Source organism: Moschus berezovskii, chromosome 24, assembly GCF_049115385.1.
Source record: "Moschus berezovskii isolate FMDL1 chromosome 24, NW_MosBer_1.0, whole genome shotgun sequence".
Taxonomy (NCBI): Eukaryota; Metazoa; Chordata; class Mammalia; order Artiodactyla; family Moschidae; genus Moschus; species Moschus berezovskii.
Window position 1 is genome coordinate 32,059,793 of NC_142483.1, and position 101,645 is coordinate 32,161,437.

Sequence of the window (101,645 nt, forward strand, 5' to 3'; positions counted from 1 at the left end):
CTGCAAGGAGATCCAACCAGTCCATTCTAAAGGAGATCAATCCTGGGTGTTCATTGGAAGGACTGATGCTAAAGCTGAAACTCCAATACTTTGGCCACCTTATGCGACGAGTTGACTCACTGGAAAAGAGTCTGATGCTGGGAGGGATTGGGGGTGGGAGGAGATGGGGATGTCAGAGAATGAGATGGCTGGATGGCATCACCGACTCGATGGACATGAGTTTGAGTGAACTCCGGGAGTTGGTGATGGACAGGGAGGCCTGGCGTGCTGTGATTCATGGGGTCGCAAAGAGTCGGTCATGACTGAGCGACTGAACTGAACTGAACTGAACTGAGTCTTAGTTGAGGCATGTGGGCTTAGTTGCACCATGTGAGCTTAGTTGTATGTGGAATCTTAGTTTCCTGACCAGAGATCAAACCCACATCCTCTGTATCAGAAGGTGGAGTCTTAACCACTGGACCACCAGGGAAGTCCCTGTATGCGTATAATCTTAAGCCACCAAATTTGGGGGTTTGTTATGCAACAATAGATAACTAATACAAGTGTGAGGTAAGCAGAGAAACCAAGGATGCTTCCTACCTAATTTCTGGCTTGAACAAATGGGTATCTAGACATGTCAAAATTCCAAGGGGAAGAAGAGATTTCTGGGATAGACAGACAAAAAAAGCCTTTGGTATATTTGACATCCAAGTGAAAAATTGGGTAAATCCTAGATAATGTATCTGGAACCTTTTTTCCATGACATTGGATGTCAGAGCAGTAACCAAAACATGAATTTGAACTCAGGGAAAGGAAGTAAATCAGGCCTTTCCTTTGTTCCAGCAAGGCTGAATAAATCAGGATCCTCTGTTTGTTCAAACCTAGCTGCCCCAAGTTCTATTTTGGTATTTGAGACCAAACCTTAACTGCTAGTCAAGTGTGACTTGGCCTCATTTTATTCTTATTGCACGTGTCTCCTTGAGGAAGAGAGGAGGTGGTGAGACAGAGTTTGGAAATTCTTGCTTCGCTTGGCCACATACCAACATAATAATGGTCATTTCTGAACTTGGAAGGCCTGAACATCAAGCCTTAGCCTAACCCAATGTTTTTCCACAGCATCGCCATGTTGGCAGTTGGCCCAAGACATTTCTTTTTCTTAAAAATTATTTAATTTATTTATTTGGCTGCACCAGGTCTTGGCTACGGCATGTGGGATCTAGTTCCCTGACCAGGGATCAAATCCATAGCCCCTGCAGTGGAAGCGCAGAGTCTTAACCACTGGGCCACCAAAGAAGTCCCAACCCAGAATGATTTTTTTGTGTTACTGGAGTGCCCTAGCATTGTAGGAGGTCTAGCATGTGCCAGTAGAATCTGCCAGTTATTGACAACCCAAAACATCCTTTCCACAATTTCAAAATGCATCTTACTAAGGCAGCACCTCACCCTTGGTGAGAATCAATGAATTTTTTGTGCTCACTCACCTGCAACATCTGCCATACACACCCTGAGCCTGCATCCTGGCATCTCCCAGGTGCCTGCTTGACCAGAGGTTCCAGATGTTTATATGTTCTCATTCCTAGAACTTTCAATACAACAGAATCTCTCAAAGAATTAAAACATAATGCTAATATGAGAACCATTTGGAATATAATTGAATTTTAGGTGATTTAGAAGTCAACATGGAATCTTCTAGAATCTCAGAGACAATGCCATAACTAGTGTTCTTTGTTCCATGGCCAAGCTGAAAAGAAAGTTAATAGAACACTGGCTATCAGTTCACGATAAATAGTATGAGGAGGAGCCCTCATGGTTCAGGATTATGATGGAATGCCCTGGAAGAAGACTTAGAAACTTCCAGAAACTTGGTCTGATAATTCTGGCTGTTAAAGTCTCAGAAGAATGCATTTCTACACTGGGTTGTGACCTCATTGCTGCTGCTGCTGCTGCTAAGTCGCTTCAGTCGTGTCCGACTCTGTGTGACCCCATAGACGGCAGCCCACCAGGCTCCCCCGTCCCTGGGATTCTCCAGGCAAGAACACTGGAGTGGGTTGCCATTTCCTTCTCCAATGTGTGAAAGTGAAAATCAAGTCGCTCAGTCGTGTCCTACCCTTAGCGACCCCACGGACTGCAGCCTACCAGGCTCCTCCGTCCATGGGATTTTCTAGGGAAGAGTACTGGAGTGGTTTGCCATTGCCTTCTCCGTGTGAACTCATTACGCTATCTCAAATCTATGTCAGAAAGCGTGCATTTATGTATATATGACAAGCTCTGTTTTATTGTACTAATTATCACATAAGTTTTATTGAGCACCAATTGTGAGCTAAGCACTGGTGAGTTTCTTCGAATGCTCTGTTTAATGAAAGGCCCACATAACACCTCTCTGGAGAAGAGCAATGCAATCCCAGTTTGCATGGAGGGAAGTAAGCTCAAGAAAACTGTGCAAGTTGCCCAAGATCACCTAATCAGTGAGGTGTAGAGTCAAATTTCAAACCCAGACTCTAAAATTCGCTCTGTAACTTGTTTAGATTCTATGGAGCTGGAGTCATGTTATCGTACAGCTTATCTACCAAGTGCCAGGCCCTACAATGGCCAAGCGGGACAGGGATGTCCCTCCCGGCCTGATTGGACGTGCGGATAGCTGCGCGAGTGCGTGGATAGATGGACAAAAATAAATGACGGGGGAAATGCATGGGGTAATGAGGGAATACAATGAACAGGGGATGGAACGGAAGAGTAAGTGAGTGAGTGAAATACGGAAGTAAACGAGGGAATGGAACTGAGTGGGACAGAACGGGTGAATGGATGGATGGATGGATGGATGAAGGAGTAAGGGGTTTTGAGGCGGCCCTACCCGAGGACCGAGCGCCTGGCTGCCGGCGGGTGGGCCAACGGGCAGCTACTCCACACAGTACGGTAGGCGCGGGCGGCCCCTCCTCGGGCCGGCTCACGCCTCGCCCTCTCTCCCTCCTCTTCCTCCTCCGCCGCGCGCCCGCCCGCCCGTCGGCCGCCGGGACCCCAGTCCCCGGCGGGCGGGCGGAGGAGGCTGCCGCCGCGCGCCGCTGCGCTCGCCCCGCCGCCCCGGGCGCCGCGATGCTCAGAGGGGCCGGGCCGCCGGGGGGCCGCCGCCGCCGCGCCGCACCATGAAGCTCCGCAGCAAGGCGGCGGCGCTGCTGCTGCTCGCGCTGGCCGCGCTGCTGCTCGCGCTCCTGTGCCTGCGCGCCGGCCGCGCCGCGCCCCCCGCGCCCCTCGCGCGCCCCGCGGCCACCGCGCCGCGCCGCCCCGCGCCGGCCCCCGCGCGCCTGCCGGGCTGGAGCGCCCTCCCCGGGGCCGGCCCGAGCGCGCGGCGGCGCCGGCCTCCTCGCCTGCGCCCCCGAGCCGGCCGTCGGGGCGCCGGGAGCCTGAAGAAGTCGGCGAGGTGAGTCGTGGCAGCCCCAGAATCCCATCTGTGGACCCGCGTCTCCCTCCCTCCACCCGTGTCAAGTCCAAGGGAGGCTGTGGGCTGGAGGGACAAACTCCACGTTCACCCACGGGCTGCCCACTTTTATGTCTTACCCTGCTAGAAATGAAAAATCGTCTTCTTGGAATCCTGTTAACAGCGCAGTGCTAGTCATCACGTACCTTTTGGAGAGGGAAGTGTCGGGAAATGATTGGCATGTTACATTCTTAACTGTCCGGGCAAAAGCATATATTTTCATTTTTCCAAACTTGCGCCCTTTGTTTAATTTCTCAAAAGCCATCGCGATGCAAGAATGCTTTATCTAACTCTCATATTTCACTGGAGATTTTTTTTTTTAACCAAAAACTTAGATCTGATTGAGCTGGAAAAGTTAGATTTTTGCTAAGTACTGGCTGTTTCTTACTGACCCTCGAATTGCCCTGTGTTTAGAACAGAAGAGGCTCTCTACCTGAGGGTGTTAAAAAGAAGTGTTCTCCTGGGAAGGAGTGATGCGTGGCACGGGAAAGACAGTGGGGGTTTCCTTGTTATTCCTTTTTTTTCAGACTCCTGTATGGTCAGAGTCCTGCAAGGAAAACATCTTAGCTTTCAACATTCTGTTTGATATCCTCTTTCTTTACACAGAGCTTAACCCGCCACAGCTTTTCATCACAGCGTTTTATCTTTGGCCTTAGGGTTGCTGGAACGCCTGCAGGTTAGGGATTTGCGTTCATTTCCTTTGTTGTGGAGAGAGCTTTTTAACAATCCCCCTCTTGTAACCGTCTGTTTCCTCTACCCTTTTGAGGCTGTTGGTGTTTCTAACTGCCAGTTGCAACGTCCACGTTTGCTGGGTTCCCTAATGACTTGAAACGACTGGAAGACTTCTTTTTGACCATAGCGACTAAATCTGGTTTGACGTTTTTACTATGAGAGAAAAGTCAGGAGACCTCAGTAAGTAGCTATGTCAGCATTTGTTTCTCTTCTGCCTGGTAAGAGATGTACAGATGAGTCCGGACGAGTTTTAGGGGCAAAACACCCAATGATCTATAGAATTGTTTTTGAGTTCTTGGAACCATTTATAACCTCTTGTGAATGTATTTGGTATGTAAGGATATTTCTGTTAGGAACTAAATAGGGTTTTCCCTTCTAGGTACTAAGGTTTCTTGTAATGGGTTCTAATACAGTTTAACTACAAGGTTGCTGTGATTTGTAAGTTGATGGGACAACTTGGAAGGTAATAAGATTGGACACCATTTGTCATGGCTAACTTTTTACGAGGCATAGTGTTAACCTCAGTACATTAAAAGTCATTGTTAATGCAGGTTTTGATTCTTAAGTACACCATCAGTACCATAACCCTATGATAGTGGTTCTCCCAGAGTGCTCCAGCTTTACCTGGGGCTTTGTTAGAAATGCAGTCTTACCCCTCCCCTCTCCCCGCCTCGCACCCGACCCCTAGACCCTCTGAGTAAGAAATCAGGAGGATGAGGTCAGTAATCTGTGTTTCAATAAGCCCTCCTCTTGTTTCTGATGCACACCAAACTTTGAGAGGCTGCTCTAAGTAAGCACTAATCAAGCAGTAATATCATCCCCATTTTACAGATGAGGAAAATATGACACAAGGTTTAGCAATTTGTCTCAGTTTCCAAGGTGAGGTTAAATATCCCTGCAGTCTGGGTCCAGGTTGAGCTGTTTAGTACTAGTGCATGTGTCCTACATGAGGCTTGCCTGCATTCGTCATTTTCCTGAGATTTTTTTCTAAAGAAATGTGACCAATTTTTGGAACTGTCTTCATCCTTCAAGGTGTTGGGAACACTGGGACAGCATCTTCTTGTCTCTATCTGAACAAATTGGCTCTGACTCAGAAGAGATCACGAACAGAATCCAAATGGATGTTTTCAGGAAGGACTATTTCCATGAGCAACAGCACCTCCTGAAGTCATTTTTCTTCGGAACATATCTTGTAGATTATCGTGGAAATAATGTCCAGCACCATAAGAATAAAGAACAAAAATTTCAAAGTCAGGAAAGAGTGAAAAACAAAAAAGCCACAGGAAGTCTCAGGCTGAAATGCATAAATATAGAAGTATTCTGGCAAAGTTGACATTTTCACGGACTTCTTAAGGTTTCTCTTGCTACCTGGACAGGAATGGTGACAGGAGCAGTAAGGGAGCAGGAGGAAAGATCTTTGCATGGATGCCTTTGTTGCTTTCCTAATCCTGCCTGGGTTAAATTTTTGTGGTTTAGGAGGAATTTCATTTTAGGGAGGGAAAAGTAAGCCTCATATTTTCAGAAAATGTGTGCTTTAATCTCTTGATGTGGCTAGAATCCAGAAGAGATGAAGGCTACATGCGTGATCTGGTATCTCGGGCCTGGAGAATAGTCAGCAGAGATGGTGGGGCTGGATGAGACCCAGCCCACCACCTGCTGACCATCCTTCCAGGGCTGTACTGCTCCCTGCAGGGTCGTGGTGTAAGTGAACTCCTGCCACGTCAGCACAGCAAGCATGGCATTCTCCTTCCACATCTTGTTTTCATTTCAGAGACGTTTCCAGGGATTTGCCTAGTTAGCAGGCAGACCCTACAATTTTCTAAGTAGTCATTTGTACGCAATCTGTCCTGTGGTGGGCTCCCCTTTCCATAAATATAAAGCCAGGAGGTGAGGTCTGAGCTTTTAGGTCAAGGGTGAAATCTGTAAATGGACACCACACTCCTAAGTAGCGGTTCCAGGGCACAAGAGAAATGAAATCTTCCTTCTATTTTGGTGTGGGGTTTTTTCTGTGTGTGTGTGTGATTTAGACCTGGCTGACTTCCAAAACAAATTTGAGATGACTAACAGTAACTGACACATATACAATAAGGCCATTGAAATACTTATGAAACATGAAAAGTCATAAAGAGGAGATGGGAAATAAGTACTGTTTGTCTAAAACTAAGGCCACTATTGTTGTGAGGTTTAAGTGTTCAATTTAGCTCTAAGCTTCCTGGCAGCCATGTCAAAAAGGGAACCATGGTGGGCTGTCTTATTTTCTTTGAATGATAAGAGGAAAAGTTTATCAAGAGGGATCATTGTTTTTTTCATGGAACTGAATCCTAAAATGAGAACTTTATATTAGAATTGATTTCAGAAGACTGTCTCTCTCCAGCTTGCTTCTGAATACCCTTTGAGCCTGCCTGCAGAAGAGGAAGTTTAATATAACTGCCCATCAGTGTGATAGGAAAAAGAATTTGTCATCTGGAGTCCAGAGGTTTGGGTTCTATTCTGGAACCATTTCACTGTAATTTCTATATCTGTCAAATGAGAGTAGATCCAAAAAATTTTTAAGATCTCTCAGTGCTGCCATTTGATTGTCCTGTGATGAGATCATCAAGTTCAGCTGCAAAATCCCAGCAAGGACTGTTGCTTAGCCCTCTGTGCTGTGTCTTGAAAAATCACTGTTTCTCATTTATTGTCTGTAACCTAGGACTCCTGCTGATTAGTCAGCCTCCACCCTCTCCTGAACTTCTATTCTTTGTCTTTTGATTTAGCCTGGATGATGCTGTTTTCTCTAGAAGCCATAAAAATATGGCTTCTAAGGGAGACTTAGGCTACGTCTAAGCCCCTCTGTGATTTTATACCACAGTCATTCAGCAGATGTTTATTGCCCATGTGTCCTGAGCCAGGTACTCATTGTGCAATGGTAGGTGGAGTCTGGAAGAGGGATGACAACACAAAAACACATTACGTATTTGGCAGCCTCCACAGCTGCCGCAATGAGAGGAGGCGAGCATATTTGCTCATCAAGACACAACACTTTCTGCAGTTCCCTTTGGTCTGTGAGAGAAGTCTTCTCAGAGGGTTCAAGCCTGAATAAAGCTCTCACTAAAGAGGGATTATGTTATACAGCAAAATGCCAGGTCCGTGGCCAACCTATAATTAGTTGGTCACCCCAGAGCACATTACAGATCTCCAGATCTTGAGGACCATCTATGATACTTGGTCACTGTGAGTGCAGATTCTAGTTTCACATTCCTTTTTGTTGATTGCTCCATGAGACCCCTCTTTCGTCCTCTCCGGGTATTCGCTTAGTAAGTCCTCTTGGTTTTATCTCAAAATATAACCCCAGTCCCACCGTTTCTACTACTTGCATGGTTACCACCCAGCCCCTGAACACCATGGTTTGGCATGGACCACTACAGTAGCGTCTCTTCTCTAGCGCCCTCTACAGTCCATTTTCTAAACAGCTGCTGAACTAATCTTTAATGTGACAGAAAGTTTGCTGGTTCCAGTCACTAACTTCACATCAAACACAGTGAAATTCAGTTAGTGTGGCCTCTGAAGCCTGTTTCAGGCCCATTTAGCTCTCTGACCTCACCTCCTACCTCTCCCCACTTCCCTCACTCTGCTTCAGCCACTCTGGCCTTTAAATACACTCATTCCTACCTCAGCACTGCTTACTTTGTCCTATGCCGGAATGTTCTTTGCTCCTATCCTTGTGTGGCTAACTTCCTCATTTCTTCCAGGTTTATGCCTCAGAGGAGTCTTCCCAGCTGGTACCCGCCCATCATCCTCTACCTCCTTGCTCTTATTTAGTAATTTTTTTAATAGCACTCATCATTATATGAAAATACTACTTTGCTCCTTCCCCCTTCATGCACGCTTCATGTCTTATTAATCAATTTATGGCCTAGAAGCTTCTAGCTCACCTAGAACAGAGATGAGCGCTCAGTAGGTACTCAGTAAATATTGGCTGAGTGAACTAATGAATGAGTGAATGCAGCACCCCCCTTTTGCCAGCACTATACTAAGACTTTGCTTCTATTATAAAATTGCATATTTCTTAATAATATTCAAAACAATATTACACCTTTTAGGGAAGCTCTCTAATAATAACATCCTTTCAAGAGAGGGAATATTTTTCTTTTAATAAGGTTTTAATTTTTTTAGAGGGCTTCCCTCATAGCTCAGTTGGTAAATCATCTGCCTGTAATGCAGGAAACTCATTCAATTCCTGGGTCAGGAAGATCCCCTGGAGAAGGAAATGGCAACCCACTCCAGTATTCTTGCCTGGAGAATTCCATGGACAGAGGAGACTGTCGGGCCATAGTCCATGGGGGGTCCAAGAGTTGGACACGACTTAGTGACATCTGTGGAAAAATTGGGGAGTATGTAGTCCAGAGGGTTCCCATATATCTTGTACCCAGTTTCCTCTCTGATTAAAATCTTACACTGGTATGATACATTTGTTGTAATTTACCAAATAATAACAATACGTTATTACTAGTGTTTGGTGTATTTAGATTACCTTAGTTTTTACTTAGGGCTCTTTTTCAGTTCCAGGATTTTATCTATGACATCACATTACATTTAGTTGTCACATCTCTTTGAGCTCCTCTGGGCTGTGGCAGTTTCTCAGACTTTCCTTCTTTGTTGATGACCTTGAGAGTCCTGAAGAGCACTAGTCAGGTATTTTGTAAGATGCTTCACTATTGGAATGTGTCTGATATTTTACTCAGAGTGACTCCGGGGTTATGAATTATCAGGAGAAAAACCATCGAGATATAGCGCCATTTCGTCACATCATATCAAGTGTATATACTATCAACATGAATTAATGTTGGCCTTGGTCATCTGGCTGAGATAGTGTTTGTCAGCTGTCTCCATTCTAGACTTACTCTTTCCCTGTCTTCATACTGTACTCTTTAGAAGGAAGACACTGCACAGCTGCCACGTAAGGAGTGTGGAGTTGTGTGTTCCCCCTCTTTGAGGACGGAGTGCATGCTTAATCACTCAGTCATGTTCAAGTCTTTGTGACCCCATGGACTGTAGCCCACCAGGCTCCTCTGTATGGGATTCCCCAGGCAAGAATACTGGAGTGGATTGCCATTTCCTTCTCCAGGGAGTATGGAATGTCTGTGTATAATTTATTTGAAATTCTTTTGTGTGGGACATGTTGTGTTTCTTCTCCCCCATTTATTATTCAGTCATAAATCAGTGTAGAATCATAGATATTTTATACTTTGAGTTACAGTGCAACATGACTTTATTTTGTTGTTGAAATTGTTTCAGTTCAAGTCATTAGTAGCTCTTACAGTTGGCTGTTATGCCCTTTAGACATACTCCGATCCCTGTGCTTTGGTTTTTTGCTTTCATTCTTGTCTTTCTGGGCACTTTCTTACTCTCTGGCACTATAAGAGACTGCAGGCTCACCTCCTGTGTTTCCTGCTTCAGTCATAAAATCAGTCATTTCTTCCAGAAGACCTGATTTCGCTTATTGGAAAATGGTATTAGAAGCCAAGATTTGGATACTTAATATGTTTGTTTCTACTGGGGTGTCATTTCATTTAGCCCTCACGGCTGAGAGAGCAAAACATACATGTGTGTACTAACCTATGTATGTACGTGTACTTATAAATTTTTCCATGTATTACCACTTCTGTGCAAGTTAAACATGGATTTATACTTAGTGTCTCCAACTGTAATCTGCTACCACATGGATCATTCTCCCCTCTTTTCCTTGATTCTCTGGGAGAGGGAGTGTTTTTATTTCCTAGAAGCACCAGCGAAAGTTTTCTCCCATCTTATTGGCTTTGTTTGGTTTAAATGCCTACAGTGTGGATGAAGAAATGGAAAGGAATAGAGGGGTGAGATGGGATCAGCCAATTGATGTAAACCAAGCGAGGTTCACCACTTAAGCTAGCTGCTGCTGCTGCAGCTAAGTCACTTCACTCGTGTCCGACTCTGTGCGACCCCACAGATGGCAGCCCACCAGGCTCCCCTGTCCCTGGGATTCTCCAGGCATGAACACTGGAGTGGGTTGCCATTTCCTTCTCCAATGCATGAAAGGGAAAAGTGAAAGTGAAGTCGCTCAGTCGTGACCGACTCTTAGCGACCCCACGGACTGCAGCCTACCAGGCTGTTCTGTTCATGGGATTTTCCAGGCAAGAGTACTGGAGTGGGGTGCCATTACCTTCTCCTACTTAAGCTAGGGATAAGGCCAAAGATGCCTGAACCGTGGGGTGGGGATAAAGTAACAGACGTTGTGATTGGCTCCTGACTCTACTCTCCCCTCCCACCCCCAGTGTGACAGTGAGATGTGCCTCCAGGCAGTGGTCTAAACCTACTGTGACATCCCCATCCATGCCATAGTGTAATCTTTGTATATCCAGGACCAAGATATAATTTCATTTCTCTGGCAATAGTTACTGCTCTTACAGGTGTTACATGACCCAAGCTGGCCTAATCAGCCAGAAGAGAAGGACTTATTTTATGTTAGTGGACAAAAGACTTCATCGTCTAGATATGAACAAGAAAATAAACAGTCCCAGTTGTCACTGCCATCCTCAGAAAACCAGCCTTGACTGAAGTCATCACTCTGGGCAGTAGAGAAAGATGGAGACTGGGGATCCTTGTGGACAGTGCTGGACCCTGAGAATCACAGCTCTGGAGGCCTGACCCATCTTGAACCCTCCTGTTCCATGCTGCAGTTGAGATTTCCATTATTTGCAACCAAAATCCTCTCCTGCCCTGCCATGATGTGCCATATGTGGTATCCTGCTTCCCTGACCAGGGATCAAGCCTGCATACCCCGCACTGGAAGTGCAGAGTCTTAACCACTGGACTGCCAGGGAAGTCCCTAAACTCCTTTTAATGGAACTAGATGGTTCTTTACATTAAAACTTAAATGCTATTGATGAAGAAAAAAGGGAACAATTATAGGGCCATCCAGGAAATGAAGGTCCGTTACACCCTGGAGCTGCCATCCTGTGCCATTGACCTTGTCCCAGGCAGCAGGTGATTCTGGGATAAGTTTCTAAGCCAAATTAGAGCCTTTGTGGGGTGGGGGATTTAAAAAATTGTGATCAGAGAGACAGGATAGGGGAAAAGTATTTCTAGTGGCTGGAACTGTATGATAGGAAACTCAGGGACTGGCAACTCTGTCTCTGGCATGGAGAAAGCTGGAGAGTTCATGGACCCAGGATGACAAGGAGGGTTGAGAAGCAATGCCAAGCAACTTGGGTGGGAGTGGGGTGGGTGCTGACGTAGTTCCCAAGGCCAGCTTCTGCCCTCTGCTGGCTGTTCTGGCCCATCGTGTCTGACTCTTTGTGACCCCATGGACTGTAGCCTGCAGGCTCCTGTCCATGGAATTCTCCAAGCAAGAATACTGGAGTGGGTTGCCTCCAGGAGATCTTCCCAACCCAGGGATCGAAAACAGACCTCTTGCGTCTCCTGCAATAGCAAGTAGAGTCTTTACCACTGTGCCACCTTGGAAACCCTAATCCCTGTCCTGTCTTCCATGAACTGAGTTTCTGTCACTCACCACCAAAGAATTCTGACTGATGTAGCTGTGTCGCACCCGATTTTAGCACCTTTAGAAAGTTTCATAACTACTGGGCACATTGACACTTATTCTCCTAGAAACTCACAAGAGAGATTCCTTGGAAGAAAATTTGAGAACAGATTTGTTTTCTTTGGAAATACTTCTCTCCATGTTACAATTTACTGTAAGAAAATAAGAGGTAAAGTCTTTTGTTATATCTGTCTTGTGGGGGGGTGTGTGCTCAGTCATGTCCAACTCTTTGCGGTCCCATGGGCTATCGTCCACCAGGCTTTTCTGTCCATGGAATTCTCCAGGCAAGAATACTGGAGTGGGTTGCCATTTCCTACTCCAGGGGATCTTCCCCACCCAGGGATCGAGCATGCATCTCTTTTATCCCCTGCATGAGCAGACAGATTCTTTACCACCAGCACCACCTCTTATCACCATTTAAAATGCTTTTTCAAAAAAGAAAATAAGAGGCAGACTTGAAGATAGATTTCATGTTCCTCTCCAGAACTTCCCCAGCACTTGATATATTTTATATCATGAAATTTTGAAAACTACGCCAGAAAGAAGAGTTTCTTGATTTGATGCCTTTATTTGGATTCCATGCTATTTTGGCAGCCAAGAGCAGCTGTGGTGTGTTTGAGGGTGATCTTTAGATGCCCGCTTCTCCCTGACCTCTTTTAGCAACAGAGAAGACTGTCATCTTCTGTTAAATACTCAAAGCCATACAATTTATAGTCCAAGCTTTCCATAAGTAGGAGGCAATAGAGAACACGTAATTTAAAATTCAATTTCCTTTTCTATGGAGATAACTGAGGTCCAAAGAGCTAAAATAATAATAATGCACATAAAACACCAAGCACAGGCCTAGCTCATGGTGATCCCTCAGCACGTGACATGCTGTTCTGGGTACTGTTCTCATCCTGGTTGCTTTATTATTTAGAAACGGAATCCTAACTAGATCCAGCTGACTGGCTGTGTGGCTTTGAATGAGTCAGTGCTCTTCAGCAAAGCTAGGCTTTCTCCTAAGTTCAAGGAGGAAATGAAACAGTGTGAGTCAAATGCTGGCAGGGAACCTGCAACACGAGAAGCTCTCAGCAAATGTTAACTAGAGCTAAGATGTGGATCAGGCAGGCTTTCGCTGGGTTGTGTCTTGAGGAAATGCAGACAGCCTCTGTGTATAGCGAATACAATCCTAACCCAGTGACCTGGTCCTTAGTAAAAGCTGGGGAAACAGATGGGACAGGACCCTTTTCACTGTCTCTGGTAGAGTTGAGCGATTTTTCTGGAGAGTTTGAGAACCCAAAAGTCTGGCCATCTATAGCTTTGACTTCTGCGCAAGGGCAGAAAAACTATTGTTTCTGAGCTTAGAAAAACAGAGGGTAAGTGAAGAGTTTGCAGGAATTAGGCAGTGTCTTCAGGAACCAAAATGCAGGCTTTTGTCCACAGACACTGCTCTTCAGGAGCCTGTGTCTCTGCTTGGGCTTGAACCCTTGGTCTACTTTCTTCTCCTCTCAATTTTGTGGGAATTACAAGGAGCCAGTTGTTTGACCGCTGCTCCAGAGTAACAGGCCTTAGTGTTCATGTATCAAATATCATCCCTCAGGAGAAATGGGGTAATGTACTTTGCTGTTAAAGTCTGAGACATTTAAAAAGTGTGCAAACACTGCAAACCCGATTTGCAGTGATTGAGTATTGACACTTAAGTTTTTTGCTGCTCTGCCTTGCCCATTTTGGGCATGGGTATAAAGGATTTGGAGGAAAATGAAGGCTTCTGTTGCATCTAAGTTAATATTTAATAATAGTGATGATGATAACCAATAGTTATTGATGACTTAAAACATTCCAGGTACTATATAAAGCATTTTGCCACATTATTTCATTTAATCTTAATAACAGTCTAAGAGATGGGTACTGATATTGGATAGGCAATATTCTTTTTAGTTAGAAGTGATGGAATCCCAGCTCCTCAGCTTAATCATAATCATATCACTTAATCATAAAAAGGCTGTTCAGTTCAGTTCAGTTGCTCAGTCATGTCCGACTCTCTGCGACCCCATGAATCACAGCACGCCAGGCCTCCCTGTCCATCACCAACTCCCGGAGTTCACTCAAACTCATGTCCACAGAGTCGGTGATGCCATCCAGCCATCTCATTCTCTGTCGTCCCCTTCTCCTCCCGCCCCCAGCCTTTCCCAGCATCAGAGTCTTTTCCAGTGAGTCAACTCGTCGCATGAGGTGGCCAAAGTATTGCAGTTTCAGCTTTGGCATCAGTCCCTCCAATGAACACCCAGGATTGATCTCCTTTAGAATGGACAGGTTGGATCTCCTTGCAGTCCAAGGGACTCTCAAGAGTCTTCTCCAACACCACATTTCAAAAGCATCAATTCTTCGGCGATCAGCTTTCTTCACAGTCCAACTCTCACATCCATACATGACCACGGGAAAAACCATTGCCTTAACTAGACGGACCTTGGGTTAGGGATGGTAAAAGTGTTGGCCCAAGAGATGGAACAGCCAAGCCACAGACCTAGAATTTGAAGCCAGGTCTATGTGCAGCTAGATCTATATTGCTTTTTTAAAAAAAACCTTATCAAGAAAGGGTATTTATTGGTTCACATAACTTAAAAGTTCAGTGGATATACTAGCTTCAGACATGATTTGATCTTTGCTTACAACCACACTGTATTTGAGAACATATCTTGAAATTTGAACTGTTTGCTTGCTTTCCAGAATCCCTTTGAAGATGATACCTTTAATGAAATCTCTTTTTTCTTTTAACTTTGAAAATTGTTTATAAGGGAAAAAACAGATTATAAAAGTTATCTCATTTTTAATGCCTTTTATATATTTACATGTTTATAAACACATACCCACATATATTGGTTATACCTCTGGAAGGTGGTATCTGCCTGTGTGCTCAGTCATGTCCAACTCTTTGCAACCCCATGGACTGTAGCCTGCCAGGCTCCAATGTCCATGGAATTTTCTTGGCAAGAATACTGGGCTGGGTCACCATTTCCTCTTCCAGGGGATCTTCCTGACCCAGGGACTGGACCTGTGTCTCTTGTGTGTTCTGCATTGGCAGGCAGATTCTTTATTACTGTGCCACCCAGAAAGTGGTATACCAAAATGTTAACAGAGGTTATCAAATTGGGTACCCCTTCTTTTGCTTGTCTATATTTTGCATTTTTCTATGCTAAATAAATGCATTACTTGCATATTGATGAAACAATTTAATTGTTATATTAATTATTATAAAAATTAAAAATCCCTTATTGGCCTGACGCATAAGAAGATGGAAATTAGTTGGGGAAACTACTTTTCTTCCCTTTAGGTTGGTAGGTCCTTCGTGCTCTTTTTTGGGGAATGAAATAGAGGTGCCCATTCACTGAATAATATAATCCACACTCTTCTCCCTCATATGTCAACAGGCATTTATTTCAAACCAGCGCTGCTGGTTCATATTTTAAAAATCTCAATAATATCTTAATTTGAAAAGAAAAGGGAGATGGAGAAATAGAATTCCCTGTGTGTCAGGAACAAACATAAGGGGGAAAACTGAAACGAGAATTAGTCCAGGCAGCGTCCTAAAGTTTTGGAAGGAGAAGAATTATGAACACAATTGTGTATAACCTTAGCTAAGGACAAGTGGCGAATGTAGACAGCGTATTAAAAAAGAGACATTACTTTGCCAGCAAAGGTCTGTATGGTCAAAGCTATGGTTTTTCCAGTAGTCATGTATGGATGTGAGAGTTGGACCATAAAGAAGGCGGAGCACCAAAGGATTGATGCTTTCGAACTGTGGTGTTGGAGAAGACTCTTGAGAGTCCCTTGGACTGCAAGGAGATCCAACCAGTCCATCCTAAAGGAGATCAGTCCTGAATATTCATTGGAAGGACTGATGCTGCAGCTGAAGATCCAATACTTTGGCCACCTGATGTGAAGAGCTGACTCATTAGAATGGATCCTGATGCTGGGAAAGACTGAAGGTAGGAGGAAAAGGGGAGATGGTTGGATGGCATCACTGACTCCATGGACATGAGTGTGAGCAAGATCTGGGACATGGCGAAGGACAGGGAAGCCTGGTGTGCTGCAGTCCACAGGGTCGCAAAGAATTGGACGTGACTGAGCGATGACAAAGGGCAAGTGGATGGATTCCGGAGGAAGAGATGGTGCAGGTATGCTCTGCGAGTCACACTTGGCGGGGCTCTAGTGGGCGCTGAAATCCAGTTCACCTTCAGATCACTGAGTCAGGAGCTCGAAGTAAAGATGAAGGCTTTCTGTGCCTAGAGGGGGCTTCTTTTCTGACTCACTTGTATGTGGTCCCATATACAGCATCATAACAAAAAGCTAGGCTTCTTAAGTCTTGAGTTTGAATGCTGACTTTGCTACTTCCTAATCATAAACCGTGTATATGTGTACAATGATGGCTAAAAGCAGACACACACACATACAAAATCACCAACTTTGGGCATTGACATCTATTGTTCTTTAGAGCTAGACTTTGTTTAGGAACACAGCCATGTTTCAAATGTCGTGATCCAAGCAAAATATGAATTATTAATAATTGGAATCACTTATCAAATGATTTTATTAAGTCTCCCCCTCATAGCAGATATTTTTACATTGTTTCAACACTGATCATGTAGTGCAGGGACTTCAAGGCAAATGTCAGCTTTTCTGTCTGTTTTGGAAGATTAAAGACTGTTGATTTAACTCCAAACCATGGGTCATTAAAAGTGATTTAACTGTTAGCACAGTCCTGGGCGTCATGTCTGGGTTGCTAAGTAAAGGCTCTCCTCACAGCTTCAGTGGAAATTTTTTGTCAGGGGTTTCATATGTTCCCAGACCTGTAGTTTGCAAGGAACTTCATTAGTGTCTCTGGCTGCCAATAACTTAACATGGTTATAATCACCTATCACCAGACTTTTTTGCTAGGAGCTAAATCAAGGTATTTCCACCTTTTTCAACTGCCACTGTGACCTCATTTGCAAATCTCTATTTTCAAATAGCCATGGCTTCATCTTAAAAGAGATTCCACTGGGACAGGGGTAGGGGGAAGAGCATTCTACAAGTCAGGTCTTCCCTAGAGTGAGCATATTCAACTCAAATCTTAAAATTTGTGTTTCCCTTCCTTCCCACCTCCCCCCTCAAATTTCTGTGTTTCCTTCCCTATTAAAACTAGTCCCCAACAGGACTGGTTCAGGCTGTGATTTTCTGTCCAGCTCACACTGCCAGCCCATATCATAGCATCAGGTAATTGAGTTAATTTAGCCTGTCAGTTAAGAAGCCCTGATAACAGAGGTAGCAGGAGACAGCAGAAAAGAGGGTCTGAGTAAAAGCAATTACCCGTGTTAATAATTCAGTGTGTTTTGCAGTAATAGGCTCCAAAGTAAATAGCACTACACATAAATGCCGTATTTCATTATTTATACACTCCAGAAATTGAAGTTTAATTAAGTCACACGCTTGAGACTTTTAAGCAATTAAGGAGATGCTCGTCTCCAGCAGTGCAGAGGTGGTGGTTGAGCCTTCTCTGTTGTTCTGAGCATCATTTTTCTTTGGATCACAGGGCGGGCATAAACCAGGACAACGAGGGTGCCGTTTTCCAAATCTCAGTCATTCCTACATCAGCATCATGATTTTTAAGACTGTACTGCTGCTGCTGCTGCTAAGTCGCTTCAGTAGTGTCCGACTCTGTGCGACCCCATAGGCGGCAGCCCGCCAGGCTCCCCCGTCCCTGGGATTCTCCAGGCAAGAACACTGGAGTGGGTTGCCATTTCCTTACTGTATGCTAACTTGAAAAGAAAAAAACTTAAATCTATCCTTGTTATAAATGTGTGCCTTTGTGTATTTATTTAATAGCAGCTTTATTGCACTATAGTTCAAATACCCTTAAAAGGTATACGACGTGGAGATTTTTAGTTTATTCACAGAGTTGTGCAACCATCCCTGCTATCCAGTTTCAGAACAGTTTCATCACTCAGAAAAGAAACCCTATACCCATGAAACAGTCACTCCCCCTTCGCCGCTTCTGTGAGTCCCTGGTAACCACTAACCTGCCTTATGTCTCTATGGGTTTTCCTATCCTGGACTTGTCGTACATTTGGAATCATGCAACATGCAGTCTTTTATATTTTCACAAACTATTTTAAAGATTCTAATATGTTGACAGATGCGTCAGTGCTCCATTCCTTTTTATTGCCACATAACATTCCTTTATATGGGTATACAGCATTTTGTTTATTCATTCATCAGTTGATGGGCACTTGGGTTGGACTTTTTGGCTATTGTAAATAATGCTACTAGGAACATTTACAAATGTACATGTTTCTGTGAGGACAGTTGTTTTCATTTCTCTTGGGTGGATACCTAGCAGTAGAATTACTGGGTCATATGGTAGTTCTATACTACCACCTGATATACCAAGACCTTGGCCACCTGATGCGAAGAACTGACTCATTGGGAAAGACCGTGATGCTGGGAAAGATTGAGGGCAGGAGGAGAAGAGGACAACAGAGGATGAGATGGTTGGATGGCATCACCGACTCAATGGACACGAATTTGAGCAAGCTCCAGGAGTTGGTGATGGACAGAGAAGCTTGGCATGCTGCAGTCCGTGGGGTCACAAAGAGTCGGACACAACTGAGCAACTGAACTGAACTGATTGATGGTAGTTCTATAGTTAAAATTTTGAGGAACTGTTTTCCAAAGCAGTTGCACTATTTTGCAGTCTCACCAGTCGTGCTTCAGGGTGCTGATTTCTCCACATTCTTAGTGTATTTGTTTTTAAAGAAAACTTTATATCACTGACATAAATTGTTAGCAATAACATAAATAGACGGGGATTGTCAAATCAAACACTAAGAAAACAAGACAGCTTTTCATTTCTAACTTGGTACTTGTGCCTGCTGAAGGCTCTCTAGCTGAGGCCTGCTGTCTTCTCAGTTGAAAAGGAGAATTAGACAACATTAGAAAGACATATTAGCACTGTTGAAAAAGACATTGTTGAAAAAAGAACTGAAAATGGAATAACTTCTTACTGTGAGACTCAGTGTTACTTGATGCAGTGTCTAAATGATAACTACAATCTCTGCATCACCTCTTCAGAACACGAGGAATTGGCAGCACTGGTGTCATATGCAAGCATGTTTCATCTTGTTTCAGCTGTCAGCTCCACGGTTACCTCATGCAAGGAGCTCAGAGGTGGCTGCTCTAATGTTTGTTATGGTTTTTGTTTTCCATCTCATAGTCTGGATGTTTTCTAAGAACTCTTGGGTAAATTTGAGAAACTCACAATTGCTACATCCTTGATAGGATAATAGCTGTTAACCCAGTAAATCCTTTCCTGGGAATGTAGTGTAAAGAAATAATGTAAAAAAGGGAAAAAAAATCTGTTGACTTATACATGTTTAGTGCAAGATTTTATGTGTACATATATATATATATGTATATTGGAGAACAATTAATGGCGTTTTAGTCAGATAACCAGTTAAAATGATGGTCATGAAGACTTAAAAAGTAACAGGAAAAGTAAAAGAATCAGATGAAAAAAAGTAGAATATAAAATTGTATGTACACCATTAGTATGTATTTTATTCGGTGGGATAAAGACCAGACTGTAACAGGCAAAAAAAAATTTTTTATGGGGCAAGGATTTCTTTTCATGTACCAACTTTACTATTTCAACATGTAATGTTTTTTATTTTAAAAATTGAAAATATACATTGTGTGTTTTATTCCAACCTTTTTTCTAAGGATTTTTAAAATTTACATTGCCTTATGTTGACTGTAAATAATATTGTGTGCTTGCTGTAAATTACAATGAAAGAATAAGTAATCACGAAACAAGGTAGGTTTTTGGAATGAAATAAAGACCCTGATAGAAAAGAAAAGGGAAGGTGCTCCTTCAGTGGGGTGGTCAGGGAAGCGTTATTCTACTGTCGAAAGAGAAGGAGGTAGTTTTGCAAAGAGCTGTGCTGTGCTGTCGCTCAGTCGTGTCCGACTCTTGCAACGCTATGGACTGTAGCCACCAGGCTCCTCTGTCAGTGGGATTTCCCAGGCAAGAATACTGGAGTGGGTTGCCATTTCCTTCTCCAGGGGATCTTCCTGACCCAGGAATTGAACTCGAGTCTCTGCATTGGCAGGTAGATTCTTTACCACAGAGCTACCAGGGAAGCCCTAGGGAAGAACATTCCAGAAGCAACAGTGTATGTGAAGGTCCAGGATGTAAGCATAGCACTAGGTGTCTCAGGACATGAGAAGGAAAAGGTGGAGGGTATTCAGCTCATGAAACTGAAGGATCAGGATGCAGGAACCATCTTTTAAAGAGCCATTGAAGTCCCTAAGAGCCTATGGGGGTCAAAATGAGTAGGACACGACTTAGCGACTAGACAGCAACGAGAATGTTGACACGGACTGTGGTAGGGAGATGTACTGTGGGCAAGAAGCTCAACTGTTCAGGGAATGAAGAGGAGTGGCCGGACAGCTGAGAGATGACACCAACAAGGAAGATGGAATAGTTGTATCCACAGACTTCACCATGGAGACACAGTGTCTGGACGTGTTAGGGAGGAGCAGGGAGGGAACCAGGCTCTGAGGCTCCTGGGACAGGGCAGGCAGAGCTGCACTCGAGGGGTCAACTGGGGAGATAGCATCCTCACAAGGAGGCATGTTTTCATTAAGGCAAGAGGTGAAGAGAAGACCCAGAGAAGAGGCCAAGGAAAGAGCTTCATTCCTGAAGGTGAGGGGAAGAGTTAGGGAGAGAGAGGAGAGGTGAGAGGTCAACTCAGGTGATGAGGTCCTGGCTGGAGATGGACTCCGGATGCTTGTAGTCCAAGTGTGTTAATATGCAAACTCTGGGGCCTCACCCCAGACCCACGGAATCAGAGTGTCTCTGGAATGGAAGTTACAGTATTCACAGACACCTCCTGTGATGATGATACGCAGTCAGGCTGGGAATCCCCTGCTTGATATGGTTTCTGGTGTCTCTTCCACCTATGAAACCGGTAGAATGATGAAAATTTGGATGAAGGGCCTCAGTTCAGTCGCTCAGTCGTATCCGACTCTTTGCAACCCTATGGACTGCAGCATGCCAGGCTTCCCTGTCCATCACCAACTCCTGGAGCCTGCTGAAACTAATGTCCATCGAGTTGATGCCATCCAACCAGTGAGCTACAGAGGGGATAGGTTCATGGAGCAGTTAAAGGATAACTCAAGGTGACAAGAGAAGCAGAGTGCGTCTAAGGCAATCGGAAACCTATTTCTAAGACCTATGTAAAGACTCTTTTTTGATTGCTAAATTGTTTGTTTCAAACTGACTTACAGGGAGAAAAATTTATTGTCTTGATCAATGAACTTCCAGAGTTAAAGCCATACACCTGGATTCAGGTGCCCAAGTAATGCCATTTGAGATCTGACCTGCCTCCTTTTGGCTCTGCTTTCCACCCTGTTGACTCCCATCCAGGCTCTACCAGTGTGGTAGCTGAGTTGGTTGCCATCAGCTTCAGCCTCAGCAGCAGGCCTATAAAACTCCTGGGCAGCAAATGTCTACTCCAGTCTTCTTTTATAAAGTGTAAAGAAGAACATCGTTAACCATCAGTCAGAGCAGTTCAAGTACAATTCCCATCTCCCATTCCCCACCAACACCTGGCAGCTCAAGGGGTTTAGAAGTCTGAGGTCTGTAGCCTGGACATCCCTTGACCCTCGCAGGGTCTTCAAATGACATTTGAGAGGGGCTTGTGTCCCATTGGTAAGATTTGGTGAAAGGCACACCATTTCAGCGCCCTTAAACTTGATTATTCCTTGTGACCACAGAACACAAATGTTTATTCCCTGAAGCCTGCGATTTTTAACGTAACATGAGAGGTAACAGAGCAGGCGGCAGAAAAGGTTTCATTAAATCCCAGCCACCGATACTTGAACTGCCACCAGGAGAAGCTTTATTTGTCTTTTTTAGTACCTGTCACCAGACACCAAAAAGGACTGCAGGCCCCAGCCCCTGCTCTATGTGCCATGCAGTCCCAAATCACTGAAGCCTGCAAAGAAAAGTGGCCTGCTGTGCTGCAGGGAAGTGCAAGCTTTTTTTAATCAAGAAGAAAATAAAGTGTTTGTCACATAGTTTGGGCACATGAATAATACAGACAATTACATCATGCATTTTTGGGTACCCTGCTCTCATCATAAGAAATAAAAACGTAAGTGCCCGGAATAAACACTGCCTTGCCTTTGATGTCTTTCATCCTTGTAACATGATGACTTTTACTCCGTATGTCTGTGAACAACATGCAGTGTTGTTTGCTGGTTTTTCAGCTTCATCCAAACTGTCTCATTCTACCGCTATCCTGCTACCTAATTGCTCTTTTTCCCCTTTGTCCTTATGTTTGTACATGACCTGCTGAGTTGTTTATTTTCACTGCTGTGCAGTATTCCACTTAAACTTGTCAAATACATTCATGATTCTCCTGTGCATGGACAGGAAAGTTATTTCCAACTTTTCAATATTATAAATAGGACTGCTGTGAGCATTCTTGCATGGGTCCTATGCAAATGTACAAGAATTTCTTCAGGTCTCACATGCAGGTGTAGAACCAGAAGAGTGAGGGAATATATATATCTCTTCACTCCTGACAGATGTGACCAAAAGGCTTTTCAAGGTGTTTCAGTTCAGTCACTGAGTCATGTCCGACTCTTTGTGATCCCATGAACTGCAGCACGCCAGGCCTCCCTGTCCATCGTCGACTCCCAGAGTTCGCCCAAACTTATGTCCATTGAGTTGGTGATGCCATCCAGCCATCTCATCCTCTGTCACCCCTTCTCCTCCTGCCCCTAATCCCTCCCAGCATTGGGGTCTTTTCCAATGAGTCAACTCCTTGTCCAAGGTGTTTCAGTTCAGTTCAGTTCAGTCGCTCAGTCGTGTCCAACTTTTTGTGACCCCATGAATCACAGCACACCAGGCCTCCCTGTCCATCACCAACTCCCGGAGTTCACTCAAACTCATGTCCATCGAGTCGGTGATGCCATCCAGCCATCTCATTCTCTGTCGTCCCCTTCTTCTCCCGCCCACAATCCTTCCCAGCATCAGAGTCTTTTCCAGTGAGTCAACTCGTCACATGAGGTGGCCAAAGTATTAGAGTTTCAGCTTCAACAGCAGTCCTTCCAATGAACACCCAGGATTGATCTCCTTTAGAATGGACTGGTTGGATCTCCTTGCAGTCCAAGGGACTCTCAAGAGTCTTCTCCAGCACCATAGTTCAAAAGCATCAATTCTTTGGCGATCAGCCTTCTTCACAGTCCAACTCTCACATCCATACATGACCACGGGAAAAACCATAGCCTTGACTAGATAGACCTTGGTTGGCAAAGTAATGTCTCTGCTTTTTAATATGCTGTCTAGGTTGGTCATAATTTTCCTTCCAAGGAGTAAGCGTCTTTTAATTTCATGGCTGCAGTCAGCATCCGTAGTGATTTTGGAGCCCCCAAAAATAAAGTCTGACACTGTTTCCACTGTTTCCCCATCTATTTCCCATGAAGTGATGGGACCGGATGCCAAGATCTTAGTTTTCTGAATGTTGAGCTTCAAGCCAACGTTTTCACTCTCCTCTTTCACTTTCATCAAGAGGCTTTTGAGTTCCTCTTCACTTTCTGCCATAAGGGTGATGTCATCTGCATATCTAAGGTTATTGATATTTCTCCCAGCAATCTTGATTCCAGCTTGTGCTTCTTCCAGCCCAGCGTTCCTCATGATGTACTCTGCATATAATTTAAATAAGCAGGGTGACAATATACAACCTTGACGTACTCCTTTTCCTATTTGGAACCAAGGTGTTTAGGTTAACTTAAATTGCCCCAGCAGCATCTGAGCTGTATCCAATCTGAAACATGTATGGTCCAACTTTTATTTTTTTTGTTTCACCAGTCCAAAACAACATAGAATCTCCTTATTGTTTGAATCAGTATTTTCCTGATTGCTGAGGTTAAGACATTTTATTCATGTAGAAGTCCAAAGTGTAAAAAGCTAAACTAGGTGGAATTGTTCTCTTTGGAGGTGGGGTAATGGCTCATATTTAAGACAGCTAAGCTGTTGCATTTTCTATTTTAGTACTGTGGATACTTGTGTTTTTAAATATTGAGCATAATTTTAAGCAAATGAGTATGCATTAAATGTTTTTGTAGCATATTTTGGCTGGTATTTTGACTGACTTTTTCTTAATTGACTGTGATTTTGGTATTATCTGTGACACATCCTTCCCATCCCTTTACATTAATTAGTTGAGAGTTGGCTTTAATAGTGGGTATCAAAGTCCATCCATGAAGCTGAAGGAGAGAAGACATCTGAGTCCTGAAGGCAAGGATTCTTGGATTCACCAGGCATGCTTCTGATTTAGCACCTTTGCTCTGACTGTCCTCTTTGCCTGGAATCCTCCTCACCTGCAAAAGCATGTGACTCCTTCCCTTCCCACCATCAGATGGTCATCGGATCTCGCCTTCTCAGTGAGGACTTAATTCCCTGACTTGGCAATGTATAGTATGTTCCAAACCATCAGACACTCCTGAATCCCTCATGGTTCCCCCCTGTGTTTCCTGCTTGCCGGATAACTTTCTTTGTGAGTTACTTAGTTATTATTTGCTTTGACTGTTATTCTTTCTTGGTCTTTCGCCTGCCACCTGTAGAATGTAACTTCAGCAAGGGCAGGCATTTTGATCTGTATTGTTCACTGCTGTCTTCCTGGTACCCAGAAAGGTGTCTGGCACATAGTAGGCACTTTATAGATTTATGGAGTAATGGGGTGGAGTGAGCAAGGAAAAGAGAGCAGAGAAGAGCATTTCTGAGAGATAGTGCATGTGCTAGGATCTGAAGATGACCAGAAATGAGATGGAGAGCTTCTGTCTAAGTGTGACTGTGATTGTGAATGGCTGCGCACCCAGGCTGCATGTGCTGGAGGCAGATACAGGAGGCCTAAGTAGAAGCCACTATCAGCAGTTTGGACTTGATCTTCAAGACAGTCGGGAGCCTTTACATGACTTTTATGAAAGGAATAACACAATCCTATTTGCATTTTACAAGAACATGACTCTGACACCAACAAGGAGAAATCATAGATGGGGTTAAGGATCGGATTGGAGGTGGGTGGACCATCTAGGGGGAGTCACAGTGATCTTGGTGAGGGAAGATGATGCCTCATCAGGTAGCAGCAGGGAGCTGAAGAGACGTGGACAGTCTCAGAAGATGCATCTCTACCGTCCTCTCCTCTGATCCCCGAAATCAGTGGAATCTGAGTAAATCTATGTATCTGGACCTGACCAAGCCGGGAGGCCATGCTTCTACTCAGCATGCTCTTAAGTAATCAAACTGGAAAGTCTTCCGAAGTGTTCCACCCACATCTTCAACCTTCCTCTTGGTGAAAGAAATCTGGAGCACGGCCGCCTTTATTTGAGCGAGCAGTGAATAATGGAGCAGCACGCTGATTGAACTCGAAGTTTTTGGAAGGGAGGTCGCATTCCACATCCAAGCTCCCCTGGTCTCCAGATCTTTTGTGCAAGTAAATTAGTTTCATTTGTCTCAGGGCACCTTTTTCCAGGCCAACTTCTTCCAGCTTGCCTGCAAATGTTTCTCAGTGGTGTGTTTGAGGCTTGGCTGTGTCTCCTTGTCTGGAACAAATCATTTATTACGAGGAAATAGCTGGAAGATGATTCTGGACTCTTGGACCCTGTTCCCCTCTCAGCTGTTGACTGGGTATTTGATCCCTTGGTAATTTTCAGCTTAACCTGTCCTCTCTCCTGCCTGCTTCTCATTACTAAGCATTTCACTCTGGAAGCTGAATTTCATACCTACCAGCTCAGCAGTCTTGAACGAGACAGTTAAGATTAACACCTGTTTCTGTAATATTCACCCAAGATGTCATGGAGGCCCCATGTGTTATTTTCTTTGCTTACCTCTTGGGTTTGCATGATTTTCTTTTGGTCTGGTGGTCATGCCTTCCACTTCAGCCTAAAACCCTCCAGATGATAGGAATATCATGTTGCTCGTTTCACATGGGAAAGCCACTGTCCACCCTCGTCTTGTTCAAATTGCATTCAAATCTAATTTCCATGGCCCATGTGAGTGGGAGCACCGCAGCCCTGTGTCAGCTGTCAGAGTTTAGCAATACCATTTCCAAACATGGGCCAGTAGGCAGCCAGCAGGCACTAGACAGCTGAATGCTGGCGGAAAAAAGCCTCAGACACCTATAGCAGTCCAAACAGTGACTCATCCTGCTATTGCCAGGATAAATATGGGAATAAAGGGTATTTTTCTCTAAGCAGGAAGAATTGTCAAAATGCTTATCACTTTATAAAGTATAACAGATTGTGCCTGTTCATGTTTTGAAATGTTCTAACCCTCCACTAGCTTTTATTTTTCTTTTATGAGTTTAATAATAGCTTTCACCTATTTTTTTTTTTTTTTCTTTCTAGGAGGCCTGGAGAACTCAGGAGTTTCCAAGCTGTACTGCCACCCGAGCTCTGGATACACTTGGCAGTGGTGGCCTGCGGCAATCGGCTGGAGGAGACACTTGTCATGCTCAAATCTGCCGTGCTGTTTAGCCACAGGAAGATGCAATTTCACATCTTCACCGAGGAGTCTCTGAAGCCTGAGTTTGATAAGCAGGTGATTGTGCAGAAATTGTGGCACGGTATTTACTGAGCACAGACAGAGGATACTGTGGGACATGCATATCCTATTTCCTAATGTATTTTCCTGAATACTCAGCTGTGTGCCCACGAACCCTTGACTCTGAGCCTTAAAGTTGTCATCTGTAAGATAGGGAAAATTACACCCCCTTAGAGAGAGATGGGGAGGATTAAGTGAGGATCAAATGAGATGATGCACTTGAAGCACTTGACCCACAGCTCCACCCCTCCTGGTGTTACTGACACTGTTCTCAGTGGGAGTCACGTAGCTTATTTTTATCTGTGTATATATATTTTTTGAATGACAAATATATGTGCTCATCAAAATAAATTCAGACAGGATGTTATAAATGTAAAGGGTGGAAGTCCTTGCTACTCTTCTTCCCCATACAAGAAACTATCAGAGTCAACACTTTTGAGTAATTCTTCTGTATTTTTTTCACATACAGGTGTGTGTATGTGTATTTATGTATCTGAGAGATTGTATATGTGTATACATGTATATGTGTGTACTCTTCCTGTATTGAGGAACAAGTAACAGTTGCCTCCCAGTACAGGAGAGCTTTGGAAATACCTCTTTTCTCTGGGCTTGTTGCATGTGAGACTATAAACCGAGTTTTGTTTTCCTGGCGAGGCTTCTCTTGCAGTGTGTTCTTGAGTGCTGGCAGAGAGAGCAGCTGTTTTGTTTTGTATCTACCAACTTGTGTCACCGGGGCTACATCCTGCCATCCGGGTAGCCATGCAGATGAGAAAGGCCAAAGCAGAATGTTGGGTAACTAAAGAATGATAACTGAAGCTGGAGAATGTATTATGATTTCTAAAGGAAAAAAAAATTCATGTTGACATCCCCTCCTAGAGAAGCCAGGGAAGAAACTGCCTTGGGATTTGAAATTGATTGGCAAATACCTTGAGAAAGGTCTGCATCAGGGGAAGGGGCAAGCAAAAACATTGAAACACATGTAGGTAGCTTCTCTGAAGCTGTGGTATAAGGGGAATTATAATTAATAATAATAATAGTAATCATAATTTCAAAAATAGAATAGCCTTTATCAAGGGCTTATGATTTATGATTTACTGTTATTTAATCCTCGCTGGAGAAGACTCTTGAGAGTCCCTTGGACTGCAAGGAGATCCAACCAGTCCATTCTAAAGGAGATCAATCCTGAGTGTTCATTGGAAGGACTGATGCTAAAGCTGAAACTGCAATACTTTGGCCGCCTCATGCGAAGAGTTAACTCACCAGAAAAGACTCTGATGCTGGGAGGGATTGGGGGCGGGAGGAGAAGGGGACGACAGAGAATGAGATGGCTGGATGGCATCACCGACTCGATGGACATGAGTTTGAGTGAACTCCGGGAGTTGGTGCTGGACAGGGAGGCCTGGCGTGCTGCAATTCATGGGGTCGCAAAGAGTCGGACACGACTGAGCGACTGAAATGAACTGAATCCTCATAGCAGTCCTTTGAAAAAGTTGATAACTTTACTAAGTAATTTACTAAGTTTCCTAAGTAATAAAATATCCGTATTTTACTAACTGAGATCGTTGAGGCTTAGAGAGTCTCAGTGATTAACTCATCTGATGTCAGTTCAAGGTTTCTGACCCAAATATCCATAAACTTAACTACTTCTCAAACTAGTAGACAGAAAAGTCAGATTCAAAACTCAGCTCCACTCTTCACCTGCTGCCTGATCTTGGGCAAGTCTTGGGGGCTTTTTTTGGGCTTCACTTTCCCCCTCTGCAACTTGGGGCCAGTGGGAGTGATAAAAAGAGATGCTTATCTGTACCCAAGATAGGCTAGGTCAGGCTGCACTAACAACTTCTGGAAAGTCCAGAGACTATCCACACGCCTGCTACGTGTCTCAGAGGGCCTCTGCACACGGCCCTCTCAGCCTGGGACCACAGTTAACAGAGACCGCTCTTGCTTGTAGCTGGCACCTGCTGGAACATTTGGCCTCTGCGGTTCTTGAGATGCCACTAAAGGAAAGACAGGGACCATCAGATCCCATTGTGCCTTTCACTCCCTCCGCTTGACACTGACGTTTCTGTTCCTATTTAACTGTCCAGTAACAGCCGGTCACAAGATCCACCCAACTCCAAAGGAGCTGAGAAGTATGCTCTGTGCAGGAATGGAGCAGAAGTGGCTATGGGCCAACGCTAGTCGGGTCACATACAGTATCCATTGAACAAGTATTTATTGAGTACCTACTGCATGCTAGAAGTTGGGGCATGCGAATGGAACAGAACAGAATGCAGACTTAAATTCTAAAAAGAGAAGGAAGATGTATATATATAGTTATAGTCATGTAACAGGTTGTGTTTTCCGAAGGGCCCCCAGTAACCCTGCCTCCTACTACTCACACCTTTCTGTATTTTCCTCCTGCACTGTCCCGGGGCTGGCCTGCGTGACCAGTAGCATACGGAAGAAGTGATGCTATGTCACTTCTGAGATTAGATTTAAAAAGGCACTGCACCTTCCATCTTGGTTGGACTCTTTCTCTCTTGGAGGCCAGCTTTTATGTCAGAGAAGCCCTTGCAGAAGACCCTGCATTGAGACATGAAGACTTCTTGCCGACATTCATGCCCATAATCTTGGAGACAGAACTTCTAACCCAATCCAGCCTTCAGATGACTCACCCTCAGGAGAGCTCCTCATCCAGAACAACCCAGCTCACAGATTCCTTACCCTAAGAAATGGTATGGGATAATGAATGTTTGTGGTTTTAAGCTACTAAGTTTTAGGGTAATTTGTTATAAGGTGAGAGCTAATACAGATATATCTACATACATAATATGTGTGGGCATGGATGCTTAGTAGCCCACCAGGCTCCTCTGTCCATGGAATTTTCCAGGCAAGAATACTGGGGTGGGTTGTCATTTCCTTTTCCAGGGATCTTCCCAACTCAGGAATTGAATCCACGTGTCTTGCATCTCATGCACCGGCAGGCAGATTGTTTACCAGTGTGCTGCCTGGGAAACAAAGAAACGCCTGAGCAACTGAGCACAAGCACATGATATGTATGTGTGGATAGCATAGAGTATGCCAAATGTCCTGCTCTGTGACATCTGAGGCTGGGTCTTAAAAAGGATACAGCTTCTGCCTGATTATCTCTTGGGATGCCTGGCCCTGGAACCTAGCCACCATGCAGTGAGGAAGTCCAAACTCACCCATAGGAAGAAGCCCACACAGAGAGAAGTCAGGTCCCCAGCCGGTAACTAACCTCCACCACCAGACATGAGAGAACAAGCTGTTAGATGATTCCAGCCCCCAGCCTCCAAGACTTGTAGTTGAGGCCCCAGACATTGTGGAGCAAAGTCAAGCTGGCTCGTCTGTGCCTTGTCTGAATTTTTGATCCTTGGAATCTATGAGCATAATAAATGTTTGTTTTATACTACTAAGTTTTGGAGTAATTTGTTATGAGCCACAGTACCTGGGACGTTATAAATTAGGAGCTGTTGTATGGGAAAATTTTGTAGCTGCTCGTGCAGTTGTGTTATGTTTTGCGTTACTCAGATGACTTTATCCCTTTGACGGCTTATTTCCTCAGGTCTTTGTTAGACCAGTGAAGCTCAATTGCAGAGGAAATTATAATAGGATGTTAAAAATCACAGCAGGGCATATGGCCCCTTTCTTTTCCATGCTGAGATTATGGTGCCAGTTTAGATGGAAAACATTGGCTCTTTCTAGTCACAGAATGTTTCTAAGCTTCAGTTTCTTCATTTGTATCAAGCAAAAATCTATCATAGATACACAGAAGGAACAAATGATTCTTGCTCTGCGCTTGTTGTGGAGTATAAGTGTGAGGCCATATCAGATTCTACAGATTCCTTGGAATGTTTCTATCTGGTGGGTATTGTATTAGCTCTGAAACTGTAGATCAGCAGCAGTTGGTTTCTGCTCAGCCATGTGAGATGCTGGTGTGGAGGGGCAGGTTATCACATCTTCTCAGGGTTGTCAGTTAGTTTCAACACTGAGGCATTGTGGGAATATCCAGAGTGTCTTGTGATAACTTTCTGAGAGGCTCAGGGACACATACCTCAGCATCAGAACAAAACAAAATGCTAATTGCCGTCATGATCCCTCTGGAAACTGCATTGTGTGCAAGTGCTGCCTTGTTGAAGTAGATTTTTTTTTTTAAAGCTGTTTAAGAAGTAGAGTTTTTTTAAGCTTTAGATATTTATATTTACCATCGGCGTTGTTGATATTTAATATTTGAAAGTTTCATTTATTTTTGTCATCTCCTAAGTCACCTCATGTGAAGAGTTGACTCATTGGAAAAGACCTTGATGCTGGGAGGGATTGAGGGCAGGAGAAGGGTCAACAGAGGATGAGATGGCTGGATGGCATCACCAACTCGATGCACATGAGTTTGTGTGAACTCCGGGAGTTGGTGATGGACAGGGAGGCCTTGTGTGCTGCGATTCATGGGGTTGCAAAGAGTCAGACACGACTGAGCGAATGAACTGAACTGAACTGAATATAAAAATTGAAAATGTCAGCTGGTTGATTTCTTAACCTCTTCAGGCAGTTCACAATCAAATATACAATTTAACTTTGCCCCAGACTGAGAACCAGAAAATAGTAGGACACAGAAGTGGGGACAGCCACCAGCCCATTCTGATGGGGTACACGAGACATTGACATTCTGTAATGGTAGATGTAGAACATCTTGCAGTTGTCAAAACCCATACAGTTGGGTGATACAAAGAATGAATCCTCATGTAGACTATGGGCTTTACTTGATAATGTATTGATACTGGGCCATCACTTGTAACAAATGTGCCACATGCATGCAAGATGTTAATGATGAGGAAACGGTGGGATAGGGAAGGGAAGGAGAGAGGATATATGGGAATCTCTGTACTTCCTGGTCAATTTTTCTGTAAACATAAAGCTGCTCTGAAAAATAAAGTCTATTGATTAAAATACTTTTAAGATTAATATAAGAAGAGAAAGTAATATACACTCCCTATAAAAGTTTTAAAGAATACAGAAATATAAACATAGAAAATGACACCCCCGCTTCCATAGGTACCCACTTTTAACAGTTCGGTGCATGTCTGTTCAGATTTTTCTCTACATGTAAAATACACGCATGTATTTTCCCCTGTGTGATAGAACCATATTATAAATTTCTTTTTGCACTTTGCTTTTTGTAAAGCCTAACTTTATATTGTAACTAATTTTTTGTAATGGCTCATATGCGTACGTGCTAAGTCATTTCAGTTGTGTCCAACTCTCTGCAACCCCATGGACTGTACGTAGCCTGCCAGGCTACTCTGTCCATGGGATTCTTCAGGCAAGAATACTGCAGTGGGTTGCCACGTCCTCCTCCAGGGAATCTTCCCAATCCAGGGATCAAACCCATGTCTCTTACGTCTCCTGCATTGGCAGGCGGGTTCTTTATACTAGTGCCACCTGTACTCACCCTCTACAATAGTCCACTGTGTAGTTCCATCATAACGTATTTTCCCAGTTCCTTATTACTGAGTATTTAATTTGTTCCCAAGGGGATTTTTTTGTTTTGTTTTTTATTTTTTACTGAAAACTATGTTTTGGTGAAAGTCCTTGGACCTCTGTCTTGGGGTTTGTTATTACCACTTTCTAAGTTGCCCTCTTGGAAGTTTTTTTATAATTTACCCTTCCAGCATTTAGGTGTGAGTTTCCCAACATCTTTGCCAACTCTGGATGCTGTTTTTTAAAATCTTAACAGTGGTCTATTCAGTGAGCACGAGTTGTGGTGATAAAGTTAAACTTGCTGTGCATGCTACCTGAATAATTTATACGTTGCCACTCAGAAGTGTTAGGTGTTTTCCATATTTCTGGGGTCTAAGCACCCTCCCCTTACCTGCTATCTTTTTCAGCTTCGACAGTGGCCTGACTCATATACAAAGAAGTTTGAACACAGAATCTACCCCATCACATTTTCGGCTGGAAACCCTCAGGAATGGAAGAAATTATTCAAACCCTGTGCCGCCCAGAGACTCTTTCTTCCGGTACGAACACCTGCTTTTAATAAGATGCTGCTTGGGAGAGAATTGCATTTGGAAACATCATGGAATTAACTAGGGTTTGTTTAGAAACATTTTAATTACAGTGGTTACAGTGGAAAATATGTTCCTCTTAGATTTTGTAGTTGATGCTCTTAATGATCAGTGTGTACAGAGAAGGGCCCTCTGGTTGAGAAATTGTCTTTCTCAAAGATTGAGGGACTGAGAGTATCCAGAGCATTCTTGATTACGAGTCTTTGTGACTGTGAATCCACATTTACTAACTCTGTGGACCTTGCTAAATCTCTAAACTTCTCTAAGCCTCACTTTCCTCCACAAGCTTGGCACATAGTTGCTGCTCAATCACTGTTATTTTAGGTTATTATTATTTCTCTTATAATAAGAACTACTACTAGATGTCACTATGTTGTTGTTGCTTTAGTCAGTAAGTCGTGTCTGACTCTTGTGACCCCATGGACTGTAGCTGCCAGGCTCCTCTGTTCATGGGATTTTCCAGGCACGAATACTGGAGTGGGTTGCCATTTCCTTCTCCAGAGTATCTTCCTGACTCAGGGACTGAACCCACATCTCTGACATTGGCAGGCAAATTCTTTTATCACTGAGCCACCAGGGAAGCCCAGCTATAACTTTGCTAGGGAATAATTCAGAGAATGTCCAGAGTTCCAGTTCACCTTTTCCATTTGGAATGTTCAAGTTAAAAGTCTTTGTTTCCTTTTTTTAAAAAATCCTGAATAGAAAAGCACCAAAGATATACCAAAACTGACAATATCACTGAACAAAATGGCAGCTTTGACTTGTGAATGGCAGCCTTGACATTTGTGAAGATCATGCTTCCAGTAAGCATTTATTGAGTGCCCATTAGGTGCTAAGCTCTGGCATAGTGATGGTGATATGGCAGTGAGCAAGACACCCATGGTCTTTTTTATTTTTTTTTAATCGTTGTTGAAATATAGTTGATTTACATTGCTGTGTTGTTCTGCTGTACAGCAAAGTTAGTCAGTTATAACTGATGTATATCCAGTCTTTTTTAGATTCTTCTCCCATGCAGGTCATTATGGAGTGTTTAGTAGAGTTCCCTGTGCTATTCAGCAGATCCTTAATAGTTATTTATTGGTCTTGCCCCCTTGGAGTTTGAGTCTAGCATGGAAGTGAACAAGAACTTAGAATATGATCCATGCTGAGATGGAGAACAGAGTCTCATGGATGTATGTAACACAGGGTTACACTTTGATCTGGGGGATATCTAGATGGTTCTGTTGAGGAATGGCTTTTATGCTGAAATGTGAAAGGAGTAGTAGTAGCAGGGGGTGGTCACGGGTGACTAGAGTCTGAGAAGTAATGGGAGAAGAGGGTTCCAGGTAAATGGAATAGTAGGTATACAGGCCCTACTACAAAAGTAGGAAGGCACGTGTTTGAGAAGATAGAAGATCCCAGTAACTGAAAATAGAGCGTGGTGGAATAGAAGGGGTTGACAGGGTCTGGAGCTTGCAGGCTCTATAAACCATGTTGGAATGTCCGATCTTTGTGTTCAGGACAGTGAGATGCCACTGAATAATTCTTAGCTTGGAAGTGAGATGATCTGACTTGGGTATTGAAGAGGATTCAGGGGTTTCCCTGGTGGTTCAGTGGCTAAGACTTCATGCTCCGATGCAGGGGACTGGGTTCAATTCCTGGTTGGGAACTAGATTCCACATGCCACAACTAAGATTTGGCACAGCCAAATAAATCAATACATATTTAGGGAAAAAAAATGATTCACTGATTCATTACAGTATGGATAGTGGAATTGCTGAGACCAATTAATACTGACTTCAGCCAAGGCGGTTGGTTGCCTTTGAGATGGATGCAGACCATGCCTCCATCCCTATGAGTAGCTGACTGTGAGAGCTGAAGTGGAGGTGATCAAGATTTCACCAAGGTTTCTGATCTGAACAGCTTTTAAAGTTGATCTGTTTGAAATTGCCAGTATTCAGCTATTTATGACCTACAAAAAAGGCTGTTTCTTTTAGTTCAACCTATACAATGTATGTGTATGTGTGTGTGTGTGTGCGCGTGTGTGTGTGTGAGCTCAGTTGTGTCCAGCTCTCTGCGACTCCATGGATTGAAGCTTGCCGGGCTCCTCTGTCCTTGAAATTTTCCAGGCAAGAATACTGGAGTGGGTTGCCATTTCCTACTCCAGAGGATCTTCCCGACCCAGGGATCAAACACACATCTCTTTTGTCTCCTGCATTGGCAGGCAGGCTCTTCACCACTTCATCACCTGGAAGTGTGTAATAGTAGAGCTCTTTAGAGATGGAAAAGGGGACTTGCCTGGCGATCCAGTGGTCAAGACTGTGCTTCCACCATAGAGGGCATGGGTTCAGTCCCTGGTTGGGAAACTTAAGATTCCCTATGCCACACGGTGGGGCCAAAAAAAACAGAAAATGTAAAAACAAAACTTATAGATGGAAAAGGCTATTAAAAAATACCATTATTTATAAGGGAGAAGATGAGTTTAATTGGGGTCATATTTTGATTTTGAGGTACCTGGGAAACACCCACACAAGGAGGCCTTACCATCTTTTGTTCTGAAGCCCCAAATGGCAAATGGCACTTTTAGCGTTTCCTACTCAGAACCCGTGAAAAAGAAACACGACCTGGACTTACTGTTGGTGGCGATTTGCTGCACAGGTTCACAGGCTACTAAATGCCCTGTTTTTCACATGGCACAGCTTTTAGCACAGGTTGTGAGATGGGATTCACTGCATGAAACAAAGAAAGAAGCGGCTCAGATGGTAAAGAATCCACCCACAGTGTAGGAGACCCAGATTCGCTCCCTGGGTGTGGAAGAGCCCCTGGAGAAGGGAATGGCAACCCATTCTAGTATTCTTGCCGGGAGAATCCCATGGACAGAGGAGCCTGGAGGGTTACAGTCCAGGGGTTTCAAAAAGTCGGAGACAACTGAGCGACTAACACTTTCACTTTACTTTCAAGAAGCAGCTACCCTAAATTAGAACTAAAATCTCTGGGTTGGTGTTATGAAAACTATTTGAGATGACAAGAAAACAATCTCAGGCTTCTGCTTAACTGTTTTAGGGGGAAAATGTTAGAAATCCCAAGTTATTATTGGAAAATTGTCTCCCCAACCTACCAGAAAAATAGTAACAGCCCAGTAGAAGACATTTAAATTTTCCCTGACCTTGAATTGTGACTTTACTGCCACTACTAAAAGAAAACCTACCACATGATGGTTTTCATTCATCCCCCACTGAACAAGTCTATTCCATTTTGAATGACAAATGAGTGCTGGGATTCCTTATCTGCTTTTGATAATGGAAACTAGCCCTTCTTAAAAATAATAAAGAGAGATTGTGGTTGACAGGACATTTACTTTCCCTGACTTGTATATCATAACAGAAGATTATAAACGTGGAGTTTCTGGACATCAGTGAGATATATTGATCCTCTTGGTAATTTGAAATAAAGTCTAGGTGATGTTTTCCTTGAAATTTGTCTCTATAAAACCAAATCAGTGGTGCTGCTCAGTCAGTGCAGAGGAGATGGAGATCCTAAAATGCAAACATTCTGGCCCTGGTCAGTCAAATGACTAAGAATCACAGTCTTACCTCTTTCCTGAGGAGGTGTCGTCTGTAGATGAAACCTTTTCTCAGGTAAATGAAAGTGAAAGTCACTCAGTTGTGTCAGACTCTTTGCAACCCCATGGACTATACAGTCCATGGAATTCTCCAGGCCAGAATACTGGAGTGGGTAGCTTTTCCCTTCTCCAGGGGATCTTTCTGATCCAGGAATTGAACTGGGGTCTCCTGCATTACAGGCAGATTCTTTACCAACTGAGCTCTCAGGGAAGCCCTTTTCTCAGGTAAGATTTTACTAATCAGAGCATGAACCTTTGCAAGTCAAGCCTATTAGATTCTCAAGTACAGTTAGTGGAATTCAGATCCCACCAATTCAAGATATGCTAAGTTGCTGCTAAGTCACTTCAGTCGTGTCCGACTCTGTGCGACCCCATGGACGGCAACCCACCAGGCTCCGCCGTCCCTGGGATTCTCCAGGCAAGAACACTGGAGTGGGTTGCCATTTCCTTCTCCAATGTGGGAAAGTGAAAGTGAAGTCGCTCAGTCTTGTCCGACTAGTAGCGACCCCATGGACTATAGCCCACCAGGCTCCTCTGTCCATGGGATTTTCTAGGCAAGAGTACTGGAATGGCTTGCCATTGCCTTCTCCGATTCAAGATTTATGAAGTCCTAAATCAATCAATGGTTGTTAACTTTTCTGTTTCTGTGAACAGTGGATCTAAGGACCATTATTAGTGCAAACTAACACGTGACTTGATGAAGCTCCCTAGGCTGCATGAAGCTCAAAGTATTTAAAACAATATGCCAACCACAGATAAGTCAAATCTGTCCTTTAAAAGTGATCCTGGAGGACTTTTCCCTTTTTGCTTAGTAAAAGCCAAAAGCCTTTACTTTTGTAAGAACAACTGTTTTGTGAATTCACATCACCTTTTCTTTATTTAATAGGAATTAGTGAGATGTTATAATGAATCTCCACATTTTGTTACACTGTGTGCCTGTTTGATTATAAAGACCTGTCTCCTCAATAATGTTCTCCTATGCATATCCTGGGCTTCCCAGATAGCACTAATAGTAAGAGACCTAAGAGACTCTGTTTCAGTCCCTAGGTCAGGAAAATGCCCCGGAGGAGGGCATGGCAATGCACTCCAGTATTCCTGCCTGAAGAATCCCACAGACAGAAGAGCCTGGCATGCTATAGTCCACAGGGACACAAAGAGTCAGACATGACTGAAGCGACTTAGCACTCACACAAGGTGCTCTCCAGGCCTCATCCAGACAAAGGCATTTTTAACCAAACTTTATAAGTTCAGTGATCAGTGCAAAGAAATAGAGGAAGACAATAGAATGGGAAAGAGGCGTTTTTAACCAAGCTTTATAAGTTCAGTGATCAGTGCAAAGAAATAGAGGAAGACAATAGAATGGGAAAGACTAGAGATCTCTTCAAGAAAATTAGAGATACCAAGGGAACATTTCATGCAAAGATGGGCTCAATAAAAGACAGAAATGGTATGGACCTAACAGAAGCAGAAGATATTAAGAAGAGGTGGCATGAATACACAGAAGAACTATACAAAAAAGATCTTCACGACCCAGATAATCACAATGGCTTGATCACTCACCTGGAGCCAGACATCTTGGAATGTGAAGTCAAGTGGGCCTTAGAAAGCATCACTACGAACAAAGCTAGTGGAGGTGATGGAATTCCAGTTGAGCTATTCAAATCCTAAAAGATGATGCTGTGAAAGTGCTGCATTCAATATGCCAGCAAATTTGGAAAAGTCAGCAGTGGCCACAGGACTGGAAAAGGTCAATCTTCATTCCAATCCCAAAGAAAGGCAATGCCAAAGAATGCTCAAACTACTGCACAATTGCACTCATCTCACACACTAGTAAAGTAATGCTCAAAATTCTCCAAGTCAGGCTTCAGCAATAGGAGAACCATGAAATTCCAGATGTTCAAGCTGGTTTTAGAAAAGGCAGAGGAACCAGAGATCAAATTGCCAACATCCACTGGATCATTGAAAAAGTAAGAGAGTTCCAGAAAAATACCTATTTCTGCTTTATTGACTATGCCAAAGCCTTTGACTGTGTGGATCACAATAAACTGTGGAAAATTCTGAAAGAAATGGGAATACCAGACCACCTGACCTGCCTCTTGAGAAACCTGTATGCAGGTCAGGAAGCAACAGTTAGAACTAGACATGGAACAACAGACTGGTTCCAAATAGGAAAAAGAGTACGTCAAGGTTGTATATTGTCACCCTGTTTATTTAACTTATATGCAGAGTACATCATGAGAAACCCTGGGCTGGAAGAAGCACAAGCTGGAATCAAGATTGCTGGGAGAAATATCAATAACCTCAGATATGCAGATGACACGACCATTATGGCAGAAAGTGAAGAACTAAAGAGCCTCTTGATGAAAGGGAAAGAGGAGAGTGAAAAAGTTGGCTTCAAGCTCAACATTCAGAAAACTGAGCTCATGGCATCTGGACTCATCACTTCATGGCAAATTGATGGGGAAACAGTGGCTGACTTTATTTTGGGGGGGCTCCAAAATCACTACAGATGGTGACTGCAGTCATGAAATTAAAAGACACTTACTCCTTGGAACGAAAGTTAGGACCAACCTCAGTTCAGTTCAGTCATTCAGTCATGTCCGACTCTTTGCGACCTCAATGACCAACCTAGACAGCACATTAAAAAACAGAGACATTACTTTGCCAACAAAGGTCCATCTAGACAGCGCTATGGTTTTTCCAGTAGTCATGTATGGATGTGAGAGTTGAACTATAAAGAAAGCTGAGCGCCAAAGAATGGATGCTTTTTAACTGTGGTGTTGGAGAAGACTTTTGAGAGTCCCTTGGACTGCAGGGAGATCCAACCAGTCCATTGTAAAGGAGCTCAGTCCTGGATGTTCATTGGAAGGACTGATGTTGAAGCTGAAACTCCAGTCTTTGGCCACCTCACGCCAAGAGCTGACTCATTTGAAAAGACCTTGATGCTGGGAAAGATTGAAGGCAAGAGGAGAATGGGATAACAGAGGATGAGATGGTTGGATGGCATCACTGACTCAATGAAGATGAGTTTGAGTAGACTCCGGGAGTTGGTGATGGACAGGGAGGCCTGGTGTGCTGTGGTCCATGGGGTTGCGAAGAGTCAGACATGACTGAGCAACTGAACTGAAGATTATAATAATGTCCTATGTCTTGTTCATTACACTTGCCATAAACATCCACAGTCAAGGAAGAAGTCAGGGAAGAATATGTCAAGAGAGACTGGATAAATTGCTTATATCTTGACCTATAAATATGTCCTGAGTGTGTGTGTGTGTTAGTCACTCATTCATGTCCGACTCTTTATGACCCCATGGACCATAGTTATCTAGGCTCCTCTGTTCATGGAATTCTCCAGGCAAGAGTACTAGACTAGGTTACCATTTCTTTCTCCAGGGGATCTTCCTAACCCAGGAATGGAACCAGGGTCTCCCACATAGCAGGCAGATTCTTTACCAGCCGAGCTACCTGGTAAGCCCATAAAATCTCACTGCTGCTGCTAAGTTGCTTCAGTCATGTCTGATTCTGTGCGACCCCATAGATGGCAGCCCACCAGGCTCCACCATCCCTGGGATTCTCCAGGCAAGAACACTGGAGTGGGTTGCCATGTCCTTCTCCAGTGCATGAAAGTGAAAAGTGAAAGTGAAGTAATTCAGTCATGTCCGACTCTTTGCGACTCCATGAACCGCAGCACGCCAGGCCTCCCTGATCATCACCAACTCCCAGAGTTTACCCAGACTCATGTCCATTGAGTCAGTGATGCCATCCAACCATCTTATCCTCTGTTGTCCCCTACTCCTCCTGCCCTCAATCTTTCCCAGCATCAGGGTCTTTTCAAATGAGTCAGCTCATCAGGTGGCCAAAGATTGGAGTTTCAGCTTCAACATCAGTCCTTCCTGAATACCCAGGACTGATCTCCTTTAGAATGGACTGGTTGGATCTCCTTGCAGTCCAAGGCACTCTCAAGAGTCTTCTCCAGCACCACAGTTCAAAAGCATCTATGCTTTGGGACTCAGCTTTCTTTATAGTCCAACTCTCACATCCATACATGACTACTAGAAAAACCATAGCCTTGACTAGACAGACCATTGTTGTTTAAGTAATGTCTCTGCTTTTTAATATGCTGTCTAGGTTGGTCATAACTTTCCTTCCAAATTTTGGAGCCCCCCAAAATAAAATCAGCCACTGTTTCCACTGTTTCCCCATCAATTTGCCATGAAGTGGGACCAGATGCCATGATCTTTGTTTTCTGAATGTTGAGCTTAAAGCCAACTTTTTCACTCTCCTCTTCACTTTCATCAAGAGGCCCTTTAGTTCTTCTTCACTTTCTGCCATAAGGGTGGTGTCCTCTGCATATCTGAGGTTATTGATATTTCTCCCAGCAATCTTGATTCCAGCTTGTGTTTCTTCCAACCTAGAGTTTCTCATGATGTCCTCTGCATATAAGTTAAATAAGCAGGGTGACAATATACAGCCTTGACGTACTCCTTTTCCTATTTGGAACCAGTCTGTTGTTCCATGTACAGTTCTGTTGCTTCCTGACCTGCATACAGGTTTCTCAAGAGGCAGGTCAGGTGGTCTGGTATTCCCATTTCTTTCAGAATTTTCCACAGTTTATTGTGATCCACACAGTCAAAGGCTTTGGTATAGTCAATAAAGCAGAAATAAATGTTTTTCTGGAACTCTCTTGCTTTTTCAATGATCCAGTGGGTGTTGGCAATTTGATCTCTGGTTCCTCTCCCTTTTCTAAAACCAGCTTCAACATCAATGAACAACCGTGAACAACAGTTCACGGTTCTCGTATTGCTGAAGCCTGTCTTGGAGAATTTTTAGCATTACTTTACTAATGTGTGAGATGAGTGCAATTGTGTGGTAGTTTTGAGCATCTTTCGCATTGCCTTTCTTTGCCGTCTAGTCAAGGCTGTGGTTTTTCCAGTAGTTGTGTATGGATGTGAGAGTTGGACTATAAAGAAAGCTGATCGCCAAAGAATTGATGCATTTGAACTGTAGTGTTGGAAAAGACTCTTGAGAGTTCCTTGGACTACAAGGCGATCCAACCAGTCCATTGTAAAGGAAATCAATCCTGACTATTCACTGGAGGGACTGATGCTGAAGATGAAACTCTAATACTTTGGCCACCTGATGCGAAGAACTGATTCATTGGAAAAGACCCTGATGCTGGGGAAGATTGAAGGCAGGATGAGTAGGGGACGACAGAGGATTAGATGGTTGGATGGCATCACTGACTCAATGATCATGAGTTTGAGTAAACTCCAAGAGTTGGTGATAGACAGGGAATCCTCTTATGCTGTAGTCCATGGGGTCGCAAAGAGTCAGACATGACTGAGCAACTGAACTGAACAGAAGCAGAAAAGGCAGTTTATTCACTTATCTGACTGTGAAGTCCAGATCAGAGGTCTAATCTCAAGCACAACTAGATCCAAAGGCTGCTGTAATGTCACCAGGGCTCTGTCTGTCTTGTAGTCCTTTGCTAGGCTCACTTCATGAGACTAATGATTGCTTGACGCAGCCTCAGAATCAAGTGCTAGAAGCTTAGCTACTGTAGCGGAAAAAGAGCCTGGCAGGGTGGTGACATCTGAAACGGCGGCAGGAGAGTTCTGGAAACTGCTCCCCAGTGAAACAAGCATAACTGATATATATATTTTTTTTTAAAGACTTTTTTATGTGGGCCATTTTTTAAAAAATTGTTGCAATATTGCTTCTTTGTGTTCTGGTTTTCTGGCCCTGAGGCTTGTGAGACCTTCCCTTCACTGGAAGGCAAAGTCTTAACCACTGGACCTCGAGGGGAGTCCCAGAACATTATTTTTAAAACATCTAGGATCTTTGGAAATTGTCTTAATGGCCTAAACAAATGAAGAAACAGATTTCTTACTCAAGAAAATCTACTAAAACTTAATAAGAAAGAGTGAGAATCTGTGCCAATTGAGCCATGACCCACTCCCTCCCTCTCCCCTTCTAGCTCAGCATGGTGGAAACCCAACTCAGTTCAGTCAAGAACATAGGAATCCTTTCCTCCACAGCTCCCAGTTGAGGGATATGGTATTTTCTTGGGTGCAGGGGGTGGGGAGGTCATCAGCATTTCTCATCTCTACCAGCAGTGTCTTCAGTTCAGTTCAGTTCAGTCACTCAGTCGCGTCCGACTCTTTGTGACCCCATGAATCACAGCATGCAAGGCCTCCCTGTCCATCACCAACTCCCGGAGTTCACTCAAACTCATGTCCATTGAGTTGGTGATGCCATCCAGCCATCTCATTCTCCGTCGTCCCCTTCTCCTCTCACCCCCAATCCTTCCCAGCATCAGACTCTTTTCCAGTGAGTCAACTTGTCGCATGAGGTGGCCAAAGTATTGGAATTTCAGCTTTAGCATCAGTCCTTCCAATGAACACCCAGGATTGATCTCCTCTAGAATGGACTGGTTGGATCTCCTTGCAGTCCAAGGGACTCGCAAGAGTCTTCTCCAGCCCCACAGTTCAAAAGCATCAATTCTTCGGCGATCAGCTTTCTTCACAGTCCAACTCTCACATCCATACATGACCACGGGAAAAACCATAGCCTTGACTAGATGGACCTTGGTTGGCAAAGTAATGTCTCTGCTTTTCAATATGCTTCTGGTCGGAGCAAAGTTCAAAGACCAGCTTCTAAAACTGTCCCCTCAGATGGGCCTGAATTTAATGGATCATCCTGCAGAGCAACTCCTGCTCAGGCCATTGTCAAAAATAGAAGAGCAATCAGCTGCAATTAGTGAAGGCTAACAGCTTGGTATAGTACCAACAGTGGTGAACAGCTTATGAGGAAGGTTAGAGGAACAGTCAATCAAAAAGAGCCCTGATAAAAACCACTGGCATCCTGGGTGACCGTGGGTATGTACAGGCTGCATGCTCTGAGGAAAAACATTCTATATTTCACACACAAGATGAAGTCGACTGCAGTGAAATAGTCCAATCAAGATACTAAACAAATAAACAATATCAACAAGCCCTGCACTTTTTGGAGTGGGGTGTAGCGTAGGGGAGAGTTATCCAAAGTTGCTAAAGCATCCTAAAATGTATTATTATGCTAAAATATATTAACATGCTAAAATATTATCTAAATTTTTTTCAACAAAAAAATAAACAAGAAAGTGTGACTCATTCACAGGAAAGAAAATGCAGGCAACAGAAACGGACTGGTCAGATTTAGTAGAAAAAGACTTCAGAGAAGCCATTATAAATGTATTCAAGCTACAAAAGGAATCTGTGCTTAAAAAAGTAAAATAAGATATGATGATGATGTTTTGTAAAATTGAGACTGTCAATAAAGAAATTTAATTTTTTTTTAAAAGAGCCACATAGAAGTTCTAGAGTGAAAGGAAAAATAACTGAAGTGAAATCAGCTATTGATTTGAACTTAAAGTAGAAAGAATCAGTAAACTTGAAAATAATCAAATATTAAGATTATACAACCTGAAGAACAGGCAAAAATAACATAAAATAGAGCAGAGCTTTGGAGATGAGAAGTACCATTAGGCCCACCAGGCCACGTGTGATGGGAGCACTGGAAGGAAAGGAGAGAGAGAAAAGAATAAAAAAAAATTTTGAAAAAATAATTGTTGTAAACTTGTTAATTTGATGAAAAACAATTTACATATGGAAAGTCAACTCCAAGTAAGATAAACTCAAAGAGATCTGCACACAAATCATGGTAAAAACCCAAAAAGAGAAAAACAAAGTCTTATGAGCTGCAGAAGAAAAATACTTGTCACATGTCAGGCAACTCCAATAAGATTAATAGCTGACTTCTTATTAGAAATTGTGGGGACTTCCCTGGTAGTGCATCTGAGCCACCAGGGAAGCCCCAGGTATACTGGAATGGGTAGCCTATCCGTCCTCTAGGAATCTTCCCAACCCAGAAATCAAACCCAGGTCTCCGGCATTGCAGGGCGATTCTTTCAGCGGAGTTACCATCAATTCTTGGCTTGGGAAGATCCCCTGGCGAAGGGGATACCCACTCCAGTATTCTCGAGCTTCCGTGGTGGCTCAAACGGTAAAGAATCTGCCTGCAATGCAGGAGACCTGGGTTTGATCACTGGGTTGGGAAGGTTCCCTGGAGGAAGGCATGGCATCCCACTCCAGTATTCTTGCCTGGAGAATCCTGCAGACAGAGGAGCCTGGCAGGCTACAACCCGTAGGGTCACGCAGAGTCAGACACAACTGAAACGACTTAGCACTCAGGCACTGGGAACTAAGATTCCACATCCTGCGTGGTGCGGCCATAAAGTGAAAAAACAAAAACTGTGGATACCCTGAGACCATGGGACAGCATTATTTGAAGTGCCAAAAGATGGGGAGAACTATCAACCAAAAATTTTATATCCAGCAAAATAGTTTTTAAGTTGAAAGTGAAATAAAGTCACTCCCAGATAAACAAAATCTGAGATAATTCATTTACAGCAGAACCACAAAAATAAAGGAAGTTCTTCAGTCTGAAAGCAAATGACTCTAGACAGTGATTAAAAAAATGTTAAAAGAAAGAGTATAATAAAGGCATTAATGCAAAAGAAAATATAAATGAGTATTTCTTACCCTTTATTCTCTTGATTGATTTTAAAAATGATTGTGTAAAGCATTATGTTTATATTTCAGATTTGTACTGTTAAAATATATTTAATAATAATAGCACAAAGGAGGTTAGATGAAGAAAAATTATATGGAATAAAAAATGACACCAGATAGTAACGCTTTAACCTCTGAGCCACCAGGGAAGCCCAGTTTTTAAGTTGAAGGTGAAATAAAGTCACTCCCAGATAAACAAAATCTGAGATAATTCATTTACAGCAGAACCACAAGAATAAAGGAAGTTCTTCAGTCTGAAAGCAAATGACTCCAGACAGTGATTAAAAAAATGTTAAAAAAAAAAGAGCATAATAAAGGCATTAATGCAAAAGAAAATATAAATGAATATTTCTTACCCTTTATTCTCTTGATTGATTTTAAAAATGATTGTGTAAAACATTAGTTTATATTTTGGATTTGTACTGTTAAAATATATTTAATAATAATAGCACAAAGGAGGTTAGATGAAGAAAAATTATATGGAATAAAAAATGACACCAGATAGTAACTTTAATCCATAGGAACGAATGAAAAAAATTAAAAATGGCATATGAAAAAGTTAATATAACAAACTCCATAAATTTTTATGTACTTGTTCTTCTTCCTCTCTCAGCTTCTTTAAAACACATAAAATTATATGAAGTAGCAATTATACTGTTGGGCTTATAACCGTATTGATGTAATATGTATGACAGTGATGTTATAAAATGGAGAAGAGGAAATAGAGTTTTAATTGTATATCTCACTGGAATGTAGTGTAAATCTGAGGTGTATTCTGGTAAGACATGTATGATAATCTCTAGAGCAACCACCAAGGAAACATCTCAAAAAGCATGGTGAAAAGAAATGTATTAAAATGCTGCATTCAAAAGTACTCAGTGCAAAAGAAAACAGTAAGACTAGAGTAATAAAAAAGACATGATACATATTGAAAACAAAAATAGGAGACATAGATTCAGCTCTGTCTATAATCACATTAAATAAAAATGGGTAGAAGTCCAATCAAAAGATAGAAATTGCCAGAGATAGATGATAAAGAATACAGTCCAACTATGTTCTTTTTACAGGAGACATACCTTAGGTTCAAAATACAAATAAGTTGGAAAAGATATGTCGATCAAACAGCAACCACAAGGAAGCTGGACTGGCTATACTAGTACCAGATAAGGTAGAATTTAAAAAGGAACATTAGTAGAGAAAAACAGGCATATTTGGCCATGATGCACATGTTAATCCACTAAGAAAATATAACAGTTGTAAACATTTATACACTGTTTTTAAATTTATGTAAAATGTAAAAGCCCCCAGAGTACTTGAAGCAAAAACTGACAGAATTAGAGGAAGAAATAGGCAATTCACCAATAATACTAGGAGATTTCAATGCCCCATGTTCAATAGTGGATTAAGAAGTAGGCAGAACATCAACAAGGGAATAAAATACTTGAACAGCATTATAAACCTGGTGCAGCCAGATAAATAAATAAATATTGAAAACAAAAAAGTCGGAGAGATGGCTGTTTCATCTGATGCACAAAAACCAGCCCAGAGAGTCAAAGAAAGTGAAGACACAGAGGCATATGCTCCAAACGAAAGGAAAAGGTAAAACTCCAGAAACAGACCTTAACGAATTGGAGATAAGTAATTAACCTGATTAAGAGTTTAATGTAATAGTCATAAAGATGCTCACCAAGGTTGGAAAGCAATGCATGAACAAAGTGAGACTTTCAGCAAAAAGAAAAAATATAGGAAAGTATCAAATGGAACTCACAGAGCTGAAGAATACAATAACTAGGCTGAAAAATTCAATGGAGAGGTTCAACGGCAGACTAGATCGAGTGAAACAAAAAACTTGAATTTTCAGAACAGTAGTGAGAAAAAGAAGAATGTGTTAGGTGTCAATAAGGTGGAGGGTTGGGGGATGTCCACATCAAAGTATCAGGAATCAGAAGGGCTTCAAACTTGTCAGCAGCAGTGGAGGAAGTGCTAAAATATTGAAGCAATGCCTTTAAATTCAGAGGCAATAGTATGTCTAACCTAGTTTCCCTACCAGACAAGCTACAAATCAAGCATGTGGGTAGAATCAAGACATTTTTAGATGTGCATAGTTTCAAAATATTTACCCCCATCAGTCTTCTCTCTGAATAATGTGCTCCACCAAAATGAAGGAGTACATTCAGAAAGATAGAGATGCAAGATCCAGGAAGCAGACAAGCCCACACAAAGCAGGCATGAGAGGAGTCTCAGAGGAAGGGAAATGCAGAATATCCTGATCAGAGCGAATCAGGAAGCTGTAGAAGAAACTTTGCCTAAAGTATAGACAGCTAAGCAAACTCACAACAGGAAAAAAAAAAAACAACACACAGTTATTAATTTCAGGGAAAACAAAGTTATCCAGAAAGGGAAAGTCACATGGTTTGCACCATGGCTTAATTGCAAATCATGTTAAATAATCATCATAAGATACTGTTGTGTGTTGATCAAAATGATATTTTGATGTTGCTGAGTTGGGAGATGAGGTGTGTATGTGAGCGGTGTTATGGAGTTGATAGTTTTTGTGAAAAGGACCTGAATTCTCTTCTGAGTTAGGAAGTCAGTAGATGAGACGTATCTGACATAGTAAGAAATATATTTCTAGAGCTCCTAAGTCCCTTGAAATTTCCTGGGTAATAGGCATGTCTTTTGTCCTAATGAAATGACTTGGTGGGCTTTTGGATAGGGGCTGATGACTAGAAAGACCAAGCCGTGATTAGAAGCTTGGAACTTCCAACCCTTCCTCTTTCTCTAGGAAAGGGAGAGGGCGATTGGAGATTGAGTTAATCATTGATCATGCCTGCATGATGAAGCCTTCATAAAAATCTGTAAATGAGGTTCAGGGAGATTTGGGGTTGATGAAAACATCCATGTTCTGAGACAGTGGTGCAAACTTCGTGGAGACAGAAGCTCCTGGGCTCAGGACCTTTCTGGACCTCACCTTATGTACCTTTTCTCCTGGCTGCTCATCTGTATCCTTTTTTATATTCTGTATAACAAGCCATAACAATAAATGTTTCCCTGAATTCTGTGAGCCATTATACCAAATCATCAGGCTTGAGAAGGGGATCATGGGAGCCTCTGATTTGTAGTCAAGTCAGACAGAAGTGTAGGCAACCTGGGGACCACTACTTAAGATTAGCATCTGAAACGGGAGGGCAGTCTTGTGGGACTGGGCCCTTAACCTTTGGTAGCTAACTGTGGTTCAGTTCAGTTCAGTTCAGTCGCTCAGTCGTGTCTGACTCTTTGCGACCCCATGAATCACAGCACGCCAGGCCTCCCTGTCCATCACCAACTCCCAGAGTTCACTCAAACTCATGTCCATCGAGTCGGTGATGCCATCCAGCCATCTCATTCTCTGTCGTCCCCGTCTCCTCCCACCCCCAATTCTTCCTATCATCAGACTCTTTTTCCAGTGAGTCAACTCGACGCATGAGGTGGCCAAAGTATTGGAGTTTCAGCTTTAGCATCAGTCCTTGCTAACTGTGGTAGTTCTTACTAATTCAGATAGTATCATAATTGAATTGTAGGACAGTCAGTTGGTGTTCAGAGGAAGTGCTGGGAAATTAGTTGGTGTGGAGAAAGCCCCGTACATTTGGTGTCAGAAGTGCTGTGAATTCAAAGAATTAAGTTTTTTCTTTTAATTTGTTATTTAGAGACGTGAAGGTACACACTCAAAGAACTGGAATTGGTTGTTTGCTGTGAGAGGGAGGAAATGTGGCAGGATAAATATTTTTTATTTATTTGTCCATATGTCTGTCTGTCTATATTTAATTACTTACCAAGACTCATTAACTGCTCAACCCTTGTGATTCTAGTAGAAATGTATCCACTACAGAATTCCCTGCTGGTTCAATGGTTATGACTCTGTGCTTTCACTGCTGAGGCTTCTGGTCAGGGAACTAAGAAAATTACCCACTAGTAACTCTTTTTGTGTGGGGGTTTTTTGAGGCATGCTGCCTGGTATATGGGATCTTAGTTCCCTGACCAGCAGGTCATACCCATGCCCCCTGCAATGGGAGCTTGGAGTTTTAACCACTGGACTGCCAGGAAAGTCCCCCACTAGTAATTCCTGAAATCACTTTTGTAGATAATAATCAGCTCTTTTAAAAATCAAATACGTAGAGTAGAATTGAATAAGGAGAAGGCAATGGCACCCCACTCCAGTACTCTTGCCTGGAAAATCCATGGACGGAGGAGCCTGGCAGGCTGCAGTCCATGGGGTCGCACAGAGTCGGACACGACTGATGCGACTTAGCAGCAGCAGAATTGAATAAGGGAAATGCATACTATAGTAAGACAATATTTTTGAAAATGTTTTTGTTTTATGTATTTTTGTATGCACATTCTAGTATTGTGATACAGATGCCTTTCTTACTGTGGGGTAAAATACTTTGAGAAATGAGGCTTTAAGATAGGTCTTTAGGATGTGCCACTGAAAGGAGGGGACTGTGGAGTTGGTCCACACAGTGACTGTTATTCAAACACACGATAAGATCCTCGGATTGATGATTCTGTCAACTCTTCTCAGCTCTTTGGGGAATGTACTGATTTGTAACATTTTTTCTAAGGAGGAAACTGAGGTTAAGGGAAGTTTACCTTATTTTTTTTCTGGGGTATATCTTAGAGCCTGGATTGAAGCCCAAGTTTATCCCATACTCTAGTCATTCTGTCTGACTTCTTGCTGTTTCTAAATGCCAAATTTTTCTTCTGTATTTATAGAAAAGATTCCCAGGATATTCCAGGCTACCTCTTTTGGAAGATTCCCATGAATCTTCCATCATCATCTGTTAACTGGGTATAAAAATAGTACACATGTCTGTGTTCAGACTTACTTGTTCAGTGAGGCTATTGTATTTAAAATTGCTCCTCTATATTTTTCCTTCCACTGTCTTCAAAGCTTCATCTATACTTTACTTGTTTTATTTTTTGCTTTCTCTCACTGGCATCTAAGTCCTACCAGGGGAAAAGCCTTTGATCTCCAACACATAGTGCGCTGCACGTATTAACTGAGGGTACTCAGTACAACTGTTTGGATGGTATGGATGAGAAGGAAGGCAGGTAGAAAAGCAGGAAGGAAGGATAGAGGAAAGGGAGGGAAGGAGGGAAGCTGGATGACTGGATGCATGAATGAGTGGACGGGGCTTTACCAGGTTCATCAAAGGGTCCTAGAGAGGATTTGAAGATTCAATGCTTATAAAGTGCCCAGACTTGAACCCTGTAAATATTCAGTAAATGTTAATTGAATTTCATTCTCATATACAAGGAAAAGGAAAATATTCTTTAAAACCAGTCCAATTCAAGTGAAGAAGTATAGTTGCTTGCAACCCAATGATCCTGTTTCCAGCAGCTCCCTAGCAGAGGGGACAGGCTCTGAGAAGGCACCATCTGACTCAGAAACTGGACTCTGCTTTAGTGGACAGTTGCCATGGCTAACAGGATGTCTGCAGCCAGCAAGAGAAGATAGTATGTACTTGCTGGCTGGGATTGCAACACCTGATAAGAGGAGGAAGCAAGCCAAAGGGATGATGGGAGCAGATGGAAGATCTGAGAGAGCCAGTATCTCAGAGCACGCCAGAGAAACCAGACACCTTCAGGAATGCAAGGCCTGTGCAAAACGGCCTGCATGCAGTTAGAACAGTTGGCCCCACAGCTGAGATGATGAAATCGAAGACCAAACACAAGCTTGACAAGCCAGAATTTTAGGAGACCCATCCTGAACAAAGCCATCATTGATTTGCTCAACTCAGAGGCAATCTGAATCTTGTTTGCATGGTGATCAAAGATTAAACTGATTGGAAGAGTCTACTTCATTGATGGGAATGTCAAGTCAGTTTATTTCTCTCCCGGGATTCTTATCTCCTTGTAGCAAAGATGTGAAACAGCAAGACTAGCTACAGCTCAAGCAGGCAGAATTTTGTTAAGCAGGCAGCAGATAGTATACCCTTGAGACATGAGAGTGAGCTGACCACAAAGGAAACAGGCTAATCCCAAAGGAGTGGCCTCCACCTCTCTTAGCTTTCCCCTTTCATACTTTCTGTCACCTCCCCCTGGAGCCTGATTGGTCCAGCCTTATGCTAAATAGGACTTGTACCTGCCACCAATCAGGGAAGGGACTGCAAATAGACATACACTCAAGGCCAATCAAGGAAGGGGGCGTGTTTCCCCACTGGAGATTTTTGCTCTGGTTCTTGACTTCCTCTTTCCTGGGCTGCTTCTTTTGTTTACCTTCTATGTGATTCTTCCAGCCACCATCTTGGACTCCTTTTTCTAACTACCTAACAGGAACATGTGTAAATGTCGCAAGGACACGGGTACAATCTGCTCTTTGTTAAAACTTCACAAAAATGAATATGCAAGGTATAGGTCATTCCACAAGAGGGCACAACAGAAGCAGAAATAAAAATTGCTATACTTTAATTTTCTCCTGTACGCTTTATTTATTTATTGGCATGACACCTTTAAAACATTTTTGTCATTTTCAGACAAGCACAATGACCTCTTTGGTACATAAGTTATCATTTGTTTGTTTGTTTTTGTTTTTTTCAGAATGAGGGCATTATAATGCTTTCTTTCCCCACCCCCCACCTTGGAGTACAGTTGCTTTACAATGTTGTGTTAGTGTCTCCTGTACAAGGAAGTGTATCCTATACTCATGTCCCTTCCCTCTTGGACCTACCTTCCACACCCCCCAGCCACCATCGCATCCATCTAGGTCATCACAGAGCACTCAGCTGATCTCCTGTGCATTTTAAGCTAGCAATTTAGTGATCCTCTTTTAAAATCTCAAAACAGTGTAAGTGGTGAATCACTCTTTAATCAAGTGGATATTTATTTTTGTACAGATTTGCAATGAAATGGGACAAAAGAACACTATAGAGGAATGCTACTTTCCAAGTATTCATAATTCTCTCCCCTATCTTGAAGTATTTTAACAGTATAAAGGATATTTGAGAACATATAGCATCAAACAGAAAGTTCTTTGTTCTCTGCACATCTGAAACTAAGGGGAAATATCTCAAAGTAGATAATTACAAAGTATGTGTTGGTGGGAATATAAATTAGTGCAGCCATTGTGAAAAACAGTATGCTGCTGCTGCTGAGTCACTTTAGTCGTGTCCGACTATGTGTGACCCATAGACGGAAGCCCATCAGGCTCCCCCGTCCCTGGAATTCTCCAGGCAAGAACACTGGAGTGGGTTGCTATTTCCTTCTCCAATGTGTGAAAGTGAAAAGTGAAAGTGAAGTTGCTCAGTCGTGTCCGACCCTTAGTGACCCTACGGACTGCAGCCTACCAGGCTCCTCCATCCATGGGATTTTCTAGGCAAGAGTACTGGAGTGGCTTGCCATTACCTTCTCCAGAAAAACAGTATAGAGGTTCCTTAAAAAACTAAAAACAGAGTTGCCATAAGATCCAGCAATCTGACTCCTGGGAATATATATGGAGAAAATTCTAATTTGAAAAAATGCATGCACCCTGATGTTCATAGCAGCACTATTTACAAGAGCCAAGACATGGAAACAACTTCAGTGTCCATCAACAAATGAATGGATGAAGGTATGGTACATATATACAATGGAATATTACTCACTCATAAAAAAGAATGAAACAATGCCATTTACAGCAACATGGATAATCTAGAGATTATCATACTATATGAAGTAAGTCAGAGAAAGACAAATATCATATGATGTCTCTTATAAGTGAAATCTAAAATACGATACAAATGAAATTATTTACAAAACAGACAGACATAGGAAACAAACATATGGTTAGTTATCAAAAGGGAAAGAGGTGGGAAGGGATAAATTAGGAGGTTGAGATTAGCAGATACAAACTACTGTATGCAAAGTAGATAAGCACCAAGGTCCTACTCTCTAGCACAGGATGTGTGCTCAACATCTTATAATAAACTATAACGGGAAAGAATGTCAAAAAGACTATGTGTGTATGTATGTACTTGAATCACTCTGTGCTGTACACCAGTAGACACATTGTAAATCAACCCTAATTCAATTCTGAAAACTCCAAAACTATGTGCATTTGTGTGTGTATGTATACGTACACAAACATCATATATAAAAGCATTCAACAATACTTACCAAACCCAAACTAATTTCAGATAGTAATAAGAAGAATGAGAAAAAATTAAAGCGTTTTGGGAATGATGGGGAGTGGGGCTATCTGAGGAGGTCGCAGTTGGGTTGAGATCTGAATTCCTGGCCTTGAAAAGGTCATGTGCGTGCGTGCTCAGTTGCTTCAGTCGTGTCTGACTCTTTGCCACCCTATAGACTGTGGCCCACCAGAGTCTTCTGTCCAGAGGATTCTCCAGGCAAGAATACTGGAGTGGGTTGCCATGCCCACCTCCAGGAACCTTCCCAATCCAGGGATCAAACCCAAGTCTCCTGTGTCTCCTGCATTGCAGGTGGATTCTTTATACTGAGCCACCAGGAAAGCCCTGAAAAGGTTATTTTTGTATTTATATTTAAATATGTAGAAACTGCCTGAGGTGGGGTGAAGTTCACTGAACTGTTACGTTGAGTTAATTCTAAAAAAGAAGAAAGGGTATAAGAGCATGGGGTGATGGGATGCTGGGGAGAGGCAGTAAAAGAACTATTTGAATTTCTTATTCTGTGGATTGCTGAATTGTCCATACTTTTATAACATACAAGCATGAGTTTGTATAATTTACACAGTTTTTATAATGGCAAACCAGTAAGAAAGAGAAAAAAATAATTTTCATAAAGTATGGAAACTTTTTATTCACATTTGCAAGGATATACAGACATGCCAGAATTACAGAGGATCACAGAAGTTTCTTGCCTCTTTCTGACCAGGTGTTCTGGTTCTGGGTGTATTTACATTAAAACAAACAATAAATGCTACATTTATAATAGAGAAAATGGTGATTGTACTGATCTATTTACTTGTCTCCTTGCCATCTGCATCCCTTCCCTCCTACATGCCACTCCTGGATTTTTCAGTTTTTGAATGATATTCTCATGTGGATTTTCAGCCCAGAGTCCCTGTTGTCTTAAAGGATCAAGTCGGGGCAACCCCTCAGCGTGGTTTTTCAGGGCCCTTTGCATTCTGAACGAGTTCACTTCTTAACTTTTCAGCATTATTTCAAATCATGAGTTCTTATCTTAGATTGCCACCTCTATTTACTAGAGGATCTCTCAGAGGTTACCCAGCCATCAGTGGACATCTTTGTCATTACCTGTCTTTCTCCCTTTCACCCAAAATTATTTTCTCTGTAATAGCTTCAAGATAGGTCCAGTGTAGGGTTTTTGAAAAAGAAGTGATAGAATGGTGGAAGAAAAAGGAGTTTATTTTGATCAAGTTACATATATATATATTGAAATGTAAAATTTCCTTTTTGTTCTGATTTTGATTTGGAAATAGGAATTTTGGTTCCAGAGAGAAAGCAAATAGCCCCAGAAATCCTCTTCTATCGTTTATCTTTTTGTAGAATGAGAAGGTCTTGGGGACTGCAAACATTTGCCCCAGAATCTAACCCCTTCCCAGGTGGCACTAGTGATAAAGAATCTGCCTGCCAGTGCAGGAGACATGAGAGACTCCGGTTCGATCCCCGGGTCAGGAAGAACCCTGGAGAAGGAAATGGCAACCCACTCCACTATTCTTGCCTGGAGAATCCCATGGATAGAGGAGCCTGGCCGGCTACAGTCCATGAGGTCACAAAGAATCAGACACAACTGGGCAACTAAGCACACAGCAAGGTATATATAATGTAAAATGTTTTAATGAACCATTTTTAAGGTATGGGTCTGTGGCATTCAGTGCATTGTGCAAACCATCACCATCTCCAGAACTTTTTCATCTTCCCAGAGTTAAACAGCGTCTGCATTTCTTGTGTGTTTCCATAGAGACCATCATTCGTTTAGTCGTGATCTAACAGTGTATATGAAGACTGTGACTTTTAGACTGTACAAATGAATTGTTGCTATTTTAATCATATTCAAGTCTCTGTTTTTCACAAATGTAGATGTCTTCCATTGGTTAGAATAAAAGATGTGCTTCTTTTTTGCTTCTTGAGATGTCTTTTTCCTCTTTTCTGTTTCTGTCTTCTCCTTTAACTCTCTGTAACCCTATCCTGATTATCACTAACATAATTTACCAAAGATCCCCTCTTTGGAATTCAGTTCTACTGAAATCTACATGGCTTTTTTTGCTTTTGCTTCTGTTCTGCCCTTTCCCTTTGTAACCAGCAATGGGGAGTCCCACTGCTTGCCACTCAAAAGCCAGTAGGAAAGTTTGCTTTATTTTGGATGTCAGCAATGGTGGGCTGGGGGGAGGGGGAGGCTTTTAAGACAGAGAGAGGGGGATGCAGAAACTGCACAGTCTGGTCTAACAGTCATCATGAAATTGGTGATCAGTGGTCAGTGTCACCTTGATTGTTTTAAGTACAGTTCATCTTTAGTTCTGGGGTCTGTTTGTTCCCATTTCCTTGAGGCCGTTTCTAAGAATTGTGGCAGCTTATGTCGTGGCTGCAGTCTGGTCATCGTGTAGTTAACTTCTCCCACCTGGTGGAGATTTCAGTGTGACTTAGCAGCAGCAGCCGCAGCAAGACAACTCACAGGATATAGCTCAAAATATTATTTATAGGCCTTGAGAAGGAACTAAAGATCCTTAATTGAGGTTAATGACGAAATGGTTATTTCATCTCATCAGACTGTTTTCCTTTGTTTCTGCATTTTCTCACTTCTCGGATTAAACTTATTCTTTAGCTAAACTCTTTTCACAGACAAAAGGCAGGCAGAGGTCATGGGGGGCAAGAACCATAGGTTCCTGCTCCATTTAGCCTCCTCCCGCTCCCTTTCAATTCCTTCAGGTCTTAGGGTTTTTTAAAATCCTGGAGAGGTAAGGAAATGGGATATTATACATATTTAGCAACTTAACTGCCCCATTAACAGAGACTTGGAGGGTGACACGCTGGACCACACCAGCAAAAGAATGATATTCAGCACAGTAGGTGTTATGTTGGTTTTCTCTTCAGGAACATGGTTCTTTTATTCTTCAGCTATTCACAGACCTTCTCATTTCTCAGGACCTGTCCTTTTTCTGCAATCAGCCTTGAAGCATATTTAAAGTTACAGTGGTTTTGAAACAGCTCAGTGATTGAAGTAATTACTTTGGGTAAATATTTATTGATGCCTAGTATGTCTACTAGGCATTACACTAGGCCCACAGACTTTAGAAGTTCACTAGACCTAGATGGTCCCTGCCCTCATGGAACTTCTATTCTAGTTGGGGAAGGCAAGCAACAGATGAGAAAATAATTTGATTGTGGACAAGGGTAGTATAGTGGTGTGATGGAGAGGCTGGAAGGCAGGAGAAAGGAGGCTCTTGGGTAAGCATTTCTGAGGAGGTCACACCTGAGCTTATACCTGCAGGCTGACTTAGAGCTGGGCATTCAAAAATGGTAAGTGGAAAGCTCTGCCTCACATGCGGCGGTCTGTTGGTAGCACTTTACTCACAGGCCTGGGATGACGTTTCTCCTAAATCACAGGTGCTCCCTAGAGCTTAATCTCCAGAGCCAAGGAAAGGGGGAGAAATGTGAAGTTACTGTTAACTGATTTATATCAACAGATATGATTTGGGGACATCATTAATTTCACGCTAATCACAGTTTTGATACTTTAGGCAATTGTCTAAAACAAGAGCTCACAAACCTTGAAACTAACTGAAGCATCAGAGCTGCACATGTATTTCATAAACTATAGATACACTGTTTTTCAGCAGATTTGAGTACCTTATCTTCTTCACCTTGGGTGCTTTAAATTTAGGGAATAAAGTGAGAGAGACCATTCCAAAAGATGATTCCTGGGAATTCCTTGGCTGTCCAGTGGTTAGGGCTCTGTGGCCCAGGTTCAATCCCTGGTCAGGGATCTAAGAGCCCACAAGCCATGCTGCATAGCCAAAAACAAACAAACAAACAAAGCAAACAAACCAAAAAACAAAAAAAACCTTTTCTAAATGATGATTCCCTTTGTTAAATGGGATAGTTTCTACTTTATGTTTTCTTTTTGAAAGTGGGGGACTTATGTGTTAGTTTCTAACTAAGCAAAGATGTAAGTGTGTCTCTGACAGTGGAAACTCTGGCTATATAGGCAGGAAGAGAAATGGAAGTTTGTTGGCTTCCTATTAAGTCTGTTTTGCTCCCCACCCTTTGTTGACTTTGACAGTAATTGAGTCATAGTGAAAAGTTGAAGGTCTTGAAGCCAGAGTTGTGCTAGGAGGTGAAAGATCACCACTGATAGGAACTCGGTGCCCCATGGGGTCAGAGTATGTCTTTTAGGGACCATGGTTCGTGTGTAACGAAAGTGCAGTGAAAAGTCTTGAAGAGGTTTAAAGATGAAAGTGGTATCATCTGATATAAGTTTTTTTAAAAGCCCTCTTGATCTTTCATAATGATATGAGGCTCAATCCATCAGGAGCATATTCCACTTTAAATGAGTATGCACCTAATAACCTAATAACAGAGCTTCCAGCTGTAGAAAGCAAAACCTTGCTTAGAGAAAAGGAGAAGTACACAAATCCACAGTCAGTATGGGAAACTTCAACCCTCTTCCTTTTTGATAATTGTTTATTAGTGTGAAAATTAATGATGGCTCCCAAATCATATCCATTGATGTAAATGAACTTGCAGTAATTTCATATTTCTCCACTCTTTCTTTGTGTCTGAAGATAGGTAGAGCTCCTGTGGTTATAATAAGTAAACAGAAAATGAGTTAGGACCTAGAAATCCTTGACAGCACTATCAACCAGCTGACCTAATTGGTAGCTATAGAATTTATAGAATGCTCCACCCAACAACTGCAGGATAAACATTCAGCATTCACCAAATGCTGGGCCATAAAACAAGTCTCAGTGAAAGGGAGAGGATTGAAATCATGCAGAGTATGCTCCCTGAGTATAACGAAGTTAAATTAGAAACGAGTAGTAAAAAGATATCTGGAAAACCCCCGCCCTGTAAATAACCCATGGGTCCAAGAAGAAATGACACTGGAGATTAAAAAATTGGTCTGGCTACTCTGTTAGGAATAAATTGGAGGAGGAATGCCAGTGAATGGACCTTTCCAGAGTTCTAGGAGAGCTATAATGGTGCCTTGGACTGGTGAGGCAGCGGAAAGGGAGAGAAATGGGCAAATTCAGGTGTATTTTGGAGGAACAGTGCATGAGACTTATTGAAGATTGGATGTGAGCGATGAGGGTAGGAGAGAAAGCATCAGACCTCAATTCCTGGTTCAAATTATTTCACATCTCCCCATTGCTCTCAGGGTCAAGTTCAATTTGTTCGTATAGGTCCTGATCAGGCCCCTGCCCACTTGACCAGCCTAAACTCTCTCTCCCCACCCCTGGCTCCTGGCTCTCCCGCTTTAAGCTTCAGGCCCATCAGCCAACTTGCCTATGTGTTCGTCTCTCCTGGTCACTGGGACTTTTCACATGCTGTTCTAGTTATCTTTAACACTCTTTGCCCTGTTCTTCACTGCTAATCTCTTGACTTAGATGTCACTTCTTCTGGGAATCCTTCCCTGTTGTCACTCCAGACTGGTTTAGGGGGACCTTCTTTGTGCTTCTTTGCTACCCCTACCATTAGCACATCTTACTTTGCTTTATCTGCCTTCCCAACCAAACTTGCTTGAGAACAGAGAATATGCCTCGTTCTTTTATTGCTGCTGCTGCTGCTACTACTGCCACTATGGCAGCCAGTTACCTGGCTGTGAGTCAAGGAACTAGCCCTCCTGAGAGTGAGACAGTAAGACTCTCACATAGCGTTTATCGAGTCCTCATTGCGTGTGTGCCAGGGGCTTCACATGCATGATCTCATTTAATCATCCCGACAGCACTCTAAAGTGAGTGGCTGTTCCCACCTACAAGATAAGGAAAATAAGGCTTAGAAGGCTTGAACTAACTTGCCCAAGACCACAGTTAGTAGTAGAAACAGAATCTGAACACAAGTAATTAGATTTCAAAGCCAAAACTTTCAGCCACAGAGTTGTGCTGTCATAGTCAGGAGTTAGGTTGGAGAGACTAATGACCTTGAATGAGAGCCAGTGGCCCCAGATAATCTTGTAGCCCGTGGCCAGCCTTTGATCCTTACTTAGCACAGCGAGCCAGCAGGGGTCCCCTGAGGCAGCTGCCCAGGTTGGGATGATGAATGGACGGGAGCCCCTTTGTATGCAAATAGCTATTGCCTGTGCCTGTGCCTCTTTATGCCTTTCTCTTAGAAACCAAAGGCCTCATTTCTAGAGCTAATTTCCATAAGGGAATTAGAATGGCTGATTTTATACCATTTCGGTAAGTATTCCTCTGCCCATTAAAACTGTGGCCACAGTGATCCTCTTCAAATTAATACCACCAATAATTGCTGCGGAATTAGCCTCAGGAGATGCAATGTTATAGAAGGAGTTGGGTTTTCTCCTATTTTGTTTTTGTTTTCTTCCTCAGATAAAGAGTAGAGAGACCTTTGCGCTCTTGTTTTCAGTCAAGGTAATAAGTGGATTATATTAGAAAGGTTCAAAAACTTCCATTTTTTCTCTGCTAGACTTTGACTGTATAAAAAAACACTTTAGGGTCAACACATGCTTTGAAGTACTGTGGCCTCTGATGCGAATGGTAACTAACCACATTTGAAGTTTTTGAGAAATGGAGTATTTCCTGCCATATCAGTAAGCAAGGATGTCAGAGTCATTAGCCATTTCAGCCCTCCAAATGTGAATTTCTGAGCCCTATGGGCGTTCAGGAAGGAGAGTAGCTGAGAGATCAGGCAGCCCTCAGGTTGCAGCCACTCTCTAAGGAGAGCACTAAGGACCTCAGAGTGGGAAAAAGTCAGGATACTGGCCCCAGATAGCTGAGATGCATATGAAAGGAATGATTTCTGTGCGCCCAGACTCTTGCATCTTCCTATACACAGAAAAGCGCTAAATTCCTTAACTTGAGATACCTGGTTTTCTTTAAATCACAAAAATTCTTTTGATATTCAAACTACATGGCGTTTGTTGCAACCTTCTGTATAACCTGATTCCTTCCACATCCTCCCACCTTCTCTAAAGCAGTTCTCTCAGGGCTTCTTGAGATGCTGCTCCCTGGGCTTAAGTGCTAGAAATTTCTGCCGAATAAAACAGAACTCTCAACTTTTAGGTTGCAACTTTTTTTTAAGTCACCATTTTCAGAGAAAAGGCACAGAGGCTTCTTATAGTAGTAGTGTGGCTATTTATTTATTTATTGACTTTTTATTTTGTATTGGGATATAATCAATTGTTAACGCGATAATTTCAGGTGAACAGTGAAGGGACTCAGCCATACATATACATGTATGCATTCTCCCCCCAAACTCCCTTCCATCCAGGCTGTGTGGCTATTTGTTGAGTACTTGCTGTGTACCAGGTTCCTTGTGTCTTTTATTCTTTGGATGATTGTGACAGTCCGGGGACAGGGGTGGTAGTGGTAGAAGTCTCGCTTTCTACTTTTTACAGATGGGGAACTGGGGCCTGGAAAGACTGAGGAATTCATCCAGAGTCACAGGGCCCATGATGCCAGGATTTGAACTCAGGAATGCCAGGCTCAAGATTCCTAAGGGCTATCCTCTGTGTTGTCCCTGAGATGTATCATTAGGATACTTTTAGATGTCTGTTTTGAAATATGATCTGTATACCAAAAAGAGCCCACCAAAGTGTTGTATACTTGAATTAAGATGAGGATTTTTTTTTTCATTGTGACCTTGTTTGTGATAACAAAAGCTTGAGAAGAACCTAAATGTTCTATTTAGATGATTAAAAAAATTATGGTAGATCCACACAATAGAACGCGATACATAAAAATAAGTAGATAAAATCTCTATGTACTGAATGGAAAGCCCTCCTACATGTATTGTTTTGGTTAATAAAAAAGCAAACAACAATGTCCTGTGGCAGCCTGGATGGGTGGAGAGTTTGAGGAGGGATGGAGACATGTACATGTATGGCTGAGTCCCTTCGCTGTTCCCCTGCAACTGTCACAACATTGTTAATCGGCTATACCCCAATACGAAATAAAAAGTTTTTAAAAAAAGAAAGCAAGAAGACTGGAGACATTGTGCTATGCTACCATTTGTAGTGTGAGAGGAAATTGTATCTGCGCAGCTATGTAATTTTTTAGTCTGTTGTATTTATGTTGAAAAATAAAAAACATTTGACTAATTTTAATAACATTTTAATTCAGTATATCCAAAATTTTATCATTTCAACCTATAATCATTACAAAATCATAATGAGATATTTGACATCCTTTATGTCATTAATATGTCTTTAAAGTCTCTTGTGTATTTATCACTGAATATCTCAGTTCACTTTTTTTTTAACTGTCTATTTTATGTAGTTTTGTTACTAACAGAACTTTTCCTGGGATAAGTGCTAGAATACCCAGCAATGATTAATGGATTTACAAAGTATTTAACAAGGTTACATGTCTTTTCTTAATTTGGATAATCTGTTGTGACATGGTAGATGATCATTGTTTTTTATTTCATTTTATTGACATGTAAATTCTATTCCTCTACTACATGAGGAAGGAAAGATAAATGTTACGACGAATCATGAAAGTTTTTAAATTATTCAGAACTGAAATCTCCATGATGCCTGTGTCATATGGTGCCCACGTCCATCAATTTTAAATATTAGAATTTCAGTGGAATGTTGTTTTAACTTGCCATAACAAAATACCATAACTGGGTGACTTGAACCACAGAAGTGTATTTTCTCGTAGTTCTCGAAGCTGCAAGTCTGAGATTAGGGTGAGAACCCTCTCTGGCATGCAGACTGCTGCCCTTCTATGTTCTCGCATGGCAGAAAGAGAGAGAGTAAGACAAGTGCAGGAGCGAGCGAGCAAGAGAGAGACATGAGCCGTCTGATGTTTCTTAATGAGGACACGGATCCCGTCTTGCTGGAGTAGGAAGTGGCAACCCACTCCAGTATTCTTCCCCGGAGAATCCCAGAGAGAAGCCTGGTGAGCTGCTGCCTGTGGGGTTGCAAAGAGTCAGGCGTGACTGCGCACGCACACATGCATCCCATCTTGAAGGTTCTACCCGCAGGACCTCACGTAACCGTAATTGCCTCCCAAAGACCCCCATCTCTAAATACCATCACATTGAGTGTTAGGGCTTCAACATAGGCATTTCAGAAAGACACTTTCAGGCCATAACAAGTATTGTTATGGTTTTAGGATGATGATCCTTCTTTGGTTAAGCTACCTCTAAATTTGGGGGAACAATAACAAAACAAGGCAAATAACCCTATTACTATAAAAACAATGGCTTTGAAGCCTCAAATCCCAGGGCACAATTCTGGTAAGCAAATAAGCATTTAGCAAAGGAGAACTTATTTACTTAAGGTGGCTGACTTGAATGATCTACAACAGAGGTTGACAAGCCAGAGCCCTGGAGTCAAGAATGTCTTTTATGTTTCAAATGGTTGACAAAAGAAACATAAGAAGAAGGTTTTGTGACATCTAAAGATTATATGTAATTTGAATTTAAGTGTTCCTAAGTAAAGTATTACTGGAATCACCCATGCTTATTTGTTTATATATTGTCCATGGTTGCTTTTATCCTACAACAGAGTTGAGTAGCTGCAACAGAGGCTAAAATATTATTCCCTAGCCATTTAGAGAAAAGCATTTGCCAATCCCTGCAGACAAAGCTGGCCAGTGACTTGCTTTGCCTATTTCCAAGTCTAAACCTTAGTTGAAAATATTATTTTAAAAAGATGCAGAGCCATACCCCCCAACAATGGCAGAAATGGATCCAGAGACAGAGTATTTACCCTAAAGCCTGGCATGAACTGGTCTAGTTGTCCAGCTTCAAGTGTTCTAATGCCTGCCCTAGATTTTCCAAGAAAAAACTAAAAGAGAAAGACCTAACTGGAAGATGGAAGAAGAAGAAAGTAGTCATTTGCTGATATTTTCATTACCTAGGAAGTTTAACCCTTACCAAATATAGTCAAGGGTCTTGGAATTGGACCAATCTGGGTCAAGATTGATCTTTCTTTGAGCATCTACCCTTTGATTGACGCGTCTCCCCGAAGTCCAAGGAGAAGAAAGGACTGGGAGCTAAGAGTGATACCCTTTGTAGAATTAGCGTTAATCGATGAAATCAGTGTCACCGTTGACCTCTCAAGTCAGTTCCTTTGTTTCTGACTTGTCATGTTTTCCCTCCTCACCCAATACATACAAAGGTCATTTTAAAGGATGTGGACTCCCTTCTCTATGTGGACACCGATGTTCTCTTTCTGAGACCTGTTGATGACATCTGGAAGCTTCTGAGGCAATTTAATTCCACACAGCTTGCAGCCATGGCCCCTGAGCATGAAATCCCCAAGATCGGCTGGTACAGTCGCTTTGCCCGGCACCCTTTCTATGGCTCCGCGGGGGTTAACTCAGGAGTCATGCTAATGAATTTAACTCGGATAAGAAGTGCCCAGTTCAAGGTAAGAAAGTAGTTTATATTTCCTTTTTTAAACGTCAAGGCTTTGTCTTCTCAGCGTGAAGTTCCTGGAGTGTCAGTGTATTGACTTTAGAAGTAGATGGCTTGTAGAAGCCAGGGAAGAGAAAGGCATTTGGAAAGTTACAGAATATTTGTTGGTTTAGGAAAATCCCAGGTGATTATGGAATTTAAAGCTCTTCAACAGAGTTACTGTTCGGGAACATTATGTTGCATTTCTGAATTCCATCTTTAAACCCTTTGTGTATCTCAGCCTTCAAAAACCTTGGAGCACTTCTTGGAATTACCCTAGGGATAAATTTACATAAATATACAGAGATAAATGAACAAGGCCTCAGCTTTTATCTTGGCAAAGAACTGGAAGAACCAAAGTGAACATCAGTAGAGAACAAGTCAAAAAAAATTCTCCTCCTACTAAAAAGGATTAGGTCAAATCTGTAAGTAAGATTTCTAAAAAAATATTAAGTGAAAAAATTTAAATGCAACAAAACATGGTACCATAAGGTGTGATTCCTTTTATGCCTTAGAAATCTCCAGAAGAATACCTAAGAAACTGGTCATTAATTGTGGCTCCATCTAGAGAAAGTGGGAATGGGAATTGTAGGAAGCAGAAGGAAAAATATCTTTACTTTTTACAGCTTCGTGTGCTGTGTGAATATATTGCTTTTGTCTTAAAAATAAATAATTGTTGTGAGATAAGGAAAGGGTGTTTTTCCTTAAGATACCTTAATTATGGTATCTGTGTTTTGTTCCTTCACTTCAGAGGCAAGAATTTTGTGTAACACAGAAAGGTTCGATCTGGGGCCTGCTTTTCTGAGAAGCCATAGGCCCACTTCTAGTTCCAGGTTCATCTGCCATCCATGTGTATGCCTGCAGTCTCCAGTCCTAGTTTTGCTTTGTCCTATGCCTTGAGGCCAGCAGGACCTTTCCTCTGTTGATTTCATTTTCACTCCGCGGGGCAGAGGGTACAAGGGAGAACTCATCACTGCACGCTGATACTTAGCAGATCAAATGTATTTGCCATGCTGTAGCCACTGTGATGGTTTTGTCTTTTCCAGAACAGCATGATTTCAACAGGCTTGGCTTGGGCAGACATGCTGTATCCTCTCTACCAGAAGTACAAGAATGCCATCACGTGGGGAGACCAGGACTTATTAAATATTATTTTTTATTTCAACCCAGGTAGGTTCTCTTTCGAGAATGTGGTTCATGGAAGAGTTCGCACCTCACCCCACAGGACACATTCCAGCCTGGGCTGTGTTGGCGGAGCCTGAATTGTGCCTGTGTCCCCTGCAGAGGGGGCCTTTTCATCTGCCCTTGGGGTCTCACGTGGGCCGTCCTCTCGCTGCCAACACAAAAGGTCAAATGTTGAAACCTCCAACACTGGGCTCCATTTTTTAAGAATGTCTTTTGGGTTTTGCCATGCCATTCTTTGAAGAAGTACAGGCAAAATAAGTGAGTGTCACAGACCTAAATGAAAACATTATAATCTAAGCGCAAGGCCCTCCATAGCCTGAACAATTACTAGATTGAAGGGACTTGATTCTTGGGATCCTAACAGGTGAAGGGACTTGTTCAGGGTTAAAACAGTGTAGAAGAGGGACCAATACATATCCCTCTTTCTTTCCACCTGGGGCAAAGAAATTCTTCCAGTCGGTGATTTGGTGGACTTGGGGAAGGAAGGGAGATGTAAGTTTCTGGTCTGTGTTTTTATATTGACACCTAAAGCTAAACATTTCCTTCTTTCCTTTCATCTTTACTACAGTCTTACTTAATGTGACTGAAATCAAAACCATGTTTTCTCTTTGAGAAAGATCTCTGGGGAAAAAAAAAAAAATCACTCCTTACCATAACCTACTCAGGACTCTCCTTGGTCTTTAAAAATGTTGAAATAGAGAATTTCCTGGTGGTTCAGTGGTTAAGACTTGGGCTTTCACCACCTTGAACCAGGGTTTGATCCCCAGTCAGAAACTAAGATCCCATAAGCCATGCAGTGTGACGAAAAAAAAAAAAATCCTGAAATAGAGGCTCCTGTTTTCCTAAGACTTCTGTCTCTGTATGTACCTGTATTTGGTTTTTTACAAAATTCTGAAATAAAGCCTAATCTCATATGTCTTTGAATCAAAAAGGAGCAAATCCTGGAAAAGAAAAAAAGCAGGTTGATACATAATGGACTTCATTTCTGGGAAAGATTCCTGATACTAACTCTTGTGATAAAGGGGGTGTGTTGGCTGTTGGTTTATGGCGTGTTTTAATCCATTTCACTCTGATAGCAACAGGGACTTTAAAGTCAGCCCCTCCTCCTTTTTCTTCTTAAGCAGATTCCGTCTTTTCTTTCTAGGTGTAGTTATAGTGAGTAGGACTCTTGGCTACAAATAAAAGGCCTCTGGAGTTAGTCTAAACACAAAGGATACTTTTTTAAATAAGCAAGCTGGTGTTGTGTGGAAGCCTAGAGCAGGAAGACCTGAAATAGGCAAGCGAAAAAGCTGAGCAGCCCAGGCTGGACTTCCCTTCTCCCACCGAGGCTGTGCATTCCTCTCTTCGAAGGCTCTCATTCTGTGCTCACAGCACAAAACCACAGTTTCACACTCCAGGTCCGGCCACAAGGAAAGACTGACTTCATCCCACTTCCAAATTCCTGGGGGGGAGGAAACAGATGTTGGCAGCATGTTGGCCAGGAGCCTGAAGCTAAGGAATAACGACTGATGTTGGCTATTTACTGAGTGTCAGGTGCTGTTCTGCAGAGAAGGCAATGGCAGTACTCTTGCCTGCAAAACCCCATGGGTGGAGGAACCTGGTGGGCTGCAATCCATGGGGTTGCTAAGAGTCGGACACGACTGAGCGACTTCACTTTCACTTTTCACTTTCATGCATTGGAGAAGGAAATGGCAACCCACTCCAGTGTTCTTGCCTGGAGAATCCCAGGGATGGCGGAGCCTGGTGGGCTGCCATCCATGGGGTTGCACAGAGTCGGACACGACTGAAGCAACGTAGCAGCAGCAGCAGGTGTTGTTCTGAGCATTTTCTTATTTAATTTTCATAGGAACTCTGATAGAATCCCCATTTTACAGACAAAGGTACCAAATGAAAGAGAGTTCAATAATTTGTGGCATAGCTAATGAGTGCCAGAGCAGGGGTACAAGCCCAGGCCTTTCCAACTCCAGCTCCATGTCTTTGGAGGGGAGGGGAAGGTCTCCAAGTTGAGGGGGGTATCTAAAGAGCTGTGCAGTTTTCCCCAAATGTGTCTCTCTCCTGCATTATTTTGTCCTTTATTTCAGGGGTCCCCAGTCTCCAGGATCTAATGCCGAATGTTCTCAGGTGAAGCTGATGTAATAATAATGGAAATAAAGTGCACAATAAATGTAATGTGCTTGAATCATCCCAAAACCACACCCCTGCAAGCCTGGTCCATGGAAAAATTGTCTTCCACAAAACTGGTCTCTGGTGCCAAAAAGGTTGGGGACCACTGCTTTATTGCATTTTCCCTCTCTGTTGTGTGGCTTAAACTCTCTTCCATAGCCTCTCTTCCATATTCCCAAATTGGGGAATTCAAAAGATCTGCGCAATTGCCTCCCCAGAAATCCTCTTAGCCTGTTGCAGAGTATTTGAGTTCATAATCAGTGAGTAAATAATACTCAAAGGCAGTCACAAGCAGCTCTGCCATTAGACCGAGACTCTTGTCTTTAATTAATCTGAAAACTAGCTGAATTTAATGGCGTCCCACTGCCCATCTTAGATCCATTGAGTACAAGGATTTTATAAAATAGGAAGTTCTGAATCCTGAGTCTGAGCAGTAGCAAGTAAATAACTGAGTTTCCTAACTTTAGGTCAGTAAGTATTAGGTGTCTCTTTGAGCGTTCTTTGTATGGTCTGCCTTTGATCTTTCATGCTTTATTCAGATCCTTTATCAAACATGAGCTCTTTGACCTGAAATCCAATGATATCCATCATAGTAAAGGTTTTTCTTTGTTTATATTGATTGGGAGCACTTTCTATAAACCAGAACAAACAGTATTTGAGGAGGAAAAAAAAAAGTGTTACCTTTATCCCTGGAAAGGAGAGAGGGAGAGAAAACTGGCCATGACTCAGGAAATAAACATGCTGATTGTTATGATTCTCTGGGTTGCTATGGGTGAAGCAATACACACAAAACCTGAGCCCATATCTAGAATATTTTCATTGTTATAGCTTCCCGTAGCCAATCATATCACTCAAACAGGTTTACTAGCTTAAAAATGTTCTGAAACTCTTGCGATAGTTAGATAGTAAATGCCTGTGGGTGTGTAATTGTCGTGCTGAGTACTGGACTGACTCATGAGGTGACAGCTGAAGCCCATGAGAGACACACAGGTAACTCATCCCACAGGACTGTTCCTGGCAGTGAGCCGAGGCAGTTTCAGAAATGGAAGACTGAACTCACATCTTTATAGGTGAATTAAAGTCAAGAGCAGAGTTCTGTAGAAAAGGTAAATTTGACAAGGGCTCACAGAGAACCCTATTTAGAAAGATGTGCTTAGATTCAAATATACTTAAGTTTCAGGGAATAAAATTCTACTCAGACCAACTGAGTAGGGGTCCAGGTGCCAGTCCCATGAACACATGGGTCAAATCATACCAGACCTCATGAGAACCATCTCTGGGCAGCTACTCAGAACCAAAACTGATTTCTTCATCCCTCGGAGGCCTCATGGTATCTGTCTTATTGCTTCTGCTCATCTGATTCCATTCTATCTCTCCAGCAATATTCTTTGCTTGTACATGGCCCAACATCAGGTCAAGAGAACCTTACAAGTCCATACCAATGATGATAGGTTTTGTTTTCTTTTTCTTTTTTATGTCTTAGATTCTTGAAGGAGAGAAAGACAGAGAGGGAGATTGTTCTGGTCCAGCCTCTCAACTGATTCCCAGCCAGCTCTAAACCAGCTTTATTTTTTTGGCTGAGGAGACTGCCCTTGTTCCAAGTCATGAGCGGCCAGAGGAACAAGATCACGTGCCTTTTTCCTCTCTCAAACATGACTACCTGGATCTGTCCCTTCTTCAGAAACTGTTTCTAGAAAAGTGCGTGTGGGCAGGAAAGGAAATGGAACCAGCTAAGTACAGATGACCAGGCAGGACATCCAACCACAGTAGAAGTGGTAGGGTTCTGTCCAGGAAGAGAGAGAAGAGCTGAAACACGAGGGGAATATATACGTAGATCGTCCATGAGTTGAATCTGATACAAAGGACTCAGGAGGATCTTCTGGGGCCACAGGGAGCAAGACACACAGTCACATGGAACAAGCTTCTTCAGAGGCCCAGTCAGGCCTTGTTCTCTCATCCTGTCCCGGTCACTGGAGTTTTGCACCTGGTGGACAACCACACTATTTACTCACCCACCAAAAACACCCAGCAGCTGGCAGTTATGAGTGTGTTTTGGGGTGGCCAAGCCCGGTTATTTGGTTTTAGGCCTGTCCTGGAAACTGATAACAGATCATTGTCTGGGCAGTTCATGAACTCTGATTTGAAGTGCAAGAATGAAGACTGTAGGGTCCTTGTGAGAAAGAATTCTGTCTACTTTGTCTTCATCAAGTGATTGCAGTGCGAGTCTTAGCACCTTAAATGGCGCATTGAAGACCAAATGCAGTTGGTCTTGAGAGGTGTATTGACTGGTTGGAGGAATGGGATTAATAGACTGAAGTGAAAGAGGGAAGGAAATCAAAGAGAAAGAGCACAGCCAGGAGTGTGAGAGGAAGGGATGGTGGAGAGAGAAAGGAGAGGAGGAAAGCAGAGAAAGCGGGGAGCTACAGAGGCTAGAGGAAGGTATAAGCTTTTGTTCTCCCATTCAGCAGCTATCTTTTGAGCACCTGCTGGGTGCTAGGCAGTGGGCGTATGGCAGCAGACAGAGGAGACAGAGTTCCTCCTTTTACCAAACCTGCCTTTTATTGGGTGAGATCGACTTGCAGAGAATAGAAACGAGTCATTCAGAATCACCAATTGTGATCAGTACTCTGAAGGAAACAAGTGTGGGGTTGAGCGAGCCACTGTCAGGGCTGGGGAGAAAGGGTTGCTTCTTCAGATTATGTGATCACAGGTGACTTCATGGAGGAACGAATTGCCGTTTTCTCAAACAAGGTGCATTTTGGAAGGAGGAAGAAGAGGAGGCTGGGAAAGCTTAGTTTCAGAATAAGACATTAAAAAACAAAACAACAAACAAATCTCTCTGAGGAGTGCAAACAGCCTCCGATCTGTTGATAGAATATAGTAAGTAAGTAGCAAGCTTATTTCACCGGGAAGTTAAAAATGATCCGACAAATTTTTCAATCATCTTAGAGACTCCAAGAGTAGGAAATGATCAGAAATTTAAGGAGCAATCAATTCACATAGTCCTTTGCAAATAGAAGGCTGGGGAAATAAATGTAGACTCCTGAAGGGATCACTAAGGGATTTTAATCTCATAAATAATCAATTAATGACCTGCTTTATCTATATAAAATTGAGAGGAAAAATAGCAAAGACCCAGAGAGATTGGTTGGAAAATTTTTTAAAATAAATTGCAGGAGTTTAAAGCATTGGGGATTTGGAATTTAAACACCATTCACCGTGTTATTTCCTCAACAGTGGAAAAAAATAACTTGCACATTTCATGGTGCTGTCATTTTTTAAACATTAGGTTTTTGACAGCTGTGATAATCTTGCTTAAACTAGATTCATTTCGGAATAGTTATTGATTATATGCCAAATTACCATGAGTAATCCATGCGACATGTTCATCTGCTGATCTTAGAAGTTTACCATCTTCAACCCACCCCAGGATGCTGGGGTAGCCCCTCTCCTCCTTCACGCATTAACTACTTGGAGGTTTCACAGTGAAACCCACATCAAATGTATCTGTGAATAAAAAAGCACATCTGCTTGTTTTCTTTTTTAACTTTTTATTTTATATTGGGATATAGCCGATTATGGGCTTCTCAGGTGATGCTGATGGTAAAGAATCCACCTGCCAATGCAGGAGACGTAAGAAACACTGGTTCGATCCCTGGGTCGGGAACATCCCCTGGAGGAGGTCATGGCAGCCCACTCCAGTACTCTTGCCTGGAGAGTCCCACAGACAGAGGACCCCAGTGCTCTACAGTCCATAGAGTTGCAAAAGAGTCGGACATGACTGAAGTGACTTCGCACGCGTAGCTGATTAACAATATTGTGATTGTTTCAGATGAACAGCTAAGGGACTCAGCCATACTCATACATGTATCCATTCTCCCCCAAACTCCCCTCCCACCCAAGCTGCACATCTGTTATCTTTGCCTGTGCACTCTTAATTGCCCTTTCTTTTACTAACAGCACCCAGTTTTCTCAGGGGAATTTCTCAGGGAACTCTTTCCCCATCCCATGCAGTCTTAGAGCCCTGCCTGCCCCAGACTTGCACTAAACCATCAGACCATCTCCTGGGAACCTGAGTCTGGAATCCAAGAGCAGAAAGTAGGCAAGGCTGATTCATCCTGACAGCAGTGCTGAGAAGCCGACATTCATTAGTCCTGGATCCCGGGAGCTGCCCCACTTACTGCCCCAGTTCAGCTTTCTCTCTGATTTTATGAGCTGTGCTGTGTGTGCTTAGTCGCTCAGTCCTGTCCGCCCTTTGCGACCCCATGGACTGTAGCCCACCAGGCTCCTCTGTCCGTGGTGATTCTCCAGGTAAGAATACTGGAGTGGGTTGCCCCACCCTCCTCCAGGGGATCTTCCCAACCCAGGGATCGAACCCAGGTCTCCTGCATTGCAAGTGGATTCTTTACCATTTGAGACACCAGGGAAACCCAATTTTTTTTAAATGAGCTATCTCCTCTCTTTCCAAAGGAAAAAAAAAATTATTTTGCCTCACAAGTTAGAATTATAGTTGGTTACTTGCAACCTAATACATAGATTTATATTTCTTAACTATCTTAGGTCAAAGAAGTCTATTTATATGACAACTTTCCTACCATTAGCTTACCCTTTTGCAGAAATTGAGTTGCTCTGAAAAATTAAATGCCTTATCTTTTCTGAAACACACTCTGATTTCCAAACTTCACCATCATCAGGCTATTTTCTCCTCCTTAAAAGCTCTTCCAGGCTTCTATTTCTGTCAGAATCCTATCCTTACTATGTCTGAGTTTAGTATATGTGCTGCCGAAGGGAGCACTATATGTCTGAGTTTAAATAAAGCTTTACTGAAATGCCTTCCTTTCTATGAACTCTGATAAAACGTGTTCATTTCTATACTATCTCCCTTACAAAAGAATAAATTCCCCAAGGGCAGAGGCAGCGCCTTATCACCCAGTGACACCAGTGCCTTGCATTGTGGTGAACAAATACTTGTTTCAATTCTATTCTCAATGTGTTTTGCGTTTCTTTCCCTGGAACATTCTGAAGGGAAGGTAAACAGGTTAATTGAATTCTATCTGGACCAAATTTCACATGTGGCTTTCAATAACTGGGATTCTTAGCTAGTCTTTAGGAGATCTACACAACCCTAAACTTGTAAGCAAATATGCTTCGTATATTTTTCCAAAGGCAGAATCTAAAGCCTTCATGAGATTCCCAGAGAGGTCTGTGACTCCTAAAAGGTTAAGAAAGCCTGGCCACCTGCAGGTCTAGAGGCAATTGCTGAAAAACATTTACCACCCATGTACTATGTGTCCAGAACTATGCTAGGCTCATTCCATGTAAGTTATCTTTTTTATTCTTCTAGCAGCCTAATGAGGTAGTACTTGTTATAGCAATAACAGTGTTAACAGTAATGATTGCAGCTTACATGTACGGTGTGCCTCCTGTGTGCTGAGCACTGTTCCAAGTACTTCTAGACATGAACTCATTTAATACTCCCTCAAACCCTACAAGTGATATTTACCATTCTTCCCCCTTTTACAGATGATGAAGCTGAGGCCCAGAAAAAATTGTGTAATTTGCTTGAGTTCATGCAGCTCATGGTAGAGTGCTATATTCAGTCTTAACAGATTGACTCCAGAACTTGCTCTTAGCCTCTCTGCTCTTAGGTCATGACTGACACATGATAAGGGCTTCTGTAGTGGCTCAGTGGTAAAGAATCTGCCTGTCAATGCAGGAGACGAGGGTTCAATCCCTGGGAGGGGAAGATCCCCTGGAGGAGGATATGGCAACCTGCTCTAGTACTCTTGTCTGGGAAGTCCCATGGACAGAGGAGTTTGGAGGGCTGCAGTCCCTGGGGTTGCAAAAGAGTCAGACACGACTTAGCAACTAAACAACAAGTGCTCCTAAACTGAAGTCAAGCTTTTCAGCAAGTCACCCAAGGTTTTAGAGCTAGAAGATGGTAGAGGTCCATTTTGAACCTACTGAATGTATGAATCTGTCTCACTTCAAATCCTTTTGGAAGTTTCAGAAGGGTCAGTTCAGTTCAGTTCAGTCGCTCAGTCGTGTCCGACTCTTTGCGACCCCATGAATCACAGCATGCCAGGCCTCCCTGTCCATCACCAACTCCCGGAGTTCATTCAGACTCACGTCCATTGAGTCGGTGATGCCATCCAGCCATCTCATTCTCTGTTGTTGCCTTCTACCGCCCCCAATCCCTCCCAGCATCAGAGTCTTTTCCAGTGAGTCAACTCTTCGCATGAGGTGGCCAAAGTATTAGAGTTTCAGCTTTAGCATCAGAAGGGTAGATGTTAAATTAAATGTATTAAACTAAATTTTAATATTTAACTAAATGTTTAATAGAATCCGCCTGTGAAGCCATCTGGTCCTGGGTTTTGTTGGAAGATTGTTAATCACAGTTTCCATTTCAGTACTTGCGATTGGTCTGTTCATATTTTCTATTTCTTTCTGGTTCAGTCCTAGAAGGTTGTACCTTTCTGAGAATTTCTCCTTTTCTTCTAGGTTGTGCATTTTATTAACATATAGATGCTCATAGTAGTTGCTTATGATCTTTTGTATTTCTGTGGTGTTCATTGCAACATCTCCTTTTTCATTTCTAATTTTATTGATTTGAATCCTCTCCCTTTTTTTCTTGATGAGTCTGGCTTAGGGTTTATCAGTTTTGTTTTTATCTTCTCAGAGAACCAACTTTTAGTCTTATTGGTCTTTGCTATTGTTTTCTTCACCTCTACTTCATTTATTTCTGCTCTGATATTTATGATTCCTTTCCTTCTACTAAGTTTGGGCTTTGTTATTCTTTCTCTAGTTGCTTCAGGTGTAAGATTTAGTCATTTATTTGAGATTTTTATTGTTTGTTGAGGTAAGATTGTATTACTTTAAACTTCCCTCTCTGAACTGCTTTTGCTGTCTCCCGTATGTTTTGGACTGCTGTGTTTTCATTGTCATATGTCTCTTGGTATTTTTTAATTTCCTCCTTAATTTCTTCAGTGATTCATTGGTTATTTAGTAACATATTGTTTAGTGTCCATGTGTTTGTGTTTCACCTTTGAACAATGTCCTAAGTGGGCTTGGTCTTCTAAGGCTGCAGAGAGGAAAAATTTGGGGATTTTTGTTTGGGGGGCTGTGTGAGTGTGTGTGTGTATGTGTAGTAGAGTCCTTTCACTACTTATGAGGAGGCAAAAACCTTCATCACCAAACTTAAAATCCATGAAGGCAGGACCTGTACATATAGCAAGCATTCAATAAATATGTGTTGATTCCATCAATCCATGTGTTTACCAAATCAGAGATAGGGTCTAGGGCAGTTCATTCAGCAGAGATTATTGGCAGGTGCTTAAGCAGGGGCTGCAGCCTGGTGGGCTGCCGTCTATGGGGTCACACAGAGTCGGACACGACTGAAGTGACTTAGCAGCAGCAGCAGCAAATCCAGAAGACCAGGGAGGTATCAGAAAGGAGTGAAGTGACTCTTTGTGTTAAAAGGGGCAGCTATTGTGCTGGCGTCAGGCTGCAGTTCAGAAGCGCAAAAGTACGTTTAGATATTTTCACTCCCACCATCCTCACATCCAGCCTCGGCACTGAAGTACAGGGAAGTCACACAGCTAATAAAGGAGTTGGGATTCGCATCCTGATAGTATGATTTCAGGATGAGCACCACTCCCCCCCAGGTGTGGATTATGTATGTGCAGGCATGGAGGTGAATGCAAGTGTAAGAGAAGCATCATGGTGGAATGGAGTTCTCCCGAGAAAAGGAAAATCTCACAGTGTTTTGTGAACAATTAGGGATTAGAAGGTGCGTCTGTGTCACAGTGGTCTGTAAGGTTTTCATTTTGTTTTGTTTTTTGGCTGCCCCATGCAGCTTGCAGGATCTTAGTTCCCTGATCAGGGATTAAACCTGCACCCTTGGCAGTGCAAGTTCCAAGTCCTAAACACTGGACTGCCAGGGAATTCCACAGTGGCCTGTAAATTCTGAGAGGTGGAAATACTACACACCATCTGCCAGAGGGGATATATAATGATGGTTTCATTCTTTGCTTTCCATGTAAATAACCTCTAAGCAGCAGTCCTTTCCATAAGAAGGAAATACCATCAACCTAACCAACAACACATCTTTATAATGCTTTTCTGACATGGGTAATTAATTTGCTCCAAGCCTCCTGTGTTCTCACACAGGGTCTTTCTCATGATGAGTGACACATGTTTGCAGAGAATTTTGATTCATTCTCCTCTAGGCCCAGCCCTTAAAGGCACAGGAAGGAGGAGCCGGGAAGCTTGAGGGTTATGAACTTTTTGCTAATTTTATAATCCTAGTCACAAGAGGAAATTTATAACATCATGGAAGCATGATCCTTCAACTCCTGAACTCAGACTGTTAACAAACATGGCAAAACCTGGGCTACAAGTCACAAATTACTCACATGCTTTGAAATCCTATGTGGTGTGCAGTTTATGGAAATGTTGGTTTCATCGCTAGCACTGATCGTGTCTTTCTCTTGTCACCACCAGAGTGTCTCTACGTGTTCCCCTGCCAGTGGAACTACCGTCCTGACCACTGCATGTATGGAAGCAATTGCAGAGAGGCAGAGCGGGAAGGTGTGTCTGTCCTGCATGGGAATCGAGGTGTCTACCATGACGAGAAGCAGCCAACTTTCAAAGCACTCTATGAGGCGATCCGAGATGTAAGTGTGTTCTTGTCCCCATTCAGCAGGCACGTGCTTATCAGTGTGATGCAGTGCACGCACTTTGGTCACCCATCCCTTTGAAGGTCAAATAATTCCTCAGAAACATTGAATTACACCAGTTTTTCCCAACATCAGTCACATTACGCCTCTTGCTACCCGATACTGTACCTTATTCACTCTTGACTTACTATTTCCAAGTAAGTCACTCATTTTTCCCCCTGAAATAAGTTCACTGAAGCTGGAGATGTCCTATCAGAAAGAGAAAAACCCTGTGCCATTTTTCATAGTGAAGGATCATAGTTTAGGGTAAACATACTATTAATACAATAAAAATAAAATTATATTATTAAACTCAAGCTAAGCATGTTGCCTGGTTGCCAGCTCCAGCCTGTTGAACGAACAAGTGTCATGGTGGTCAGTTAGGCAAGGAGCCAAACCGAAGTAACAGTCAAGTTCTGCCTGCTATAACTCACATACTTTGGAAATACAGCTTTCCATGTTGCCTTTCACCTTGAAGTTGCCAGGGGAAAACCAGCAACAGCTGCTTTCAGAGATTTCTCTTTTGAAACTTTCATTCCAAAAAAAAAGGACTATAGGGGTCATCCAACTTGGGCCAATTATTGAGCCAAATCTGGTCTGTTTTTATAAGACATGTGGGGTAAGAATGGCTTCTTAAAGAGTTGGGAAAACGTGAACAGAAGAATAGTTTATGACATAAGAAAGTTTTATGAAATTCAAATTTCTTCATTCATAAATAGAGCCGTGTTGGGCCATAGTGACAGCCATTCATGTATGTATTGTCTGTGGCCACTTTCATGCTGCAGAAGCAGAGATGAGTCACTGTGATAGACCATATGACCCACAGAATCTGAAATATTTACTGTCTAGCCCTTTACAGCAAAAAATTGCCAACCCCTGACATACAGCATGTAGATTTTATTAGAGGGTTTTTTCTTGAGTATCCAAGAACCCTCATGATTCGTGAACGGGCTTTGGTAGGGGTGAAGTGGGAGTGAACCCTGCAATATAGTAATATTTCATACATTTTTGCATGTATGAAAATATGCATTTTGCAAAGCTGCCAATAAGAAAGACATAAGAGAACACTGATTCAATCCCTGGGTCGAGAAGATCCCCTGGAGGAGGGCATGGCAACCCACTCCAGTATTTTTGTCTGGAGAATTCCATGGACAGAGGAGCCTGGTGGGCTACAGTCCACAGGGTCACAAAGAGTCTGACACAACTGAAGCCACTTTAGACGCATGCACGCAAAGAGAATCCCAGAGAATTCTAATTCTAGAATCCCCAGAATTGTCTTCTGTGGAGGGAAAATATTTCATGTACCTATAAGCTAATACTTCTTTCTTCCCCAGGTTCCTGCTGATTTAATTACATAGAAAATGTGTTCTGTACTTAGTGATATCACATTTAGGTATTCAGACACTGACTCCAGGTGCAAACCCATTCAGGAGTACACATGGAAGTTAAAGAAAAACTGCTGCAAATCCCATGGACGGAGGAGAATGGAAGGCTACAGTCCATGGGGTCGCTTAAGAGTCGGACGTGACTGAGCGACTTCACTTTCACTTTTCACTTTCATGCATTGGAGAAGGAAATGGCAACCCACTCCAGTGTTCTCACCTGGAGAATCCCAGGGACGGGGGAGTCTGGTGGGCTGCATTCTGTGGGGTCGCACAGAGTCGGACACGACTGAAGTGACTTAGCAGCAGCAGAAGCTGCAGATGTGGACATCAGAACCACGCCTTCGGTTGTTCTGTGATCTGTCAGTCCTGGTCTGGGATTGAGCAACTGTGCTTCTAGAATTACAATCTGTCTTGTTTGTTTTCTGGGTGGATCAAAAAATAGGCCAGATAAATGTTTCATAAAGGATCCAAGCTAATACACTAACTGATTTTCCTCAGTTGGGCCTAAAAAGGCAATTCTCATTCATTTCAATCAGGACTGTCACTAACCCCATCCTGAAACTCGAGTAAACATGGACAGACTTCATCATAAAAGACATGTTTATTCACTCAGCCGCTGTGCACTCTAGTGCAGTCTGGTCAGGGCTTGGCTTTGGGCCTCCATAGACCTGGTTCAGATCCCAGTATTATCACTTTCTGGTGATTAGTTACTAGCTCTCTGTTCTTGCCTTTTGTTGTTACTCTTCAGTCTGTAAGTCATGTCCAACTCTTTCCAACCCCATGGACTATAGTACTCTAGACTCTACGGGATTCTCTGGGCAAGAATACTTGAGTGGGTTGCCGTTTCCTTCTCCAGGGGAGTTTTCCTGGACCGAGGATCGAACCCACATCTCCTATATTGGCAGGCAGATTCTTTACCACTCAGCCACCAGGAAAGCCTCTTCTTGCCTTACTGGGCCTCAGTTTCCTCATCTGTGAAATGGAGATAATATTTTCTAAAAGGTGTTGTTGGAAGTCAACATAATGATGGTGTTTACACTTTTCAGTACAGTGCCTGATGTAGAGTTGTGCTCAACAGTTAAAAGTTTGCATGATAACAGGGTCACACTTTTTTCTTACCTCTCACTGTATGTTTTTTCCTCTCTTTCTTCTTCTTAGAAAATATCCCCCTCCCCTCCCTCTTCCTTCTTCCCTTCTTTCTTTCCCTCCTCCTCTCCCATCCCATCCCCTCCCCTTTTCTCCCCCCAGCATGAGTTCACACGCCCTAACCCTGCGTGTATGTTTCTGTGAAGGGGAAATGTGGTCTGCTCACACTGTGACCCAAGGAAAGTTATGTACCAAGCAGACATCCTGCCAGTAACTTTTTCAACAATCATCTGTGAAGAACCTATTTCATGCAGGAACAGTCTAGGTTCTAGGAAACTCAGAAGTCAACAAGACCAAGACCGATAAAACCTGCTTCTCATGAAGCATATATTCTGGGTGCATGAAGCCAGACAATACTCATATAAACCAAGATATAATACAAGTCCTTTCAGACAGTGAGAGATTAAAAGGTGACCAGAGCAGGGTGATGGCCATCCTGGATGGAGAGGCAGATTCACAAGTTCAGGTCCTCAGGGATGCCTCTGCCCAGCCTGAGACTTGATCCCTGGAGGCAGCCCTGGGGAAATCTAGGGGGATATCCTGCTAAGTACAAGAAGCAACGCAGAAAAGTCCCCAAGGCAGGAATAAGTTTGTGGGAAGAGGCCGCAGTAACCAGAATGACCAGAAAAGGGGAACGAGCAGGATATGAGCATGGAGAGTTCCAGATCTCATTGAACCTTTGGGGAAAGAGAGGAGTTTGAATCTTATTCTAATTGCAGTGGGAAGCCCCTGCAAGAAAATGATGTGCTCTGATTTATGCTCTAAAAATGCCTGCTCGGTAACTGGTGGAAGGGCTGCAACAGTGAAGACACAAAGGCTAACTTATGAGGCTGATTACAACCATCCAGGTGAGAGATGGGGCCAGCAGGTGCTTGTGCAGTTAGGAGAATGGGAGGAAGGGGCCGGATTCCAGATACGTTGTGGAGACAGAGTTGACGGCACTTGCTGATGGACTCGATGAAGGATGAGGGGAAAGAGAGGAATCAGAGATGAATCCATTGTTTCGACCTATTCTTTTCCTGTCACTGGGGTAGACAGTAGTGGAAAGTTTTCGTTCATGCTCTGTGTCTGACTCTTTGTGATTCCATGGACTGTAGCCCGATAGGCTCCTTTGTCCATGGGATTGTCCCAGCAAGAATACTGGAGTGGGATGCCATTTCCTGTTCCAGGGGATTCCCAACCCAGTGATCGAACGGGCTTCTCCGTCTCCTTCATTGCCTGCATCTGCAGGTAGATTCTTTACCACTGAGCCATCTGGGAAACCCAGAAGAAGTGGTCTAAATTATGCTGTGAAAGAAAAAGTGTTCCAAACATAGTCTCGGACAGAACCTTAACGTCCTTTTGGGAAGAAAATCACATTTCTGATAAACTCACTTAAGCAATATTTCTGATGAACTTTAATGGATTAAAACTTGTTTTGGGAAACTACACACCCACCCACTCTGCTGTCAGGCAATAGTATTCTGACTTTTCATCATTCTTGTTTTCCTTTTTTTTTTTTTTTCTGTCTCTAGTCTTTTTGTTTAAAATGTCCTTGCCAACAGTGAATCTTTGACTTGACCTAACAGGAGGCCTTTTCCCTTTTGCTGAGATTGTAAGAAAACTTTGACTCATGCTCATAATTAGGTAGTCTGAAAGATTTGTTTGGGAGAATACAGACATATTCCATAGAAAAGCAGGATAATCTTTTTAAAGTATGAAGTGGGATAAAACCAACAACCAATATTCAGTACCTAAATTACTAAAATAAAATTCACTGATGATACATTTCACTAGAAGTTGTTAAACGCTGGACTTCATGAGATCACTGTAGTTCCTTTATTAAGATTGCTGTAAAGGCAAAGAAATATGAAAAATTCAGTGTTTTATTGTAGTAGATTTCAAGTAACTACTTGAATCTTTTTTTTCAATTTTATTGAAATGCAGTTGATTACAATGTTTTGTTCTTCTGTACAGCAAAGTAATTCCGGTCATACATATGTGGGGTTTTTTTCTTATTCTTTTCCATTATAGTTTGTCACAGAATATTGAATATAGTTCCCTGTGCTGTATAGTTAAGATCTTTCTGTTTATACTTGTATCTTGATCTGCTCAGCAAGAGCATGGTATATAGAATATCCTGTTCTGGGAAATACATTGGTATGGACAGAAGGTTCCTTTGGGCTTTTCCATAAGATGGTACGGAAAAAGCCCAAACGAACTTTTTGTCCAACCCAATACTTGACTCTTAGATTTTAAGAGCTTTTAGAACACAAATAAATCATTTTTGTAAAAAATAAAAACACTGAGCCCCCAAAAGGGTAAATGATGGCCTGGGGTTGCACAGAATTGAATCAGGGTTTAAACTTTGGTCCTTGGAGGTCCTTTCCACTGTATCTAAAAACATACCAACTGTGACTGCGTGTTTCCAGTAGTTCCCTGTGTCATTTCCCAGTAAGTTATTTCCTTTTTAAATGGCATTTCAGTAACTAAAATAAACTTTTCCTTTTTTTCTCCCCCACTCATCTTTCAGTTTCCCTTTCAAGACAATCTCTTTCAATCCATGTATTACCCTCTTCAGCTGAAGTTTTTGGAGACTGTGCATACTTTATGTGGGCGAATTCCCCAAGTTTTTCTGAAGCAAATTGAGAAAACAATGAAAAGGGCCTATGAGAAACACGTCATCATCCATGTTGGCCCCAACCAGATGCACTGAGTATTTCATGCTGTCACAAGTCAATTAGGCATCTCATGAACGAGGAAATACTCATCTTCAAGCTGCCTGGATCTCTTTTATGTGAATATTTCATGGTGCTCTTTGACAATTGTGTTTTAAAAGCCTTGTTAAATGTTGCTAAATTAGTTGCCCCTAAGAGGAAATATGCTTTAGGTATTTCCTAAAATGCTATTTATCTCTCTGTTTTTATTTTTTAATGGTATTATTGCTCACTTAACATTGTTGAAGCAGGTTGACCTAGCTGTGAAAAGGAACTCTTGTGAGCCTTCCAGTTCCCAAGTGTCGGAGACAATGGCAGTGACATCTGTTGTATATTTTATTCAATTTTCTTGAGACTCTTTCTATGCAATTGGATCCCCCCACCCCTTGTTATAAAAGTAATACATGCTTATTATAAAGCAAGTGAAGTCAAGTCGCTCAGTCGTGTCCGACTCTTTGCGACCCCGTGGACTGTAGCCTACCAGGCTTCTCTGTCCATGGGATTCTCCAGGCAAGAATACTGGAGTGGGTTACCATTTACTTCTCCAGGGGATCTTCCTGACCCAGGGATCGAACCCTGGTCTCCCGCGTTGGCTCTGAGCCACCAGGGAAGTATTATAAAGCAAACAAACTTTAAAAAATTTTACAGGATCTATAGGTCAGTGGACCAAAATAAAAATGAGATTAGCCATAATCCTATCAACTAGGGAAAAGATTTTTTAGTGTAGTCTCATCTAGCCTTTTCCCCTACTTCTGTATTTATTTGCTGCTTGCTGTGATTCATGGGGTCGCGGAAAGTCGGACACAACTGAGCAACTGAACTGAACTGTCTTTTCCATCATACAGTGTAGTAGTCTAAGTAAAACTTGAACCCTATGCTGAGATTTTTATGTAGGAGGCTAAAAATTTAGACAAAATGATTCTGTTTACAGTGCTTTATTTAAAAATGTGTCTGGGACAGAGAAGCTCATCAAGATTAGGAGACCTCTTGAGATGAGATTAAGGGAGTACAAACTGTGCACCCACCCTAATCTTGTCAGAGATCCCACCCTTGATCATTGTTGTAAAAGTGAAAGTGAAATCGCTCAGTGTCAGACTCTTTGCAACTTCATGGACTGTAGTCTACCAGGCTCCTCTGTCCATGGGATTTTCCAGGCAAGTGTACTGGAATGGGTTGCCGTTTCCTTCTCCAGGGGTTCTTCCTGACCTAGGGATTGAACCCAGGTCTTCCGCCTTGCAGGCAGACGCTTTACTGTCTGAGCCACCATCAATTCTTTTAAGGTTGAGGCACTTAGATTTCCAGGCAGGAGCCAACTATGTCCCCCTTTGTCTGGCAAAGCAATACAGCTATCCTTTTCTACTCCAAAAATAATATGGAGGAGCATTAAAATTTTAGCTAACTGGGCAGTGATAAAGGGTGAGGTATATCTGGGTTTTTTTTTTTTTTTAAGAAAAATTGTTTGTTGTTGTTTAGTCGCCAAGTCATGTCCAACTCTTTGCGACCCCAAGGACTGCAGCATGCCAGGCTTCCCTGCCTTTCAGTATCTCCCGGAGTTTGCTCAAACTCCTGTCCATTGAGTCAGTGATCCTATCCAGGCATCCTTTTCCCAGTCATGAGACATGTCTATTCAGCTTCTGAAAGGAGAAATTCAGTAGTGATGTTAAACCTAAGCAGTCTATTTAGCAGAGATGTGATTTTGTGTTTACCCAGAGACAAAGGCATTTTATCTCTTACTTTGGTAGGTGTGGCTGTGTCTCTATAAACTCTTGGGCAATAGGTGGAAATTAAATGCCAAGTTGGAATATAATATGTACAAATAAATAGTTCAATGGATTCCATTGGCAAGAAAATTCATCTTCCTACCAGCCTTAGAAAGATCTTAGTTGTTTGGTTTTTTTTTTCCTTCTCTAGGGTTATCTAGATGTGAGCCAAGGAACCAGTCTGGTCTTATCACCTAGCTACAGTATAGGAAGTTCTATATTCTTTACCCAAAGGGATCTAACTTAATCCCTAATAGCAGCAATTAGCATAAGGGCATTTTGCATAATGCTTTATTTAGCTCTACAAATGTGTGCATAATTGATCTCCTTGATGTTTGCAACAGCCTAATGAACTTGGTAGGGACCTGCATCATCTCCACTGGGCAAATAAGGAAATTGTAATACAAGGAAACATATCCAGTATCATTACTGTTCTATAAGACTCATAGATATGTATAAGATACATCCTGTTTTACAGAGAAATTTTGAGAAACAAAAATTTTTATTTTTCATCACAGATAGACAGCTATCTGAAGGTTTAAAAGGAAAACGTTTTGTTTTGGTAGTGTAAATATGATAGATATCCTATATATTGGAAGGCAGTAAGATATCATAGGGCTTCCTTGGTGGCTCAGATGGTAAAGCGTATGCCTGCAATGTGGGAGACCCGGGTTTGATCCCTGGGTTGGGAAGATCCCCTGGAGAAGGAAATGGCAACCCACTCCAGTACGCTTGCCTGGAAAATCCCATGGACCGAGGAGCCTGGTAGGCTACAGTCCATGGGGTCGCAAAGAGTCGGACACGACTGAGTGATGGGTTCTATAACAGCAGAAAAAGTCTTACCATGAAAAAAAAATACAAAAACCTCAGCACTACCAGAATGCATCAGGATCAATCAGCATTAGTATGCAGCAGTGTACAGTAGTAACAAATTTAAATCTAAAATGGTTGAGTAATAACCCATACTTTCCTTTTGACAAGTTGGATGGCCTGTGGTTTGTTATTTATGTTAAGGGAAATTACCATTATGATGTGAAACTCTGTCTTTGCTGTTGTATTTTATGGTTCCTCATTTTACCACTAAAGGTGACATCATTCATTATTTGATTTCTAAAGCCTGTGGGAGAATTTCTGGATTGTGTTTTGGATGGGAAAAATGTATCCTGTATACCCACAAATGGAGTTTTGGTGAAAGAGCCGGGATGTGAGATGATTACCTGACTTCTTTTCAGGTTTTATTCCTGCTTGTTCAATATGGCCTGTACTCCCCACCGATGCCATTCAGATTTGCTGGTGACTCATAGACCTGAGAGACTACACTGGTGGCTCAGACAATGAAAACATCTACCTACAATGTGGTAGACCCGGGTTCGATCCCTGGGTCGGGAAGATCCCCTGGAGAAGGAAATGGCAACCCACTCCAGTATTCTTGCCTGGAAAATCCCATGGACAGAGGAGCCTGGCGGGCTACAGCACATGGGGTTGCAAAGAGTCAGACATGACTGAGCGACTTCACTTCATAGATCTGAAGTAGTTTCTTTCCCCAAGCCCCACAAAAAATATCTGCTTGTAAAGACCTGAAATACAGCGATGCATTTTCCTGTATGAGCCAGGTTTACCCACAACTTTCAATTACTGGTTCTTGTCTGAAGATCCACAATAGGATTTCCAGCAAAGATCGGTGATAAGACTTTAGAACGTTCTAGAATGATGCATTATGAGACCATGAATCCTTAGAATTTGGTGTGGTTTTCTGCTTTGAAATTCCTTTGCTGTATTCTGAAAAATGTTAGATTTTGAGTTTGGTGGAGAATTTAGAAAAACTGATCTTCCAGTCACCACTGCCTAAAAGTGCTAATTATTTTCTATAGTTAGCATGTTACCCATGTGGCAGCATTTTCTCTGCTTTCGATAATTTCCATAAAACTACTACATTAACACCTTTGAAATATGATAACCACAGATTTTAATATAGCGGACTCCTGAAACTTGTGGTCTGAAGTCTGCCAAAAGGTGACACTGCCCCATGTGGCACATTGCTCATCTGTGGGATGAGCTTGAGACTGGGGTTTTTTCTATCCTCCTATCTGGTCCTTTCCTGGTTTCCTTTAAAATTCTGCTTAATGCATGACTACAGAGTACCATTGGAGAATGCAAGAACACTTTCTAATAGCAAAATGTAATATTTTTGTGTGCATGGATATTGAGACTTTCAATAGCAAATCACTAGAAATTCCAACCATATTTTTCTTGCTGAGTTTTTCTTTTCCCGATATAAATCTCTGAAATTGTGACTTACATTAGAAATTCCAATATTTGAAAAATTGGCTAGAGAATCTAAGTTTTCTTTCAACTTCCAAAACAATAATTTAGCATTTAGGATATATTGCTCCGAGCTTAACTGTTTCTTTGAAATGTCTATTCCATATTCAGTGCTTCCACTCCAAATGGTTGTGACTTTTCCTGAATTTGTTGTTGACATGGATATTGATATGGACTTGTAGAGGTTTGTATTTATTTCATTGCAGTTATGATGTTTATAAAGCAAGCAAACTATACAAAACCTTATTCAGAGTCACAAAATAGTGATCTAATAATGGAGTAATCATTCCAAACCACGCTGAAGATGGCACAACATACATACAAAATTAGGATTAGACATAGTACTGCTTAATAGTTATACGAAAAAGATAAATCTCATGTGTTGGATAAACCAACTTGAACATGATTTCATGACTGAATTCAGAATTAGGTTTAATGTCATAAGAGTACAAATCATTATATCCTCATTTATTCATATGATAAGCAATTGTTTTTATGTCTTTCCATTTCTCTCCTTTTTCATCTTCCTGTTTTTCATTTCTGCCTTTCCCTTCCTGTCTTCGATGTTAGCTTCTCAGTGGGACCAAGATGCTTGGCATCAGTGGCAGAGCCACAGAGCTTGGGGATCCCTGTGCAGACAGAACTAAGTTCTAACCCTAAAATCAAATCTTTATGATGAGAATTTTCCAAAAACTTTTTAAAAAATTACACAGTATGTACACACACCTCACATGTTTTTTGCAGAAAGACCCAGCATTTGTTGTGCTGTGAGAATTGAAGAATCATTGATAGCGACACCTGAGGTGAAATCATTTCACAGTTGCTGCGCTGGCATTTATTGGGTTACCAAAAAATAAAAAACACCCCAAACAATACACCTGAACGAACTTTTTGGCCAACCCAATAAAGGTAATGAGATTTCTCTGGCAACTACAGAAATGTTCACAGGTCAAAACTGGAATATTCTCTTGAGTCTTCAAGATAAAAGCACTTGTGTTTGTATCATCATCTGCGCGAACATGTAAGAATCAGATGCCATTTCGGCTCCATCAGTTTTTCGTGTTTGTGCTGTCACTGAAAAGTGCACCCATTGATTATGGCTCCCAAGGAGAACCTGAATGCATTTTTTTGTGTTGGAAAATTTATTTTTAGTGATTTTTATTTGGGACAAAATGAGCAGAATAAAGAACACTCCAAAGAAAAGGAGTTATTACAGCAAATTAAAAGGACTGATACAATTTACTTACTATCTTGTCATTTTAAAATGCCATTTCCTGTTTTACTTTTTTTTAATTAAAAACTTTTTTAAAAAAAAGTCTTTTGGTGTTATTTTGGAAGTGTGTTTCTTTTCTTTTGAAAGATAGTATTAAATAGTAATACTTAAGTCCTTTCAACCATTGAAGAAATTTGGTTTAGCATATAGTTTGCCTTTTTTAAAAAAATCATTAAAAATCTTCTTTGTTTATAAAATACCACACTGGAAGTTACGTTATTTGGATTTTTAAGGTGCCTGGTGTTTGATTTACAATGAAGAAAAATCAGAAAATGTGAAAATAGTTCTCATGTTCTTACATTTTATTTAGCAAAAACTGAATCTGACTTATTAGCTAGTAACATAATGAAAAAATAACGTACCAAGAGTTTCGAGTCTGTATAAAGTTTTTTTTCCCCCTAATCCTTAGACTCTTAAAAGTCAGAAGGTATTTTGTTCATTTACTGAATTTCCTCCTTATATTTTAAAACATTTAAAAATGCTAAGGTATCTGGATATGATAAGGTTTTATGGAATAACCGGGACCCCACATCAAATAATTATGTGAGATATGAGAGTCAGGCTCAATATTTAGACAACATTGAGTTTAAATCCTAGTTCAATCATTTTCTGACTGTTTGTGACATAGACAACTTTGTTTTGTCCAAGCCACACAGCATCCGGGATCCCAGTTCCTCACCAGGGATTAAACCTGCACCTGCTGCATTTAAAACACAAGAGTCCTAACCACTGGACAGCCAGGGAAGTTCCCAGGCAAACTTTTTGACTGTCTTAGTGCATCAGACTTCCCACTCACTAGAACAGGGCCAGTGGCTCCTCATAGATTGTTGTGAGGACAAACACAAAAGCACGAAATTTCAAAATTTCAAAAATTATTTGTTTGTGGCTCCCTTGCCTCCAGTAAACAAATGGCTGATGGATTTTTAAAGAATATCAGATTGAAGAAAATGGCATTTTTATGTATTAATCTGCCATGGGGTTAGATGTTTACTCACCAGAGGGTCCACATGCTGAAGTTCTGCCTTTCTTGTCTTCTTAGAGGAGCATGGGTGGAAAAGCTTAAATATCTCTGGCTTCGCCTGCAATGCAGGAGACCCCGGTTCGATTCCTGGGTTGGGAAGATCTGCTGGAGAAGGCATAGGCTACCCACTCCAGTATTCTTTGGTTTCCATGGTGGCTCAGCTGGTAAAGAATCTGCCTGCAATGTGGGAGACCTGGGTTTGATCCCTGGGTTGGGAAGATTCCCCTGAAGAAGGGAAAGGCTACCCACTCCAGTATTCTGGCCTGGAGAATTCCATGGACTACAGTCCATGGTGACACAAAGAGCTAGACATGACTGAAGGACTTTCACTATCAGTGCTTTTACCATTCCCAAAGCTACACTGTTTCTGTTTGGTTCCTATCACACCCTTTAGCTGTTACATAACTCACAAGTAGCCTTCCTAACCTTGTTCATGACGTCATAATGTCCTTCTCCACCTTCGTTATTCCCTAAGTCTGTCAATGTCACCAACATCTACCCCCCTGCCCCCACACCTTATCCTAGAAACCTACTCATTACTCTTGTTTCTTCCCTCTCCCTGATTTCATATCTCTCTCATCACTAAATCATCACATCCCCACTGAAGCACCCCACTCGTGGTAACCGATATTTGTGCGTCTCTTCCAATTGCAAGTGATAGAACGAACAACCTAAGCTAGTACAAAAAAAAAGGTGTATGCTTCTTCTGCCAGAATAGTCCCTGAGTCAACTTCCTCTCTTTTTGTTGTCTCTACTCAAACTGTAACTTCCTGGATTTCTGTTCTCTCTGACCTGGATTGTTGTCCTAATGCCTTTTTTTATTGCTCTGAATTCAATCTGGAACTCTCCAAACCATAAACCACCCCCATCCTGTGAAAAGCTTCTCAGCGTTGTCCCCCTTTGCTCCTAGAATAACATCCAAGCTCCTTTCCAAAGTTCTCAGAAAGTCTCTGCACATCTACCTCCTACCTGTCTCCCTGGCTGCATTTGAGTTCTCACTCCGCTAATGTTCACTAATGCATGTCTGTTTTTCTGTTCCTTTAGGAAGCCAAGCTCTTTCCCGTCAAGGGGCTGTACACGTGCTTGGAATCATTTACCCTAAAAATTCACCTGGCAGATTCTACTATCCTTCAGGTTCAGTTTAAATTTCCTTTCTTTGTGGAAGTTTCCTTGGATCCCCCACATAAAGGCAGTTTTCCCTCTTATATTCCCTCTTAGAATCCTGGACTTTTTCTTTGCAGTATGTATTATCACAGCAACAATACTTATTTGGGTAAAACTCTGAGTTAATTTGTCTCCCTGCACTAGATACAAAGTTCTTTGAGGGTACAGTCCTTGCTGATCTTGTTCCCTGCTCTGCATCACCTACTTCAATGGCTCATGCATTTCTTGTGCTCCAAGAATATTAAATGAAAATAAGCGATTCTGCTGCACCATGAACTGGGACCAGTTCCTATCAGTGAAGCTATAAAAACACTATATTTATTTTGAGTGTTGTTTTCAACAACTATTGCTATCTCTCCTACAAATACTTGATTTGTAATAACCTGTCCTTTAAAGTCTCATTCACTGAAAGTATAGTGATTTATTTAATTCCTTGGAAATTTATTTACTTACCCATAAAATGACATGGTCAGGTCAGATGATGTTTGAGTTCCTTTCTACTTGAATGCTCTGTGTTTCCATAATCTCTCTTTTATGTCTCTGTTGTGGACGTTTGTGGGATTTTGACTGCCTAGAAACAACCCCACTCCTGGTGCCAATTTCTGTATTGTTAAAAACTTTTTAAATTGCAAGTGACAGCAAATACAACTCAAATTGGTACAGGGGGAGAGAGGGAGAGGGAATGCATTGGCTCATGTGAGTGAAAAACCCAGAAATAGCTCTGGATTCAAAGGCTTAAATGCTGCCAAGGGAAATGTATGACTCTAACAATGCTTTTTTCATTAATATTTTATTGAAAACCATACATCCTTCTAGGATTCCAGCCATCAAATTTTCATGTCATTCCAATAGAATCATTTCAACTGTGGAAAAATACATGGTCTCTGTGTCCAACTGAAAAACAATATTGTCAACATGGGTCAAATATCAAGAAGATTGTTCTCTTGGTGTATATTTTAAAATAACTGAGGTGAGGAATGACGGTTAAGCACTCTTGCCCAATGGTTAATGAGAATGCACCATCCTTCCTTCAAACCCCACCCTTCCTCATTGAGAACTGCCGTTAAGCAAATAAAGCCTTCATACCAGAAATGATTCGGCAATACAATATGAATGAATGACTTGGGGTGGGGGGTGGGAAGCGGAGAAAGGAGGATATCTCAGTAACTGTTGGGCAAAAGTGCTTTACCACCATTCTTCACCTCCGCGGTCGCCATAGACTTGTGGAGGCAACCAGGCAACACATGAGTGTGTCTTCTTCAGTTCAGTTCAGTTCAGTCGCTCAGTAGTGTCCGACTCTCCGCGACCCCATGAATCACAGCACGCCAGGCCTCCCTGTCCATCACCAACTCCCAGAGTACACTCAAACTCATGTCCTTCGAGTCAGTGATGCCATCCAGCCATCTCATTCTCTGTCGTCCCCGTCTCCTCCCGCCCCCAACCTTTCCTAGCATCAGAGCCTTTTCCAGTGAGTCAACTCGTTGCATGAGGTGGCCAAAGTATTGCAGTTTCAGCTTTAGCATCAGTCCTTCCAATGAACACCCAGGATTGATCTCCTTTAGAATGGACTGGTTGGATCTCCTTGCAGTACAAGGGACTCGCAAGAGTCTTCTCCAGCACCACAGTTCAAAAGCATCAATTCTTCAGCGATCAGCTTTCTTCACAGTCCAACTCTCACATCCATACATGACCACGGGAAAAACCAGAGCCTTGACTAGATGGAGCTTTGTTGGCAAAGTAATGTCTCTGCTTTTTAATATACTATCAAAGTTGGTCATAACTTTCCTTCCAAGGAGTAAGAGTCTTTTAATTTCATGGCTGAAATCAGCATCTGTAGTGATTTTGGAGCCCCCAAAAAAAGTCTGACACTGTTTCCACTGTTTTTCTTAGGCTGTGACTATAAGGAGATTCCAAATACCTGTGCCTGTCTCTTTACTGAGCATTTAGATCTTATCCAAATAATAGCACCTCCTTTTTCAGGATATCTGCTTTGGCTCTAGTGAAAAAATGAGTCTAAATGTCACATTAGGAAGTTGAGTTCTCTTGTATCTAAATGACTATTATTAGAAATAATTGCAAAAAAAAAAAAAATAGAAGACACGAGTTTAAAAAAAAAAAAGGAATTTCCTGGCAGTCTAGTGGTGGTTGTTACTCTGTGCTTTCTCTGTAGAGGGCAAAGATTCTATCCCTTGTCAGGGAATGTGGCTAAAAGAAAAAAAATGATTGCAAACATTGAAGAGTTGAAGGAAAAAATAAAAGGACAGGTATCAACTTTGTGTATTAAATGTTTAAAACGATAGCTATAAGGTTCTAGGATTTTGCATAAGTGGAACCGTGACTCATAATAATAATCGTGCATGCTCAGTCGTGTCCAACTCTTTGTGACCTCACGGACTGTAGCCTGCCAGGCTCCTCTGTCCATGGGATTTTTCAGGCAAGAATACTGGAGTGGGTTGCCATTTTTTTATCCAGGGTATCTTCCCAACCCAGGGATTGAACCCTCGTCTCCTGTGCTCTTGCATTGTCAGGTGGATTCTTTACCACTGGCTTCACTTGAGAAGCCCAAAATGGAATCATATATTATGTACTCTATTTTGCTTGGCCTTTTTCACTCAGCATAACTGAGATTCATCCATATTGTTGCGTGTATCCCTAGTTCATTCCTTTTTATTTTATCCTCCTATTGATGGGTTTGCTTGTCTCCAGTTTTTGACTATTACAAATAAAGCTCTTACGGACATGAACAAATGAACAAGCCATGAACATGTCTTTGGACCTATTTTTCTATTTCTGCCAGATAAAATTTAGGGCTAGAATGTCTCAGTTCCATGGTAAATGTATGTTTAACTTTTCAAGAAACTGCTGAACGGTTTTGCAAGTTGGTTGTACCACTTACATTATCACTAGCAGTTCCTGTTTCTCCAAGTTGCTTGCTGAGATTGTGTGGACAATCTTTTTAAGTTTAGCCAGTCTAGTGAGTATAATATCTCATTGTGGTTTTATTTTTTGTTGTCATTGTTGTTGGTTTGTTTTGGCTGTGCCATGAGGCATATGGGATCTTAGTTCCCTGACCAGGGACTGAGCATTTCCGGTGGATTGGGAGTACAGAGTCTTAGAAAACCAGTGGACCACCAGGGTAGTCCCTCAAGTTTCATTTTCCTACTGACCTTAGAGTCACAAAGAGTTGGATATGACTGAAGTGATTTAGCACGCATGCGCGCAATGATTTTTAGCAACCTTTCATGTGTTTGTTTAACATTCAGATGTTTTCACTCATAAAAAAATCTGTTCAGACCTTTTGCCCATTTTTAAAAATTTTGGTTTTTCATGTCTTATTCTTAAGTTTTGCGAGTCTTTACATATTCTGGATACAAATCTTTGATACACATGTTCCAAATATTTTTTGTTAGCCTGTGTCGTATCTTTTAATTTTCTCAATTTGTCTTTATAAGAGCAAAAGACTTTATGTTGGTAAAGTTCAATTTCTCAACTTTTTCCTTTTCGTTTTATGTTTTGTGTTGTGTAAAACAATTGCCTGTCCCAAGTTGCAAAGATTTTCTCCTGTGTATTTTACCAGAAATTTTATAGTTTTAAGTTTTATACTGTTATGGACTGAATACTTATATCCCATTCCAAATTCATATGTTGAAATCCTAAACCCCATGTGAAGGTATTAGGGAGTGGAAACTTTGGGAGGCAGTTACGTCATGAGGGTAGATTAATGCCTTTTTCAGAAGAAACACAAGAAACACTATTTCTCTCTCAGTCATGTGAGGATGCACTATGTATTTTGAATTAAGTTTTAGGTATGGAGAGAGTTAACCCTCATCAATTTCCATACAGGCATCCAGTTGATTCAACAGTTTTCCCAAGTGACTTGTGTTTAGCTAAATATTAATGTTTGGATCAATATTGGAAAAGGACAGTCAAAAGCTATAGGCCCTTGTATTCATTTATTCATTCAATAAATATCTATTGACTGTCTTATTAAATGCCCTAGTAAGCTTTGGAGACACATAATTCATAAGATCCAACCCCAACCTACACATAGTTTACACTTTAGCTGAGAAGATAAATATAAAAATAATTGCAATTTCATATGAGAAATATGTACCAAAGCTGTATGTTTCATACTACAAACAATTTAAAAAGTCATAGCCAGCTTTAAAAAAAATAGAATATCAGAGTGCATATTAAGATAGGTATTATTTTAAAAAGTCATATGTATTATTGATTTGATGTAATCATATTTTATGTAATAAACCAGCATATGTTTAATGAGTTGCAATGTAAAATGAATTTTTCCTTCTGATTTTGGTTAAAAAAAGTTTTCATGCTCCCATGTTAAGGTATGTACAAAGTCTCATTTTCAAGTCTCAACTGAACCATCCTCTTTTCAGAGACTTCTAATCACCTCACTCAACATGGCTTCCCTACATGGCTTTCATACCATATTATCCTGTATATTTCCCTACATGGCTTTCATACCATATTATCCTGTATATTTCCTCCTAGAACTTACCACAATCTATAAATCCTGGGCCTTTACTTAGTTGTCTACTTCCTTCATGTTTCTCTGTCCCACTAGACAATAAGATCCAGGAGGGCAAGGATCCTGTGTGCGTGGCTCACCAGTAACTCTACAGACCAGTACCTGGCCTAAAATACTCAAAGAATTTCCTGGGCTCAGCTTTAGATTCTAAGTCTGTGACTTTGATGATGGAAGCTGACCCCTTCCCCACCTTCCTATTCCACACTTCTGAGTGATGACATTAACAAAATCCACTTGCAAATAGGCTGTTGCAAAAGTGATACACTTTGTGTCAATCCAGAAGATAGATCCAATCAATGTGATTTAGAGTTGTCTGGAAAGTTTTTGAGCTTCACTAAGATGGACTGAGCCACTGAACTGAACTGAACTGAAGATGGAATAACGGAGAAGGCAATGGCACCCCAACTCCAGTACTCTTGTCTGGAAAATCCCATGGATGGAGGAGCCTGGTAGGCTGCAATCCATGGGGTCGCTAAGAGTCAGACGTGACTGAGTGACTTCACTTTCAATTTTCACTTTCATGCATTGGAGAAGGAAATGGCAACCCACTCCAGTGTCTTGCCTGGAGAATCCCAGGGATGGGGGAGCCTGGTGGGCTGCCGTCTATGGGGTCGCACAGAGTCGGACACGACTGAAGCGACTTAGCAGCAGCAGCAGCAGCAAGATGGAATAAAAGATGAAACTATACTCTTGACCAAAAAAAAAAAGGAAAAAATGTTCCAACTAACAAATACGTCTTGGAAATGAAAATCAAAACAACACAGAGGTTTTCTGCTTAGTCCTCAGACTGGTGAAAATTATGGAGTCCACAAGTGCGTGGACAGTAACATACTTTCAGAAGGTGACAGCACTGTTAAAGGAGGTCCACTGGCAGTATTGCTTAAAAATATGCCTATCCAGCAATTACTCTTCTGGAGAAATGGTACTTGTGGTAGTAGCTGCTGCCACACAGCTAATAATAATAGTATAAAAACACAATAAAAGATTTGTAGTAGGGTAGTACCTTAGGGTCACTTTTAATCCTCAGTCTTTCATGAGATGAATACTGCCTCTGTTTTTTAAAGGAGGACACTGAGATTTGAATTACAGAAGATGTTGTTTTTAAGAGAGAAAAGTGATCACTATATATGTGATTCATAGAGACTGGTTAAATAATAATATTCCATCTATACTTCAAAGTACTAAGCAAAGTAAGATTTTAATTAGTATCTCTAAAAACAGAAAAACCCCAAGACACATTTTTGACTAAAAAGTAAAAAAAAAATTGTAGAAGAATATGTTACCTTACGACTGAGCGACTGAACTGAACTGAAGAAAAATTTAAGCCAAGAAGAACTACTTCAGTATATGTTTATGCAACAAACTGTTTATTGAGATCCTATGGTGTATGGATGCTGCACAAGGCTTCAAGGCACCTTGGGAAAAACCAGTGAACAAAAGAGTTTTCTGTCTTTGGGGTGTTTATGTTCCAGTGATGCAGAGAAATTCAATACACATAATTTTGAAAGGAAATGACATGATATGAGATGAAAAGAGCTGGGAGCAAAGAAAATAGAGTGGGGTAAGAGACAAAAGGAGGTGGTCGGGAGTTCAGGGGAAGGTGGAAAGTGCAATGTCACTTAGTGACAAGGCCTAAGGAGGTCCTGTTGAGAAGATGGTACTCAAGGGGATGAGAGGGCCACATGGATATCCCAGGGAAGAGGGATCTAGGCAGATGGATGAGCTGGGCACCCTCCTAAGTAAGGAGTGTACTCACAGATTAAGAGTACATCACGGGCTTCCCTAGAGGCTCAGTGGTAAAGAATCACCTGCCAATGCAGGAGACACAAGTTCAATCCCTCATCTGGGAAGATCCCACATGCTGAGCAGCTAAGCCCAAGTGTCACAATTATTGAGCCTGTGCTCTAGAGCCCAGGAACTGCAACTACTGAAGCCTGTGCTCTGCAACTAGAGAAGCCCCTGCAATGAGAAATCTGCACACCACTAGAAAGTAGCCCCCTCTCGCCACAACTAAGAAAAAGCCCGAGCAACAGTGAAGACCCAGCAAAGCCAAAAATAAAAAAATTATAGTTTTTTATTTTTTCCTTAAAGAGTACATCATGAAGGTCAATGAGGCCAGAGGACTTGAAGAAGGGCTGGGGGAGGGGTGATGGTTGGAGATGTGGGTGGGGCAGGGGAGTGGCAGATTGTGTTTTTAGGACCCATGGCAAGGACTGTGGCTTTTACTCTGAATGGAATGTAACTAGTTGGATTGGAGCATGATAGGCTCTTATTATTAAATACCCTGGCAGTTGTGTTAAAAATGGGGCTCCCCAGGTGGCTCATATGGTAAAGAATCTGCCTGCCAAGGAGGAGAACTGAGTTCGGTCGGGAAGATTCCCTGGAAAAGGAAAGGGTAGCCTACACTAGTATTCTTGCCTGGAGAATTCCATGGACAGAGGAGCCTGGTGGGCTACAGTCCACAGGATCACAAAGAGTTGGACATGACTGAGCGACTACGACTTTTGTGTTGAAAATGAATTGTTGGAAGGTCCCTGGTGATTCAGCGGTAAAGCGCCTGCCTGCAATGCAGGAGACAGGAAGATCCCCTGGAGAAGGAAATGGCAACCCACTCCAGTATTCTTGCCTGGGAAATCCCATGGACAGAGGAGCCTGGCATACTACAGTCTGTGGGGTCATAAGAGAGTCAGACACAACTTAGTGACTTAACAACCAGGACAGAAGGCAGAAGAACAGCTGTAATACTACAGGTGAGACATGTAGACACCTAATCAACATCTGAAAAGTTTCACAAGAAACTCATGAAGCTCGACCTAGCTGTGGTGGGTATTGGAGTGGAGGAGAGCATCTTAAGAGATTTTTTGCTTGCCTTGTAGTCTTTGAATTGCTTGATAAAATACTATTTATCAGACATTTGAAAAGTTTTAAATTACTATTATTACTATTAGTAGTAGTAGTATAAATACTAATAATATTTACCCTTCCTTCTGGAATAAGGGCTTTCCTGATAGCTCAGTAGGTAAAGAATCCTCCTGCAATGCAGGAGACCCTGGTTTGATTCCTGGGTTGGGAAGATCCGCTGGAGAAGGGATATGCTATCCATTCCAGTATTCTTGGATTTCCCTGGTGGCTCAGCTGGTAAAGAATCCTCCTGCAATGTGGGAGACCTGGGTTTGATCCCTGGGTTAGGAAGATCCCCTGGAGAAGGGAAAGGCTACCCATTCTAGTATTCTGGCCTGGAGAATTCCATGGACCGTATGGTCCATGGAGTCACAAAGAGTTGGACACAACTGAGCAACTTTCACTTTTCTGGAATAATTCAATCTCCAACCAGTTAAGTGTGGCCAAGAAAAGTAGGTATCTGCCAGGGGCTGGGGGAAAGTAGCCTGGTGCAGGGTATCAGAGCCTAAGGGAAGTGAGAAAGGAAACTGTTACAGGGACTGGTGATTGGTCAGTTGAGTACTAGGGAGATTGATAGAATAAATGAATATACTGAGAGTGAAGAATGAGTTTGTCAAAAATCATTTTTGAGGCTACTTTATCATAAGCCTTTAATGTGGGAAAAGCCCATGGAGTACCTCAGTCAGGATTTGGCATGTAGTAGGCACCTGAATATTTGATTTTGACCTGTCCTGCCATGGCTTCAGTATACAAACAAATGTCTATGGAGTCAGTGAATTTCTTATGCATTGGGACAGTAAACCAGTATTAATTTAAAAGGGTAGCTTGGTATAAATCTCTGAAGTTCAAAAAACATGGATTTGCAATTCTTGTCCTTGACCTTGTTGTAGTTTAATAAGTTAACCACAAAGAAAAAAAAGAATATTCTGAGGAGAATGGCAACCAGGTTTACTGTTGGACAGTGATGTTTATGGAAAAGGAGAAAACTAAAATGAATCCTCCAGTGTTAGATTGGAATTTGAAGCTGTGAACTCCTAGTTTTATAGATATCGATATATAAATAAATAAATATATGGATCTATCTGTGTGCCAGGGGACCCAGCAATGACATCCCAATGGCCATGAACACCCTAGCCTCAACTAGATTCCTAAGTAGCATTCTCCACCAAAAGGAATTGGGACTTCTTGGAGAAATGGTTACCTCCAGGGCTGGGAAAGGGAGATGCAAGATGAGCCTAGAATAACTTTTTGTACTAGAAAATAAAGAAGTGCTCCAAGAATGATGGAGACATGTCAAAAGGATGCAGGAGCCAGCTTGAAGAAGGTCTCATTGGCCAAGTCTAGACTAATTTAGGTATCAATTAATGATAGCAGTGAACTAACCCACTGGATAAAACAGGAATCAGTGAGTCAAAATTATTATAACTAAAAACGTGAATAAATGAGAGGAGACGACTCTTTGCTTTTCATCGGAAGCCAACTGATAAATGTAACAAGAATGATGAAATTAGAAAACTACCATTTGGCAACCAGCATAGTAATTTTTTTTTTTTTTTTGACCTTGCCATGTGGCTTGTGGAATCTTACTTCCCCAACCAGGGACTGAACCCAGGCCTTCTGTAGTGAAAGCTCAGAGTCCTAACCACTGGACTACAAGGGAATTCTCCATCATAGTAACAACTTAGCCTAAAAGCATGCACATAATAATTAGTTCAGTCAAGTAACATCAACGGAGGTGAAAACTTGAGAGTGAAAATCTGATGAGAAATGGGATATTTGCAAAGTTTCACAGTTCTCACAAAACAATTTAAATTACTATCATGGGCTTAATAGTAGCCCCCAAAATTATATAGCCACACCCTAATTTGTGGAACCTGTGATTGTTACCTTCCTGGTAAAAAGAATGTTTGTAGATGTAATTTAAGAATCTCGAGCTAAGGAGATCAGCCGAGATTATCCAGACGGGCTCTTAATCCAATAACTAGTGTCCTTTTAAGAGTAAGGTCAAGAGAGATGTGATAGACACAAGAGGGAACATGACCACTGGGGCAGAGATGGGAGTGATGCGTGCAGTCACATGTCTAGGAATGCTGACTGTCGGCAGAAGCTGGGCGAGGTAAAAGAACTGACTCTTCTGAGGAGCCTGCAGAGGGATCGTGGGCCTTCTTACATCCTGATCTCATACTTCTGGCCTCCAGAACTAAGAGTCAGAAGCTGGGCGAGGTAAAAGAACTGACTCTTCTGAGGAGCCTGCAGAGGGATCGTGGGCCTTCTTACATCCTGATCTCATACTTCTGCCCTCCAGAACTAAGAGTCCTGGATCCTATGGACTACCCTTGTTTTTGTTTAGTTGCTAAGACATGTCCAACTCTGTGACCCCATGGATTGTAACCCACCAGGCTCCTCTGTCCATGGGATTTCCCAAGCAAGAATACTGAAGTGGGCAGCCATTCCCTTCTCCAGGAGATCTTCCCTACCTAGAGATTGAACCAGCATCTTATCACTGGCAGGTGGATTCTTTACCACTGACCCACCAAGGAAGCCCAATGGAGTACCCTTCACTCCTCATAAATTCCCATTTCCGATTTCGTTCACACAGTTTGAAATGCACCCCCAGGATTGCAGCAAACTTCCTGAAGCCATTCACCCAGGCAGTACCTGCCAGTCTGTTCTCCTAACTCTGGTCTTCACCCCAACATGGCAACCAGCTGCCACCACACCATTGTGGCATCACAGAAAATAACCTTGGGGCTTTTAGAGCAGACTTTTTGTTGCACTTATTTCTAATTTTAAAAAAAACAGTCTTTATATTTAAAATGGATAACCAACTAGGACCTACTGTATAGAACATGGAACTCTGTATGGGAGAGGAGTTTGGGGGAGAATAGATACATGTATATGTATGGCTGAGTCACTCTGCTGCACACCTGAAACAATCACATTATTGATCAGCTATATTTCATGATAAAATGTTTTTTAAATTTAGATTTTGAAAGTCTCTGGGGAAAAAGTTAACCTTGATGATACGCGAAGCTTTCTCTTGTTTGGAAAACTGGATTCACCCTTATTGTCCACCTTCCCCTACCTCAGCTTCATTCTGGAACCTGCTGTGATCTACAAATAAGGACTAAAAAGCATGAATAAAAGACCATGAGCATCAAAGAGCCTCCAAGTCTCTCTTTTGGCATTTTAATCCAGCCTGTTCTGTGCCCTTCAGCCTCTGTAGATGGTGTGTGGGATTTTCTATACTTTTCCTCAATCCCCTCTTCTCGCTTTCCACAGGATCATCTGAGAGGGAAGGCCCAAACTCAAGTCATTCTCTCTAGGGTTACAAGAAGATCCTTGCACAGGTTTTTTGGACACAGCCTCAGCTGTTTTCTCTTTCCCGGTCTTCTTTCGTCTCCATCGTCCACCTCCTCCTCTGTGTTGTCAGGCTTTTCCCCTCTTGTGTACCCCCAGAGGAACGGGCTATCTTCTTGCATATTCATACTTATTGAAGGGACATCTCCATTATACCTGGTCTCCGTGCGAGGAAGAGATTCCACACGTTTTCTCTGCAACACAGAGGAAGCCCTCATGGACTGTTTGCCTGGTTAATACCATCCCCTTTGCCTGAAAGTCTCTTCTCTTGTGGTACAAATATTTTCCCATCTTTAAGTTAGTCTCTTCCAAAGAGTAACTTCTATCCTTGCCTGGAAGAGATGTTAGAGGCCTCTGACCATTTGATTTACGTATTTGCCTTCTACTTTGCATCAGAGTCTATACTTCTGTCTTATTTCACCTGGTCGTTTGCAACCTTCTTGAGTACAACAAAGAGTCCCAGGCTCTGAAATCAGTCCAGGTTTGAATCATGGGTCAGTCATTTGCCTGGGTAGTTGTGTCACCTTGGACAAGTTAGTTCACCTTTTTATACCTCAGTTTCTTTAGTGGGGGTCATAATCTCATTTATAGGATTTTTGCAAGGATTAAATATTTTTCTAAAGTGCTTAGAAGAATGCTAGACACATAGAGAATACTTAATGTTAGCCATTACTATTAATATTCTCCTCTGTTGCATTAGTTATCTAGTGCTCTGTAATTAAATTATCTCAGAATTTAGAAGCTGAGAACAATTATAAACATTTTTCATCTTTCATAGTTTCTGTGGATCAGGACTTGAGGCACAGCTTAGATGGGTGTTTCTGGCTTGGGATCCTTCACAAGGCTGTGGTCCAGATCTCGGCTGGGGCTGCTGATTACCTGGAGTGGGAAGACTCAAGTTAAAGTCATCAGCCTTCTCCATTTGGGCATTTCCACAGGCTGCTCTGATGTTCTGGTGGACATGGCAGCTGGCTTCCTCTAGAGAGAAGAGTTTATGATCTAGCCTCAGAAGTCAAATACCATCACTTCCACCACGCTTATTGTTCACACAGACTTGCTCTGATTCACCTGGGAGGGGACTACACTAGGGCATGAACCCCAGGAGGCAAGGATCTTGGGGGCAATCGTAGAGGCTGGACATCACATTTTGTTTTGCTCTGAGTGGGTGAGTACCAATAGGAGGCTCTAGCAATCGCAGACAGTGGAGCGCTGGCTAGAGAAAAGTTCCCAGGAAGAAGGAAGAAAGGAACCAAATAAATATTTCCTCAGCCTCTCCCTCCATTGCACTCTCAGCTTTAGCCAGACTGAAACCACCTGCCTCCTCAATCTCATTTCAAGGCCCGTGCACATCTACAGTTTTTCTCTTTGAAAGCTTCTCCTCTCCACTTCACTTGGGCTACTTTCCTTTCAGAATTCAGCTCTCAGCTTAAACACAACCACTTCCTCTAGGGAAAGTTTTCCCTGATTCCCTTAGGCTGTGGCTGCTGTGTGTACTTTATCTCCTTTCATGGACCGTATCCAGTTTTTAGAAGTCACTTTGGAGGCATCTCCGAGTGAGGGGAACAGCCGATGAAAAGGGACAGAGCAAGGTTTAAGAAATTAGCACGGTATGTTCTCTAACAGAAAGTTCTGGAAGAACTTTAGGCGATCATGGAATTTTCTTTCTCTGCTGTACAATAAAAGTCACTAGCCTCATGGGGCTTCTGAACACAGGAAATGTGACTAGCATGACTGAGAAATTATATTGAGGAACTCAGGAGAGGAATTTAAATTTTATTAAATTTAAATACCTACACATGGCTAGTAGTGACTGCATTGTTCCACACAGGTCTTACCAGAAGACCCCTGCTTAAAGACAGTCCAGGGTGGCAGAGAGGGAGGCTCAGCTTTGCTGTGTAGAAGACAGGCCCCTTCAGACTGGAAGGGCTCCTCTGTCCTTGGAATTCTCCAGGCAAGAATAATGGAGTGGGTTGTCATTTCCTTCTCCAGGGTACAATAAACTAAATCCAGTGTATTTAACGGGCTTCCCTGGTGGCTCAGCCATAAACAATCCGCCTGCAATGCAGGAGATGTGAGTTCGATCCTTGGGTGTGGAAGGTCCCCTGGAGGAGGGCGTGGCAACCTACTCCAATATTCTTGCTGGGAAAATCCCATGGACAGAGGAGCCTGGCGGGCTTTAGTTCAGAGTGTTGCAGAGTCAGACAAGACTGAAGTAACTAAACACAAGCATGGGTGCATTTAAAGCACTGGTCCATTGTGAAGACACCATTCTAATACATCTCCTACAAGGCTCTTTGTAACTGAGCAGGATGCTTAGAACAGTGAAAGGGTCTAAAGATACTAGGGACTAGTTCTCTGAGGGCAAAATTGAAGAAATTATTTTTTTGTAGTGGGGCTTTTCCCTACGTCTGCCACCTAGGGTCAGGGTCAGAGGCACTATCTTTTAAGAGGGTCAACACTTGTGATCAGTTCAGTTCAGTCACTCAGTCGTGTCCGACTCTTTGCGACCCCATGAATCACAGCACGCCAGGCCTCCCTGTCCATCACCAACTCCCGGAGTACACTCAAACTCACGTCCATCGAGTCGGTGATGCCATCCAGCCATCTCATTCTCTGTCGTCCCCTTCTTCTCCCACCCCCAATCCCTCCTAGCATCAGACTCTTTTCCAGTGAGTCAACTCGTCACATGAGGTGGTCAAAGTATTGGAGTTCCAGCTTTAGCATCAGTCCTTCCAATGAACACCCAGGATTGATCTCGTTTAGAATGGACTGGTTGGATCTCCTTGCAGTCCAAGGGACTCTCAAGAGTCTTCTCC

At 42.2% G+C, this 101,645-nt stretch overlaps 1 protein-coding gene across 1 annotated transcript; it reads left to right on the plus strand.

Annotated features, from left to right (window-relative positions):
- The first annotated feature begins 2,989 nt into the window (after positions 1 to 2,989).
- GXYLT2 (glucoside xylosyltransferase 2) lies at positions 2,990 to 85,898 on the plus strand. The gene is made up of 7 exons (XM_055414332.2): positions 2,990 to 3,394; positions 26,175 to 26,367; positions 32,253 to 32,384; positions 62,907 to 63,158; positions 64,231 to 64,354; positions 75,035 to 75,207; positions 80,293 to 85,898. Exons 1-7 carry the CDS (start codon positions 3,120 to 3,122, stop codon positions 80,473 to 80,475), a joined length of 1,332 nt encoding a protein of 443 aa, XP_055270307.1. The 5' UTR covers positions 2,990 to 3,119; the 3' UTR covers positions 80,476 to 85,898.
- The last annotated feature ends 15,747 nt before the right edge of the window (positions 85,899 to 101,645 follow it).

Excerpts from the sequence above, each read along its gene's own strand:
- GXYLT2 (XM_055414332.2), top strand. The coding sequence starts at position 3,120 with ATGAAGCTCCGCAGCAAGGCGGCGGCGCTGCTGCTGCTCGCGCTGGCC. Across the intron at positions 3,395-26,174 it reads AGCCTGAAGAAGTCGGCGAG|GAGGCCTGGAGAACTCAGGA; the intron begins GTGAGTCGTGGC and ends TTTTCTTTCTAG. Across the intron at positions 75,208-80,292 it reads TCTATGAGGCGATCCGAGAT|TTTCCCTTTCAAGACAATCT; the intron begins GTAAGTGTGTTC and ends CTCATCTTTCAG.